Source organism: Arvicanthis niloticus, chromosome 5 (assembly GCF_011762505.2).
Source record: "Arvicanthis niloticus isolate mArvNil1 chromosome 5, mArvNil1.pat.X, whole genome shotgun sequence".
In the NCBI taxonomy this organism is placed as follows: Eukaryota; Metazoa; Chordata; class Mammalia; order Rodentia; family Muridae; genus Arvicanthis; species Arvicanthis niloticus.
The window spans coordinates 657501-773393 of NC_047662.1; the positions used below are offsets into that span (position 1 = coordinate 657501).

Below are 115893 nucleotides of genomic sequence, written 5' to 3' on the forward strand. Positions count from 1 at the left end.
CATATATGTACAGGTTAAAGGACAACCTGTGGGAGACAGTTTTCTCCTTCCACCATTACATCCTGGGGATTAAACTCAGGTTGTCATCCTTGGCAGCAGACTCCTTCACCCACTTCTGGCTCCTCCAGATTATTTCTTATTGGGAAGGAAAACCAAACCAAACCAAAACCCAAACAAACAAAAAAACAAACAAATACCAAACCAAGTCAGGTATGGTGTACACCATTAATACCAGCACTAGGGAGGCAGAAGCATGCAGTTCTCTGAGTTCAAGGCCAGCCTGGTCTACAAAGCTAGTTGCAGGACAGCCAGGGATATACAGAGAAACCCTGTCTTGAAAAACAAAATACCACACTACACAATAGATTAAAATACTCATTCAGGTGCTAAAGAGATGGCTCAGCTGCTTTGACTACCTGCTGCTCTTTCTGAGGACTCTAGTTTGGTTACTTGAGGCTTATCACTGCCTGTGATTCAGTAACAGGGGATCTGACACTTTGTTCTGACCTCTGCAAGGACTCATACACATGTTCTCTCTCTCTCTCTCTCTCTCTCTCTCTCTCTCTCTCTCTCTCTCTCTCTCTCCTCTCCTCTCCTCTCTCTCTCTCCCCCTCTCTCTCTCACATACATATACACACATACATGCACATTCACACACATGTACTCACACACATACACATGCACACTCACACATTCACACACACACAAATAAATAATTAAAAACGTATTCAATGCAATGCAATCACCTTTCCCACCTACATTACTCCTAGAATTGAGGTCAGGTACTATTCAGCACCTTTTCAACTTTATACACAGGACTTTAAGAGCACTGACTTCTCTTCTTCAGCAACAACATCATCTGAAATGTTTGTTGCTGTTGTTTTGAGATAGCGTCTCACTGTGTGGCTTTGCATGTCCTAGAACTATGGAGCACAGGCTGGCCTTGAAACAGAGATCCACCTGCCTCTGCTTCTCAAGCTGGGATTAAAGACACTATACCTGGATTGAAATAATACTTTTGTATGGATAACTTGTTAAGGTTCGTTTGTTCCGTGTTGCTTGTGGCTTTTAGGAATTGATCTTGATCTTCTGATTATGGTTTATTGATTATGAGCTGTATCTCCAGCTCTGACTCTGGTTTACAATAACCAAAAAAATTGTGCAGTTCTGAAAGCATCCATGACAAGGATCCTGTGGGCAACTGGCCCTTCTCCCTCCTGCTGCTTTAGGCAGCCAGTTACCTTCATTTCAAGGTGTTGTCTTTATGTGCATGTGTAAGCCCAGAACTCAGCACACCAGGCATACTCTACCATTGATGTGTGCTCCAACTCTGATCTTGTCTTTTATTTAACATAAGCAAATGCAAATATGAACCCAGACATTTCTTACTTATAAAATGTTTATTTGATCTAATATTATGCACCTTTTAAAACTTTTTTAGCCGGGCGGTGGTGGCGCACACCTTTAATCCCAGCACTTGGGAGGCAGAGGCAGGTGGATTTCTGAGTTCGAGGCCAGCCTGGTCTACAGAGTGAGTTCCAGGACAGCCAGGGCTATACAGAGAAACCCTGTCTCGAAAAACCAAAAAAAAAACAAAAAAACAAAAAAAAAAAACTTTTTTAAAGATTTATTTATTTTATGTATGTGAGTAACTGTCGCTCTCTTCAGACACACCAGAGGAGGAGAGCATCAGACCCTATTACAGGTGGTTGTGAGCCACCATGTGGTTGCTGAGAATTGAACTCAGGACCTCTGGAAGAAGAGCCAGTGCTCTTAACCACAGAGCCATCTCTCCAGCCCTATACTGTACCTTTTATTTTAGTTCTGCCCCACCCCCATCATTTTGTGTGTTCTGCAGACATGTATGGCTGTACACCACCTGCATGCAGTGCCCCTGAAGGCCAGAAGGGGCATCACGCAGCATCCCAAGAAACTGGAGTTAGAGATTGTTGTGGGTGCTAGGAATTGAGCCAGGGTATTCTGGAAGATCAGCCAGGGCTCTTAATCACTGAACCAACTGCCCCATCTAGCTTGAATATAACAATTTTGAACATGCTGATTTTTATTTTTAAAGATTTGTTTTGACTGATGTCTATGTGTACGTGTCTGTGTACATGTGTGTCACTTGTGTGCAGGTGATCGCAATAGCCACAAGAGAGTTGGATTCCTGGAGCTGGAGTAACAGTAAGTTGCAAGCCTCAAATATGGATCCTGAGAACTAAATTCAGGTTCTCTACCTGAGCAGCAAATGCTTTTAACTACTGAGCCATCTTTCTAGCCAGGAATATACTGACTTTTAAAGGGTTCATGAGGTAGGGGCACTGAAGAGGTAGCCTAGCAGATCAGGGCACTGGCTGCTCTTGCAAAGGGCAAGGTTCCCCACACCCACATGGTGGCTCATAACCATTTGTAAGTCCAACTTCAGAAAATCCTTGGGCACCAGGCACCATAGTACACACACATACACGGAAGCAAAAACATCCATACACATACAATTTTAAATTTTTAAAAAAGTTCATAGGGTGTGTATCTGACATGCTAAGGAAATAATCAGAAACAGATTCTATATTATTAAAGAAAATCTGACCCCCTGAGCCTTGGGAAAGATGGAAAAACAGTTGTCTTAAGAGTCACAAAGCTCCAGGCAGTGATGATCCATGCCTTTGACCCCATCACTCAGGAGGCAGGGGCAATCTTATCTCTATAATAAGTTCAAGGCCAGACTGGTCTACAGAGCTAGTTTCAGGACAGCCAGGGATATACAGAGAACGCTTGTCTCCAAAAAAAAAAAAAAAAAAAAAAAAAAACCAAAATCGTCACAAAGTACACTGGGGAGGCCACCTGACTGTCCATTAAAGAGGGAGTCCCTATCACCAAATATGGGCATTGCCTTATCAGCTTTGAATCAAAGATCAGCCCTTGGAGGTATGGCCAGATGGTCATTTTTCAATTCCTACTCACCTCCCCACCCAGCTGGAAGCCATGAAGTACAACCCTCCTCTGACCCCTGCATTATCCCATAACATCAGCCCCAGCACACAGTAGGCTTGATAAACAACTTGCTCAAAGGACTGCAGAAGACCACATGTGACTGCCAAGGCACACTTTTCAAGCAGTGAGAGCAAGTGACAGTAGTACTGTCAGTCCTAGGCCTGTCACTGCTCTATGCTCTGAGAAGCTCAGGAAAACTGAATAAGACCTGACACATGACAGGCAGTCAGAAACACTACAGATGGAAAAAAGGATGAGGAGGCCAAGCCCAGACAGAAGGACCTGGAGAGGCCTTACCTGTGTATTCCCCCAGAATCATCCGAGACATGATTACAGTGAAAATGGGAGCCGAGCTCTTCACTGTCTCAGCAAAGGACACTGCCACGTTCTTGAGGCTGACCAGCCCCAAAACCACCGTTGCAAACCTCAAAACAAGAAAAGAACATGGTGAGAAGGACTTTTCTACTTATACAACAGAGACTCTAAGTGCACAGTCATGAACAGTGGGCACACCTGGTCCCTCATCTCAACCAGGAGGTTGAGTCCCAGGTAAGGGTGTCACCATTACACTCAAGGATGGTAAACACCTTCCAACCACTACTGAGTTACTTTATTTTTTTAAGGACAGGGTCTCACTATATAGCTCTAGCTGTCCTGGAACTCACTATTAGACTAGACTGGCTTTGAATTCACACACAGAGTCATCTGCCACTGTCTCCCAGGTGCTGCAATTAAAGGCGTACACACCACACCCAGATGATTTACTTTTTATGGTCACTCTAGAAAAGACTCTGATAAAGAGCCAGACATGGCAGTGCATACCTTTAATCCCAGCACTCAGGAGGCAGAGGCAGGCCATCTCTTTTGAGTTTAAGGCCAATCTGGTCTACAAAATGAGTCCAGGATAGCCAGAACTATTATACAGAATGATTCTAAAAAACCAGCCAAACAAACAAACAAAAAAGAATCTGAGAAGGAATGTACATGGTGGCATTAAAGGCCACAAAACTAAAATCTAACTGATGGATGTCCCACAACAGTATAGTCCTATAATCCTGTGCCATGAATACACACTCAACAGCAATAATCACCAAGGCTTCCAATAGGGTTTCAACGCTTAGTAACTAGAAAGATATTTTATATCTTAAAAAGGAAAATAATGAAGACAATCAACACATTTTACCTCATGAGGCCCACAAAGAGCATAGTCATGATGAAATTGGGTGGATAAGAGAGCCGGGTTTTGTGTTGATATAAACAGCAAGGAACAAATATTTTAACACAGCCAATTAATGTCGTTGACAGCATCTGCACAGCACCTGTGGAGGGAGGGAGGCATGAGAACAAGTTTCCCACACATGAGCACTGAATATCACCCTTCATTCCAGAAGCACATTTGGGTAAGTCCCTTTAGCCCTTTCCCTCCCTCCAGGTGGCCTCTGGTCACTCAGCATTTGGGCCACCAGGAGTGCATATTGAGCAAGGAGGCATTACCTAACATGCTGGGCTCTCCCTCTAACAGGGACAGGATGTACTTGTTGAGGAACAGCGTACAGAAGCTGAAAAAGAACCACAGCGTGAGGTAGATGAGAGCCCTTGAACTCCAGACACCCAGGTCCGACTCAATGACAGTGGTCTCTGTGATGGTGACAGTGAGCAGGCTCTCCTCTGGGCTGCCATCACCTTTGGTGAAGACAATCTTCTCACTCCGGTGACCAAAAAGAGATCCCCAAGTGAGAAGTGTTTTCCCTTTTGGCTCTTCCTCGCAGCCAGGCGCTGTCTCCTCCAGCAGTTGGGATTTTGCTGCTGATGACATGCTGAGGTCACTTGTGAGGACTGAATCTCAAAGATGGGCCACATGGATCAAAGTAACTGCTCAGGCAGAGATACACAGCTCGAGAAAGAGGCAGCAGTCCCGGTCTGCATGAATGTTGACTCCAACATGCTGGTCTCCAGCAAAGTAAGGAAACAGAGGCTAAAATGTTAAGAAAAGAAACAATATTACTAATTTTGAACATCTTATATTCTTTTGTAGCCTTCTGTGTAAGATGAAGTGCAGACATGTGGAGGCCAGAGAACAATCTTGGTTCCTGCCTTCCACCTTGTTTGCCACTTGGTTCACAAGCTTCCAAGGGTCCTCCTGTCTCTATTTTCTATCTTGTCTTCCAAAGATTCTCCTGGTTTTTTGTTTTCAATCTTTCTAAAGAAGCACTGAGATTATAGTTACCAGTACCTGGAGCCTATACTGAGATCAGGAAGAACCAAGCTGAGGCAACCCTCTTCCTTTTCCCAGCTTGGTCCTTCTATGACTGGCTCAGCTCAGTTCAGCCCACACCAGGCTCTAATTGCTAATGACATGGTTTGCATCTTCTCAGCTTTTTCAGGAACCAGGAAACATCGGTCGATAGAAGGAACCGAGTGTTCCTCTTGAACTGCTATCCCTAATTTTTCATGCCTTCCACAGAAACCCTCTGAACTTTATCCAGAGCTTCCACCTATTCCTAACTGGAGGGCTGATTCACCACAATGAATATTTAATTTGTGAAAGTCCTTCTTGATTCCATTTCAAATTGGCCTGTTCTCATTTCGTTCTTCCATTCCTCTTTCACATTCTTTATGGTTTCTGCTGGTTTATTATTCATAGATCATGGCAACTAGGTCCATATTTTTCTTGGTGTACTACACAGGTCAATGTACTAGACAGCATGTCAGACAACACCCCTTCACCTCTTCTCCTGGCTTGAGGTTTGCCAAGGCTTCAGGACCAGTTTTATGCCACTTTCTAAGCAAACACTATCCTAATGGCATCAGTTTAAAGTTTGGCCCAAGGATGCTCGACCTGTGCTACAATGTCTGTAGGCGAGATGTCTACCACTCTTAAGGCCACAGGCAGAGCCAAACCATCCTGTTCTCCTGTAGACATTGGCATTTTCCTAGTTCTGGCTTTGAGCAGTGTTTCACCTTTGACCTGCTCTATCTCATGAGGACCAAGGTCACCTTCTTTCCAAAGAAGACATCAAAACTTCACCCCAGGCTGGAGATGTACATGATAGAGTGCTTGCCTACCATGCACGAAGCCTGGGGTTTGAGCCTCAGTACTGAAACAAATACATTAACAATAAAATACAAAACAAAGAAAAACAACAATGAAGTATAAAACAATACCACCATCAAAGAGCCTTAAAGGGGGCTGGAGAGATGGCTCAGCAGTTAAGAACACCAACCGCTCTTCCAGAGGTTCTGAGTTCAATTCCCAGCAACCACATGGTAGCTCACAACCATCTGTAATGGAGTCTGGTGCCCTCTTCTGGTGTGTCTGAAGAGAGTAATGGTGGTGTACTCATATGCATAAAATAAACAAAAATTAAATTAAATTAAATTAAAAATAAAAAAACCCTTAAAAAAAAAAGAAGCCTTAAAGGGCTGTCATTTGGCCTTCTTAGTTTCTGCTTCTATGGTTTGGAATACTGGCTGTTCTTCCACAGAACCTAGTCCAATTCCTAGTACCCACATGGCCCCTTACAACCATCTGTAACTCCAGTTCCAGGGGAGCTAGTACCTGCTTCTGGCTTCCACAGGGACCAAGCATATATGTGGTTCATACATACACATGAAGACAAAATACCCACACACATAAAAAATAAAACAAATTTTAAAAGGACACTGTAGTGACAACTCTGGAATTTTGGTTTCTTTAAAAACACAGAAATATTATATGGATGTGATTTTGTTTTAATCCCAGGTGTGGGGTTAAGGGGCTGCTTTGGACTCTCTGCAGCAGCTGACTATGCACTGCCTCACTCTCTAGCAGAGACATGGTTGTGCCAGCTGCAGATAGTTCCTGTGATTGTGTGACATTTGGAATTCTGGGAACTTATCATAGGGTATATAAACGCAAGGGCTACCCTAGGCAGGGTTGGTGGTTGTTCAAGGGGGTTGCCTGCAGTTTGTTAGTAGTTCTGCCCAAAGAAGAAAAAAAAATATAGATTCTGGGATCTCTCTCTCTCTCTCTCTCTCTGTCTGTCTCCTCTCTCTTCTATCTAGTGATAGGGGTGAAAGTGAAGGGATAGAGGGTGGGAAAAAGAACCCACAAAAGGGCACCTGCATGTTTGTTTGTACACCATGTACATGCCTGGTACCTAACTTCTGCAGAAGTCAGAGGGTATGATCACCTAGAACTGGAGTTACAGAGGGTGTGAGCCAGCATGTGGGTGATGGGAACCAAACTCAGAACTTAGGCAAGAGCAACAAGTGTTCCTAATCACTAAGCCAGCTCTCCACCACCATTTCTCTTTTTGAGGAACATTATAGATTAGCTCTGGACTGTACATCTAGCTTCATGCCCTTCTGGATATCAGGATCTCTACCTCACCAGCACCCCTTAGTTCATACTTCCATGTTTGCATGTGCCTGACTTACATAAAATATTCTCTATGTACACTGAAGAATGCACACACTACCTACCAGTGAAGACCTCACCCTAGGTACTTTGCTCATCTACCTGTACTCAGCTGGGAGACTTTACAGTCTGACTTGCTCTCAATGTGGGCAACATCAGAGTCTGTTCCCTTCTCCACCCAGAGCTCTGCCATCATTATCTTGGTGTCCCTGATCCCATTGTGACGCCTCAGTACACAGGAGCCTTGTATTGTGTCCCAGAGCATTATGGGAATAGCACTGCTCTTCTAGGCCTCTAACTGCTGCTATGCCAGACCTTGCTGTTTTCTTCTTCCTCATAACTAGCAATGCTACACTTTGACTCTAGTGACAACCTGCTGGGTAACTGAACCTCCTAGGCTCTAGGACTGGCCAGATCCTGTGCTAGGATGAAAAGAAAGTTCATGCTCCACTAAACTCTTTCCTGCCCAGGAGAGCAGACCAACTGAAGGTAAAATGGCCGATTTACTGCCTGGAAGGCAGCAGACAAAAAGAAGGGACCCAATATCCTGAGCTGTAAAGTCAGAGAAGGTCAAAGAAAAAAGTTTCAGATCATGTTTCAGGACCTTTGATGGGTCAAGGGCAGGCAAGCAAGGAGAAGCTGAGAGAAACCATCCCTGAAAACACATGGTGTGTTCTCTTCACTCTGCTAGTCAGAACTATCTAACAGTGCAAATGCAAACAGACTCCATAAGTTAATTGTTTAAACATGACCTTTCAAGAGCCAGTATAAGCACCTACATTGGACAGCTCATAACCACCTGTAACTCCAGTTCCAAGGTACCTCAAGTCTTTGGCCTCAGAGGGCACTTGTACTCATAAGCACATCCCTACATGTAGACACACTGATGCAGTCAACAAGACGAAGAACAGGGGAGCCAAAAAGCCACCTACTCCTCAACATCAGATGTGGACCAACAGAATTTGAAGGTTCCCAGGCTAGTTTGTTTTGTTTCAATGTTTCCTCACCATGTCCCCCTCCCTCCCTTTAGAATGTAATGTATATTCTATGTTACTGTATGTTGGAAGTATATAATTTTTACCTTACAGAGGGTCATAGTTAAGAAATTGCTTTAAGCCGGGCGGTGGTGGCGCACACCTTTAATCCCAGCACTTGGGAGGCAGAAGCAGGTGGATTTCTGAGTTTGAGGCCAGCCTGGTCTACAGAGTGAGTTCCAGCACAGCCAAGGCTATATAGAGAAACCCTGTCTTGAAAAACAAACAAACAAACAAACAAACAAAAAAAAAAAAAAAAAAAAAAGAAAAAGAAATTGCTTTAAGTTGCAAAAGAGATTTTGGACTTTTAAAAAGTCTTGACTGAAAGACTATGGGGACTTTTGAAGTTGACCTGAATGCATTTTGCATTATGATATGGTTATAAAGCCCTCGTGGCAAGGAAGAAGAATGCGGTGTTTTGAATAAGAACAGCCCCACAAGCTCTAATATTTGAATTCTTGGTCCCCAGGTGGTGAAACTATTTGGTAAGATTAGGAGGTGTGGCCTTGTTGGAGGAAGTGTGTCACTGGGGATAAGTTTGAGGTTTCAAAAGGCATCAGTCTTTTTGAATCTACAGAGTGAGTTCCTGGTTTACAGAGCGAGTTCCAGGACAGGCAGGATTACACAGTTAACCCTGTTTTGAAAACAACACTAACAAAAAAAAAAGAATAAAAGTTTTAGAAGGGCCAAACTTGGTCCAGGGCCTATAATCCCAGCTATCCAGGAAGATCACACATTCAAGGTCTGCCTAGGTTACAACACAAGTTCAGGACTAGTATAAGCAACTGAGTGAGACTTTGTCTCAAAAAGTAAAAGAGCTTAAGGATATAGTTTAGTGGTAGAGTACTTACTTATCTAACATACATGAGGCCCTAGGTTCAAATCTCAATACCATTGAAAAGGAAAAATATCAGGCAAGGTATGGTGGCACATGCTTTAATTCCAGTACTAGGGAGGCAGAGGCAGATGGATCTCCATGAGTTCAAGGCCAGCCTGGTCTATAGATCAAGTTCCAGGACAGCCAGGGTTATACAGAGAAACCCTGTCTGGAAAGAAAGAAAGAAGGAAAGAAGGAAGGAAAGAAAGAAAGGAGGAAAGAAAGAAGCAAGCAAGCAAGCAGGCAAGCAAGCAGGCAAGCAAGCAGGCAAGAAAGAAAGAAGGAAGGAAAGAAAGAAAAGGAAGGAAGGAGAGAGAAAAGAAAGAAAAAAATTATCAGGCCAAAGAGATAGTTCAACAGGTAAGGCTGTTCTTCCAGAAGACTCAGGTTCAATTCCAAAAACCACACAGCAGCTCACAGACATCTGTAACCCCAGTTCCAGGGAATTCAATACCCTCTTCTGGCCTCTAGAGTTACCAGGCACTCAAGTAGTGCACAGACATAATTGCAGGCAAAATACTATATACATTAAAAATGATAATAATCATGTGATCGTATTAATAGAAGAAACTTCCCAGCAGTTACCTATGTCAGGTTGAAGACTGAAAGGGCTCTGAACAATACTAAGTACAAAGTACAGACAGCCCTATTTATCTTGCAGAATCAAGGGTCAGGAATTCCAGATCAGAGCAGTAAGTAAATATTGTGGAAAATGGAAGCCAGATTCAGTCCTGAAGACAGTCACCACATGCAGGCAGCTCTTTAGTTATGCCTAGCTCACCATTCCCATGCAGTGCTTTCAATAAACGACTCTTCCCTCACCCTGCAAAAGCACAAGACAGTTACTGATCCAGAGGGCATCAGGATAGAACAAGTATCTCTAGGATAGAGGTATAAAGTTAGTTATGGGCTCCCTATTCCTTCTAAGAATGGTAGAATTAGAGGATCATTCGGAGCTGGTGCTCTAAGTGGTTAAGGGCACCTGCTGAACTTCCAGAGGACCCAGGTTTGATTCCCAGCACTCACTGTGGTATAAGACCATCTGTAAGTCCAGTGCTAGGGGATCCAAGGGCCTCCTGTCTCAGAAGGCACCAGGCATGCACATAGTACAGAGACATACACAAGGCCAACATTCATATACATAAAATAATAAAATTACAGATTATTTGTTGGCTATCCTAATACCACATGGACAAGCTCTTGAAGAGAGAAGTAGCAAAGACCTTTGAGAGCAGGGTTTGGCTCTATAGATGAACCAAGGGCTACACAGCTCTAACGTTGGCAGAGTTTGACTCGCCCAGTCCTGGTCTAGTTCCCAGCCCACAATTCAAGTCAATTACAAAGATAAGAAAGTCTTAGCTCTTAGCCTACAAGAAGCTGAAGACCAACAGCAGCACCAAGCTGCTTGCAATTAAGAACTTGTAGGTGGGGCTGGAGAGATGGCTCAGTGGTGAAGAACACTGATTACTCTTTCAGAGGTCCTGAGTTCAATTCCCAGCAACCACATGGTGATTCACAACCATCTGTAATGTGATCTGACACCCTCTTCTGGTGTGTCTGTTCACTGCAGCTGTGTACTCACATTATAAATCTTAAAAAAAAAAAAAAAAAAAAAAAAGAACTTGTAGTTAATTTGACCTACACTGGCCTGGAAGCCAGTTACAGCTGCTGAACCTGAACTTGAACTTGTGGTGTGTAGAACAGCCACTCTACTGAAAAGGTCTTAGTCACCGTGTCCCTCTCAAATTATAAACTACACCCAGAAGAACAGATGAAAAACTAAGTCATAACTTCCTTTCCACTGGTTTATTAAGACTCACTTGCTGGCTGGGCACTGGTGGCACACACCTTTAATCCCAGCACTTGGGAGGCAGAGGCAGGCGGATTTCTTGAGTTCGAGGCCAGCCTGGTCTACAGAGTGAGTTCCAGGACAGCCAGGGCTACTCAGAGAAACCCTGTCTCAAAAAAAAAAAAAAAAAAGTATATAGACCTGAAAGAAAAACAAGCCACACTCTGCCCTAGACCCACTGCAGACATGATGTCAAAGCTACAAAAACCAACAGCCGCTTGTCTCACACAACCCCCTTTTTTGAGACAGGATCTTAAAGGCTAGCCTAGGCTGGCCTTGAATGTGTCCGTTTTCCATATCAATCTCCAGAATGCTGAAATCACAGGCACACACCACAATGCCTGGCTCAAGATGTCATTTTTATCCCATTTGGCATTATATTTTTCCATATTCTAGTTCCACGGAGCCCAGGTTAAGAATGTCTGGGTTGGGGCTTGTGAGATGGCTCAGTGGTTAAGAGCACTGACTGCTCTTCCAGAGGTCCTGAGTTTGAATCCCGGCAACCACATGGTGGCTCACAACCATCTGTAATAGAATCTAATGCCCTCTTCTGGTGTGTCTTAAGACAGCTATAGATTTCTCACACAAATAAAATAAATCTTAAAGAAATAAAAAAATGTCTGGGCTGCTTGCTCCAGGGAAAGGGGTGTGGGGGTGGGGGAACCAGCCCTTGCTGGGTGGGGAGAATGTCTAAGCTGGTGCAATGGCTCAGGAAGTAAAGAGACTTTCTGACAATCCACATATGTGTTGGGTCACACGTAAGTTTATAGTGAAGGATGTAGCCCATCGGTAGAGGGTTAACCCAGCACCAAAGCCCTAGATTTAATTCCCAATAGAAAATGGAGGGACAGGAAAGAGGAGAATAGAGGCAGGCATAAGGAATATCAGTTTTGAAACAGAGGACTGAGGTACTCAAATACCTAGCCAAGACATCTGGATTGGTCAGTGGTTATTTATTGAAAAACGATGTATCAAATCTCCAAATACTATGCATGTCTGAGAGTTTATCTACGGGAAATAATAACCCAGAAAAGGGCTTGCATGGACTCACAATCTGTCCAACCCATCCTGCTTCTAACACTGACACTGGAAGCCTCAGAACACTCAGTAGTGAAGAATTTGTACAGAAGGAAGTCACTCCTGACTAGAGTAACTCACTGCAGCTCTGTGGCTCTATGATAGTGTTTATCACTTTTGAAAAATGGATACTTTCAGGACCACTGGTGTGGTATCCTCAGATTTAAGATATAAATAGTTGGGGGCATCCACATTACCAGCCACAGTATCTCCACATTGTGACAGGTCCTTCATGTTGTTCTCTGCACTGGAAAAGAATCACTTTAATGTAAAAGCCTTCCTATCTCTTCACTTAATGGACCTTCTTTTGCTATTTAAAATTCTTTTATTGTGCTTTCAAATGTGTTCTACAACCAGGGATACTTGTAGTACAGTCCCATAATTGCAACACTGAGAGGCAGGAGGGTCACAAGTTTAAGGCCAGACTGGGGTACCCCATAAAGATCCTTAAGGCCAGACTGGGGTACCCCATCTAGCTCCTGTCTTAAAAGAAAAAAAAAAGCACAAAAAATTATTTTCCAATTTATTTTTAATAAGAGTACATTTATCCCATGAGTGGGCTACTAAACAAACACCGAGCAAGGAACCCACTTCTAAACTGCAGTTTTGCTTTTTGTTTTCTTCTTTTGCATTTCAAGGATGTATCTGTTTTATGCCCGAAAAGTACCAGTTGAAGAAAAACCGCCGGCTGGCTAAAATAATGTTGAAGCTTGTGACCTGGCTAAGAGTCGCCCATTCCACGGCATAAAATAACACGTTTCGGGAGGCAAAATCAGTACACGCCGACAGATGACAGGGTGCCTGCACTTGTCACTGGACATCGCTTCCTTCCCGGCGCCTGGTGCAGTCACATCCCGCCCGCGATCCCGCCGGTGCCCATCACCGTCTCCACCCTACCTGTGCGTCCAGCCCAGCGAAGCCCGCCACCTGGGCGCCCGGTGCCAACGGCCCGTAAGTTGACCTGGGCTGACTCCAGGACGAGGTGCTCCCTGTCCCCGATGGGGTTCAAGTCTGAGGCTGCAACTGGAGTTTATGCAGAGCCTCCGCCCACGCCCACGGAAGATACAGCCAGCTTTCCCACGCCGCCGACTTGAGTCTGAGCAGCTTCACCGAGAAGTGTTCAGAGCCAAGGGCGAGAGCGGCGCACCCTCTCCCAGCCCGTTAGTAGAGGTCCTAGGGGTCTTAGATTTGGGACACACACTGGTGGGCGGGGAGGGAGCCGGACGTGACGCACAGGAAGCCGAGGCAGACTACGCGCCGCTACGGGAGAGGATGCGGAAATGCCCCCTGCAGGCACACAATGGCGCCTTCCAGAATGTTCCACCGCGACCCACCGTGGGGAATCAGAACGCCCTAACGGCGCATTCGCACCTTCCGGAACGGTCCGCCACAAACCCGAGGCGGGCGACCATGCGGGGGGTTACACCACTGCCTTGTGGCCTCCTGTTGGCACCTTCCGGAACGTCCCAGTACTCCAGGGTCTGTGATGCTGGACGAATGCACAAGTATCGCTCCTCTCGCCTGTGGTACATTCCGGAACGTTCCACCGAGACCAAGGTGGAGGAGCCAATCCTCTGAGGCCGCGAAGGTACCGGCCTCTAATTCAAACCAGGGTTTTGATTTCAAGGGAGCCTAAAACTTGACTAGAAGGTAAGAGGAAGCGAACCGTTCACTGGCGAACACACGAATAGCCCCCGTACGCTCCGAGTCTTGGATGATGCCTGGCCAGGGGCGGGACCAATACTGTAGAGGCGGGGCCAGCACCATAGCGACGGGCGCTCATTGGTGGAGCCTCAGAGGTTCCGCCCTCAGGCAGGACGCTTGCTCTGAGCTCCCCAGGTAGCCTTTAGCTGCGGGAGCCGTTCAGGCATTTTTAATCCCTGGAGGTCATTTTTGGGGAGGTTTGAAGCTGTGCTTTGCCTTAACTGGTGATGCTCCCGCAAAGCTCTGGTTTTTGGTCTTTGTTTCTTCTTGGTTGTTTGAAAACCAGTAAGGTTTCTCCTTCAGATCTTGCTTGGAGTGAGTTAAAGTGGAGCCTGGAGCCTCTAAAACTTTTTCCTCTATGGGGCTGGAAAGATGGCTCAGAAGTTAAGAACACTGACTTGAGTTCAATTCCCAGCAACCACGTGGTGGCTCACAGCCATCTGATGTCCTCCTCTGGTGTGTTGAGGACAGCTACAGTGTACTCATACCTAAATAAATAATTCTTAAAAAAACAAACAAAGAACAACAACTTGCAGGGCAGAGGTGGCGCACGCCTTTAATCTCAGCACTTGGGAGGCAGAGGCAGACGGATTTCTGAGTTTGAGGCCAGCCTGGTCTACAGAGTGAGTTCCAGGACAGAGAAACCCTGTCTTGAAAACCCCCCAAAAATTTTAAAAATTAAAACTTTTCCACATCTTCACACAGTGCATATAAACATTATCCCTGCATTATTCCAATCTTTTTGTTTGTTTGTTTGTTTGTTTTTTGTTTTTTGTTTTTTGTTTTTTCGAGACAGGGTTTCTCTGTGTAGTCCTGGCTGTCCTGGAACTCACTCTGTAGACCAGGCTGGCCTCGAACTTAGAAATCCACCTACCTCTGCCTCCCAAGTGCTGGGACTAAAGGCGTGCGCCACCACTGCCCGGCCATTATTCCAATCACTAACATTAACTCACAGATCACACATTACTTTTTGTAGAATGATATGTCAGTTACAGAAGAGCTAATAAAGAGCTAAAGAGGGGACCTTTATTAAAGCCAGAGGCAGAGAAATCATACAAATGCACTTACTGAAGAGGGTTATCTTTTATTGAAGCCAGTCACCTTACAGAGCTATTTTGACACACACCTGGGTCCAAGCTTACTAGGTCTTGATGAGTGGAAATTCTAGTGGGCAGTTTTAAAGAAAGTAGACTGCTGAACTAAAGCCCTAGGAGCAAATAGGAATTTCCTGCATTGGAAGTCTGATAATGGGTCAGGGACACCAGCATATTTCAGCATTAGGGCCCCTTCTCATCATGTGATCCATTTGAGGAGTTTTTAGCATTCATTTGTGGTCTGAGCCCCTGTGGTTCGTGCTAGACAGGTGGTATTGTCTATGCACAAAAATAAAATGCAAAGTCATTCTGCTTCAACCTTTCTACTCAGAACATAGTCACTCAGAGCAGAGCAGAGCTTGAAAGCCACTATTTTATACAAAGTAACAGAGCAGAACATGACCTGACCTCCACACGGATCCCAGGTCGATCCAAGGTTGTTCCTTACTGGGGATCTCAAAGCACAATGTAGTAGTGTAGGCAGGGGCAGCCAGGTCACAGGATCCAACTGGCCTGTTTTCTTCAGTTTGCATGTTTGTCCATTCCTGAGCTTTTGGGTGTAGAGTCAATGGAGACCTGACCCAGCATAAGCCAATGCAGGGTCTTCCTAAATGCCCCTGCTTAGGCTTGGAGACACCTGAGTGGCAGCTGTAACTTACATGGCCTGAAGTGGCTTCTCACTTTTCTTGGGTCCTGTGAATGATGAGCTTTCCATTATGAATGACTATGCTCTCTCCAGAAGGGACAGCCTTTTGCCTTGATTGAAGCCACCACCCTGTGATGCAGTTCCTGTCCAAATCTGAATCTCTAGTCCCACCAGACATATCAGAGCAGCTTTGACCAATGCCTATGATTTGACTTCATAAACAGATGGGCTAAAAAGCCGGGGTTGCTAAGTAAATGATATGGTTGTCCCAGTAAAGGTTATATACTTCATCACTTCACTAGATGTGCCCTCTTAGGCCCTTGGCTGGCTTGGAAAGTCTGCAGCTTTCCCAGATATGTGTGTGTGTGTGCGTGTGTGTGTGTGTCTGGTGTCTGTGTGTGTGTCTGTGTGTGTCTGTTGTGTCTTGTGTTCCACGGTCTAGCAAAGGCATAAAGAAAATCCGTTTGTTTTGGCTCATGCTTCTGGCTCAAGGTCAAGGAGCCAAATTTGTGGTGAACAGCGCCACCACTGCCCGGCTATGAACAAAATTCTGAAGTACCTTGTGGTGAGAGATAGGGGGTGGTGTGTGTGTGTGTTCTCACATGTGTGATGTATTTGGATATGAGGGGCTATGTGTGTAGCTTTATGTGGGGCATGTGTATGATCCTCCCTCTTCTCATAAAGTCACCAGAATCCAACCACAGGAACCAACCCTGACAGTTTCACATAATCCTCAGCCACTCCCAAAGGTTCTACTGGGGTTGTTTGCCTTAGCTTTTCTGAGCCGGGGTCTCTGTATGTAGTCCTGGCTTTCCTGGAGCTCCATATAAAGATCAAAGTTGGGATTTAAGACATGTGCCACCACCATGCCTAGCCAAGTTTCTTCTGTTGGAATTAAGATGTTTTTACTCTCATAATTCACAATGGAATTAAATGTCAACCTATTCAACACCATCCATACACACACAGTCTCCATCTCTCTCCACACGTTCTTTTTCTATTAATTTATATATGTGACTACACTGGCTCAGTCAAATTCCATTACAGATGGTTGTGAGCCACCATGTCAATGCTGGGAATTGAACTCAGGACCTCTGGAAAAGCAGTCAGTGCTCTTAACCACTGAGCCATCTCTCCAGCCCACTTCCTCTCCACTTTATAATCTCTTAGTCTGTCTTCTCTCTCTCTCTCTCTCTCTCTCTCTCTCTCTCTCTCTCTCACCAAGCTGAAGCCATTATGAATAAAACTTCCATTTTGAAGAGGGGTCAAGTAAAGTTTAAGTTCCCAAGAGCTCCCTGGGTAACTGACATCCTGCTTTGCAGAAAGAGACATATATGTATGTGGATAACGGGCATCCTGGTTGACAAGTTGAGACATGAAAGCTAGGCAAATTGCCCTACCACAATTGAATAGCTGAACCAATGGGAACAGGATGAATGTACTACATGGGGCTGGAGAATGTACTACATGTACAATGGGGCTGGAGAAATGGCTTGGTGGTTAAAATCTCTTATGCTCTTCCAGAGGTCCTGAGTTCAAGTCCCAGCAATCATATGGTGGCTTACAACCATCTGTAATGGAAGCTGATGCCCTCTTCTGGTGTGTCCAAACAAATAAATCTTAAAAAACAAATTCTGGCTCAGAATCGCAGTTCAGGTCTGGAGTCTGTTCTGCAGTCCCAATCGATCAATAGCAGCCTGAATACAATGAATTTTTGTTATCTGTTTAAGTACTTAAAGATGAATGTTCAAAAGATGAATTGTTTAATGACACATCAGCTCCCAAGGCTATTCTGTTGTCCCTGACTGGACAGTTTTGGCTGCCTAATTCAAATAAAGATCTTGCTTTGCTAGACTCTTGTGACTGCTTAGGTTGTTTTAAATTTTTGGACTTCAACACTCTCTCTCTCTCTCTCTCTCTCTCTCTCTCTCTCTCTCTCTGTGTGTGTTCATGTCTCTTCTTTTGTAATCTTACTGTGTATCTCTCTCTGAGTCTGTCTTTTTTGTTTGTTTGTTTGTTTGTTTGTTTTGTTTTTCGAGACAGGGTTTCTCTATGTAGTCCTGGCTGTCCTGGTACTCACTTTGTAGACCAGGCTGGCCTTGAACTCAGAAATCCGCCTGCCTCTACCTCCCAAGTGCTGGGATTAAAGGCGTGCGCCACCACCGCCCGGCTGAGTCTGTCTTCATGTCTCTTGGTCTCCATATAATTGTCTGTCTGATTCTTCCCATGTCTCTTTGTGTCTCCATTGTCTCTGTATATCAGTATTTCTCCGAGTTTTCCATATATCCTTATGTGTCTTTGTCTCACTCTATCTTCATAAGTTTTTTGTTGTTCTTGTTTTTTTTTTTTTTTTTTGAGACTGGATTTCTCTGGGTAACTGATAAGAGCCATGTAGGAAAGGCAAGCAACTTGTGTTTTCTGGCGATGGCAATGGCCCACTGCTTTGTGTGGCTGCAATAGGTGTGCTCTGAGAGGCATGGACCCCAGAGACTTCATCCCAAGATTGCTTCTTGCTGCTGATATGTCTCTCTCTCTCTCCTCTCTCTCTCTCTCTCTCTCCCTCTCTTTCTTTTTGAGTCATTTATTCATTTAATGTATATGAGTACACTGTAGCTGTCCATGGCATCGGATCCCATGACAGATGGTTGTGAGGCACCATGTGTTTGCTGGGAATTGAACTCAGGACCTCTGGAAGAGGAGTCAGTGCTCTTAACCACTGAGCCATCTCTCCAGCCCTGATATGTCTTTTCTACCACTATTACATAGCCTAATGATTCCTGGGCATCAGTCAACCCCACCGGGCAAATTTCCTGCAGATCAATATGAAAATGTACTTTCATGTAATAATGCTGGTTAGATAAACTAATGATTTCGTAATTCCTGATAATGATTTTAAAGAATTCCTGAGTTGATTCGAGTAATTTAAAGCCCCATGTAGAATAAAAGGCTGCAAATCGAGTTCTGTGTCACAAGCACCTAAGTTGCACAGGAAGAAAGACTGTGCTTGAAACAATGATCAAGAAAAAAACATTCGCCGGTGGTGGTGGTACACACCTTTAATCCCAGCACTTGGGAGGCAGAGGCAGGTGTCTTTCTGAGTTCAAGGCCAGCCTGGTCTACAGAGTGAGTTCCAGGACAGCCAGGGCTACACAGAGAAACCCTGTCTCGAAAAACCATAAAAAAAAAAAAAAAAAGAAAAAAAGAAAAAAACATTCATTCTAGGTCAGGTCCAAGGATGAGGCCACAGCTGTCCACTAGGATAAAGCAAGGCCATATGAAACTATTGTTTTGAGTTTATAATGAGCTTATAGAATGATACATTACTTTGAACTTATAATCTACATTTTGCTGTAACTCCCTTTTGTGTAACATTTTATCTGCGGGGTAATTTTGTAAAGAACTTTTGTCTAAGAAGTCTATAGAAAGGCTAAGAGAAAAACTAAAATATGGCTGTTGGGGCTCTGCTCCATCCACCAAATGTGTATGTATGTATGTATGTCAGTATATGTATATATGTTTTAAGAGAGTCGATTGCCAGAAGCCATCAGCTTCTGTGCCCCACCTCAGTATCTGAATGTCAAGGCAGTTCTGGCTGTCTTGGAATTCACTTTGTAGACTAGGATGGCTTCCAACTCACATAGTTTGGCCTACCTCTGGTGCTCTCCCCCACCCCCACCACCCACTCTCACCCTCCTCTGTGCTTGGAACTAAAGGCATATGCCACCACGCCTGGCCATTTTCATAGTGTGTCTTTGTGCCTGTGTAGATGTCTGCTTTCCGCCTCTCAAGTGATATTAAATGCCTGTGCCACACCTGGCTTTTGTTGTTTTAGACAGAGTCTCTCTTATTTTCTGTGTTTATAGACTCTCTTCACTTTGGGTCTTTCTGGAACAGAATGTAATGGAAGGGGCTGCTGCTGGTGATAAAGGGGCTTAAGAACCTGGGAGGGACAAATACAAAATAGGGTCTGGCCAGGCAGTGGTGTACAGTCTTCCCCGGAACTTCACTGAGTGCTGCTTGGATACCATGCCTAGACCTCCAGCAATGTCTAAAAGGGCTAGTGTGATCCCTCTCTCAATTCTCCCTCTCCTTGCCCCTTTGAAGCCAAGAAGTTCAAGGATCTCATGTCAATAACCTTTGCCAGGAATATAGATGGCCTTGGGAGCAGGTCTCTAACACTCCTAATGAGCCATCCTCTCTGGCTTAGAGCCTTTGGGCAATGCTGGGTCTGACTCCTAGGTTCTGAACAAGGAGGCAGTTTTAAGTTTTGGGAAGTGGTGGGGCTTCACCCACCAAGAGCAGCTTTTGGCCCAGGAATGCTGGCACCTGGGTAGGAGAGTTGCTTCCCTTTACAAGGTGAAGCCCCATGTACCGGGTATGATCTAGCAAACAACAGCCAGTCTTGCTATGTCAGTGGCTTCCTGAATTCTTCCAACTAAATCTGTGATTAGCAGTCTCAGGGAGAGTGCTCATGTCAGTGAGGCAGGGAGGTAAAAGGTACAAACAGAATGGGTAATGACCGCCTGGGGCCTGGGCTGGCCTACATGGTGGGTTTATAAGGGCCATTGGCTGGCTTTGTCCAGCCCAGAGCTGTTGTTTGTCTTGAGAACTGTGCTGGGACCTAGGCAGGGTCAGAGCTGCATAGAAGTAAGTACCACAGTGGTCATATTGTTTCCTCTAGTTTGTGTACATTTGTAGCAACAGGCTCTTGACACACAGACAGGAGGCTGGTGTGCTAGTGCCTACAGCATCCAGGTTTCTAGGGGCTGGAAAAGACTTGCCTGGCTTACAGCTACCTCTTGACCTAGATCAGGTAATTGGATGGATGATGGGTGAGGGACAGGTGGCCTTCCTCACCCCCTTGCAGCAATGGGACTCTGGGACTTCCACTTTGGTCTCAGGGTCTTCCTGATGACAGTACGGACTGACTTGAAGACATTCCTCTGAGAGGCAGCCAGGCCATAGTCTTTGGCCTTGGTAGGCACTGGTCTATCCCAGCTTTGGGCACTAAATGTGAACTCTTTGCAGAGGTGATTGTAACTACAACTCTTAAGATACCATGTTGTACTGCTTTAGAGTGGGCCAGGTGCCCACCCCAGGGCCATGGTGCTATCAATTAAGGTAAGGGTATCTCTTGTGGATAGGGTGACCTCTGGAGATGCCCTTGAGTTGAGCCAGAAGAAAACTGCTACTTAACTCAATTTTTTTTAAAACAAGTTTATTTATTGAAAGAATCTGAAAATAGTAATAAGGCCTTCATTAACAATTAACAAAATTTTAAGATATTAACAATATGAAACATTAAGAATTTATGTGAAAACTCCATGTGTTCTAGATCAGTCTGGTGGCAGCTGCTTCTAGATTTGTCAACACTTGCTTTTTTGATGCATGACCTACACTTCAGACCCTGCTCTCCTCTGGATCATAGCAGAGGCCTGCTGTGCTCAGTCACAGATGAATAGCACAGACTGTGGGGACAAGCCACCATGGCTTAACAGCACTGAAGCAAGACCACTTAGGGCTCCATGGGTGCCCAGTAGGTCCTGACTTTAACACGTAGAAGAAAGCTCAGTGTGGTCGGTTGTTCTGCAGCAGTTGACAAACCTTTCCTAGAAGCATGAGACAAAAGCCTGACTTCACCTCGAAAGCCGGTCAAAGAATGGGCAGTCCTTTCTTCCTACTCCTGCCGTTAAGAGGTGAGAACAAAACTGAAAGCAGATACCTAGCTGAGGTGCCGTGGCTGACCGCTGACTCCACAAAGGGTCCAGGGCCTGTGTGGCACTCATGTGCTAACATTACTTGCATTACATACATGCATCACACACAGGCTCCAATATGGCTGCTGCTCAGATGGAAGGAGAGCAGGCCCACAAGCCTGGTGTCAATAGTGAGCTGGTCTCAAAACCCTTGTGGCCACTGTGTAAGGGAGGAGTGGAAGCACAGAGCCCTGTCCTGGACACAATGTAAACACTGGACATCAGGCCGTCCCCTCTAAATCTTCACAAAGTGTGTACAAGAAAATATGTACATCATCACTTCAGAAAGTTTAAAATAACCTTTAAAAAGTGTATTCAGGATTTAAAATGTCCCCAGGAGCTGCTGCCCTGTTGTGTGAGGAATGTGAGGTTGCTGGATGGCTGTGACAAGTGTTACCTCTGTCTGCTCTGGAAGGAATCAGAGGTCTTGGGGCCAGACTCAGAGGTACCTAGCCATCTCCAGAAACACGAAGAGCAAGCTTGCCTTGCCAACCCATAGCAAAGCTGCCAGGGGGAAAGGTACAGGCCCTGGGGAAAAGCACTGCAGTTAAAAGAAGATTTCTGGCTGAGACATTTATTTCAATATCAAAAGGAAGATCAATTCATTCTGACCCCCTCAGAATTTCAACAGACTGATTTATGGGAATTCCTGACCTGGGAATCTCAGGGGGATGTGGGGGCCCATGGGAGAGATGTAGGACACCCAGCCCACTTATCATTTTGCTTTTTTAGAAATGAAAAAAAGAGGTTTAAAAACATTAAAAAGCTGATCTGTTCTGCAAAAGGCAGACCCAAGCTCTCCCAGCAAGGCAGGCAGGACACAGACGCCTGGACAGCCATGTGGTTTGTCAAGGCCAGGTCAGCCAGAAGGCCAGCAGGAGAGCAAGAGAAGGAAGGGCCCCAAGAGCTTGAGGGCCTGATCAGGTTGGAAGCTGGGAAATGTAGTCTAGCTGTCCCCCTCATCCTGGTCCTCCTCATCTTCTGGAAAGTGAGCTTGCTTCTTTCGAACATTCCAGTGCAGACACTGGGCAAGGCTCTCGAACCAGTCACTCACAGGGTCACACACACAGATAGAGGGCAGTGGGTAGCAGGAGGTGGTGATGCTGATGCTTTGAAGGGAAAGAGAAATATGTTTGGGTAAGCCAAGTGCCTTTCCAAGTAACAGAATGCTCTCCCTATGCCAAAGCCCTCTCCCAGGCCCTCACTTTGTCTAAATGCAAGCAGCTACCTTGGATTCTTAAAAGCGGTACACAGACACAGGCTCTGTCCCTGTTATCACTGTGCTGACGGCCTGACTCCAGGCCTCTGACGCCAAGGGATCTAGGCAATTTCTCCCGGAGTTGAGACAGGGTGGAGATTGGTGGAAAAACAGGCAAAGACATAAGCAGCTCTGCTGGCCCATCCTAGGTCTTCTGGTAGACCACACTTAGCTGTTGAACAGCACATCCACACATCCAGGAAGATGCAGGAGCTAGCTTGAATAGGTGCAGCTGGCTGTTTCTGAGGCTGTGCAGTGGTGGGCTCATGGCCAGCCATGGACCTTTCCCCTTTAGGTACTGCAGGTTGTAGGCAGCACCACAGCCTTGCTGGACATGACTTACCCTACATCTAGGCTGAGACCAGTTCTGTCTTTGTGTGTTAACAAGAACCAAGAAACAGGGCCTTGCTGCAAGCCTATTGCATCTGTACATGACCATGTTTTTGAGCAGACCACCCACTAGTGACTAATCCCACCTGATGGAAGACATGGACTTAACTCATGCCCCAGCCTTGCAGTTTCAAACCTGTCTCCATGGCGAATTTCCTGTCTCTTCCGTCCATCAAAAGACACCCATGCTGTGTTCCTGGCTTCCGGTGACAGCATAATCTAAAGGGGTGGAGAAGAAACAGAAGTGGGCCCCAGGCAGGAGGGGTATGTTCCCAGGCCACTCTGGGCCCTCCAGAGTTCCTGCTTGATACAGCTTTAGCCTCATTTTGGTGTTCTCAGAATAGTTGAAACCTCTCATACATATGGTCACTAGAACTTACACTAGTAACTAGTTAACTAGCCTAAGTGGCCTGGGATGGAGGGAGATTAGAGAAAAATGAGGCTGATGGTGGGCACTTGGAAGTCTTCCAGAGACCAGGTTAGAGGCTTTGAGGAGCAGACCAATCAGGAGTCTTTCCTTACACGGAGACACTTATGCCATGCCCTCCCAATGGGGACCATCCCCATCTCTTGCAACTCAGGAGTCCTGCACAGAGGGCTGGTCAGCCCTCTGTGCCATCAGAGACCATGGACAGATGCAAAGCCCTTCTGCCTTAGGTTCCAGGTAGGGTTCACATGTGAGGGTGCTCGGAGGTAGACTTTGGAGGTGGCAGGTGCTAAGGTAGTAACAACTGTGTTCTGCTGGCCTAGGGTCAAAAGACTCACAGATCAGAGGAGACAGAGAGGGACTGCTCTGACCTTCAGCTCGACCCCTGCAGGGACCACGATAGGCCGGAATGACAGCGAGTGGGGGCAGATGGGTGTAACCATGATGGCCGGCACGTTGGGGTGGACCATGGAGGCCCCGGCTGCAGCTGCATATGCTGTGCTGCCCGTCGGGGTGGACACGATCACTCCTGGCAGGGACAGGGTGTAGGCATCATTCTTGGGCCCATGTGGGGTTCTTGGGTCCCTAGTTGCAACATGGGCCTTACCATCGCCCTGCACAGTGGTGATAAGGTGTCCATCCAGGTAGACATCCACGTTGGACAGATATGAGGAGGGGCCTCTGTCGATCACTACTTCATTCAAGACCTGGAAGAGATGGAAGGCCATGGCACTGCACTCAGGGAGCAAGGTCATGGCTAGTGTTGCTATCAGAAGCACTGAAGGCTCACCACAAGTTTTTCAATCTGGTGTCAGGGATTCCAGCCCCAAGTTCACCCCACCCTGGTCCCCTCCTTGGGAGTTGAAGTTAGGCAGCTGGGGAATTTTCCACAGACCTGGTATTGCATAGCCTGTTTTCCACCCTCTGTGTCCAGACCATTTTCACTGAGGCCGTTGTGGATGGCTGTCTTCTTGTCTCTGGGCTCTTTTACCACTCTGACCTTCAGCCGGCTCCTCAGGATAACAGCGGCATTTCCTGGGGTCAGCAGGGTCCAGCTCAGGGAGGCTGGGCCACCTCCAAGGAAGCTGGGACCCTTCCCTTTCTAAGTCACTGACCATCAGTGCCTTTTATCAAAGCCACCCTGAGCAGCCCATGTGCTGCTGGACTTCCCACTTTAGTAAGGAGTGTTTGAAACATCTGAAATTTAGAAATTCCCAAATCTTGAAACTGAATCATTAAATAAAAAATATTTAAAACAAAAACAAACAAACACAAAACAACAATAACAACAAAAACAACCCAAGGAGGGCAGAGACATGACTCAGTGGTTAAGAACATTGCCTGCTTTTAAAGAAGACCCAGTCTCAACTCCTAGTTCCCATATGTTAGGTAACAGCTATCTGTAACTCCAGTCCCAGTGGACCCCACACCTCCAGGGCACCAGGTACACACACAGTGCAGAGACATACTTGCAGGCAAATACCCACACACATAAAACTGAAAAACAAAATGAGATGAGCCCCACAGCAACACCAACAATCGAATCAAGTAGGAGAGAAACCTGAACTGTCTTTTGAGAGCCTGGATGCCCCAACTTACCCTCTATCACCTGATTCACTTGGGACTGGAAGTTCTCAAAGTTGAATGGGGTCAGAAAGCCCAGGGATCCAAGATGGAAGGCCATAACAGGAGGCACACTGCCCTGTGGGTGAGGAGACCAGGTGGCATCGTCGGACTACCCAGGAACCACCAAACTGTCAATAGCTGCACATCTTGGGGATGGGTGGGCATGAGCCAAGCAAGAGGCAGAAGAGCCAGAGCAGGGCAGGCCAGGCCATCTCCGAAAGCAATGAGAAACGGGTGGGGGAGGCCAAAAGGAAACAAAAGCAACAGGACCCGACCAGTTCACTGGTCACACAGCAAAGATCTGGCCAGTACCAGATACAAGGCTATGATTGTGGCGACCATGCCCGTAAGGCTAGAAGGTAGGCAGACTTGGCAGAGACCTGGGGGATGGAAGAGGAAAGTTGGAGATGGTTTAGGCCCCATCTAAAGGTTCAAAGTACAGTAAGCCTGTAGTCTTAGACAGAAACTTCTGCAGCAAAGTAGGGGTGACATCTTGCCAGAACCCTAACCCCCACTCCCATCCGAAGCTCCAAACAACTAGATGGGCTCTGCCCTGGCATCTCACCAGAGGGCACTGTTCACCTCCATCCCACTCCCTGCAGCACCACGCCCACACTTCTAGCATACCACACAAGGTCCTACCTTGCTGAGGGTGAGGCCAGAGGTCCCCTTGCTGCCCTTACCTGCCTAGGGCTTTGGTTTCTAGCCTACTTCTGCAGTGGCAGGTCTGTAGCCATGTGGTCACTCTTCAGGAAGAGTCTCCCCACACTCTCCTTCCTCACCCATTCCTGACACTGACAAGGGCGTGCCCACTCATCTCTACTCACCCAGAAGACCAGTTACTTGAGTTCTCTGTAAACCTGTTCTACTGAAAAAAAATCTCCATCTCCAAAGAGCAGTGGCTCTCAGCCTTCCTAATGCTGCAATCCTTTAATTCAGTTCCTCATGTTGTGCTGACCCCCAACCATAACATTATTTTCAGTGCTACTTCCTAACTGTAATTTTGCTATTGTTATGAATCATAATGTAAGTATCTGTGTTTTCCTATGGTCTTAGGTGATCTCTGTGAAGATGCTGCCTTTGAGTAAGAACACTAAGGAGCTTGTGGCTTTCTGGAATGAAGCTGTGTGACGAAGAGTAGGGATACTTACACTGAAAGCTCCTCCCCACACTGTACCCAAAATACCTCAACACCCCAAAACATAGCCTTACCTGGAAAAGTGAGGAGGCATAGAGCAAGGTGCCATCTCCTCCAAGGCATATGATGAAGTCTATCTGGTTGGAAATGTCATCATAATCTAGAAGACAAACACAGAGCATGGGAAATGTTGTCACACAAACCTTAGTGCCCAAGTGTGCAGATACCAACAGGGCAGAGTGCTAATGGCTTCTGCCAGCTGAGAGGGCTTAAGTCAGCACACCTTCACGGAAAGTGCAGAACTTCTTCTTCACTGGTCCAAAGTTTTCATCACTCACTATAGCAGGGTCTTCCAGAACTTTCTTTTCCACATACACGATCATGTTGTTTTCCTGGAAGCAAAAAATGCATGGGAACCCCTGCGTAGCCACTCAGGCCCTCACCAGTCCAGTCCAGGTCATGCTGGCTTTTCCACTTTGGGATGGGGTGAAAAAAGATGTTTTCCTGACTAGCAAGTCATTTCCATACTGCTTAGTTCATCACAATGTAGCCAAGAACTCTGTGGCTCAGGGTATCATAGAGGCCACTTCCCAAACAAGTGCTTTCTAACCCAGTGGCTCTGGGTTTTAAGGGGCTTCCCGAAGTCATATACTGAAGGGCAACATGATTATATACTGAAGGGCAACATGATTTTGAGATGCAGCTTTAGCCTTCGATGTCCAGAGGTGGCAGGCACCTCTGGGGGGTGATTAGTAGTAAAGCCCTCAGGGTAGAGCCACACCACTGCATTCTTATGGTTTTATGGGAAGAAGGAAAGGCCAGAAAATATTTGCACACATATTTGAGAACACACTATCTCTTGCCAAATGCTGTCCTATGCCTTGGGGCTCTGCAGGGAAGATGGCCATTATCAGCTGTGGCACCTAGACTTTGCATTTTCAGAATCGCAGGCTAAAACAAACCTCTCTTTCTTAAAACTTACCCAAACAGGGGAGATGTGTTATTGGCAACACTAAAGAGGATGTTAAGTGCTGCAAGAGGACTCAGGAGGTGGTGTGTTGGAGGGTCTGAGGTCAGGAGGTCAACTTGCTCATGAACAAGTGAGACAGTATACAGGGCTCTTACCAGATGCAGCTCCTCCACCAGGGATTTCCTAGCCTCTGGGACTATAGGTAGTAAGTATTTTTCAGAATGCTTCAGATATCTAAGTAAATGGTCTTTTGAGTCCTTGGTTCTGCCACCCTGGCCAAGTCTCTTCCCAATGCCAGAGGAGGATACATCAACCCAAGCCTAGACCCTGTCCTGCTTGTCTTACCTCCATGAGGTATATGCAGAGCTCCTTGAAGGGCTGCAGTAAGCTGGCATCTCGGATCTTTTTGATGACAAGCACACTCTTGGGAGACTTGTTCCATGTCAACCGTTGACTAGCAGGGTCCTGGATGTGCCTTTGGGGAGAGAAGAGAGCTCATATCAACAGTTGTCTTTTCCTTGAGGAATTTGGAAAAATAAAAATAGCTACAAACCACAAGCAAGTAAAAATGCATTGCCAACTGTATGCACGGAGTCAGCAATGGTTCCCATCAGGGATGGCTGTCAGCCAGCCTGCAGCCACGTACTGGGAACACAACAGTTCCAGAGCAACTGTCCTTAGCTGCTAGTAGACCTTGAAGACCCACCCTGCTCAGCCACTGTCCATGCGACATTGGCCATATCCCCTGGGCACCCTGCTTGCCAACTGTACCTATAATCACCTTCATAGGCCAGGTCACATGTATTATGTTTATTTCCTTACTCACACTCCTTGGAGGAGACAGAGATGGCATAAAGCAACAGAGAGGAAAGCCTAGGCTATCTGTCAGCCCATAGAGGACATCTGTTCCTCACAGAACCTAGAACAGCTGGTTTGAGGATTCTGTCCTGAGGTCTACTATGGACTATTTCCAGTCCCAGAATCCTTCAGAACATGTGTTTCCTTTCATGTACCTGGAGGTTGTATGGCTACTGTATAAACTTAGCTGAGTCTTATTTATTAATTAAAATCAATATAATAAGTATTAATTAAATTATTATTAATTAATTAAATAATAAATTTTTTGAAAGAAGTTTTCATTATATGACCTTGATTGGCTTGGAACTCATATAGACCAGGCTAGCCTCAAATTCATAGAGATCTATCTGCCTTTGCCTCCTGAGTCCTGGGATTAAAGGCATGACCTGGTACCATGCCTAACCCAGTAAATCTTCATTTCTGAAGTACCCTTTTTCCTTTCCAACACAATTTCCCAAATTATGAAATGTGTTCTAACAGTATGTGAGAACCCACAACCAACCTTCAAAATGATAACACAAACTACTGAAAGCAGAGGCCACCAGTGGTCAAAGCACTCACCTGCTCCTGGCATTTCTGGGAGGAAAGAGACTGCTCATAGTTGCCTCTCTGAGCCTTACCACCTGCCTGTGGTGCTCACGACTCCTGAGGCGGTCTCCACCTTCTAGGAGATAGCAGGCATATCCCCAGCATTGTGGTGTTCCCTCACTAGAGACACACAGCCCTGCCTGGCCACCACGCTCCTAGTTGTGTATTACACTGAGTTTAATTTTTGAATCCTCAAAACTGAAAGCAAAATGTAAAAGACTTGTCAAGGTCCCAGAGCAGTGTTCTCTCAACTATGAAAATCAAATAAACAAAAACGGAGACTCCCTTCTGACTACATGGCCCTTTTGCCTCATCATCTGGTTTAAAAATGAAAAAACACCACAAGGTTAACTCTTAAGAGCAAAGAGGGCCAGTCTCAACAACCTGCTCTTAATGAAGGGCCAGGACCACCTGCCTAGCAGGCCCTGGCAGGGCAGTGTCCAGGCCGCTGCTGAGAACTGGGAGCATGGAAAAGGCAGGTCCGCCTACAGGGAGGCGGTCTCAGGCAGGTGAAAGGGCTGCAGGTAAAAGGAGATCACTCCCTGAACTTGCCAGACTCCAGGTTCCAGAGAATGTGGGTGGATCACAGACCTCTGCCTCACCAACAAGAGCTCTAAGTCCACACCCTGTACCCAGCAGCCTATCCTGCCCATGTGTGGCTTATGGCTGCCTCAGGCAGGCCCAGCCCATAACTCTTTTAGCCCCGAAGCTCAGCAGAGTTCAGCATGTGTCACCAGCATTATTATACGCAGGACAAGCCTTCCCTGTGACCAAAAACCAGTTCAACTTCCTGTTGTGTCATCTAAAGAGAATGGTGACCATTCCAGGCAGTCTGGGATTCAGGTGCCATGTGGAGCTGACAGGCTCATGGCCTGTCAGAACCAGCTCCGAGTGATCTGCTATGCCAGCCAGGGATGTATGACCACTGTGCCATACAACACAGACTGACATCTTCATGACTCCCATAAGGAAAATACAGCCTTAAAGTCTCAAATAAGTAAACAAAAATTCCTCATAAGTCGTCCGTGCTATCTTGGGAATACTTGGCAATAAAGCCCTCATTTTTATAACATAGGTGTTAGGTGTCCCTATACTAACATGTAGAGGTATACAGAGATGCAGGTGACAGAACTCTACATAAGAGCCTAGAGCAAATGGTCCCAGGCAAAGCAGAGAAAGATACCTGTACTAGACACTAACCCGCAGTCCTAAAGCCCCCCTCACTTGGACTTTCTGACCTTAAAGAATGGCTTACGGACCACTTTGTGTCCTGGCCTAAATAACTGATATCTAAGTAAAACTGGCTGTGGGGGGCTGGAGAGATAGCTTAGCAGTTAGGAGTGCGTACTACATCCCCCCAGCACTTGGGAGGCAGAGATAGCTGAATCTCTGAGTTTGAGGCCAGACTGACCTAACAAACAAATCGTGTTCTAGGGAAAAAAAAAAAAAGGGGGGGGGGGGGGGCTGTGCATTGCTCTTGAAGAGGACCCATGTTTAGTTCCCAACACCCCATCTGGTATTATAACTGCCTGTAACTCCAGTTCCAGGGGGTCCAAAACCTTCTTCTGGACTCTACAGGAAGCTGCAGACATGTGGTATAAGTAAACACATACAGGCACATTATAATCAAGCAAAAACTGGCACTAAGCTGTGCAGGAAGGGGCTGCAAGCAGCTGGTCATTGGCAAACACAGGAGACTACTAGGATACTGGGAGGCAGTGGGCAGGCACTCGGGCACTAGACCAGGAACAGGAAGCAAGGGAGTGCCTAAAGCTCTGAGTGGTAAGGAGCTAGGATGAGCCACACGTGGGACAGACAATGACACTGTGGATAGTAGCAGACTGCTTGGTGTTGGTGCAATTATGCTTGCTGGATGTATGGATAAGAGTGTACAACTTGTCAATAACCCTTGTTTCCAATGATATACATCTAGAAGCAGCAATAACTCATAACTCTGCTCTGTAAACTCATAGGCATTGAAAAAATTTCCCTCAAAAACACTAATACTAATGTCCCTGTAGCCCTAAGGGCATAAGAACAGCATCAGTACTGGGATTTACACCAACCCTGCGGCCAAGTTTGAAATTTAAGTGCAGTTCCTTGCATGGCCTGCAGGTGGAAGCAAAGCAACGATTCTGTCCTCTCCAAGAGGGAGCTTAGAGCAGGGGTTTCAACCAGGGGGCTGTGACCACTTTGGAGCTTGCATATCAGATATTCTGCCTATCAGATATTTACACTGTGGCTCATAATACTAGAAAAATTACAGTTGTGCAGTAGCAGCGAAATAATTTTATGGTTGGGGGTCCCCACAACATGAGGAAGTGTATAAAGGGTAGCAGCATAAGGAAGGGTGACAACCACTGCTTAGAGGGTCATTAGAGTCTTGGGTCAGTCTCTAATCCAGACCAGAAAAAGGTGGTGTACAGCACAGGCAAATGTGTCCTGGCCCAGCCCCATCATACATCACTGCCCTACCTACACCTGCCTAAGAGAAGAGCAAACCAACCCACACTCAGGCTAACAGGCCGGAGCATACCTCCCAGGCAGCATCGCCCTTTTACACTACCTACTTTGAAGAAAAAGAAAAGCTCAGAAGAGACTCTGGATGCACAGATAATGATGGTCTCTAGATGGGGGCAGAGAGCGCCAAACAAAACCACAACACAAAGGCGGGAGAAACAAAATGCTCCCGTGCCCCTCTGAGCGTGTCCTTACTTAGCTATGTATTTATTAGTGTGTGCCTGCACGTGTCACAGTGAGACTGTGAAGGTATGACTGCTCTTTCCTTCCACCACGTGAGTCTTGGACAACTCAGGCTGTCAGGTTTGGCAGTGAGTGCCCTTACTCACTGAGCCATGGCTGGCCCTGACATTATAATTTTGTTGTCTGTCTGTCTCTTTCTTTTCTTCTTTCTTTTTCTTTGAGACAGGGTTTCTCTGTGTGCGTACCCGACTGTTCTGAAACTTGCTCTGTAGTCTGTAGACCAGACTGACCTGGAACTCAAGGGATCTGTCTGCTTCTGTCTCTCAAACCCTTGAGGGTTGGGATTAAAGGTGTGAGCCACCAGCTCCCAGCTACCTTTCTAGAGTACTAGTATCAACCGACCTGAGGGATTTTTCTTTTTTAATTTGTTTTGTACCCATGACGAAACACAGCTAGATACTGTGGAGAACACAAGGCAAAACATTTATTCTTTTGGAAATATCCAATGCTAACCAGAATTTGGGTTGACAGAGATATTGATCAGGTGTAACCCAATAAGATATACTGATAAGGTCTCAGGAAGCTCATATTCCAAGGCATTGTCCTGCCAGTGACAGGGTTGTGAGGAGCACACTGGATGGGATGTAGCCAGGGGTAGAGTGCATGCCTGTCATGGGCAAGTCCTGGTCCCATCTCTAGCATGGCAAACCCACAGTTCAAACATACACATGAACAAAGAGAAACATCTTTAAGGCAACTAAAATCATGTTTAAAAACATAAAAAAATTCTACACCTAGTACAATTAAAGGAGAAACTTGTTATAATTCTCATCATTAGAAATATAAAACTGGGGGCTGGAGAGATGGCTCAGTGGTTAAGAGCACTGGCTGCTCATCCAGAGGTCTTGAGTTCAACTCCCAGCAACCACATGATGGCTTACAACTATCTACAGTGGGATCTGATGCCCTCTTCTGTCATACAAGTATACATGCACATAGAGTGTTCATACACATACATACATACATACATACATGTTTAAAAGAAGGAAGGAAACAGAACACTAAGAAACCCCCATGGAGCCTATTTAACCTGTGCAGATGGGCACAGTCAGGGGACCCGGTCCCGTGTGGTTACAGTCCTCAGCTCACCATTGCTTTTCTTTTTCTCCCTGGCTTATGTGTTTTTGTTTTTCAGACAGAGTCTGACTTTAGACTGACATCTTACTAACAGCTCAAGCTGGTTTAGACTGTAGATATTCCTGCCTCAAACTGAGTGCCAGAGTATAGGTGTGTACCAAAACAGAAATTTGCCCTCTGCCTCTGGAAGCCATGGGAGAAACCACCAGCTAAGAGTCTCTACTTAGGAGTTATGAGCACAGTTTCTGAAAGATACCTGCTTGGCTTTTGTTTTAAATAACTCAGAACCCTGCACAGGGCAACCCTATAATACTCCCAAAGAACAGTTCCCCCAACCCCCCACCAATTCTGATAAACTCACATGATGGTCTGTGGGTTCTGTAGCACGCAGGCCTTTGGTCCAAATGTAGTCACTGGGCACGGCCCATGGAGAGAGCGGGTCCTCCTGTGGAGCACAGTGGGGATTGTTGTCAAAGCAGGAGGGGATAGGAAGCAAACAGACATGGCCTGTCAGACTCCAAGAAACCCCAGTGACAGGAGCTCCATCATCCACAGCGTTTACATGGCAGGCCCAGCAGACCCTGCCCTGGTCTGAGATGCTGTCCTGGAGCTCACTACTACCCAAGTCCCCTGTGGCAGCAATGAGGCATAAAAGCTGACCTGGACAGGTTCCCGTGGACACTGATCCCAAATCAGAGGAGGCACTGGCCTGGCATGAGCTCAGGACCCAAGGCAGTACCTCTCAGCAGGTCTGTGGGCTATAATCGGGAGTCAAAACCCGGCACCACCCTGAATAATCTAGATGAACATTCTAGCAGAAGTATTTGCTCTGGAGCACATGTGTCTATAACACAGATACCAATTGAGCAACCCAGCCTTCCCTCCTGAAAAGTGACCCAGCCAGTTGACATCCAAACAAAGGTTCACTGCAGCCTGCCCTGACCAGGGACAGCAACAGCCAAGCTCCCTATGCTTCTGCGGGATCAAGGCAAAGACCAAGACAGCATTGTGGTTGTTCATCTTGGGACACTCACTCAGGGCTCTGGGGCTTCACTAACTCCTCTTAGCCCAGAGAAAACACTGAGTCAGCAGAGTAGCCTTCAAACTTACTTTCCCCTTCAGCTGCCTGTCTCCAAATCCACAAGATCTTCCAATGCTGATGACGCAGATGAAAGACTGCCCTGCCTCTGGGGGAGCAGGCAGTGTCCAGGGTCATGGAGCCTGGCCAGCCTGGCCAGCTGACAACTGGAGACAAGTCTGGCTGCTGCAGGCCTTTCTGAACTAAAGAGGTGCTAGAGTTTACATAAAGCTTCCCCTTCGTTTCTTTTGTATAACAGGCCTCCCAATATGGCCCAGACTGGCCTTCAACTTGTGATCCTCGGTTTTTTTTTTTTTTTTTTGAGACAGGGTTTCTCTGTGTAGCCCTGGCTGTCCTGGAACTCACTCTGTAGACCAGGCTGGCCTCGAACTCAGAAATCCGCCTGCCTCTGCCTCCCAAGTGCTGGGATTAAAGGCGTGCGCCGCCACCACCTGGCTTTGCCTCAGTCTTTTAAGTGCTAAGATTACAAGTGTGAATCACTCAACTAAGCCTGGGTTATTTACATAAGCCTTTAAAAGGTTATACAGAACATCACAAATATCAACTTGTGTAGGCACTTAAAGGAACTAGGAAGGGAACTTGGGGCTTGCAGAAAACAAGCATCAGCACTGGCTCCTCCATCCTCCTTGAAGGACAGTGGCACAGGCAAACTTGCTTGTATGCTCGTTGCTCCAGGACATCAGCCACCAGCTGCAGAAGCTGCTCTGACCTATGGCCACCCTCACAGGTCCCACGTCCCCACAGAAACTAGAAACTCAGGCAATTATGTCCTAAGTTGGCAGGGCACAAACCCAGTGGCGAAGGCATAGGCAACAGAGGCGACACTGATCAGCTGTGCACCGGGCAAAGGTGCTGGCCACCTGGCTCTGCTGCAGCCATCTCTCACAGCGAGAGCTTTCTACACACAACTGCAGCAGCCCCTTGTCCCTCTACTGCTCAGTGGGAGCTCTGTGAGGTCACTCTATCTCAATGAAAAGACTGCCTGATTTTAAAGTGGCTCCTCATCAGAAAGCCCACTGTCACATTCCACAGGTGTGAGCTTTCTTCTGGAGTCAGTGTCAGTCTCTGGCAAGCTTCCATCTAAGACTTAGCATGGTTATTGTCCAGGAATGAGAGCACCTCCTGATGTCAGTGGAACCCCATGCTTATCAGGTGACCTTCCCTTGAGGCTTTATACAGCAGCAGAGGAAGGCAGTGGCCCACAACGTGCACATGAGACTCTGCCCGGCGTATAAGGAGTGGGGGCCTCTAGGTCACAACATTGCCTCTTCACCAGCACTTCTTTCACTGAACACAACCATTGTTTTCCTATCAGCTTACCCCCAGTTCTGCATGGCTCTGGCTGGGTGGTTTTGTGCTGAGGCAAAAAGGAAAACATGGCGTGGCCTGTATTTTGTACGTGCCAGTTGGTAACAAGTGTGCAGCACAAGTCTCGTGGACAGTGCTTCCCTCTGCTAAGGTCAGCAGCACCTGGGCAGTGCCATGCCCCACCCACCCAATGGGCAAAACTTACACCAAGGAATGATGGTCATACTGATACAGGTGGTGTCTTCTGTAAGGATCCTAACATGTCCCTCACAGCGTGAGAGGAAAAGGGAGCACTCATGGTCCTACCTGAACTCCTTGGTGCTGCCCAGGGCAGGTGAGGCTGACAGGCTCCGAGACTTGGCCCGGCCCCGGATGGGGTGATTGTAGCTCCAGGTCTCATCCCCATGACATGCTGAGCAGTTGTAGGAGGCTGAGTCAGGACTCAGCTCCTTACTCAGGTTCATCTTTTCTTGTTCCATTTCCATAGTTGATACGAGAAAAACACTGGTGCCTTAATTTGATAAAAATAAAGCAAGTTACGTATATATGAGCAGCAATAACAAACATTCAGCACTATCCGGGAAATGTTAGGCGTGATATCCGGCTCTCACAAGAAGACCTTCATGACATGCCCTGTGGAAGGAGGGGAAAATTCCTGAGCCCCTCCCCTCCCTGAAGGTATATAAACTCTGCTAGTTAGACTATGGTAGTACAGCTGTGGGAGGCACCCAGGCTCCTGTCAATAGCATCAATAAATTCACTCCTGGACTTGGTTGGGACCATTTGTCACTGCTGTCTGTATCTGGGGAAAAAGAAAACAGACCCCTGAAGAAAAGTCACATGCAAAAGAAAAAAATAAAATGCCAGGTTTCCATTTTCCAGAGTTTTTGAAAATAGGCTACTTTCACCCTCAGAATCCTTCCTGCTGTCATTTTTCTCCAGCTTTAGAGACTGAATCCAGGGTCCCGCATATTCTAGCTATGTCCAAGATAAAACCGCACCCCTCACTGGTGTTTCTGAACCTTCTAAAGACATTGGAGAATAAGGGCATAACAACCAAGGCAGAATGTTAGTGTTTTCATCATGAGCCAAATCTGTCAGCTCCAGGCTAGCCCGGCTACAGTTAGACTCCAGGCTAGCCCGGCTACAGTTAGACTCCAGGCTAGCCCGGCTACAGTCAGACTCCTGTCCTTAAAACAAAACAACAAAGAATGCTAGGCACGGTGAGAAAACCCAGTGCATGAACCCAGGAGGCCGAGGCAGAGGCAGGCAAATCTCTTGAGTTCGAGGTCAGCCTGGTCTACAGAGAGAATTCCAGGACAGCCAGGACTACAAAATTGAAATCCTGTCTCCATAAACAAACAAACAAACAAACAAACAAGACCAACAGAGACAAGGAGAGAGAGCCCTTAGAGTCCCAGTTCAGACAAGGCTACATTTTAACTGTCTCAAAAACAAAACAAATCGAAAAAGAAGGTAAAAAGAAGAAACACAAAAGAAGCAGAGTCTGGAGAGAGACTATAATAAACTAGTTTCAGTTAAAAGATTGAAAGAACTGTGCCCTCTTTTCTTCCCTGTAGTTGTGATGCAACACTGACCAAAGGCAACGTGAGAGGCAGACTGACTTGTTACACACGCCCAGGTCACAGTCCAATCACTGAGGGAAGGCATGGCAGGAACCTGTAGGAAGCATGGAGGAAGGCTGCTCACTGGCTTGCTCTAGTGCTCAGCTAGCTTCTTAGATAACCACCTAAGAACACCTGCCTAGCTATGGTGCTACCCACTGTGGGCTGATCCCCCCACATCAATAATCAGGACAACCCTTCCTATTTCCATAGACTAACCTCATGAGTCCTTTGAGACCAGGCTGTGTCAAGTTAATGCTAACTAGGACACACTGATAATTTTTTATGGAGGGGGGTTGTTTTTGCGATAGGTCTCATGTAGTCCCAGCTAACCTTACATATTGCTATGTTGATAAGGATGGCCCTGCGGATTTTCCTGGGTACTGAGATTACAGGTGTTCACCCCATGCTGTGCTGCACTGAGAACCTTAGCAAGGTGACTTTTTAAAATGTCTTTTTAAAGATTTATTTTATTTTAGGTGTATATGTCTTACCTGTATGTATGTGCACCATGTGTGTACCTAGTACTAGCAGAAGTCAGAAACAGGGGACTGGATCCCCTGGAACTGAAGCTACAGATGATTAAACCACCTATCTGTGGCTGTTCCCTATCCTAAACTTGCCAGCCCAGGGGCTGGGCTTCTCTTCCCTTCTCTCAGCTTCTGATTCCTGCATATGAGCCATTTTGGTTACATGCCCTCTTGGTCCTCTTAGAGTCAGTCAGTGTGTCTGTCTGTCTGTCTGTCTGTCTCTCTCTCTCTCTCCTCTTTTTTTCCCTTTATCTCTCAGTCACCTCCTAGCCTTCTTATAGCCTGGTCTGTTCTGCTGGCCATGTTCAGTCTGTACCCTCCAGATGCCTCTGGCTGTTCTCTCCCTTACATTTACAATAAAATACGCCTTAGCGAGGTGTCCTCATTTTCATTCAATTTTGCAGCTCAGACTGTCCTCTCACCTTCAGTGACCCTGCTGCTTCTGGGTCCAAGTGCAGAGATCAAAAATGTAAGGTGATTCCTTTCCCCGCCCCATCCCGCCCAGATAGGTTTTTTTCTGTGTAATAGCCATGGAAGTCCTGGAACTCTCTCTCTGTAGACCAGGCTGGCCTTGAACTCGGCAGCCTCTGCCCCCCCACCCCCACCCCCGTCTCCCCCGTGCTGGGATTAAAGGTGTGTGCTACTGCTGCATGGGTCTGAACTTTTTTTTCTTAGTTTAAAAGTGGGCCTGTGAAGTAAATGTGCATGCATGTGCAGGTGCCAGTAGAAGCCAGAAGGCCTTGAATTCCCTAGAGCTGTGGTTAGTTACAGGTGACTGTAAGCTGCCTGGTGTGGGTGCTAGGAACCAAATTCTGGTCCTCTACAAGAGCAGCATTTGCTCATACCTGCTGAGGCATTTCTCTAGCCCAAGGAGGATTGTAAAGAACCTTCAGAGAGCATGGCATAGTGTTGCATAGCGTTGCATAGCTGAAATCCTAGCTTAGGGAGCTAAGGTAGAATAGGGGGATCATAAATTCAAGGTCAGCCTGCTTCCCATGGGAAACTATAAAAATGAAACCTCCAAAAAGAATTGTGGTGGAAGGAAACAGGGTCATGATCTCAGATCCAGTGCCTTGCTGTGGTCAGTGACAACCCCAGACTTCAGGAAGCCTGCAATGGGGCAAAACAAAACAACAATAGTAGCAAAAACACAAAGAGGGCTGGAGTGATGGCTCAGCAGCACTCAGCACTGTCTGCTCTTCCAGGGGACCAGAGTTCAATTCCCAGCACTCATAAGGCAGTTCACAGTTGTCTGTAACTCTAGTTCCAGGGGAGCTGACACCCTCACACAGACACACATACAGGCAAAACATCAATGCCCATAAAATAAAAATAGGTAAATAAAAAAAAAGGGGGGGGGGGAATGTAGGCTAGTGAGACTAGCTCAGCAGGTGATGGTGCACATCACCAAGGCCAACAATCTTGGGTTCAGTCTTTGGAATTTAAGGCAAGGAAGAAGAGAACCGACTACCAAAAGCCCCCTGCACCCATAACACACACCACAACCACCACCACTGCCAGTACCATGCTTTCCTGCTGGAGATCACTGATATAAAAATGTCCCTAATAGCTAGTGGTCTGGATGGAGACTGTGCTACAAGCAGGCACTCAACATAACCCATTCTTTTTTTTTTTTTTGGTTTTTCGAGACAGGGTTTCTCTGTGTAGCCCTGGCTGTCCTGGAACTCACTCTGTAGACCAGGCTGGCCTTGAACTCAGAAACCCTCCTGCCTCTGCCTCCCAAGTGCTGGGATTAAAGGCGTGTGCCACCACCACCCAGCTAACATAACCCATTCTTAATAAGGAAATCACTGTACAGTAAATAGAGAACACACAGTGTCAAAAAACAAACATTTTTCCATCTAAGAAGAGAAGCAGCTGGGTCTGGTGGCAGGCACCTTTAATCCAGCACAAGGGAGGCAGAGGTAGGAGGATCTCTAAGTTAGAGAACAGCCTACACAGAGAAACCATCTTAAAACAAAACAAAAGGAAGTTAGTGTAAATTCCAGATGATTAGTGCTGTGGTCTAAATGCCCTCCCCCCCCCAATACTGGGACTGAACCCCATTGGAACAGGTGCTTTAATGCTGGGAGCACAGCACAAAGGTCCTTGCACCCACAGGTCTCCAGAGAAACCAGGACCATTAAGCACACAGGATTCTTTTTCCAATGGGAAAGATGAAAAACCTGTTCTTAGTCAGAAAGCTGAGAGTCGGATGTGATTAACAGCTGGATGTGACCTGCGTCATCCACTGGGCCACCACATAAACAGGACCAGAGGTGGCTAATAGCCCAAATGACCTCTCCACTCTTAATATGCTTGAGACCAGGCTAGGCCCTTAGGTCCTTAGGCTAGTACTGTAGTGCATCTCTGGAACTTTGTTCTTTGAAGAAACGACACTACCTTGAGTTGAGTTTTGATGTAATCATGCTTCCTTTTGCACCTGGTATTCTATTATGCCAGGAAACCTTTTCCATATTATACTGGCCTTAAATAACATCAGGGAATAACCTGCCAGTTCTTACACTCCCTGGAGTCTAATCCAGGTCGGCAAGTCAATCTGCCCCAGGTTTTCATCTTACCTCTTCATGAGGGATGCGTGTGCACCAGCAGGGACCCTCTACTGAGCTACACCCACACCACAGCTGCTTTAGTTACTCACGCAGCACCTTGAACTTGTGATCTTCCTGCCTCAGCCTCTAAAGCAGCTTGGATAACAGGCCTACACCACCAGGCCCAGTGACATGCTTGAAGCTATCATGAACCCTTAATTACCACAGTGACTGTATTTGGAGAAGCGCTTCTGAGGAAATGAGTCATAGGGTGGGGCCCTGATGTTCATTAGTGCCTCTCTCCAACACACAGGATTTCTCTGTGTAGCCCTGGCTGTCCTGGAACTTGCTCTGTAGATGAGACTGGCCTCTGCCCCTCCCTGGTTCGTTAGTGCCCTTTAAAGAGGTATCAAAGATTCCCTCCACTTTCAGACCTGCTCACCATGAGCAGCACAGGAGTGCTGGGGAAGAGCTCTCCACAGTGAGCTGGACTCCAGCCTCTAGGACTGTGAGAACATGAACCTACTTTGAACCACCCAGTTTATGATTCTTTGTTACAGTAGCCCAGACAACTAAGACCTGTGACCTTGGACAAGCCTACGGAGCCCATGCTAAGGTCAAAGGTGAGAGAATAGATGTGGTTCTTGCCCTGGCTACAGTTTACAATCACCAGAAGAACTTTATCTATTTTTTTAAAGACACTTTCTGTGTCCCACCTACTGAAATCCAATAAATCAGAATAAGGATTGAGAGGCAGAGGCAGAAGGAGGAGATGGCCACTGAAAATCTGAGGCCAGCTTGGTCTATGTAGCAAAAAAACACAAAGGAACAAAACATCTGAGGCTGGTATAAGCCTGCAATCCTAGCTATTTGAGAGGCAGGGGTAGGGCAATGACAGGTTCAAGGCCTGCCTCGGCAACTTAAAAAAACCCTGTCCCAAAGTATAAAAAGGCTGAGGATATAGCCCAGCAGTCACGTGCTTGTCTAACACAAGGCACACTGCTCAGTTTCGGTATTGAGCAACAGAACAGATGGTCCAGAAATAGACATCAACCACTGTTTGTGTGCATTGTGAGCGCACAGCTATCCCTGTGAGACACAATCTAGCCTAGCCTAAGGGTCTTGACAAAGGTGCTGAAGTGAGTCAATAAAGAACCTTCAAGTAATGTTAAGCAGATGGATAGCTAGTCAAAAAGACTGAAAACTGAACTATTTCCTCTTACTACATACAAATAGTAACCCAAAATAGACTATAGGAGTGCATGCTCAAACTGTCTTTTAGAAGTATTAGAAAAAAATGATCCTGGTGGCCTTTAAAACCTCTTCCTGTGTGTGTTGTTAGGGTATAAACCTAAGGGTTTATACTTGCTACATAAGTACTTTACTACTGAGTTATACCTCCAACCCATTATGTGTGTTTATTTTTTCCTTTTTTGGTTTTCACAACAGGCTTTCTGTGCAGCCCTGGCTGCCCTTGAACTCTGAGATCTGACTGGCCTGCCTCTAAAGTACTGGCAGTAAGGCATGTGCCACCAAGGCCTTGCTTTTTTTTCTTGTTTTAAATACAGGGTCGTACCCTGTAATTCAGTTTTGACCTTGTGATCCTCCTGCCCTCTTGTCCCTGCCTCCCTAGTAACTAGGACTATAGGTCTAAGCTGCCATGTTCATTTTACTTCTTGTGTGACACTGTTAAGGAAATGAAAGTACATGTATATATTAACAGATTTTTTTTTTGAGGCAGGGCCTCACTATATAGTTCTTCATTCTCCTTCCATTTGCAGATACCCAAGTCTTAGCCTCCAAGGGTTCAGTCCACTCCTGGAATTTGACATTCAAGTGTGCGGATCTGAGTTCAATCCTTGGACCCACACTATGGAAGAAGAGAACCACCTCCTTTTGACCTCCACAGACAAGCTGTGTACATCTGACCCCATCCTTATACACAAAACCTAAATAAACAAGTGTAACTTTAAAAAATTTCAAAGTAGCTGCCTGGTAGAGCCCAAGAGTCACACTAGCCAAGGCCTGTGGGGTTGCTTATCTTCCTTACAGTCCTTGTTAGGTCATTACGGGGCAGAGTGGTTGGTTTGTCAAAATACCAATTATCACATAAAGACTCTGTACTAGGAGCACTGACATTTGACATGGTATGACAAATGTCATGTAGGAAATGACAGCACATCACACATATGATGGGTGCTAGGCATCTCTCAAGTTAGGACAGAAACGATCCTACAGTGACTAGCAGAATGTGGCCAAGCTCATGTACAGTCTTGTCCTGGTCATTAGGTTAGACAGACCCTGGTACATGCTACACCTGGCCTTTGTCTAAGCAACTGGAAGACATGGACTGTTGGGTCTCCCAGGCTCTAGCTTTGTGTTTGCTGGAGACCGAGATGGAAAGAGTATGTAGAAGGCAGGATTCAAAACCATCCTATCACGAAAACACATTGTGTGGGTGAAATATGGTGCCATTTCACAGGGGAGGAGATTAAGACCCCAGGCCATGGCCAGAATGATAGTGCAGAGGGTCATCGAGAGAACGTGGCATCACCCTATTTTGTGTCCACTAGGGGTGGACTGCTAGTTTCTCAAGGCAAGAGAGAGTAGCCACCACCTAGGCTCTCAGGTACCAATCCACCCTTGGAGCCTTTAAAAGTACAAAATTAAAATTAAGATTTATTTTTATGTGTATGCAGTTCCCACAGAGACCAGAAGAGGGTGCTGGATCCTTTGGAACTGGAGTTTACAACTGTTAGCAGCCACATAGGTGCAGAGGGAAACAAACCCATTTCCTCTATAAAAGCAACAAGTGCTATTAACCATGACTCATCTGTTCCCAAGCTTTTTTTTTTTTTTTTTTTTTTTTTTTTTTTTTTTTTTTTTAATTATACTTGTCTGGTTTGGAGGAATGCCTTTAATCCTGGTACAGAGAGGAAGAAGCAGGTGGTTCAAGGATAGCCTAGTCTACAAAGTGAGTTGCAGGCCATTCAAGGCTACATAGTGAAACTTTCAAAATATAAGAAAAGAGCCAGGTAGTGGTCTTTAATCCCAGCACTTGGAAGGCAGAGACAGATGGATCTCTGAGTTTGAGGCCAGCCTGCACTATGGACTGCCAGGGTCACAAAGAAAAACTCTGTCTCAAAACAAAACCAAGAAACAACAACAACAAAAAAGTAAATAAATTAATAAAAAAAAAGAATGCAAGCTCAGTTTGCACAGTGAGCTCCTGGACAGCCAGAGTTACACAGAAATACTGTGTCTCAAAAAAAAAAAAAAAAGAAAGAAAGAAAGAAAGAAAAAAGAAAAATAAGTCAGGAGATTCTGTTATAAGCCTTTAATCCCAGCATTTGGGAGGCAGAAAGCAGGTGGTTCTCTAAATTGAGGCCAGCCTGGTCTACAGATTGAGTTCTAGGACAACCAGAACTACACATAGAGACCCTGATTTGAACACCCCCCCAAAAATAAATTAAAAAAACATTAGTAAATAAGTAAACAGATGTATTTATTTACTTATGGGTTTGTGTACACATGTTTGCTTGCATGCCACAATTTGCATGTGGCAGTCAGAGGATAGTTTGTAGATCCCTTCCCTCCTGAGGGTCCCTGGGATTGAATTCGAGTTGTTGTGGCCTAATCATCATTGGCTTTTTTTTTTGTTCCCAACCTTTCTCTAGGTGACTCTTGCTTGCAAGGTCTAGAAAGTGAAGTGGAAGCTAAGGCTAGGCAAGGTTAGTGGATGCTGAGGCAGCTGATGAGGGTGGGTGTACTTAGCTAAACCTGCTGGAATTTTTGTTGTTGAGTGGCCCTGGCTGGCCTGGAAAAAGCACTGAATCACCATTATGGAGTATGCCTAAAGAACTTATGAAAGTAGCAAGAAAGACAATAAAGATGTCAATAAAGTCATGTACAACAGGAACCAAAGACAGGCACGAACACAGAGTCAGCACAAGAAACTTAATACAAACACGTTCAATTCCATGTGAACTTCAAATATATGTAGAAGCAGTCAATGAAAAGTAAAGCCAGGTGTGTTGGTGCGTACCTGTGACCCAAGCACTCAGCGTACAGAGGTAGGACTGCAATCTGTGCTACAAAAGTCTGAGTCTTTAAAAATGGAAGGTATGAGGGAGAAATGTGCAAGAGAGAAAAAAAGAAAAAGAAGGAAAATTAGTGAGAGCAAGAGGGAAATGTTTAACTTCATTAGTTAATACCAAGTTGAAAAGGCTTCAAGTTCTTGTTCATTTGTTTTATGAGACAGAGTTGCTATATTGATCATGCTGGTATCACTACTGTGAGCCACAATGTCTAGGTTTAGTGATTACTTAATACCTACCTCATTTCTACAAATAAATGATACCCAAACTAGCAGACAGGTCCGGAAAGTGTGCTGTTTCTGGAAAGGTCTACGGAATGGGATTGCAGAACCCATCGGGTGGTGGAGTAGCTTCACAGACCCAAGGAAGGCATTCTGGTCTAGGAGGCTAAGAGGTCAGGTGCTGGCGCCCTTCCCATTGTACGGTGGATGGCGCTGGCATACATTGCTGGTATGTCTTAACCCAAACATTTGTTCTCATGAACCTGTTCTCATGCAGTAGCCCTAGGAAGACAGCCACCATGGATCAGAACATAGGACAATGACAAGCTAAGCAACTAGCACAAAGATAAGAACGGGGTTGAAAGTGACACTCCTTCAGGAGGCCGAAAGCCATGTGGTAACTAAACAGATCTCCTAAGTCCCAGAAGGCGGAGCCTGAGATCAGAGCCCACAGCCCACCCTCTTGTCCTACCAAGGCTCCACCTCCAAGCGCTGAGCATTTTGCACAGATCTCGATCTTGCTGCTACACCAGAAAACAGACCGGAGGTAAAGGAGATGGAGATGAATCCATTCCCACCGCCTGAGGGGCTGGAGAGTTGCTGCTCTCAGAGAACTTGCGTTTCCTTCCCAGCACCCACATCAGGCAGCTTTCAACCACCTGTAACTCCAGCTCTAAGGGATCTGACATCCTCTTCCTGACTCCAAGGCACATGTACTCATAATAACCACACAAAGCACACATGCACACACATAAATATAAAATAAATCTTTAAAAAGTAAGAGTGGGACTTGGGGTGGTGGTGGCGCATGTCTTTAATCCCAGCACTCAGGAGGCAGAAGCAGGGGATCTCTGAGTTGGAGGGCAGCCTGGTCTACAGAGTGAGTTCCAGGACAGAGAAACCCTGTCTCAAAGTCCATCCTCCACCCTGCAAAAAAAATGAGTATAACCACCAGAGGCCTGAATAGAGCTCAGTTGGTACAGTGCTTGCACACACAAAGCCTTGGGCTTCATCCCAACATCACATTAAAACAAGAAAAAGCCCAACTGGATATGGATGGTTCGTGCCTGTAATTCCAGCATGCAGAGGTACAAACAGAACAAGAAGTTCAGAGTCACCCTTGGCTACCACAGGGAATTAGGAATCAGCTTGGCATATATGAGGTTATGTCTAAAAACAAAGGAAGGATCAGAGAGATGGCTCAGCAGGTAAAAGCACTTACTGCCAAGCCTGGTATCTTGGGTTTGATCCATGGAAGCCACATGGTAGAAAGAGAAAACCAACTCTTGGAAGTTCTTCCACACATGAGCAGTAGCAAGTGTGCATCCACTCCCATTAAAAAGAAAAAAAGGAAAAGAAAGCCACTTGCTTCTCTCCATTCTCCAAGTGACACCTAGAGAGCTAAACTATTCACTTAAGTACTCCTGTTTTATCTGTTAGCCACTTCTACCCAAAAGGAGGGGTGTGAGATGGATTGTGGCTCAGTGGGACAGCAGCTGTGTGAGGATCTGGGCTGGATCTGTAGCACTTCAAACAAGATGAAAAAAAAAAAAAAAAGATGAACAAAACAGCAGTCCCACTGACTGTTTTTAATAAATAAATCTACAAAGGAGAAAAAGCAGAAGCATTCTGAGATGCCACCTCTAAATGGAGCTACCTGGTCAGACCGTATATTGGCACCTGTTGCTGTCCCAGAGCCCAAGAAGGGCTGTGTAAGTCACAGTGAAGTCACTGCTGAGGACAAATACACTTCAATGGACAGGTCACTAAAGGCTCAGAAGAGCTATGTTGAGAGGTAAGGTGACGTGCTTTTAATTACTTAAGCAAGGATGCCAGCGTCCGGCCCGTGGAAACCAACAACAATACATGAAATAAATGAATATAAGTTTGAAAAACATTCTTCTCAAGAGCCAAGCCAAACGACTAAGTTTTGAACTGAAACAGAGAGTGTTCCCAATCAAGAAAGGAAAAACAATTTGCTATTCAGAATCAAAGCCAGGAGAAAGCCCACTGCTTGGGAGAGCTGGAAAAAGATGCCAGATCTTGGCCAAGAAAAGTCAGACCCTGGGACTGTGCTGGGCACGCCCTATTCCCACAACTAAGAAACCTACCAGAGGCCAAGACAAGTGGCCTGTGAGTGTGACATCATGGGAGGCAGCTGCCTCTAGGAACATCTCCACGGACTCTTCAGGACTTTGGAAGTTTCGGGCAAGTGCTGGATACCAAGTTTACGATGGGATTTTGGAGAATTTCACGCCCCGACTGCTTTACAAAACGCTTAATTGACTACTTTGCACTAGCTTTGGGCTTCTAAGTCTCACATGCCAAGGCCTCTCCTGCCTGCTAAGGCCCCATTGGAAGACCAATGGGAGCTGAGTCGGCTGCAGTGCTGCGCGCTGAACTGGCCAGGAACAGAACGGCGGCCTACCTGCCTTCTCCCGGGACCCGAACCTCTAACTCTTCCCCCAGACCCATTCCCGGACCAGGTCCTCAGACTTGTCCCCTGGGCTCGTTCCCGAGACCACACGTCATCCTGGCCACAGCCCACATTCGGACGCAGGGAGGCGCGTCAGTGCCACCAGCACCCGGCCTCGGGCAGGTGGGCAGGGCCGGCGCGGTGACCCGGTCTCCACGGGTCCCGGCAAGTGACGCCGGGCAGAGGGCGACCCCAGGCCCCACACTCACCGTCGGCTGCCGCGCGCCCGCGTGGACGTCTACATGCTGGGCCGAGCCAGCGGTCCCTGCTGCCCTACTGCTACCTGGCTCTCAGCGACCCAGCCGCCCGCCACCCCATGGCCGCTCGGTCCAAAGGCCGGCACCACCAAGCAGCGCTGCGCCGCGGCTGTCAGTGCGCAAGCGCAGCCCGCACGCATGCGCTGCAGAGCACGTGGGGAGAGCGGCGCAGCCGCACCTACACAGACAGGCACTCAAACTTCGGTTTCTTAAAACCCTTTGTAGGCCAAGGATCAGAGGTTGTGGGAGGCAGATGTAAAGAGGGAGGGGCGAGGCAAAGGAAGGAGGCGGGGCCTAGAGAAAGTGGGCGGGTCAGAGAGGGAGGAGGAGGGGCAAAGCCAGAGCAGAAGAGTCGCGGCAAAGGAGCAGAAACAGCGCGTAGGGGAATGGGATGGGGACAAGGGGGCGGAAGACAGCACAGGAGGGGTGGGACCAACGGGGTTGGTAGAAGGGGCGGGGCAGGCGAGGAGGAACAGTTCGCAAAAGGGCGGAACCCAGGGCTAGAAAGGGACGGAACTAAGGAGGCTAAGTAGGAGGGGAGAGGAAGATCGGTAGAATGGGAGGGGACAAAGGGTGGAGTCCGGGCGGGAGGGGCAGGCGGGGCAGCGAGGGGGAGGAGGGAGAGGGGGGAAAGGAGCAGAAAAAAAAAAAAAAAAGGAAGCATAGCCGAGGAGAGGCAAAAGGCTCCGGGTCAGTCCCTTTGACTATTTGGACAACAGCAGAGAAAATCACCAGATTCTTTCCCTCTTTTTGCCTCCTTTTCTCTCGTGGTCAGATCTTTATGCCTGTCCTACATCACACTCTGCTTGCTTTTTGCTAGCGAGGTCTCCAGGACCATGTCTTCGCGACAGATTCCTGTTCCCACTTTGTTCTTAATGGACCTGGTAGCCTTCAGAAGTAGAACTGAGGTGCCATTTGTGCCTGGGGCACCTGCGCTCATATCAGGCCCACCAACAGTGACCTTTTGGCAATTGGCAAGGCCTTTAGGACTTGGGCCTGAAAGTAACAAACCTGATAGCTGGCTGATACAGTGGTTCACTACTTTAATCCCAGCACTGAGAGCCCAGGATTTCTAAGAATCCGAGGCCAGCCAGAGGTACCATAGTGAGAGACCCTGTCTCAAAAAGAAAAAAAAAGTATGATAGTTGAGAAGTGACTGCGTAAACAGCATGTCTCACCCACAGCTGTAAGAGCAGGGAAGGAGGGAGGCCATTAACTGACTTTGTAATTGATCTAGGGGTATGCGGAACTGGTGGACACCCAGTTCATGCATTGGGTCTTAGATGTTCAGCAATATGCATAGTGCACCAGCAGGTGTTTTGCAGTCTCCTGGCTCCCAACACCATGGTTTTAAGATGTTCACACTATGCTACATTTGTCAGGATTTGGCACCCTGCCATTACCCTTCTGATATAGCCCAATCTCCAGACTTCCCCACAGCCCCCATACCTGCTGCAGCCAGGATGTTCTCTGGTGGGAACTCCTGAGACATGTGTGCTGTCGTTCCAAAAAGAACAGATCAATGCAGTGGGGAAGCAAAATTGTGGGGAGAATGGTAAGAAATTTGTGGGGATTTCTTAAATTTTGTAACTTCCTCGTGAGTTTTGTAAGCCTAACTTCTTCCCTAGAGTGATTGCCAGCCACACCCACCGAGGGCTGTAACTGTGCTTTTGGCTGCTATTGTATAACAACAACAACAACAACAACAACACTTGATTGGTATCTAGTGGTAAATGGCAGGCACATGGCCAGGCCTGGAGAGACATCCAAAGAGGGAGTAGTCATATCCTTCTGCGAAGACACCCAGACTATGGTCTGCAGTCCAAGGTCACACACCAAGGAACTTATGTAGTCTTAAATTGAAATAGCAGATGTCCAGTGATTGCTGGGGAAACCCTTTTTATACAGTGGGGCCAAGGCTTGGACTGTGCAGGTGGCGTCTCCATTTCAGAGGAACAAAGCTGACATTGTGCAATGTCTTACTAAGGGCCCCACCAGACTCTGAAGACTCAGATACCAAGTGCTCATTCCCACCACTGTACTAATGACAGTAATGGGGTAATGGCTTGGAAGGCAAGAGGGTACTCAAAGACTCCTAGAGTGTTTAATTTGGGCTGGTTTCAAAGGGCAGCAGATCAAAGGTCACATGGGGGTGAGTGAAGTACCAGGAAGAAATTAAGGCAATTATACACATTTTTGCTTCAGGCCATCAATACCTGGGCTTACTCCTCTTCAAAGGCTAAATGATAAGGAAAAGAAAGAATGAAGGTGTAAACAGGATGGGCCTGTGACGAAAAGTCAGGTTGTCATACCCTGTGTGTGCATTCCCCGCCCCCCCTCCCCCATCCATCTGGTCAGGTAAGCTCTCAGGCACAGACATGAAGGGGGCCTGCCTTAGTACTAAGTGGGAAGTTGGTTTCATGTGACTAGGATGGGACAAACAGCTGAGTGCAGGCTGTTCTGTACCTAAATAAGGTGACAGTTAACCAGAAGAGTATATTATAGACAAGAGTTGATTGTTATGGGACACTATGAAATTATCTTGTCCATCCTCCAACAGTGCACTTGGCATAGGCAAAGACCAATACTGATGCCACCATCAGGGGCTAGAGTCTCCTTATTGGGGTTGGAGAGGGGCAACATCATCACTTCTTCAGTCAAATTAGTGGGACTGCTGACAGGCAGTCACTTTTTGGGTGCAGCAGGCAAAGTAGAGCCCTGCTTAGGTAGGGTACTCAGGAATAGATGTCTCAGGCAAGGGAACAATGGGTTCAGGAGTCTGGGTTACATAGTCACCTGCTTTATCTCACACTGGGCACTTGTTCTCATAGAATCCCTGCCAGACTATTCATGGGTTCCCACATGGGGAACCCGAGGGCAAACACCTTGTCCAAGATCACCCTGTGTGAAGAGGCAGAGGTGAAAAACTGCTGGCTGCTCTTGGATCCTGAGGGGTTAGAGTGGTCTAACAGAACACTGGTGGTGCCAAGCTGTACTGAGAACGAAGGGGCACAGTGACAGCAGTATGAGAGTAGGACCCACAGGAAACAGCAGTGGGAGCAAGCTGGACCCAGGCCAGCCCAGCCCTCTTCTGGGATCCCAGCCTATAGTATTTGGCAAATAATGAGGTGGCTCCCTTTATAGGCCAACAGAATTGGAATCCTGGGGTTATGGAAAGGTATCAGCCCCTATGCAGGAGGCAAGATGAAGGGACACAGGAATAAGTGGGTCTAAGGCCGGGCAGTGGTGGCATACTTTAATCCCAGCACTTGGGAGGCAGAGGCAGGTGGATTTCTGAGTTTGAGGCCAGCCTGGTCTACAGAGTGAGTTCCAGGACAGCCAGGGCTATACAGAGAAACCCTGTCTCGAAAAACCGAAACCAAAACCAAAAAAAAAGAAAAAAAAAAAAAGAAAAAAAGAAAAGAAAAGTGGGTCTAAGATACAGCAGCCTCTCAGCTGTCTGTGTGCATTTGAACAGGTGTACTCCCACTATGGGAAGCAGACTGGGTGACTACACACAGGCCATCCTGGCACCTCAGCTTTCAGAGCACGAGTGGTATTTAATGGTGGATGTAAATGTGTAAACATTTGTAAGGCCTTGTTGCTCAGGACTTACGTTGTATGCTCTTTGGTCATTAAAGCTGCCCACATATTCAAGGTGGACATGTTTTCAATGACAAGTGGCCTTGACGTTAGTTGAGAATCAGGACAGGTCTTCTGAGATAGAGACAGACCTACTTCAGTCCATTCAGGCCTGCTTGTAGTCAGGCAGTTAAGACATGGATTCCCAAAGACAGGAGGTGTTGTTGGGGGCATTAGTTAGCCTCACCCTCCAGATCAAAAAGACCTTAAGTGCTCTGTATTCTCAGTGGGAGTTGAGGGAGTTTAAGTTGCAAAGGATTTGTGTGTGTGTGCAAGTGTTTTTATGTGTGAAGAACACATTTATTTCAGGTAAACTGGGGGAGGATTATACTAGGTAAAACCATCTGGTTGACCTGCCAATCACAGCAGTGTGTGACACCAGGGGAGTCACTTCTGAAGGGGCACCACTGACCCTGGATGGATTCATTTGCTTACCATCATCCAAACAAGGTGGCTTGGCCCATTCAGCATTTAGGTGATGTGAGCCTGAAGATTTAGTTATCTTTTATAATCTTAAAACTTAAGATTAAAAATTATATCATTAAGCTTAGAACAAGGGGCTGGAGAGATGGCTCAGTGGTTAAGAGCACTGACTGCTCTTCCAGAGGTCCTGAGTTCAATTCCCAGCAATGGTGGCTCACAACCATCTGTAATGGGGTCTAATGCCCTCTTTTGGTATGTCTGAAGAGAGCAATGGTGAATACATTAAACAAATAAATCTAAGAAAGAAAGAAAGAAAGAAAGAAAGAAAGAAAGAAAGAAAGAAAGAGAGAGAGAGAGAGAGAGAGAGAGAGAGAGAGAGAGAGAGAGAGAAAGAGAGAGGAAGGAAGGAAGGAAGGGGGAAGGAGAGGGAAGGAGGGAGGGAGGAGAGAGAGAGAGAGAGATGCAGGAGCCTTTACTGACTAGGAAGGAAATGCTGCTTAGTCGAAGGAAATGTCTTTGGAGGGAGGGGCAGGTCCTCAGATATTTTAGTGGAGAAAGAGGAAGAAGCCAAAGTAGCTGGTTGGTAGACGCTGAAGCAGGAGATGGCAGACTGGGCCCAGATGCTGAGGGTGAAAGGCCACTTGTCGTGAAAACATGTGACTCTGCAGGCCCGAGAAACCTCCCAGGAGCTGAATCTCCCACTCCCCTTGAGACAGTGTCTATATTGCTTGGCAGTCCTAAAATTTAAAGTAGATCAGGCTGGTCATAATCTCATGACGTTATATAACCGTTGAGTCAGCAGTTGAGGCATGTGGCTACCTCCACACACTAAAGCTGACCCTCAAATAACCATCACACCAGAGTCCCTCATGTCAAACTGCTTTATTACATCTTAAATAACAGTACAGTTTAATATAGTATCTATCTTGCATCCAGCCTCCTTGCAGTACACTGACTTTAAAATTAAATACAAAAGGTGAAAAGGTACAGGGTGCAGAGAGCTCTACAGAGTTGTTTGGTAGGAAGAGAAGGGGCTTCGCTGTATTCTCTCTGCCATGTCCAGGCCTACCGCACACTCACAGCACAGTTTTGTACAGGACGCTGCAGAAAACAGAATGGCGAAGCCACTACTGCTATGAGGAGTGCAGGGTATGGGGGAGGGGAGGGCCCACAGAACACTGCTGTCCAAATGCTGCTGCTGAACATGGCTTTGAGATGATAACCACGAAGATCTGCATGGTATGAAAAATGGCCGCCTCGGATGCAAAAGGCTGTTCCATGGAGGCAGGATCAGGAAGTGGCAGAGGCAGCAGAGCAGCTTTCCCCCTCCCTTCCTGAATCCAACAGCAATCATTCCCAACAGGACTGTTTTGTTTTGTAAAGAAAACAGTGACTTATCCCACTACTCCAGTGTGTCAAGCGCTTGCTGCTTTGATATGTGTGCAGAATAGCAACAGTAATGGACAAAGCCGCCACGGTTACAACTGGAAGAGGTTATTTCCTAAAATAAAAAGAACATCTAAGGACTGAGTCCTATATGCACTTTAGAGCATTTCTACAGCATGCGATTCTAAGAGTAAACCCACCCAATATGGCAAACAATCAAATTGTTTAAAATTTAACTTAGAAAGTCTGAGATCATTATTTTCAAAACATTGATTTGTACATTGTTTCATACACAAATAACCAACTGACTATCCAAGCACAGAACAGGTACCTCTCTGGAGAAAAAAATCTCTGACAGCAGGGGCAGGACGGCTAGTGTCACATGACTACAAACTTCCCTCCAACTTCACAGGAAACCCAAGGAAAAAACAGAAACTGGACAGTGAGGAGGACAAGGCAGGAGGGAAGGGTGCTGGGAATAAGTTCACTGCTGAGCAAAGGGGAAGGATTCTGACCAAGCATTCGTGGCCATCGTTAACATGTGCTTGGCTACTTTGCTTCTGAATTTTTTCTTCCACTATGCTGTGTTTGTGCAAAACAGTCATCTGTGACATGAGACAAAAAAAAAAAAAAAAATAAAAGCAAGCCAGGGACAAAATGCATTCAGTGACAAGTCAGAGACCGCCAAAGCTACTGAACATAAAGGAATATGTTTAAGAAAAAAACGTGAATGCTTCCAAAGTCTTGCTACAAATGACTTATATTTAGAAACAATTCCAGATTAAAGTCTTCAACTTGTTTTTCTTGAATGCCACAGAACAGGATCACTGATTTAAATGCAAATGAACTAGTAAAAAGGCGTGTCTGTCTCACAATCACACTCAGGGTTACCTTCTGGTTAACATTTTTATTGTAGTATTTCCTTTTGAAATTTGATCAAGACAAAACAAAACAAAACCAAACCAAAACAACATCAACAACAACAACAACAAAAAAACCATACCAAACCAAAACAAAGACAATGGCCCCGGAAAAAATGCACAATTTGTTTTAGTTTACAGCACAGAGATCCTTCTCTTAATGGGAGTTGTGCTCTTGGTTTCAGCAATAAGTGAAGGAAAAAAGATCTTGCCCTTTTGAAGTTCTGAGGGGAGGTGTGGGTGTCCACGTTAGTATGGTTGGATAGGATATGCTATCGCTGTAACGCTTCAAGGTTGGAATGGTCTTCCAGTCGCCATGGCATCCATCCACCTGCTGCTGTGAACAGAGCCTGGAGTCAGTGCACAAGAAAAGAACTTGAGCTCTTCCCACTGCTCTCTGCATTACAGCTAAGGGCCATCACTTCAGATCAACAAGGTATCTTTATAAATCTACAACCCATGTAAGAAAATGTCATGTCCTGAGAATGGGGCTACTCCATTACCTACTGGCCTTAATTCCAGATCTTGAGGAAGCTGTCCCAGGACCCTGTTGCCACAGCCATGCCATCATCAGTCACTCCCAAGCAGCTGACTCGGTTGTCATGTCCAGCTAAGACACCTGTGAACAAGAAGAGCATAACCGCAAACACACGTGATGCTGTGAGAAAAGCAGATGGCTCATCTTGATGGACAACACTCCCAGACTTTCATAAAGCAAGTACCTAAGAGGGCAAGGGAAGGTCACTATGAAGGGAGAGGTTTCTGTCCAAGTGAAAGTTATCCTTAGGTGCACAGTTAATTCTGTTAAGAGATCAACCAATCATCACATGTTCTTCTCTGATGAGAACATGGACATAAGGTCAAGAGGACAAGGTGACATGCACAAGTATGCACATGACACAAATCCAGACAGACCCTCTTGTGATAATTTTTGTACACTAACAAAAGCAGCTTAAAAATCAAAGAAAACCAGGTAGTGGTGGCACATGCCTTTAATCCCAGCACTCGGGAAGCAGAAGGCAGACAGATCTGTGTGATCCAGGCCAACTAAGGTTACAGAGAAACCTTGTCTCGAAAACCCAAATGAACAAACGAATAACGAATAGAATAACGAATAAACATCCATCTATGTCTCAGGATCTGAGCTTAATTCCCAGCACCTATATGGTATCTTACAACCATCTGTAACTTCAGTTCCTGGGGATTCCAACACTCTCCTCCAGCCTCTGCAGGTACACAGACATACATACAGGTAAAATACTCATACTCATAAAATGAATAAATCCACGCCATCTGCGAAACAGGGTTTCTCTGTGTAGCCCTGGCTGTCCTGGAACTCACTCTGTAGACCAGGCTGGCCTTAAACTCAGTAGATCTGCCTGCTTCTGTCTCCCCAAGTGCTGGGATTTAAAGTATACCCCACCACTGTCCAGCTAGAATAAATAAATCTTTAAAAGACAAAAAACCAAACCAAACCAAAAAAAAAAAAAACAAAGAACACAAAAACACAACAACAACAACAACAACAAAACTGACCAGCTAACCTCCAAGCAACTGACCACAGGGATACACAGAGCATACAGCTGAGATCATGGAGCCACTGTCACATGGCACACCACCTGCCAAGCCACCCACCCATTCTCTCACAGAACGGTTTGAAACTTAAGAAACAGCTTCTAGTTCCTGTACTGATGTACCAACTAAGCACAATGGCTGGAAGGTTCTCTGCAGTTCAGTGTTAACCTTCTGGGCTATAATGTCAAAGGAGAAATGTTTATTTTTATTTTTGAGGCAGGGTGTATATAGCCCTGATTATCCTAGAACTCACAGAGACCTGCATGCTTCTGCTTCTGAGATCTGGGATTCTATGTTTGAGTCACCAAAAATGTCTACAATTCAGTAGTCTGGCAGGGTATCAGAAGCCAGAGTGGGACCCACAAGATTCATGGTCATAATCCCCTCTTCCATCCTCCAAAGCAGATTTGTTGAATGTAATAACTCTCTTCAACTTGCAGCTTAAGGCCAGCTTGAGTTCAAAGGGAGACTCTTGAGACAAAAATGTTCTAATCTTTTGTCCAGCTTGTATTTAATCCAGTTGATTCTGATATATTAAATTCAGGCATTAAAGTGAATCATCACCAGCACACTGTTCAACAACTTTGTACAGAGGAAGGGGCGTGGTACTGTATCAGATGTCAAAGCTGTATAGATAGGCCTGGTCATGATGGAATATGTCAGGAGGCAAATGACTACAGAGTGGGAAATGAGTAGGAAGATTGAAAATTGATGGTACTCACCAATAATTCTAGTATATAGAAGGCTGAATCAGAAGACTGTTTTAAATTCAAGGACATCTGGTCTAATAGAGTGTTCCAGGCTAACCATGGATACCCACAGTAAGAAAGGGGAAACTTGAACCCTGAGCTCAGTGGCGTCTGGCACACTATCATCTCCCACATTCCCCTCACAGGAGAGTCTTGGTACTTCCTGGAGAACCAGAGCTCATATTATATGGCCTTTAACTGTCACCTCTGCTGAGCTAAGACATTACTAAGCTGATGACACAAAATATACACATTTCAGCTCATCTGAGCCTCATTTTACCACATAGAAGGAAGCTCATGTCCAAGAACACAGAAAGGTCTTATGGCCACTGACCTGCTCTGTCAGCTTTGAGTGCATCCCAGACATTACAGTTGAAGTCATCATACCCAGCGAGGAGGAGGCGGCCACTCTTGGAGAAGGAAACAGATGTGATACCACAGATAATGTTGTCATGGGAATAGGTCATGAGCTCCTGGTCTGCACGGAGGTCAAACAGCCTGCATGTAGCATCATCTGAGCCAGTGGCAAAGGCATTGCCATTAGGAAAGAACTAGAAAGAGAAGACAAATCAAGACATATGTAAGTCCCGAGGCCCCTGGACACAGACCAGCTGATTCTTCACTTGTCTGGCATGTGTAAGGCCCATGGTTCAGGCGTAAGCACAGGAGGGGGTAAAAAAAGTATAGTAATCTGTCTGTAATCAAACATGGAATGGGACATACAGTCATCAGGAACACAGTGAATTCAAAGTCAAGCTGAACTATATATCAAGTTCTAGGCCATATACTGACAAAACAGTAATGTTCAATAAGACACGATGTTAATGCAGTGGCATGGCTGCCATGGAAAGGAAAACAGGATGAGGTTCCAGCAAGAAGAAGGGCTGGCATCCTAGAGTGAACGGGTCCTGTACTAGGGGGATACTGACAATAGTACTCATGGACTGCCATTGTCAGCCAGGTAGACTCCAGTACAGAAAAGCAATGAGACTGAGGCACTGCTGAAGGGCCTCTGTTCCCTGGACACTAGCTGTCAGGAGGAACTTGTGGAGGATGGAACAAATCCCTGCTCTAGCCACCAGACTCATCCCTTCAGGAGATGCTATAGCATGAAAGCAGGTTCTAAATTTGTTATTCCCTTGGCTGGCAGGATATTCAGCCTGTAAAGTACTGGTCACTTTAAGGAGAGGAACAGTTGCGCTGGCATGTAGTAGCCTCATCAATGTCTGAAGTATATGCACAGTACAGGGTTCAGCTGCTTCCAAAAGACTTGGTGACTCTGGCTGTGTCTGCAATGAAAAGGACCAACTAGGTTTGGTAGCAAAGGCCTGACTGTAATTTTAGTGCTGGGAAAGACGTCCAGTTCCAGGTAAGCCTGGGCTACACTACTTCCAGTTCCAGGTAAGCCTGGGCTACACTACTTCCAGTTCCAGGTAAGCCTGGGCTACACTACTGGACCTTTTCTCAGAATTAACACAAAGAAAAAAAGAACACAAAACAATTTAAAAACAAACAAAAACAATCTTTGAAATGTTATTTTTTTAAAGGTACTGGAGTTAAACACCAGAAGTTAAGAGCATTTACTCAATCTATATCAGATGTCTCCTAACGGCCTACTTAACTCTAAGCTCCAGGGCATCAAACACCCTGTCTGAACTCTGTGAGCACCTGAACTGACACACGCACATACCCACATATAGACATACAGACAGGCAAACGTAAATGAGAATGGTCTCCATAGGCTCTTATGTTTGAACACTTGACTGCTAGTTCACAGAACTGTTTGGAAGGTATTAAAAGGTATGGCATTGTTGGATGTGTGAAGTTTCAAAAGGCCATGCCATTCCAAGTTTGCACTCTCTGCCCTGTGATTATTTATATCTCAGGATGAAGCTCTCAGCTACTTCTCTAGCACCATGCTTGCCTACTTACAGCCAGGCTCCTCACAATGATGCCTATGGACTCACCCTCTGAAACTGTAAGCCTCAATTAAATGTTTTTCTTTAACTTTAAGTTGCCCTGATCATGGTGTTTTAGTCACAGCAACAGAAAAGCAACTAATACGCTATTTCTCCAGCCCCTGAAAAAACAAATCTTTAACAACAACAACAACAGGTTAAGATTTAAAGCAGACACAATTTAAACTCACACATATGGCATTGATGTCAGACTCGTGTCCTGTAAAGGTCTGCCGGCACATCCCTTCTCGGACATCCCAGAGCTTGGCTGAAGCATCACAAGCACCAGAGACAAACAGTCTGGTGTCAGGAGCAAGAGACAGGCTCATGACATCTCCAGTGTGTCCAGTAAACGTGGTTGTCTGCTGGCCGGTCTCGATGTCCCACAGGGCACTGGAGCAGGAATAAGTGACAAGTAGGTATAAGTCACACACATGGGATCAGCCACCTAAAACAACATCCTCTATACCCAGGATCACAGATAACCTCTGTGCCACTGTGAAGACACATTTACTTTTGTAATGAGATTTTGTTTAGGAAAAGCAAATTGAGAAAATAAACAACTATATGGATGAACATATGGGCCTGCTGTTTCCAAGTTAATTCACACTACAGCGAAGGAGCCACTGTCCTTTCAAAGCAGAGTATATGAGATCATATCGCACATGATAATCATAGGTAGTTTGTGGGACAGCAGAGAATGCTAAGGCCTGAAAGAAAGGAGCCTGCTTCACCTGTGTTATTCCCTCCATGCCTTTGTTTCCCACCTTCCTAGACACCAGGGAGGGAATATTAGGTAAATAACTGGCTCAGAGCAATTCTGATGCTCCAACTCCTCCTCCACAAGGACCATAAACCAAAGATGATCTTCATGAATGTATTGGGTTTTCCAAGGGCCTCTGCTTGACAGTGGCTAAAAGCCACAGTACCAACAGCACTACATAAAGCAGGAGCTGGCTATGGAAATGACAGCCATAGGCTACTTCCTGTTGCAACCTGCAGAAGCAACAGCATGGTAAACTGCCCATTCTTGTCAAGCCTGTCACCAGCCAGCCTGTCTTACTCAGCTAACACCAATCCAATCAACCAAGTTCACCACAGTGAATGCTGGCTATCTTTGCTAGGTATGAGGAAGGAAGAAAGCAGGGAGCACAAAGTTTCACACATTTCATCCAAGAAAATAACCAACACATGAAATTCATGACTAATCTCCACTGTCTACCTGACTACATTTGAAATCAACTAAAGCCCAAGCAGCCAGGCACATCTGTGAAGTGTTGTCTTGACTGGATCATTTCAAGTGGGAAGACCTACCCTCAATCTGGTCCACACCTTCTGATGGAAGCTCGTGTAAAAGGAAGCTTTTGCTTTTTGCTTACTTGCCTTCACTCTCATTGGCAAGTTCACCCATCTTACTGTGAAGACCTTCCTTTACTGCTTTAAAACCCACTCCATGTTTCCACTGTAGACACAAGACCAGCTAAGACACCCAGCTTTATGAACTAAACAATTACTAAATTTTTTACCATTTTCATTAGAAGTCTATTGTTGGATAAATTAACTGTATAAATCTGGTTTAAAATACGCTGGTCTGTACAATCAACTTTAAAATACTGCTACTGACCTCCCAGAAATGCCTCCAATGACCAGAAAAACCCACAAGGGCAGCTTAAGTCTAAAATTATTCTCTTACAATAACTACCTGGTCATTTCATTATTAAACAAAGGAAAAATTTTACTTGAATTTGTCTCCATCTACTAGTAAACAAACATTCTAAAATAAACAAATCTGATACAGCTGCTGTTTGAAAGCTATATTCATTCTCACAATATGCTGAGCTGACTTCACAGTGAAACAGAACCCCACAGGGCTGAATCTACCACATACATAAGTAAAAAATAAAGAAAAACAGGTACTTGGGATACAACTATAGCCTAAATATTTATATTTTAGTTCTTTGTTCATAATCAAAGTTTGCATAATCACAGATGGTGCAATGAGTTACTCATTGATACTTTCTGTTTTGTAATCACCAGGCTATGATCAAATTCGAAACTGTCTTAACTACTGACAACAAGTATTTATCTTGCAACGGAAAGTAAACCTACTAACCAGTGTTAACAACAACAGTAGACAGACCTCAAGCCTCACTTTCTGCCTTGTCAGGTACTTACCATGTGGTGTCTCCAGAACTGGTAACTATCTGATTGTCATCCAGGAACCGGCAACAGGACAGATAACCTGGAAAAGATCAGACCCAAATGATGAACCAAATCTACCAAGTCTCCATCCTCGGATCTTCTCACTAAGAAAACTATGGTAATAAGAAATTCTGTCACAGGATGGGTCAAACTATATAGCCAGACAGACTCAATGGGATAATGCTTCAGACAGACCCACACCGACACAGCACACAGCAGTGAACTATGCCTAGACAACACCTTACTTTAACTTCCACCTGCCTCTCTGTCTTGAGGTAGGCATCCCTTCCTTTTAGCCTCATTTACTTACTGAGCGGGGCAGCTGGACACAAAGGAGCTCAGAACCAATGAGAAGAGAGACAGTAATGGAACCAAGGGAGAAAAAGTTACAAGCCAACTAGAAGAACAGGAAAAGATGACAGAACAAGCAAGCACACTGAAAATGTCCAGTGGGAAGGCTCCAAAAATACAGGTGAACGGGATTGCTTTCTCAGGGGCTGCGATATGGAGTATGCACAGAAAAGCTATGTTCCAGCTGACACCCACTGGAAAGATTTCTTAGAAGCTGTGGATGAAACAGGGGACAGTGAGAATGTCTCAAAATATAGTAAAAATTGTGAGAGAGAAGAAAACAAGTGACTGGAAAGAGAAACAGGCTGATATCTGAAAGTTACCTAGTTTTGCTAGACAGGAGGAGTAAAATCTGCTAAGCAAAGGGACAAATTATAAATGGGTCCATAGAATAACACAACACACGGCAGGACACTGAGAATTTCCCAAATATGTATGAATTCTGTGAACAGGTACTTGCTGCAAGTGCCTGAGTGGTTAGCCTGAAAATAGCACTTTAGTCTGCGATTGTGATAAGCCAGTGGGAGTGGGACACCAAGATGATAGTAACAGAAATAAGTAATTAATTGACCAGTTCTGCATTTCAGACAGAATCTTTCCTTCCATATCCAAGGTCACCAGTACTCTTCAGAGGAAAGGGAAAAGAAAAAAAAAAAACAAAAAAAACAAAAAAAAAACAAAAAAAAAACAAAAAAAAAACCCAACCCACTGTGTTCATAAATATGTAAAATATCCAATTCATTAAATGAAAAAAATTATACACAGGAAATGTTCCAGCTACTCACTCTACCAGGTTGCAATACTGAATGGCAATGTCACGCTACATCAGAAGGGCAAATCGTGGCCCTCTGGACCAGAACCATCCAGCAAAGTTTCAGAATGGCAGTTCTGAGTCCAGCCTCCCACTCTTTTTTCATCAGTCCCTAGGGATTAGCACTGAGACCAATCTGTGTCTAAGTTCCAGTCTGCTTGAAAATAGTATCTAGGTAGTAGAAACATTTTCATATATATTTATTTATCTGCATGTATGTATGTGCATGCCTTATTTATTTGTTTGTTTATGACAGTGTTTCTCTTTGTAACCCTGGCTGTTCTGGAACTCAGTGTGTACAAGAAGCTGGCCCATGCTTCTGCCTCTTGAATGCTAAACTAAATAAAGGAGTATGCCACCACACCAGGGTAATTATTTTCAAATATACTTATGTATATATACATATATACTATAAATATTAATAAGAATAGTAATAATGAACACCCTTTCAGTTATTGTGAACCCACTGGATCCAATTCTAGGGTTTCCTTATCCTGTAAGACAGCCTATACATTCTATTAAGTTTTGCGCCTGGAGGGCATACTCTTACATAGGAAGCTCTTACCTAGGAGCAGTAGGACACAGAATCGACTGTCTTTACACAGTTGAATGACCGACTCAGCCAGTCTGCTGGAACATCCCTGAGAAGTGCTAAAGCAGCCTCCCAGAAGTCCTAACTTACATATCCAGTTAACAGCAAAAACACACAGGCAGTGAGCATAACCACAGACAGCTCAAGTGACAGGTAAGAGTTTTGCTTCTGTGAGTATGTTTCCTAATGATTAAACTGAAATCATTCAACTGTGTAAAGACAGGACCATTGAAGTCAGTTGAGGAACAGGCTTTTGGTAGTCGATTCTGTGTCCTACTGCTCCTAGGTAAGAGCTTCTTATGTAAGAGCATGCCCTCCAGGCTCAAAACTTCATATAAAAGAAACAGAAAGAAACCAAAGTTGCTGTGACAATTATATTGCCAAGGCTGCAATTCAAACTCAGTGCACTAAGAAATGGCAAACTGTGATCCACACTCAAGAGGAAAGGACCACAAAGACAAACCTCAAGATCAGATGCTACAGTTAGCAGACATTTTACATTTAGCTCTTGCAATTACATCCAGAAACATGAGGAAGACAGAAAACCTCAGTGCTTGTAGAGGGGGGTCTTTTAAAATAAAAGCACAGAAATTCTGAATCTGAAGAGATCATTTGATACAAAAGCTTATCTGACCACTCTTCCATGCCTCATCAGCACAATCTGCATCTATTCTCAGGCGAGCTTTTCTCAAATGCTGGTCATTGCTAGACTAATAGGAAGGAAAGCTGTTGTTTATTGACCACAAAGTCAACTGAATTTACTTGAATAGAAACAAAAAATGTGAGGAAGTGGAAATTGAAGCAGCTCACCCCCAAAGCCACAAAAACTAGGACATTGGAAGACATAGCTCAAATCTTACCGATTTAGCAAAAGACAAATTTTAATGGGTTCCAAATGCTAAACACAAGAATATAAAGAAAGTCACACGTCTAGGAATATCACCATCAAACTGCTAAAATCAAAGACACACCTTTAATATGTTTTGGTTTTAAATGTTGAAGGCTGAGAAGATGGCTCAATGGTTAAGAACAGTGGCTACTTTTCTAGAGGACTCAGGTTCAATTCATTGCACCAACATGATGGGTCATAGCTATCTTAACTCCAATTCTAGGAGAAACCCAGCTCCCTTGCTCTGGTTTCGTTGGCATCAGCCATGCATGTGTTGGTGCACCAACATTTATGCAGGGAAAGCACTCATATACATTAAGGTGACATCAACTCAAAATTCTGTTTGTCCAGCAAAAATATCCTTCAGGAATAAAGGTCAAAGGCCAGCAATATGGGAATCATGTGTGTAGGTGCTTGCTGCCATCTTGATTAACTGAGTTCAACTTGCAGGACCTACATGGTGGAAGAGAAAAGCCAACTTCCCACAAGTTATCCTCTTAATTACACACATGCACACACACAGACACACCCACAGGAAGGTCAAAGACTGGCAAGACAGATCAGTGGGTAAAGGAACTTGCTGCCGATTTTGATCTTCAGAACCCATGCAGAGATGGGAAGAGAGAACTAACTCCATAGAATCATTCTTGATTTCCACATTGAATGACCCCACCACCACCATGCAAATAAATACAATAAAAATAATTTAACTCAAAGGTGGTGACAAAGACAGATGGATCTCTGTGAGTTTGAGGTCGGCTTGATCCACAGAGCCAGTTCCAGGACAGCCAGGGCTACACAAAGAAACCCTGTCAACAAAAACTATAGAACAAATGCCAAACAAACCTTCTCAAAAAAAATTAAGACGTCTCACCAGCAGCCTACTCTAACCACTTGTAACCTCATCTGGTTTCAGTTAACCCATGGAAACCTAGCAAATTCCAGAAACAAAAAATTCCTTAAAAAAAAAAAACAAAAACAAAAACAAAAACATCCCCCCCAGTGCCATAAGTCAAAAAAAAAAAAAAAAAAAAAATCTTCTCATATAGCATTCATTATAATGTATTGCTATATTGTGCTACCTTCTTACTGCTAATCTCTTGTGTCTAATTTGTAAATTAAATTTCACTGAACAAACATACAGATATACAAGAAAAACAGTACATAAAGGGAATGCCATAATGCACAAGTGCAGGTGTTATGAAGGAATAGCTTTCTGGCATACAGGAAACCAGAAAAAGACATCCTCAGGAAGGAGTATGTGACACTGGAAAGGATGATGTTGTCTGAGTGCATGTGAGACTATACAACTCTTCAAACAATGGCGAATCCAGGCATGGTGGTGCACACTTGTGATTACAGCACTAAGGAGGCAGAGGGAAAAGAATGCTAAGGCTGGCTGGGCGGTGGTGGCACACAACTTTAATCCCAGCACTTGGGAGGCAGAGGCAGGCAGATCTCTGAGTTCGGGGCCAGCCTGGTCTACAAAGTGAGTTCCAGGACAGCCAGCACTACACAGAGAAACCCTGTCTCGAAAAAACCAAAAAGAATGCTAAGGCTGGAGCTATAAACACAACACAAAAAGAAAAGAACACAAAAGAAGGCAGAAAAATAGAAGCAGGGGGAAAAACAAGCAGAGGGGAGAGAGAACCACCTTAAGTACAGAACCAACTCCAGCCACATCCAGAACAACACTTAGGATTTTTCTATTGTACATCAATAAAAAGCAGCATTTAGTGCAAATGAGCTTCAAATTTTAAATGTGATTTTTTTCAACTAATCAGTTAAGTGGTATGATCTTCCCATGGTGCTGGCTAGCAGCAATGAACTGAAGCTCTCAGTCAGGACTGTAAGAATTTAACACAGCAGCCTCAAGTATCCTAGGCAACAATAGGTGTATGCGCCCATCACAGTGGCAGATACTTTTAGTCTGAGCACCCAGGAGGCAGAGAGAGGCAGGCAGATTCCTGTTAAGTTCCAGGCTGGCCACATGAGGAAGAGGGGGATGGCAGGTTACACAAAGTTGACACAATTCCATGGCTGGCATCTTAAACTTTAAAGAGATTTCTGTATATAACCTCATTATAAGTCAAAGAGAAACTATGTGTAAAAAAATACTACCTATATTTACAAAGTAGAGGGCTTGTCCCAACGTGGGTTTTTTTGTTTTTTCGGTTTTATTTTTTTGTTTTTCGAGACAGGGTTTCTCTATGTAGTTCTGGCTATCCTGGAATTCACTCTGTAGACCAGGCTGGCCTCGAACTCAGAAATCTGCCTGCCTCTGCCTCCCAAGTGCTGGGATGGGCATGCGCCACCACTGCCCGGCCATTTTTTTTATTTTTAAAAACAGCTTTTCCTGTAGTTTAGGCGTTTCAAACTCACTACATAGTAAACAATGACCTTCAACTTCCAGCTTTCATCTAAATGCTTGAATTATAGGACTATACCACCAGACCTGGTTTTATGCTGGGCTGAAGATTGAACCTAGTGCGTCATTCATGGTAGGTATGTACTCTATATTTCCAGCTCCTCATGGAGCTATATTGCCAGCTCCTAAAGGCAGAGACTTTAGGAAAATTAAAGCAAGACTTAACTCTATGCTGTGTATAAGACATAATTTATTGGGAAAACAATAAGAAAAAAAATGTCACTCAGACAGGAGCATGAGGCTGAGCTGGCTGAAAACCCCAGATGAAATAGATTCACAGCAGAGTATTGTATGAGAGGGTGTACTAAGTCAGAATAAAACAACCATTATTCAGGAGGATACAGCAACAATAAATGCACATGCAGCACCTCAAATATACAAATATAGATTCTGGTATGCCAAAATCTTTTTTTCAGATGGAAATGTAGACAAACACGATGCCCAACAGCTAGAGAACAGTTTATTTCCATATTCTCATAGCACGACGTCTTGGTAGACCACCAGCTCAAATTTAGAATTAGCTAAAAACTAGTAAGTTAAATATTTCTCTAAAGTTTTTTTTTTTTTTAATGTATATGAATGTTCTGCCTGTGTGGTAGGTTGAGTGAAAATGGCCCCCATAGGTCCATAGGGAGTGGTATTATTAGGAACACCTCTTTGTTGAAGCAGGTATGGCTTTGTTGGAGGATGTGGATGTCAATGTGGATGGATTTTAATGTTTCAGATGTTCAAGCCAGGTCCAGTGTCACTCTCTCCTGCTGTCTGTGAATCCAAATATAGAACTTAGCTACCTCTCCAGCATGTCTGTCTGGATACTGCATGCTTCCTCCCATGACAACAATGAACTAAACCTCTGAGCTATAACTAGCAACAATTAAACGTTTTCCTTTCTAAGAGTTGCTGTGGTCATGGTGTCACATCACATCAATAAAACTTTGACCAGGATAGCCTGTATGTCTGTATACCACATTCATGTCTGGTGCTCACAGAGGCCAGAAGAAGGTCTGAGATTCCCTGGGACTAGAATTACATATAGATGATTGTAAGTAAGGCACATGCAGGTGCTGGGAATTGAATCCAGGCCCTCTAGAAGTGTTTTTAACCATGTCTCCAACCTTACTTTTAATTCTCTGTGTATGTGGTGTTATGCCTGTCCAGAGGCTAACAGGCACTGGACACTCAATGTCCTACTCTATCACCGTCTTCTGTATTCCTCTGAGACTGGGCCTCTCACTAAACTAGACTGGGAGTCAGTCTACAATGATGAAGTTATAAACAGACTTATGGCCCATGCCTGGACTTTAATATGTGAGTACTGGGATTTGAACTTAGGTCCTTATGATTATGCAGTAAGTATCCTTAGTTACGGAATATTCTCCCCAAACTGTTTTCTATTATATATTTGAAAATGATACACCATGCTTCTTTTTTGAGACAGGGTTTCATATAGCCCAGACTGCCCTTAAATTCACTGTGAACTCTTGATCCTCCTACCTCCACTTCATGAGTGATGGGATTACAAAAATATATCATTATGTCCAGTTTTACGGTGCTGCAATAGACCTAGGACTTTGTGTGTGCTAGACAAATACTCTACCAACAAATCTACATTCCCAGCCATGCCTGTATGGATTTTGCCACTTTTAAGTTCTTATATTTGAGAAAGAAAAGATCTAAATTGGTGGCTTATGCTTCCAGCTAAAACCAGAATATTAAGAAGCAAGCATTCCTGAAGTAAGTAGTAATAAACAGTCAATGTAGCATAAGAAGCACAAAGGATGCAGTCCTACCTGACTCTAAAGGTTAAAACACAAAACTGCCATGTTCTTCATGACAATTATGAACAACCCTTTGCTTGCACATGATCCTGAATGTTTTATCAGTAACTCACAGAAGGACAGGATTTTTGAGAACAAAAGATAATAGCCATAGATAGAAAATACTATGATGGAACTTTCCTCTTTGGAAATACAATGTGTCCTAAATGATGTATGAATTCCCAACAAAACAATATGCACCCAGCATTTGAATGCTGGCTACATTCAAAAGATGTGAATGGACCATAGACTCTCTTCTGCCTCCTCTAAAAGAGTGCACTGGTCAGTGAGCACAAACAGATATGGTTGTGTATATGAACACATGCTTAGATTAGGACAATTCTTGTGTTAAGGTCTGAGGATAGAAGGCAGTTTAAAAACAGGACTGAAATACCAATGTGTTGATAAACAAGAATGGAGGCTGCTAACTGCTAAAGAGAGTAAAGTAGCTGAAAATTAAAAAACTGCCCCCCAAAAAAACCCAGTTTACAGGTCTCTTAAAGGTGAAGGCATTAGACCTGGTTTGACTTCATTTTCAGAAAATTTCTGGCCATTACCTTAACTTTTACTTGAACCAATAATCAACAAATCAAAAGAGCAGTATACACCCCAGTAAGCAGCTTCCACTGTTGGAGTATGAGATGAGATGTGTACCTGTGTGTCCTGCCAGCTCACGGCTCACGCGCACATTCCCTTCACGAGTTTTCAGATTGTAAATGGAGCAGATGTTATCCAGGCCACCACAGGCCACATAATTCCCAGAAGGAGCATATGCACAGGTCATGACCCAAGAGGAGCGCAGAGGGATGGCATGAACCTAAATAACAAGAACACAGACAGGCAACACTATTATGTTCAAGAAAATATGACTATAACCAGATGTGTGGTACATGTTGTAGTCCCAGCACTCAGGAGGCAAAGGTAGATAGATCTCTGAATTTGAGGCCAGCCAGGGCTACATAGTAAGACTGCCTCAAAAGAACAAAACATAAATTAACTAGTACGTAGGTATGATAGCACACGCCAGTGAGTCTAGCAGTTGGAAAGCTAAGCACGAAAGAATGAGAGGATTTTTTGTTTTGTTTATCTTTTTTGGTTCTGAGAATTGAACTCAGAGTCTTGTCCACTAGGCTGCATATTGCCAGCCCTGATTACAAGTATGAGGACATTTTGAGCTATACATAATGAGAAACTAGCTCAAAGAAAACACAAATTATATTTGTATTTTAATGATTTAAAGAGTGATGTTTAATATGACTTACAAGATTTATTTTCTTCCTTTAATTTATTATGGCTATGAGCTTAAAACAAACAAACAAAACAAAGGAAAAAAACAAACACACACAAAAAAATGCCAGGCATTGTGATTCATGCTAATCTCAGCAATAAAGAAACTGAGGCAGGAAGGTAACTGTAAGTCAGCCTAGAAGACAGCAACTGAATCACATTCATTTTCTCTGACACACACATGTACTGACCTAACTGTACATTGGTAAGATAATCTTGCTGTTTAGATGGAGCAGTTAAAACTTCTGCAATCTTTTGCATGAGGGAAAATACAACTGTCTTAATTTTGTTTTTACCTTACCTGATGACAGCATTAAAATTTGTTGAGGTTTTATTTAACTTTATATTATCTGTAGAAACATTTGATTAAATATTACCACATGAGTACAGTGCCTGAGAAGGCTAGAGGAGGGCACTGGATTCCCTTTGAACTGGACATACAGATGGTTGCGAACCACCATGTAGGTGCTGGGAATAAAACTGAGACCTTCTGCAAAAATCAGGCAGTGACTGAACAATCTCTCCAGTCCTACACCTTTTTGTTTGTTTCTGAAGACAGGGTTTCTTAGTGTCACAGCTCTGGCTGTCCTGGAACTCACTTTATAGAACAGGCTGGCCCCTAACTCACAGAAATCAACCTGCCTCTGCCTCCCAACTTGAGATTAAAGGCATGAGTCACTGTCTCCACAGCTGGCTCCCCGTACTTTTTAAAGTGTTATGTGTGTTTCTACACACGCACATGCCAGAGAAGGTGCCCAAAGAGCCCTGAGGTTGACACTGGGAACCTTCCTTAACCACTCTCCACCTTACTGTTTGAGATAGTCTCTCAATTCTATTAAGAGCTCATCTATATGACTAGTCTAGCCAGCCAGATTGCTTTGGGGATTCCTTGTCTCTGTTTTCCAAATGCTAGAATTATAGACTGCCCAACACAGCCACTCAGAGTTTAAATGAATTCTATTTTTCTGTTGATACTATTTTTTTTGAGGCAAGCTCACATGGAGTTCAACTTTATTATGTGTACAAGCATAGTCTTTAATGCTTGAGGCTCCTGCTTTCATTTCTCAAATGATAGATATGAACATGTAATTTATTTCAATGTAAGAGAAGTAAAAATTTCATTCAGAGATGTATACCTATCAGGCAAACATTCTACCTAGTATCTCTGTCTTCTCTTTTTCCTCCCCATATCTTGTTATGGTAGGTTTGACCTTCTGGGCTTATTCAATCCTCCTGCCTTTGTCTCCTGAGTGACTAGAATCATACTTTTACCAATCTGCTGGGTTACATTGTTTTTTTTTTTTATCTTTTGTGGTTTTGGGAATCAAGTCCAGGGAATTATACCAAGCATAAAAGTACTCTCTCTATCACTGAGCTACATTCCCAGTCCTCGACTAAACTTTAAAGTATAATGTATTTTTGATTATCTCTTGTTAAAACAAACTATAACTAAATGGAATATATTATTTCAGTATTCTAGAAATAAATTAGGAAAGTTCCCAGCCAAAACTAAGACTGGAGTGTAGCTCTTGTACAAGGACAAGCAGGCACTCAGCTCCTATCTACCTGCCATGACCAGAGCACAACTGTATGCCAAGCTCAAGGGGCCAGCAACATGAGCTCTTTCATCACCCTTAGAAGTCATCATGACTCCGTAAACAGACTGTTACTGTTCCAAGAAGAATCTTGATTGCGCACCTTGTTTGTGGTATAGCTGTCCCAGATGATGAGTTTCCCATCCTGAGAGGCGCTGACAAGGAGCCTGGAGAAAAAAAAAAAAAAAACACACACACACACAAAATAATTTTGGTGATGGCCAACTAGAGCTTTAAAGCTCCATTTGCTTAAAATGAAACACAATAAGAAAAAGAGGATCCCAGTGCTAGACCAATGGAATGCCATGATTAGTGTCAGATAACAGCTCAGCCCTGGGGACACCTGGATGACCAGACTACCCAGCTCTTCCTTAACACCTGAAAGATGGTACTGACCTGACCTGCTTCTGACAGGCTTCTTTTTTATCCTAAGTTAAATTAGATACGTAGAGCCATGAGAAGCATCAAATATTTAGGACACAGTTTTGTTCAATCTGACACCAAGAAAGCTTGAAAATTATGGGAAAAGCTTGAAACACTCCCCACTCAGGAACCATTTTAATCCATTTTAAACATCTTGCCCTGTTTTTATTTATATAGGGCTGGGGTGGGGCACAGAAGCTAGAATCATCTAAGGAAGACGGAACCTCAGCTGAGAAAATACCTCCATCCTATTGGCATAATGGTAAGCCTATGGGGCATTTCCCTGAATAATAACTGATGTGAGCAGGGCCAGCTTACTGTGTGGGCAGTGTCATCTTTGGGCAGGTAGTCCTGCACAGCATCAGAAAGTAGGCTAAGTAAGCCCTAAAGAGAAAGCTAGTAAGCAGTATTCCTCTGTGGTCTTTGCTGATTTCCTTTCATGACAGACTATAATTATAAGCGAAAATAAAATATTCAAGTTGTTCTTGCTCAGGGTTTAATCACACCAGTAAAAATCAAACTGGAACATATCCATAAGCTCAAATGGTATCATATGCTATAGCTCATGAATGGGGGAAGTGGAGAAACCATAGTTCAGAGAGAGAGAGAGAGAGAGAGATAGTTAGTTCAAGGCCAGACTTGACTATGTAACAAGTTTAAGGTCCAGACTCTATCCATCAAAATCAGTAGAAAACAAATGAACACTATCAAACTTCCCAGATGAAGATAAATTAGAATACCTGTCTTGATAAAACTAAGGAGTCTCCACCTATGTAGTAGTGAGATGACAAATGACATCAGAATTGCACATGGTCGGGCAAAAGAGCTCACCAACTATAGTGAATATGAATTGCTCATGACTCTGTCCTAGTTCAGGCAGCTGTGCTAAGTCTAGAATCTGTAGTTCTCTGTATTTGTAGAACCAAGGCAGGACATACTGTAAAAGGCAAGCATGACTAACAGGCAAAGGAATCTAAGTTACCTGGGACGTAACTGAGTGAGAGTGATTCTGAGACACAGCTACCTCAGACACAGGGTCCTACACATGTGCTCTTGTTTAAGGAAGGAGGGTGAGAGGTTCTTCCAGGTCCACCATGTGATAGTGACATACAGGTTTTAACTTCAAATTGTAATCAAAATATATACAGTCTAGACATTTCAGCCACAAGTATATTTGGGCATATTTGGATTTCTAGAGATGATCAAAGACTTGAGGTAATACTCAACTATGTCATTCTGAGCCATGTCACTTTTAATCAAGCCATGCTTGTTGCCTTTTGAGACAGGATCCCTCTATTATGTAGCTCTGACTGTCCTGGAACTTACTATGTAGACCAGGATGACCTCAGACTCACAGAGGTCCACTTGTCTCTGCCTCCTGAGTGCTTACACTAAAACTGTGCTACATCATACCCTGCCACGCCATGTTCTGATGTATAAAATTCCCTTTATAAAGAACAACACATATGTGGTAAGAAATAAAATCCCTTTCCATCCTTTGTCACAAAATTTATCACAGAACTGGGCACAGGCACCCAGTTCCTTTTCAGCTACAATTTTTATTTTTATTTTTTTTAGTTCTAGAGATTGAATTAAGAGTCTCCTGCACAGTAAATTGTACTTTACCAATGAATTGCACCTAAGTCCTCTGGTACAATTTTTTTCTTTAAGAGGTTCTAGGAACTGAACTCTGGAGTCTTGAGAATACAAGAGAACTCAACTATTTATTAAGCCGAACTCCTCAGATGATTCTTTTACTTCTTTTGGAGACAGGGTACTGTGTAGCCAAGGCTGACAGTTTCTCAAAATCTTTCCAGCTCCCCATCTATGGTGGTTAAAGTCCACTCTTCAATGTTCAGTCATCATACCTAAGGTACTTTCAACCATCTCCATAGGATAGTGTAAGGCCTCTCTGTTGCTCTATTTCTGTCTGGTCTTTTTGAGACTCTGAGAAAGGGTATTAAGACATATCTTTAGTAACTCATCCTCTGATTTAAGGAGTCACCTTCAGAGAGCTTAATAATTGCTAACTCAGTGAGGAATTAAGACAATGCTAAGCTGTGAGCTGATCCTCCAGAAGGTGAAAGAAGACACGCCTTCTAATCTCAGGTCATGTAACTTAGAGGAACCAACACAGTTCATTGTGCTGTCTGAAGCCTTTCCTGATCTGCTCTCCAACAGAGACAGAAACTGAGAACTAGCCAAATAGCTGCCTAGAACAAAAAGAAGCAATAACAGCCCAAACCCACATACTCTTCATTTTATTCAGAGGAGGACCCAGCCAAAGAGACTACTTCATCAGGCTTTGGAGAAAGGAGTTTAAAAACCCCACAGAACTGGAAAAGCATTACTGGAATATTATTACAAGTTAAATTTTAGGGCTAGAGAGAAGGCTCAGGTGCCTTTCAAGCAAGCTGTTCCATTAAATCTGATCCCCTGAGCCAGGTGTGGTGGCTCATGCAACACTTTAATCCCAGCACTCAGGAGGCAGAGGCAGGAGGATCTGAGTTTGAGGCCAGCCCTATCTAATATCTACACAGTTCCTGAACAGCCATTGCTACACAGAGAAACCCTGTCCTGAAAGAAACACCCCCCCAAAACAAACAAACAAACAAATAAAATAATTGGTCCCAGGAATCCACATAGAAGTAGAAAAGAACTGATTCCTTGGTCGTATTCTCTGACCTCCACATGCCTAACCCCCTGCCCTTTACCCTATTCCCCAACCTCCCCACACACAAAAATCAAAATTTGAATTTTAGTATAAATGAATATTCTAATAATCATAATACAAACATATACATATGGATATGTGTATGTGTGTCCCTATTTATACGTCAAAGGAGGCAGATTGGCTGCCCTGTTCTAGCACTTTCAGCCTTATTCCTTTGAAGTAGTCTCACACTGAACCTGGAGTTCATCACTTTTCAGCTAGGGCGAGTGATCTCAATAATTCTTCTATCTCTACCCTACTGAAGCCCTAGAGTTACAAGTATCTGGCCATGATCAGTTGTTACTTGTGTCCCATAGATCTAAACTTAAGTCTTCAAGCTTGTGCTACATAATTGGTCTAAAACTCACTGTGTAGACCAGGTTGCCCTTGATCTCACAGAGATCTACCTGCCTCGGTCTTCCAAGTACTGAGATTAAAGACATTTGCGACCATACCAAGCTCAATAACAACCCTTTACTACTAAGGCAAAAAAATATGAAAATGATGTAAGAGGGGGGATATGCATACCCGAACAACCCCTTAAATAGCTATTTTGAATTTTAAGATGCAACCACTGACTAGCCAAAAAGTATGTTCATCTAAAACATGCAGTCCAACCTGTCCCAGAACTTTGTATATTGCTTTAATCCCAAGTGCTGTGGTTAAAAAAATGTTCCACTACTGCTTGTCCATTTTCTAACTTACTTAGTTTTTTGAATGATCCTTATTTTTAATTGATAGTAACTATGGACTATGAGTTGCTTAATGTTTACATTACAGAAAGATTAAAGTAAGTGAATTAACATAGTCATTACCTCACATTTTTAGTATCTTTTTGTGGTGGGAACATACAGTATCTATTCTTGGACTAGAGGTGTACCTTAGTGCAGTCATGAGACCTTAGGTTCAATGCCTGGCACTTAAAAAACAACCAATCAATGAATCTACAAATCTACCCTTAACAATTCTGACAGCAACAACAGAATACTTTCATGAGCTATCTAGCTGAAGCTGCAGCAAGAACACAATGCCCCACCCCCTTTTTCTTTTTTGATGGGTCTGTTTCCATTATTAAACATCCTCAGAAAGTGCTCATTTGCACTAGCAATTGAATGGGATCCTGCAGAGAACTAAAGATAGAATCTTTTGTTCTCTAGCTATTTACACCCTACAGCAGATAATTTTACAAAGAGAAAGCCAAGCAGAAATTCCACTCTGATAACAGAAAATGAAAAAACTAACTCAAAAGAAAAGAATGCTGAGACTCCATTGGGTCTGGAAGGGTAACACAAACCATGCTGCACTTTGTTTCATTATGAGTGGAAAAGTCAGAGAGACTTAGAAGTCCAATAAAGGATAGTTATGGAAGTATAAAAGAAAGGAACCCCAATGATACGCAAGTAGATGGCAGGGCCATGTGGAAGGATGATAAAGATAGCTATTTGTTTATTTTCCATAAGGCTTCTCAGTGCAGATGAAGAGACCACTGAAGCCCACATTTAGTTTTTGGGACTACAGTCTGCTGTTGTAAACTTAGCACCTTTACCCTCCATTTGCTCAACTCTTACATTACAACACAGCCCACAGAATAGCCAAGACAACAGAGACCTAACAGCTAAAAGGTAAAAGGTGAGAAAAGCAGGTGCTGCTATGAAAGGGACAGTAGTTCAGTCAGCCAGTTAAGTGGAAATCTGAGTAAGATCTGTGAACACTAGACCTGGATACCAGGCAACTGGTACCACAAACTTTCTAGCCCACTCCATCCTACCTGGTTCTGAGACAGGTCTCACTGTATAGCCTTGGCTAGCCTGGAACTCATTATCTAAACCAGGCTGGCCTTTTAAACTCAGAAAAATTTGTCTGCTTCTGTCTCCTAGTGCAGAGATTAAAAATGCGCTATCACACCCACACCAATTCAGCTTTCTAACCATTGCCTTTTAGAAACCCTAGCAGCCAGCCAACATTTCAAGTACTGCTTTTGGAAGGTCCCATTTGTACCTTGAGTCTGTGCCCCAGTGCATGGCATAAATCTTTGCCAGATGTCCCCTCAGTGTTCTCCTGGTTCGCATTTGGATTCTTCCCACTGGATCAATGTTGTTTGTGATCTTAAAAAATAAAATTAGTACAAATTAATTTTAGTAAGTAGACTCTTGATTTGCATTCTGTAGGTTCTGTAATGTCAACTAAGAATGAAAAATATATTAAATGAAAAACCCTGTATTTATATGGGAGAATATTTTTAGCATTTAGAAGGCCTAGGAGGTCAGTTATAGACAGTTGTGAACCACTACAGAGTGCTGGAAACAGAATCCAGGTCCTCTAGAAGAACAACAAGTGCTCTGAACTGCTGAGCCATCTCTTCAGCAGCCAATTCATAAGCTTTAAATTGCACATTGCTCTCTTAAGTAGCACAATTAAACTATCCATTCTGTAGTGCCTGGGGCCTGACTCCCTTGTCCAGTGAGTCCATGCTTTAAGTATACAGCACGTTTATCATCAATATACCACAGCCACCATGCTTTTTGCATGCCTCAGTACCTCACCTCTTCTTATCAAGAATATAGGCTCTGTCATCCCGTCATACCAGTACAAGCAGTAAGATATTTTAAGATCATCTGATATCACATGTAACTACCATTTTATTAAGTGCTTTATTAAATAATTAGTTATTTCCACCTTTACCTACCATACACACTTTAATACTGCCATGGATACACAGGGAAAATAAATCTATGAAGTCTGAGGACCAGGCCATTGATTAACCAAGAAGGTAGGTAGGCAGGATTGTGTCTGTGTGTGTTGCTAATTTTTATTGTCAACTTGACACACAGTTACCCAAGAAGAGGCAACTTCAATTAAGAACTGCCTAGATCAGACTCCTCCGAGGGCATATTGTATGCCATGGGCATATGTATGGAGCACTGTCTGTACTGCTGACAGATGCAGGATGGTCCAGCCCATTGTGAACAAGACGACTTCTAAGCAGATTTGATTATCTTTGGCAGTCTGAGAAAGCTTGCTAGTGAGCAGTTTTCCTGTGGTTCCTGCCCTGACCTCCCTCAACAATATATTATTACCTAGAAGTGTAAACCAAAATAAATGCTTTCCTCTCCAAAGTGTTTAAAGTGTTTTATCATAGCAATAGACTACACAATGAGAGGAGCTGGATGTCCACACAGTTTTAACTGCACTTTGTTTACTTGAGTAGGAGAGTGGCACATGTGCAGAGATCAGAGAACAACCTGTGAATCTCCTTCTACCATGTGAGCTCTGGGGATTGAACTCAGGTTGTCCCGCTTGATAGCAGGCACCCATGCCTGCTCAGTCACCTCGTCAACCCTGTACATGTTTAAAATCAGTTTGAATAAACTGTTAGGTCAAACGGTAGAAAGATCTCATTTCCATTTTAAGAACCAGTAGGGCCTGTCCTCTCTGCCTATCATCAGAATAACCTCCAAATGAAAAGGCCATAACAGTGGTTTTACAACCTCACCCCACAAGACAAAAGTGCTCTTTCCACATGTTGAAAGCCCACACCAGACTGTGCATTATGGACAACTGACAGGTGGAATTGTTTCTTACCTGAGAAAGAGTCGCATCTGCACATGCTTTACGAGCATCCTATGAAATAACAGATGGGAATTAGTTGTATTCCATACTTTCAACTTTAGGACCTTTCCTACCAAGTTTCAGGACGCCTCAACAAACTGCCTCCTTCCTTACCTCTTCTCTAATACTCCCAAGTCCACTGCCACTTTTGAGTGGCACAAAACAAACACAACTCACAATCCCTAAACCTAACTGAGACACACAGACACCACAAAACTCTGGGCAGGCCCAAGAGAAACCACACTGGAAGCTCGTACAGCAGTGAGCAGCCTGGGAGCCAAGGCTACCTTCCCACATCCAACACATACCTGCTCTGTCTTTCCCACAGCAGTTTACATCAGAGCACAGGGGGTTGCAAGAAAGAAACAGGCTGAAAACCAACTGGCTAGTCAGGCCAAAAGCTTCTCTTTGAGAATTTATTATGCAGAGACTTTATTTTTAAGTCAAATAATGATTAAATCTAAGTTCTATGAATAAAACAAGGGATCTAAAATTGCTAATAAAATTTCAATGAGACTGATAACAACAATCTTTTCTATCTATAAAACATACCAATGTAGCTAAGGCCCACAAAAGGATATATCATGGTAATTTTTCTTTAATCTTTACCATATTAATTAAAGTTTTCAATTATAAGTAAAATAAATATGACATCTCAAAATTGCACATATTGTTAAATACAAAGACATCCATTAGGAAGGAAAATGAGACAACTCCACTTTTAGAAGTTCAAATTTTCAATACATGCAGAGTTCAGAGAACTCTTGACAATCTTGACTAAGAAACTGATCACCTGCTTCCAAAGCAGCAGATGGCAATAGGCCAGATTCTTCCAATGAGGCAGAGCATTCCCAGATCAATGCTCCATGCAAACTGCCTCACAGAGCAGGATTTTTACTTTATTACGACTGTGTGAATGTCACAAGCTGATGGCAGTGAAAAATATACTGAGATGAACACTACTATAGGAACAGAACAAACTTCCAGGTTCCAAATTTATCATTTATGAATCTGCTTGTAATCAAAACACAAGAAATTATATAACTATTTCTACATAAAATTGTTAAGTAAAGCTCACAGCAAGGATTTAGAATAGCAAACCACTATCAAGGCCCTTGTTCATGGCAGTAAGTCTGAATTATTTTCAAACAATATGCTTGTTGATATAATGTATAGCTTTGGGTTTGAAAGAACAAAACTTTTAATAATAAAAAATGGTATTTAAGCAGCTTCATCTTGGTTGGTACCCAAGGACCAAAATGGTTGAATGTTTCTGACACTGCAACTATTCCTAACAGAAAAAAACTAAAGTTATATTCCAGCCATCTTTGTTTTTTGGTCACCAAGTGGTTGAAAAGACCCTTGCAGCTCCAAAATTGCTTAAGTGAACACAGATTACATGCGTAATTTACAGAGGACAACTTGTGGGAGCCAATTCTCTCCTTCTACCATGTGGATCTTATGACTGGAACTCAAGCCACTGGGAATGGTAGCAAGTACTTTTTAGTTGATGACCCACCTTGCTGACCTGAGAATGAATGATTGATTGATGATTGAGAGGGTCCCTTATCCTCGGCTGGCCTAGAACTTACTATGTTGACTAGGCTGACCTCAAACTTAAACATATTCACCTGCCTCTGCCTCCCCAGTAACAGGATTAAAGAAGTATGCCACCATGGCCAGCCACAATAATTTTTTTTTCCTTTTTTGTTTTTTCAAGATAGGGTTTCTCCATGTAGCCCAGGCTGCCCCCAAACTCAGAGATCTGTTTGTCTCTACCTCCAGAGTGCTGGGATTAAAAGCCCCTACCTGGCTTTACAATGATTTCTTAATGGATTCATGTAGATTGATCCACTCAATCAAGTCACTTTTCTTCCCTGTTTGGGCTTGAGTACAAAAGCATCACCACAGAAGAGGCTGACCCATCTTATGTAAGCACTGATATCTCACACTGGAATTGAAAAGTCTAGATCCAGCGCAGCTCTGGCTCACTACATTTTGGACCATGTGTACAATATAAGTTAAGTTCCTCTGTATTTAAGGCATGTGTACTTTAAACACCTGTTTGAGAGCCTATTTCCTTAGGATCAACAAAAGAATGACAGCTTCTTTTTTGGTTTTCCTTTTTTTTTTTTCCCCTGAGGCAGCTCATATAAAAAAAAAAAAAACAAATCAAAGACCACACAACACTTCTTACGATTAACTGCCATTTCTTGTGTAATTCACTATATAGACAAACTGGTCTTAAATTTACTATGTAGCTAAGGATGATCTTGACCCCTGAGCCTCCTGCTTCCACTCCCAAGTTTGAGAACCTATATGTGTATAAACACACCTAGCACCAGGCAGTGGTGGCGCATGCCTTTAATCCCAGCACTTGGGAGGCAGAGGCAGGCGGATCTCTGAGTTCAAGGCCAGCCTGGTCTACAGAGTGAGTTCCAGGACAGCCAGGGCTACACAGAGACACCCTGTCTCAAAAAAACAAAAAAAACAACCCACACACACCTTTTGATCTTTAATAATTAAAAAAATATTGAGTATGTGGGGTGGTGGCAGCACTTTTTATCCAGTACTCAAGAGGCAGAGGCAAGTGGATCTCTGAGTTCAAAGTCAGTCTGGTCTACAAAGCAAGTTCAAAGACAGCCAAGGATACACAGAGAAACCCTGTGGTAGTGGTAGTGGTAGTAGAAGGACAGGGGGAAAACCAAACAAACAAACAAACAAACTGATGTGAGTGTGACTGATGTGTATTAGTATAGATGCTACAGAGTATGGAGGTCATGGGACAACTCTGTAGAGACAGTACTCTCCTTCCACCTTAACATGGACTCCGGGAATGGAACTCGGGTTTTCAGGCTTACACTTGTTGGGTGGCAAGAACCTTTACTTGATGAATTACTTTATCTGCTCTGTTTCTGATTCCTCGGTTTGTTTTGAGATAAGGTGTCTATCTAATCCTGGCTGTCTTGGAACTTGTTATGTAGACCAGGCTGGCCTAGAACTCAGAGATCCCCTGACTGCTAAGATTGAAAGTATGTGCTGCCACGCCCAACCTCCTGCTTTTGATTTTAAGATAAGTTCATGTTTTGTAGTCTAGGCTGACCCTCAAACTGAAGACAATCCCCGTACTTTCCGAGGACCTTCATAGATGCCAAGCGCCACCACACTAGCATGCTGGGGACCACATTGCTAGGAAAGCACTAGACACTGAGTTATGCTGTACTTCCAGCCCTTTATTAAATTCTTTAGCAAATACATATTCCGTATGCAAATGGTAAAGAACATTTTACTTCTTTCCTTCCTTATATCATACCCTTAAAAGGTTTTTTTGTTTTGTTTTGTTTTTTTGTTAAATTTATGTGTATGCAGGCATCCATGGAAACGAAAAGACAGTACTGGATTCTCTGGAGCTAGAGTTATAGGCAGTGCTGGGATTAAACTTAACCACTTAAGTATCTCTCTAACTCCAGTATTTTAAAGAGTATTCCTTGCCAGGTAAGGTAGCACACAGCTTTACTCTCCAAAGTAAACATGGGAGGCAGAGGCAGGAAGTTTGAGGTCAGTAGTCTACATATCAAGTTGCAGGACAGCCAAGGCCTCATAGTGAGACCATGTTTCAAAAACAAACAAAAGGCTTCCCTTCCCATTTAGAGACTCAATGGCCTTCACGTCTCCTCACCAACCCACTCTAAAATTAGTGCAGTGCTAAGAGGCAAGGCCCAAATCCAATGCAGCCATCTGTGAAGATGGTACTCATCATGAAGGCTGAAACAGAGTGGCTCTACAAGAATGGACAAAATGGAGCTGTCCACAATGGAGGTCTTGGGCCATGAACTATTCTGTGTATGTCAGTCACAGTGAGAGGGAACTGAAGAATGCCCTTATAGGGAGGCATGAGCTGAACTTTAAAACAAAAACAAAGCTGAAATGTAAGTACTGCAAACTATCTCAGTAAGAATCTATTGACTAAAATAATATTTTAGATGGGACTAGATGAAACTTCTTAATTACCAATGTATATTAACGTAACACCTCATGTTGCCCACTTGGCCTCAAACTTGTCACTGAGGCTGGCCTTGAACTCTGATCCTCCTGTTTCTACCTCTTGAATGCTATAATTACAGGGGCACTATGTAGATGCAGAAAGGCGGGTGGGTACTAGGCACTATACATATGACAGGAGAGAAAAAAAAGCAGGGAGTATGTAAACCTGATTATAAAAACCTTGCGTGGTATTTATCTGTGACACACAATCTCTCTCCATCTAAGTTGAGTCTCAGCAGCTACACAGCCATAACCATGTGGCGTTCTAAGTCCATCGCTGTTCTGAGTATTTCTTTTTCTCCTTTCTATCTGTTCTAAGCATGCTTCCTCTGACACTTGGGCTTTCTTATCCTTTCCCTAAATCTTCCTTCCCTGCTGTGTAGTTGACTTCCATGTTGGCTTAACTTAAAACAGCATAGCCATCTCCATCCCGCTCCCCTTTTAAAAACCAAAGTCACACTAGGCCGTGGTGGTGCACATCTTTAATTCCATCATTGGGGAGACAGAGGAAGGCTATCTCTGTTGGTTTGAAGCCAGCCTGGTCTACAAAGTGAGTTCCAGGACAGTCAGGGTCACACAGAGAAACTTTGTCTTGAAAATACAAAAAGTTCAAATCACAAGCCAGGAATAGTGACACTCACCTTTAGTCTCTAGTACTTGGAAGGCAGAGGCAGGTGAATCTGTGACTTTGAGGCCAGCCTGGTCTATATAGTGACAGCTACATAGCGAAACAAACAAACAAGCAAACAAAAATTTAAATCACACTATAGTTTAGGACTATTTTAAAAATACACTTGAAATTTTTCAGGTAGTTACTCAATACAACTCCTCAGTCCCTCAGAATTTGAATTTCTATACTCTTCATTTTCAGAACTTGGGACAAAGAAGAGATAAAATCTCAAAAGCATATGGCCCATGCGAAGGCCATGGGCCTCAAGCCTTCAATACTCCTTCAATCCCCAGACTTGATAGCATTACAGATGTGCCCTGTTGCGCCTGACTTTAAACTTTTATTTTGTGTGTGTATATGTGTGGGTATATATAAGTATCTGCAGAAGCCAGAAAAAGGTGTCAAATTCCCTGGAGTTAAGAGTTACATAAAATTGTGAGCCACTTGATCTGGGCACTGGGAATCCACTGGGGTCCTTTGAAAGTATAGCAAGGGCTGTTAACTGTTGAGCCATCTCTCCAGTCTGTTGTTACCTTTTGAGAGATGGTCTCATGGTACCGAGGAGAGCCTTGAGCTCACTATGTAGCTGAGGACGACTTTGAACTCTTATCACTCTGCTTCTTCCTCCCAAGTGCTGTGATTAAAAGGGCGTGCCATCATGCTCAGCTCCTGGCTTTACATTTTTAAATCATACAAAAGTTTAGGGAAAGCCAGGCGTGCTATGCAATCCCAGTTACAAGGGAGACTAACACAGAGGGATCACTTGAACCCACAATTTTGACATCAGCCTCCTAAGAACCATAGTAAAAGCCCAACCCCATGCCATACTCCCACAATCCTAACCCAAAAAGATTTTAGGCAAGGACTAAGTGTAGTTGAGTGCTCCATACTTGCCTGCCACATGAAATAAATAAATTTAAGAAAGCATCTTCTGATATTACTTAAATGTGTTTTTCAAGAAATAACTTTTATACCACATCAAGTATTTTAGAAGGTGTTTTATTAACTCTATGGAAGCAGACAAACTGAAGAACAGTGTAGACACCGATGTCCAGTGAGGTATTACAGTATTACAGCAGAGGACATTTTCTGTTTTATCTCTGTTCTATACCTTTCTAAATCTTAGGCAATTCTGGTATGTTTTCTTAAATTCAAGTAAAAGTTGGCTAAAACGATGCTGGCGGTTCTCCACCTAGCCTACTGGCAGCCTGAACACAGCTGACACGTGAACCATTCTAACAGCTTAGTGAGACTCTGAAGGACGGACAGTTATATCCTTACAGACAAGAACATGAAAATCAGAGGAAGCTATTTTAAGTATAGAAAGCCTTAAACAAACTGACAACTGGGATTTTCTTGGTAAATCTTAAGTCTTTTTTCCATGCTCTTAGATCAAATCTAAGAAAAAAAACCCTTGAATTAATTGTCTCTGTATAATGTTGCATTTAAGGTCAGCCTGGTCTATACCGTGAGTTCCAGGACAAAGTTACATAGTGAGAGCCTGTCCTGTCCCAAATAACAAAAATAAAATACAAGCCCCAAAACCAAAAATCCCACATTTGCCTGGGATGTGTAAGGATTCTCAGCTCCATTTCTAGGACCAGCCCCCAGCACAAAAGAAAAGAATCAGAATACAGTGGAATTTATCTTCCATTTAGTTTTGTATTCAGATAGACATATCTGCTCTCACTCTGGTGGCCCAAGAGCTGTTATGTACATTCCAATGGTCATCCTGGAGCACAAACCATTGCAAAATTACAAAAAATAAGACAGAAACATCTAAAACATCTAAACTTAATAGCCTTGATAGTGCTGCACAGTGGTAGCACAGGCCTTTAATCCTAGCACTTGGGAGGCAGAGGCAGGCGGATTTCTGAGTTCGAGGCCAGCCTGGTCTACAGAGTAAGTTCCAGGACAGCCAGGGCTACACAGAGAAACCCTGTCTCCAAAAAAAAGCAAGCCTTGATAGTGACCTACAGTAGCCAAAGAGGGTCCAAAACCTAGTTCCCTGGGGGAAGAAACTCAAAAGCTTTGATAAATTTTACAGAAATATGTCATATGCATTCAAGCAACAAATTATAGTTAGTAAAAAAACAAAATTTCTGAAACGACATAATAGACGAGTTATCTGGACACATAACTAGCACATACTAAACCAATTTCATCTCATTCTATTACCCAGACAACAGGTATGTTTCTAATGTGAAACACATCAAACACACATGGCTACGTACTCTAATTTGGTTCTTCAGTTGCTCGGCCTCCTGCCGCAGCTGGTCAAGCTCACTCATCTTCACGTCTCAGTGCTTTCCACACTTCAGAATCCAAGCTCTGCAACAGAAACATGGCACGAAGTGCATAAGCTACGGTATGATTGTTTAACTGAAAACTTCACATCTATCATAAAGCAGAGAACTTTCCTGCAGCACTCATCACAACTTTTGAAACCCTATCTAGAACTGGATTAAAAACACAATCTTCATTTTTATTGACTATACTGCTGAAAATATTGTGGTGGTGCATTCCACTACTTAGGTGGCCGAAGAAGAAAAATTTTAATTTCAATGCCAATCTGAACCACAGAGACCCAATCTCAGACAAACAGCACAGGTTTTTCTCATGAAAAGATTCTGAGTCTCTCAGAAATCAACAACAACACAATTGTAGATATCCAGACTAGCTACCACACAGAGAAACCAGGAGTAATTTCTTTGGGAAACAGGACTGAGGCAATCTGGAAAACTAGTACTTTGAAGCTATGGCAGTTATGAGCTGTAAAGGACAAATGGACATCCAAAAGTCTATTTCCCCTCAAACCCTAGGCTGAAGAGTCCCAGGAAGCTAAGAAATACCTTCTAGATATGGGCTGAATAAGGCTGGTCAAAGTGCTGTATACCCAGTCATATAAAACAACATCCCCATAGTCAGACACAACTGAGATCACCCTGTTATAAAAATGACTTTTCAATGGTGTATGCGTAAGTACAGTTGGTAGAGTGCTTGCCTTACATCACAAAGCTCTGGATTTGAGTCCAGCCCCAAGACAAATGGGTGTGGTGGTGTGTATCTACAATCCCAGCACTTGGGAAATAACTAAAAGGATCAGAGTCATCTTTTAAGGTCATCCTTGGCTACATAACTTGAGGCCAGCCTGGGACACGACTGTTTCAAAACTAGATAGTTAAACAAACAAACCTGACTTCCTAGGTTGGACATATAGTTCAGTTAGTAGACTGTTTACCTACAATGTATGAATTCCCTCATGTGGTGATGCTAACCTATAATTCCACTCAGGAAGTGGAATCAAGAAGTTCAATGTCATCTTCAGCTACACAGTCTGTGCTCCGTGAGACACTGCCTCAAAAAATAAAATACCTCAGAGTATGGAGCATGCCTTTAATCTGACCCAGCAGTTGGGAGGCAGAAAGGGGAGAATATGAATTCAAGGCCAGTCTGATATACATACTCAGTTCCAGTACAGCCAAGACTACATAGAGACTCTGTCTCAAAAATCCAATCCAAAATAAAACAACAAAAAAAGACTGTATTCCCCAGAGGAAGTTATACATAGAGATGCCTGTGTGCCTATCTGGAACTTATTTCTGTAGCCTTTGCTGGCCTTGAACTAATAAGCAAATCTCCTGCCTCAGACTCTCAAGTGGTAGAACAGCAGGCCTCATCTACCACTGTACCTGGGACATACAGTCTACACTTCTGACAAAGATGCTGGTTATTAAATCAATCATAAATGGGATTAAAACACCATAAAACTGAAGATGAAATTACTTAATACCAATGTAATTTATGCAAGAACCTTAATTCCCCATGCAAATTACACAGAATATGAGTGTTTTGACTACATGGTATATATGTATACACTGTGAATGCCTAGTGCCCTAGGGTCAGAAGAATGTATTGGATTCCCTGGAACCTGAGTCATATGGTTTGTTAGCTGCCATGTAGGCACTGGGAATGAAAACTAGGGTCCTCTGGAAGAGCACCAAGTGCATTTAACTACCGAGTTATCTCTCCAGCACCCGCCCCCCAATCAACATTTTTGTGTAATAATTAAAGAGATGCACAATGGTGGGGAATGGGGCAGACACACGTGGATTCTTGGGTTTAATGGCCAGTTGATTTAGTTGAAATGAAAACCTTTAGGTAAGTGGCTCTTACCCTTCCTGATGCTGCTATCCTTTAATATAGTTCCTCACATTGTAGTGACTCCCAACTATAAAATTATTTGTGTTGCTAGTTGCTAGTTCATGACTAATTTTGCCTCTGTATGAACCATAATATAAATATCTGTTTTCCAATGGTCTTAGGCCACCCCTGTGAAACAGTCTTTTGATCCCCCAAAAGGGTCATGACCCACAGGTTGAGAACCACTTCTCTAGGTTCAATATGACCCTGAGTTGATAAGTGAGGTCAACTAATAAAATAACCTGATCAGCCTTCATACATACATAGATGAATATACCTGCATAACATGTACACACACACACACACAGACATACACACATAATGAGTATACCTCCATAAACACACACATAACACAAATTTTTTTCTTGACTTAGTTATGATAGCATCACAATTTGGGAGATGCAGAGGCAGAAAGACTCCTTTTGAGTCTAAGGCCTCTCTGGCAATATAGTGGGCTCCAGGCCTCCTAGAATTGGGTATCAAGATCCTGTCAACTCTTTGTCAAAAGTCAAAGTTAAAAATATTAAAAGCAGCCGGGTGGTGGTGGCACACGCCTTTAATCCCAGCACTTGGGAGGCAGAGGCAGGTGGATTTCTGAGTTCAAGGCCAGCCTGGTCTACAGAGTGAGTTCCAGGACAGCCAGAGCTACACAGAGAAACCCTGTCTCAAAAAAAAAAAAAAAAAAAAAAAAAAAAAAAAAAAAAAAAAAAATATATATATATATATATATATATATATATATATATATATATATTAAACGCTTAACTAACCAATATTATTTTCTTTTCTTTGTTTTTCTTCCCAAGAGAGGGTTATTCTGTGTAGTCCTAGCTGTTCTGGAACTCGCTTTGTAGACTAGGCTGGCTTCAAACTGAGATCTGTCTTCCTCTGCCTCCTGAGTCCTGAGATCATTGTTATTTTCATTAAGAGTAAAACACATCTATAGTAAATCATCTAAATGACCCCTGCCCAACTGTTAAAGTTCCTTATACCTTTCTATTCAGCAGTTCCACACTAAAGGCTCCTGTTAACAAAAATCCCTTCCAACTAAGTGCCTTTGTTGCTGGCAGGACAGAAAGAAGTGTGAATTCACTAAATACTTAACATGAAAAGAAAAAAAGAACATGGGCAATCAAGAAAGGCCTACAAGGTAAAGCTGTGCACTGAAGGAGAGGCTACCGCATTCCTAGACTAGGACCTGCTGTTGATGCTTGCTCGAAAAGCAGGGTATACGGCAACATGGCTTCTAAAAGACTGCTGACCACAACGGTCTTCTCATTTTCTGTTGGTGCTCCTTCCTTACCCTGCTTGTCTTTTTTTTTTTTTTTTAAATAAATCTACATTTATGTTATGTATGCTGAGTATCCATATGTATGTTCACCTCATGCCAGAAGAGGGCATCAGATCCCACCCAGCACAGATGGTTGTGAGCCACTATGTGATTGCTGGGAACTGAACTCAGGGCCTCTAGAAGAGTGCCGAGCCATCTCTCCAGTCCTGTAGCTACGTTTCTTAAGACAGTATCTTCTTGCTAAGCAGTCAAGTATGTACTAAAACTTGCCCTGGCACTCACTTTGATCTTACTCCATTTCCCCAGTGTTAGTATCACAGGTATGTCCCACCGTATCTGGTTTCTTGAGTGGATGCTTGATTCATTAGGCAAGCTTCACGAAGAGAGAGAGATACCTCGGGCCTCCCTGACATCTCTGGCATTAAAGAACATAATTTACTTTTGCATGAGACGATGAGTCCTTCTGTCTTTAGCATATAAAACCTAAGGACTAAAGTTTAGGAATATTCATTCCTATATGGCAGAATAAAAACCCAAATGAATAAAAACACAGATGGAGAGATGTGCTGCCATTTTTGTCTTGTATGGGTTTGGCTTGCTTTGTCTTACAAAGAGTCCAAGTGGAAATCCTCTTACTAGTTTTACAGAGTCAGGGTCACCATCCTTCAGCACTCCTTACCTTACTGAAAGTAATTCTGACTATAAAGACCTTCCACCCAAACCAGCATTAACGTAAGATAAGGAGCAACCGAAGTCATGAGGTGCCCTGAATTAGTCTAGTCAACAAGTAGCAGTTGACCAGGATATAAACACTAAAGCTTTTACATCATGAGACTAAAAACAACACAGTGTTGAACCAGTGTTATAAACAGGGGATCTTTCTGAGCTTCTTCAAAAACTGCTCAGGCATGGCAGCCACCAACCTTACTCAAGTCATCTCGATAACCCATCAGCTATTCCTCACTAGATTTCTGGTAAATCCATTTCTCTTACTTTTAAGCAATATAGCTGGATAACTGTCACATATTTTTCTGGTAGTATATGAAGAAAGCATCCAATAAAAACAAAGACTTTTGGGCTCAGTGGGTTACGTCCCTTGCTGTGCAAGCCTGAAGACCGAGTTCAAACCCTAGAAACCGACCCACAAAAAGGTGGGAGGATAAAACTGATCCTACCTAAGTCATCTTCTGCCTCCCACACAGCAGGGCTTTTTAAACAATTTTTTGTTTTTGTTTTTTCCAGACAGGATTTCTCTGTGTAGCCCTGGTTATCCTGAAACTTGCTCTATAGACCAGGCTGGCCTCATGTGCTACCACTGCCCAGCAGAAAATGATCTTTATAGTAATTTTTTTTCCTAACATTTTATCTTTTTAATTGTGTATGGGTATGTGCCACAACACATATACCAAGGACAGGATAACCTAAAATATTACCTTCTCACAGTCTGAGTGAAATGCAGCACACAACTGAAAAAGAGTCTACCATAATGCTGTTTACAAGACTTTAGTAATTAAAAACAAATGTTGTTTAACAAGTCTTACTTACGTTTAGTCAACTTTGCCTTTCTCTTTAGTGTCCTTTAGTTCTTTGGCCTTTCTGGAAACCCCACCATCAGGTCTGCCTACCTGGGAAGCTCTTCTCCTCCAGAGCATGTCCCAGGTAAGCTCTGGCTGTGCTGAGGCAGCACTTTCCAGCCTAATCTACTAAGACAGTACCTGCTGAGGCTTCATGACTGCCCGTGACCCACATCTGCCTTCAGCTCTAAATTAGACTGCTATTTAGGAAATTTAAATAATTTAAGAGCAGAGGGCTAAAGCTGTGACAAACAAGTTGATATGATCTCCTGTAAGTAATATGCTATATCTTTAAATAAAATGTTAGCATGATTAGAATAGTTCATATGAATGGTATAAAGTCCCCAACTTTGTGACAAAGAAAGCAGCAGCAGAGTGCTCCTCTGATCAAGACCCTGTGAAGGAGTCATGACAGGCCACAACAGTGACCTCAGGACCCCATTATCACACAGTTACTAACAATGATACTCGGGCTGCAAGCCTGCCACTGATGAAAAGGAGAAATATGAGCCATCAAGATGGCTCGGCCAGAAAAGATATCTGCTGTCAAACCTGAGAGCCTGCTTTTGATTGCCCAGGAGAATCAATTCCTTCAAGTTGTCCTCTGACTTCTATATGTGCATGCATGCACAAAAAAAAAAAAAACCCTCTGTAGCCGGGCGGTGGTGGCTCACGCCTTTAATCCCAGCACTTGGGAGGCAGAGGCAGGCAGATTTCTGAGTTTGAGGCCAGCCTGGTCTACAGAGTGAGTTCCAGGACAGCCAGGGCTACACAGAGAAACCCTGTCTCGAAAAAAAAGAAGTACAAGAAAAAAAAAAAAAAAAAAAAAAACCTCTGTAATTTAAAATTTAATGATGCATATTTTGAAAAATAATTTTAATTTCTCCAACATACAAATAGGCCCTCACTAAATCACTTTTCACTCTGGTCTGAGAAAAACATCATCTATGAAGCTGAGCAGTGGTGGTACATGCTTTTAACCTGAAACCCTGTCTTAAAAAACAAACAAACAAACAAACATCATCTATGTCACAAAGCTAAAACAAATTAAATGAGATGATCGGTCTGATATGCACCCATCCTATAAGCCTCTCGATGGTTACACTACTGAAATGTCTGTCCCCTTCAACAGAACAACTCCAAGGTTAATGCCTGACATTTGAGAAGTCACACTGACAAAGAACACTACTGTCTTTGAGATGCTATTTTCTTTTCTTTCTTTTCTCTTTTGGTTTTTTGAGACATGGTCTCACTGTGTAGCTGTAGATATCCCGAACTCTCCTCTGCAGACCATGCTAGCCTAGAGAATTCAGATATCTGCTCGTCTCTGCTTCCCAAGTTCTAGGACTAAAGGTGTGTGCACACCAGCCACTACCACCCAGGTTTCAGATGCTATTTCTAATGACAAGAATTTCTAAAAGATTTAAGATTATGATCATGGCTGGGAATAGTAGGTCAACAGCACTTGGGAGGTAAAAATAGGTGGATCTCTGTGAGTCTAAGGCCAGCCTGGTCTATATAGTGAGTTTCAAGCTAAACAGAACTGCACAATGAGAAACTGTCTCAATGTGAAAGGGAGGGAGGGGGAAGGAAGGTGGGAGATTAGACTATAAAGCCAAACCCAAGCAAATAGCATAGCTGAAGGGCTGTTTATGAAGCAATTGCCAACATTTTGTAAGTGTGATAATAGTATCCTATGTTGGGCTGGAGAGATGGCTCAGTGGTTAAGAGCACTGACTGCTCTTCCAGAGGTCCTGAGTTCAATCCCCAGCAACCACATGGTGGCTCACAACCATCTGTAATGAGATCCAGTGCCCTCTTCTGGTGTGTCTGAAGACAGCTACAGTGTACTCACATACATAAAATAAATATATGAATATTTAAAAAAAAATAGTATCCTATGTTAAAAGGAACAAAGTATTTAAGAAAGAGTCTCCTCAAAACAAGCAGAAGGTAGAGAAATGGATAGACACGTATATAAGAAGGTCAGCTATGAGCTAGTGGTGATTCTATTTGCCAACAGTTCTCCAAATAATTAACTTTTTAAAATTTGGTAAGGTGGGACACACTTCTAATCTCAGCACTCAAAAGGCTAAATAAAGTAGGACTTTGAGAACTGGGTCAGCCTGGGCTATATATTATTAATGTCCTGTCTCAAATTTCTTTCCTGCCACCCCATGCCCAAATTATTTGTAGACTTTGAGTCTTGATTCTTGACTAAAAATCCAAATGTAAGAAAGAAAGAAAAAATCAGCTGTATATTCTTTTTTAGAAGAGAAAAATCAGACGAAAGAAGAAGAAAACTATTGTTTTCCTGCTAGATATCCTAACAGATTTGAACTCCTAACTTGTTACTTACAGAAGGGGTGGAGGAAGAGAAGCAGGCTTCAGGGATTTGCTTTAAAACCACTTCAATAGAGTAAAGAATTAGAAAATAGAAGGAAAAAGATTGGATCTAGCTCAGAATTCTGTAAATGTAAACTGGGAGATCATGTAATATACTTTGTATGTTTAAATCTTCTTTTTAAATTATTTTTGATATTTTAAAGACAAGGTCTTTGTAGCCCAATTGGTTTCAAACTCACTAGGCAGCTAAGGATTACCTCAAACTACCTCACCAACATTCCTAACTTAGTAAGTTTTTTTTAAAAAGTCAGTATTTTAGCATTGTTTACCATTATAGACATGCATTAACTCTAGAATGCAAACAGACCAATGTATCTTAAAAAAAAAAAAAAACAAAAACAAAAACAAAAACAAAAACCCTCCAACTTTACAATAAAATTCTAAAGGACATGAATCTTTCTGTGCCAGCACCTTTTTCTTCCAATGGAACCAGAGCACACAGGCACTTGTGGTTTAGTTTTAGTATGATGCAATCTCAGTACTTACCCAAATTTGTTTAAACATCTAAATGGCAGATCTTGGGGCTTATATATCCATGTTTCAAAAGTGACAAAAAAACTAATATTCAGGAATGTTCTTTTAATTCTCTTGCCTAACAAACTGATGAGTATCAATTATTTATATATGTGAAGTTACCTTGACTCAGAAGTGTTTCTGGTCTGGTTTTCCACACATGTAAGTCTATCTGTAACAACAAGAAAAGGTTGTTTTATCACACTGGGGGCTGTGCTAACAGCTATATTAACTACATTTTAGGAAAGAGCACACAAATCATCCTCTTTACTACTTTCTCTACCAACAAACTGCTTTACTCATTACAGCACTGAATTTTTTTAACATTGAAAAATAAATGGCTAGGCAGCAGTGGTATATGCTTTTAATCCCAGCACTTGAGAAGCAGAAATAGGAGGATCTCTGTGAGTTTCAGGCCAGAGTACACAGAGACACCCTGTCTCAAAAAAACAAACCCAACAAACCAAAGAAACCCTAAAGCCATGAATGATAAAAAATGGAGAGCAGACATGATGGTGCATGCCTTTAGAAACATTGTGCTCAGATTTGAGTTCAAGGTCAGCGTATTCTACATAGTGCTGTCTCTGAATGAAGGGAGGGAGGGAGAGAGGGGAAGAAAGAAAGAAAATCAAATCACAAAAACACTAAACAATTAAACAGAGAGACAGGCACTGGCAAGATGGCTCAGTGGGTAAAGAAACTTGCTGCCAAGTCTAATGAGTTCACTCCCTAGAAGCCATTATCAGGTGGGAGAGAACCAACTGCCAAAAGTTGTCCTGACCTACCTACCTACACACACATGTACACAGCAGATAATCCCATTCACGAGACATCCACACTAGGCAATTCCATAGAGACAAAAGCTCAGGAGTTGCCAGGGGCCATGTATGGAAAGTAAAATTTTACTGTGTACCCCTAGGGCTTCCTTTTGGGGTGATAAAAATATAAACTTATGTAGGGAGGTAGTTGTGCAATATTGTGGCTATACTAAGTGCTACCAAATCATTCTCTTTAAAATGCTTAAATTTTCTATTATGTGAATTCTACCCCAAAAAAGAAAAGGTGGGAGTTGAAGTGGAAGTGGGGGAATACAAGTTAATCAGTGAAAGCAAGCTACATCCACCTCCACAAATCTCTGAAAAGGTCCCATAAGTACATGCCTGAAGAACCATCAAATCCTTAGTCTAAAAAAGGGTCTTAACCTGGCACTCTGATGTTTGTTTATTTTTTATTCTTTTGAGACAGGGTTTCTCTGTGTAGCCGTGTAGCCCTAGCTGTCCTGGAACTCTTATAGACCAGGCTAGCCTCAGAACTCAAGAAATTCACCTGCTGCTGCCTCCCAAGCATTTTTTTTTTTTAAAGCATTTTGTTTTTGAGGATTTTGTTTTGTTTTGGAAACAGGGTTTTACTATGTAGTTCGGTCTAGCCTGGGAACTTGTTGTATAGATCTGCCTTTGCCTGCTGAATACAGAGATTAAAGGTGTGTGTCACCATATCTACCTTACCCTGGTTTATTTAAGGTGAAGTTATTCTTGGGCGAGGGTGAGTTGTTCAGCAGCTAGCAGGTGTACAGCAGATCCCAACTTCTAATGTCTGTTACAGCAGCACTACTAGCCTAGCTGCAGCCCAAGGTAAGAATTCCTCTATAGCCAGGTGGTGGTGTCACGCATCTTTGATTGACAAAGGCAAATGGATCTCTGGGTTCAAAGCCAGCCGGGTCTACAGAGTGAGTTCCAAAACAGCCAGGGCTATACAGAGAAACCCTGTCTCTAATCTTCCTCCAAAAAGAATCCCTCTATAAAGTAAGGACCATAATTATTCCAATCTCTACAGAAAGATCTTCCTAGGCACTTTATAAAGGGACAAATCACAATTTGTTTTATCTGAAACAGAATCGTGGGGGGGGAGGGGGTTCCAAGCACTCTAGTCTTTCAGAAGACACTAACCACCATCACACAAGGTGACTGTGTGCATTTGCCAATCTTGTGGCCTCACTGGACAAAGACACTGCTTAATATCCCAATAGCTCTCTGCCTCAAGCCATCACAGTTGACTTATTTGTGGTTAAAATAAGATCCAACTGCAGTTTCTTCCATGGATTACCCAGCCTGTAGGAATCAGAACTTAGGGTAAGACTTCTAGTCCCAGAGAAAAGTAAGGGCAAACTAGAAATACCACCCATAAAGAAAACTGAGAAAACCCAAGTTTAATAAAATCAAAGCCAATACCCAGGATGCTCCTACACTATCTTGTCTGCAGTACAATGGGAAAGTGGGTACACTACAGACACCTATGTGCTGACAATACTGAGAGCCTCAATCTGCTGCTCAGTCCATAGGAACCTCCATAGAACTAGGATCCATAAATCCAGGCAGGCAGACAGGCAAAAACACCACTCTGAGCAAGGGAAGACAGCCAACTGCGGGACAGTGTTGTGGAGATGATATAATGTAAAAGTATACTAATTGCTGAAGACAGCCAAGTACAATCTTTGCTGTCTTAGTGGAGAAAGCATGGAAAACTAACCCTGTAAATTGACAGGGGAGAGGGATTCTACAAGGCAAATTAGATTAACAACATCCAAGTGAACCAAGCCAGGCTGTGTTCACTACTTTTTTTAAAAAGGCATCAGTGCTACACACACCACTTTGAAAATTTTTTTAGACTTTTAGATTTTTAATTTCATGTTATGACTATGTGTCTACATGTGGATATGTACAGTAAATGCAGCTGTCTAAAGAGGGAATAGGAACTTATGGAACTGGACTTACAGTACTAGTTGTGAGCTGCCTGACATGGGTGCAGTGTACTCTTAATCACTAAAAACTCTCTCTGTCTCTGTCTCTGTCTCTGTCTCTCTCTCTCTGTGTGTGTGTGTGTGTGTGTGTGTGTGTGTGTGTGTGTGTGTGTGTCTGTCTGTCTGTCTATCTATCTATCTATCTAGTTTTTAATTGTGGCTGTCCTAGAACTCACTTTGTAGACCAGACTGGCTTCAAACTCAGATCTCTCTGCCTCTGCCTCTGCCTCTGCCTCCCAAGTGCTGGGATTAAAGACATGCACTACCACTGCCAGGTCCTCTAGAAGTTTTAATTACATTTATTGGGAGTGGGGTGGGTAGGAGGAGAGTAGAGTGTGCAGGAACAAACATACCCATTGCACATGTGTGGGAGTCAGAGGACCACTTGTAGAGGTACATTCTCCATCTAACAAGTTGAATCCTGGGAATCCAAAAAAAAAAAAAAAAAAAAAAAAAAAAAAAAAAAGCCCTCAGGCTTGGTGACAAGCACCTTTACCAGATGAGCCATCTGCAGAATAAGAATTTTACAAAGGAGAAAGCCAAGTCCAACATGTAACAGAAGGCACTATAGTGGAACTAAGCCATCCACTGGTCATGAATGTACCATGCTTACTTAGTAGAGCAGCCTAGTTACAATGCAGTCCCCATGGTTATATTAAGTTAAAATCCAAAGTCTAAACTACTATACTAAAGATCAGCCACCATGTCAAGATTCTGAATAAAATTAGCAGGTCCTGTTTTGACTCTGTAGAGTTAATTTAATCATATGAAATATGAATGTGATAAACTTCTTTGTACATGTACACTGTAACACATCTTGAGGCTTTAAGTTCTAAACATTGTTTTTGTATGGTACTGTCACTTAATTTTCACAATCTCAAAATAGAATGCTTTATAGGCTGCATTAAAATGCTCTTTATAGGCTGCATTAAAATGTGAAACCAAGATTTCTCTCATCAGACAAACTGAAGGCAAGACAGGGCACCAGCAGCTCACTGTTTCCAGCACTGGGTTACAGACACACACCACCATGCTAGGTTTTTACGTGGGTGCCAAGGATCCATACTTATGCTTCAAAAAGAAACTGAAAGAAAGCAGAATTGAAAAAAGTCATGCCTCAGGCTACTTGGGATCAATAGGTTCTTTGTGTGAGAGAAATTCATTTTGGTCCTGATTCTGTGCCAGGCACCAGTATAGGCTGAAAAAAAAAAAGTACAAATATAGCTTTAAGAGTTTAAGCACATACATAGGCACACTGAGTAACAAAAGGAGGATGGAAGCATTAAACTACTGATAAAACATTAATAGTAATATGGCCTCCATAGCCAAAGTTCACAGGTATGGTCTTTTATTCACTCATTCAACAACTATTACCAAATGCCAGGCTCGAGCCATGTCCTTTGCCTGCAAAGTCCTCTGTTTCCAGGCCTAGCACTTGGTAAATATCCTGATGAGGGGATTACAAAGTAAATGATATCAGGTGCTTTTCACTGTGAAGGGAAAATAGAACTGGGTGAGATGGAAATGCAGACAGAGTGATGGTCACTCACAAAGGACAGTCAGAGAAGGCCCTCATATATGCTCCCACTGAAGCATCGAAGGCTTGTGACCTTAGTTCCATCTTCTGACCCACATGATGAGAGAGAACCAACTCCAAGGAAGTTGGGCATGGCACTACTTCCTTTAACTAAATGTCAATGTGCACTGCCATTTCTATCTACAGATTTCAGAAGGAAACTAATTTTTTTCTTTATTCGTAGAATATTTTCCTTTTCTTGAATTCAACTTGTTTGTACAAAAAAGATCAGTCATAAAAGGAGGGAAGGGAAGACTAAGGCCATGGTTAAGTGGTAGGGTACAAGCCCTGGGTTCATTTTCCTGTCTCAACACACAGGAGGAATCCAAAATGAAGTTTTATTCAACACACAAATTTTAACTTTAGATACATAGTTCCTTTCAGCACTAGACTTTCCTTGCCAATTAAGTTTTAAACAAGTAGAACATTCAACATCTTTTTGTTTGCTTGTTTTTGTTTTTCTTGTTTGTTTTGTTTTGTTTTGTTTTTCAGACAGGGTTTCTCTGTGTAGTCCTGGCTGTCCTGGAACTCACTCTGTAGACCAGGCTGGCCTTGAACTCAGAAATCCGCCTGCCTCTGCCTCCCAAGTGCTGGGATTAAAGGCATGCGCCACCACCGCCCGGCCTTTTTTTTTTTTTTTTTTTTTTTAAGACAGGGTTTCTCTGTATATCCCTAGAACTCTGTAGACCAGGCTAGCCTTGAATTCAGAGATTCAACTGTCTCTGCCTCCCCAAATGCTGAGATGAAAAGTTCTGTGCCATTACTGCCCAACTACACCACTAATCCCAGCATTTGGAAGGCAAAGGAAGACAGATCTCTGAGTTTGATGCCAACCCGGACTACCCAGCAAGTACCTAGACAGCCAGGGATACAAAAGAAATCCAGTCTCAAAACAAAACAAAAAACTAAACAAATAAAAAAAAAGAATACCCAACAAATTCTCAACCTAAGAACCATTAGTCATAAGACTTTGCCCAGAAAAGGGCTGGATAAGGAAATCAAGCTATAATAAACATTCCAAGTTACTTATCAATGAGAAATGAGGTAAAACACACATCCTATTAACAAGAATAAGACCAAATCCTCACAGCATGTTGGGTACAACGTGTCAGCCCATTTATTATTTGTCTAGCAGGGGCTTTTTATTTTCATGACCTTTGTTGCTTCCTCCCAATCCTACCTAATGCAGCATGGTGACATACTGGGATCAGACTAAAAACCTAAAACAGTATTTTTTCTTTTAAAATCTAAAGCAGCATGTACTGGACTTTCCTAAGGTAGAAGAACATGGGATGATAAGTATATGAGTAGGATGAGATGACTTGTAATTTCCTATGTTTTACTAGTTTGTTAACCATATTGTACCATTTTTGTCTTAAAACTGCTTAAAAGAAAAAAGTTGAACATTAAATATATCTTTAAGGAAATGGTAAAATCTAGAAGCAAAAAATTAAACTACTTCTTATGCCTTCTTCAATTTCTCCCCACCCTCAGTATTTACCTGGTCTAACTAAAGCCCTAAAGCTCTTACAAGAAGAAAGACAAGGATTCTGATAGGCCCCAGGACAAAAAATATATATAGCGAACAAATAAGAACCTGGAGGCTAGAAAGATGGCTCAGCAGTTAAGAGCACTTACTGCTCTTGAAATGGACCTCGGTTCAGGTTCAGTTTTTAGCACCCTATAATCAACCTCCTGTTCCCCAGGGGCTCCAACACCCTATTCTGGTGTCAGTAGGCACCAGGAATATGCACAGTGCACATATATACACACAAACACTCATACATATACATAAAAATAATTTTTTAGAAAGCTTAAAAGAAAGGAAATAGGGAAGAAGAGCAGACAGACTTTTGTACCAACCTCTATTATTTCTGAAAACCTTTTTTCAAGTTCCTTCCATTGTCCTATGTACTAACTGAATATCGGTATCTGGTCCACTGTCCAACAAAGCCTATCCTCCATACAATCACCTCCAGCTATCAGTCTGTCTTTAGGAAAGGTCTGTGCTATCCCTAGGGCAGGCACTAGAATAGAAAGGATATCTAACTGGGAAGGAGGCACAAGAAAGCCAAGCAACTGTGGGATCCTGCAACACAGGCTGTAGTTACATAAGCACCATCTTTTCATTTCACACCATCCAACTAGAAAAATGAGTCATAAAGCACCATAGATTCAAACACATCATCAGGTAAGAATGCAATTCTCCAAACAAGTAAGAGTGGCTGTTAAGCCATTAGTGGCACATACCTGCAGCTGAGCTCATAGATGAGAAGATCACAGCACAGCAAGTTCAAGACCAGCTTAGACTACATGGTCAGACTCTTTGTCTCAAAAACAAATAAAGCCTTTAAAAAATAAGTTCTACATAATTACCTTAATATTTCTCTAACAGCATTCACACATATCCCCATTGTCTTATTAGCTTATTTTATCAAGAGCAGGAGGAGGGGGCCTCAGGTAGGAAGACTAAATATCTGAGCCTAGTTTAGGGGACACATTTTCAAAAAGAGGAAGGGAAGAAAAGACCAGTCAGGGACGTCTAAGAGGTAGTCCCTGATTACTCAAACTTTTTAATTATTTAGGTAAATGAGTATTTTACCTACATGTGTGTCTGTGCACCACATATGTGCCTGTTGCCCACAAAACCCAGAAGAAAGTTATGAACCTACAAGGACTTGAGTTATGAGATGATTATGAGTCACCAATGAGTCCTGGGAATCAAAATGGGTCCTCTAGAAGAGCAGTTCATGCTCTTAAATGCTGAGCCATCTTTCCAGCCTCCACAATTTTTCTTTTCAATTCATATGTCAATAAAACTCAAGGCAAATGGAATTGTGTTACTGCCCTTGCAGTGTACTTAATAAACTGACTTTTGGACTGGGAAAACAGCTTGATGAACAAGAGACTTGCTATCAAGCCTGGCAGCCTGTGTTTGATTCCTGGAATCAACATAGTACAAGTAAAGAACCAACTCCTGTAAACTGTCCTCTGACCCCCACACAGTGCTGTACTATGCATGCAGGCACACAAATAAATGTTCAAAACCAAACAAAAGCCAGCGTGGTTAACACAGGCCTTTAATCCCAGCACTCAGGAGGCAGAAGCTAGTAGATCTCTTGAGTACAAGGCAAGTTTGGACCCCAGAATGAGTTCCAAGTCACTGAAGAATGATGCATAGTAAGACTCTGCCTAGCAGCACACAAGCTCACACACACACACACACACACACACTCAATACTCTCAGCTCCCCCAACTAAATCATGTTCAGAATGTTGAACAAACTCACAGCACTAAGAAAAGGAATGTGGGGGCTGGAGAGACGGCTCAGAGGTTAAGAGCAGAGTTCAATTCTGAGTTCAATTCCCAGCAACCACATGGTGGCTCACAACCATCTGTAATATGGGATCTAATGCCCTCTTCTGGTGTGTCTGAAGACAGCTACAGTGTACTCATATAAATGAAATAAATAAATCTTTAAAAAAAAAAGGGGGGGGCGGGGCTGGTGAGATGGCTCAGTGGTTAAGAGCACTGACTGCTCTTCTGGAGGTCCTGAGTTCAAATCCCAGCAACCACATGGTGGCTCACAACCATCTGTAATGAAATCTAATGCCCTCTTCTGGGGTGCCTGAAGACAGCTACAGTGTACTTACATTAAATAAATAAATAAATAAATAAATAAATAAATAAATCTTTAAAAAAGAAAAGGAATGTGGGAAGCTTGGAGTTGACTGACAAGAAGAGAAGAGTACCAAGCTCCACACTAGCTAGCTATACCCTCCTGATGATATCACATTCTAACAGCTGGGCCTCACATGGTTGCTTTAATAAAAAGACGCAAACACTGCATAAACTTCAGCATGGCACAGGAAATGAGGTGGAAAAAGTTTGATCTGATTCTCAAATTTGAGAAACTATACAGTCCACTAATGAATAGCTAATAAAGAATTAGTAAAATTAGTTTTTGGTAGCTCATGAATATTACTTTCCAAATGGCCACTGAACTCATTAGACATCATTGTTCAAGTTGGATCTTACAACCAAGTATAAGAGACTTAAAAGTTATGTTAGGGCCAGAGCAGAGACTCTTTTTTTTTTTGTTTGTTTTTTGTTTTTTGGAGACAGGGTTTCTCTGTGTAGCCCTGGCTGTCCTGGAACTCACTCTGTAGACCAGGCTGGCCTCGAACTCAGAAATCCGCCTGCCTCTGCCTCCCAAGTGCTGGGATTAAAGGCGTGAGCCACCACCACTAGGCTTCAGAGCAGAGACTCTTGAGACAGTACCTCCATGAATCTGGGAAACTTTCCATCAAAACCCAAACCCTGGCCTCAAGAGATCAAACAACCAAGGCTAAGAACAAGGTAGGGAAGGAGACAATGAAAAGAAAAATCAGAGAACGAGGGAAAAGATAAGAAAGCCAAAAAGGAGGAAACAGGGCCCCTACAAACCTGGCCTAGCCCATCTCCTTTCCTTCTTTTCAGTTGAGGACAGTGAAGTTGAATAATGTGTCTGCCAACATTCATGAGAACAGGCACCGACTCCATAATCAAAGAAACCCAGCAGTAACTCTACACCTGCTGGTTGAAAGGAACTTCCTAGGATAAGCAGAACTAGGGATGTGGGATGAAAGGCAAGAAAAGGTGAGGAGATGGGGATGAAGGAAATGGCGGGAGGGGGGGTGGGAGCAGCAGCCAAGTGGAGGAGACCTTCCAAACATTTAGAACATCATTAGAGGGCTGGAGATGGTTCAGCTGTTAAGAGCATTGGGTGCTCTTAACCAGAAGTCCCAGCAACCACATGGTGGCCCTCAAACACCTGTAATTGGACCAGATGCCCTTTTCTGGTGTGTCTAAAGAGAGCAAAAGTGTACTCACATACATAAAATAAATATATCTTAAAAAACAAAACATTAGAGTTGGGCATGGCAATGTATACCTTTAATTGTAGCGCTCAGGAGGCAGAGGCAGGAGGATCTCTGTGAGTTCAAGGCCAGTTGGTGCTATTATATATAGAAATGCTGCCTTGAAAAAACAAACAAAAAAGAACATTAGCGATACCCACTAAAGAAGCCCAGAGATACATTTATTATTTTGCTTAAAATATAAACCCTGGATCATGGCTGGGTCCTTTTACATGACTACTAGCCTATTTTCTTTAAAATGTTCTTAAAAATGTAAGGGAGAACAAACTGACTTCTTAACAAAACATGTTCCTGCCGGGCAGTGGTGGCGCACGCCTTTAATCCCAGCACTTGGGAGGTAGAGGCAGGCGGATTTCTGAGTTCCAGGCCAGCCTGGTCTACAGAGTGAGTTCCAGGACAGCCAGGACTACACAGAGAAAAAGAAAAAAAGAAAAAAAAAGAAAAAAAAACATGTTCCTAGCCTGAAATTTACTGATTTTAGCTGAACTGCAGTTTTATAAACACAGGTTTGTGCCAAAACCCACACAGGCAGAAAGATTCTAAGTTCAAGGCTAGTATGAAATATATATCTTCATTTTAAAAGACCAGTGTCAACACACATATACTTACACTCAACACACATATAGTTACATGCATGTATACCCCTTGGTAGCAAAGAGGAAAATTAATGTAAACTTCTATTGGTTCATGATATAATCACATTTCAGGGAGGATCTGGTTTATCTTAGTCTGTTTTCTAGGTAGTCCAGGATGGCCTTGAACTCATAATCTTCCTGCCTCAGCCTTGGAGCTAGAAGACAAAGAATACCTAGTGCCTGCTGAGGCCTCTGCTTGCCTATCCCAGAGAACATAGCCCACTGCTGCTTCTTGGAACAGAGAAAGAGTGGTTGGTTTGGTTGAGGGAAGTACATCCTTCAGGGGCCAATCAGGGGACTTTACCATAGCTTTAATGGGAATTCTTAGGTTCTCCCATTTATTGCCTATTTATTGGAAATAGATCTATCAAGTCTAGATAAAGAAACTAAGAAAGCCCAATGGAGTACCCCTTCAGAGATTTCCACAAATACCACAAGTCAATGTGGCAGAATTTCAACATACTGAGCTGAACACACACAAAGCTGTCAAACACACAAGAGAAGGAAAGTCAAATTTCACTCGCTCAAAACAGCCTTCGTCTCACATCTAGTTATAGGAAGCAAGGGCCAGCAGGAGGCAGGGTCTTACCTGGCTCAGCCTACCTGTGCACTGCACACTTTGAACAGCATTTTGAACAGCATTCCCACAGTCTCTCCCTTAATTAACAATATAGCTTGGGAAAAAAGGGGTGGGTCAGCAGTTAAGAGCAACAGCTACTCTTCAGAAGACCTAGGATTGAATCCCAGCACCCACATGTGGGAAGAGACTAAGAAAAAGATCTGTAGGCAGACCTTATATGGCCTTTACTCTCTCTTACAGGGCTGATATGCCTCAGTATAGTGGTTGCCCAGTATACACAAATTCCTCAACTCAGTTCACAGCACCACATAAACAAGGTGTGGTGGTCCACATCTGTAACATAAGCACCTTCAAGTAAAGGCAGAACCAGTTCAAAGACATCCTTGGATATATAGCAAAACGAGATTAGAATACCTAAGACTCCATTTAAAAAATAAATAACTACACATAATTATATAATGTTCTCATAGAACTACTTTGTTTTTGGAGACAAAGTCTCACTATCTAACCCCAGATACCCTTAAACTCTAGAACCTCCTGGGCACCTCTGCTTCTCCAATGCTGACTAAAGGGTACACTCCCACACCCAGATTACTACACACAGTCTTTGAGAGTTTTGATCACCTTAAAATCACAAATAATTCACTGTTGTGCTTCTCCCAAACTGACTATTTTCTTTTTTTTCCTCCTAGTAATCACGAGCTTGGCAAAATTAAGAGAGAAAAAAAGAGAGAGGGGGGAGAAAATGATATCTTAGTACAGAAATGTTCTTGCTACATCTCCGGACCTGCACAAATTAACAAGGCTGGACAGCAGGGACTTCACACAGGGATCTAACTTCTATGAATATACAGCTAGGCATGACAGAAGCACGACAAACATACAGCTGCTCAGGATGCTGAGAAGAACACCAGTTAAGCCCAGGGACTCAGGACAAGCCTAGGCAACATAGGAAGATCTTTTCACAAAACAAAGCCAACACAGAAGCTGCAGAGAGGCCTACCATGACAATGGCATTAAACTAATTCCCTCTCTTAAGAACTTTCCCCCACCCCAAGATCTGTAATCTATTAAAAAAAAAAAAAAGGCTAGCTACAAATCAGCAGATGATAAAACTCAAGGCTGAGCCACTCTATTACTCTATTACTCCACATTTCATCTAGCCACTCATTAAACTATTGACTTCTACAATAAAAACCAAAGCAGAATTTTGCCATAAAGTATTGTAAAGTACATTTCAACTAAACATTCAGGCCAAAGGCTTAATTACAGCAGAACTCTCAGACCCCAAAAGGAAAGGGAGGTGCAGGAGCTCAGGTGCATGGCTTGGCAGGGTTTTTCACAGAGTCTCTGCCCCCCCCCCCATCCTCAGCCACATAAATACCAACTAGGAAAGGAGTAGAGAATCCTACTTGTCTAATCACAGTTATTCATCATGTAGCCAGTTCCTCTTTTTTGTTATTTCTTAGAAATGACCCAATTAGCCTCCAACTGCCCACTGCAAAAACATCTGATTCCCCCCCCACCCCTGTTTGGGGGGCAGGGGGCAATAGGTCTGGCTGTCCTGGAACTGTGAGATTCACCTGTCTCTTCCTGCCCACTGCCCAAACATCTGATTTTTATGATTGGTTGATATAACCCACTTTATTTTGTCTTTTTTTTTTTTTTTTTTTTTTTTTTTTTTTTTTTTTTTTTTTTTTTTTTTTTTTTTTTTTTGAGACAGGGTCTCATTGTACAGTCTTAGCTGGCCTGAAACTCACCATGTAGACCAGGCCTACCCCTGCTTCTGGGGTTCTGATATTAAAGGCATGTGCTACCACATACAGCTAAAAGCTCTATTCTTGAGCAAGATATACAACAGAAATAGGGAAAGAGGACTGAAGGTACAGCTTGGTGGCTGAGCACTGGCCAACACCGTTCCATCCCCACTACCACTGACTCTGAAAGAAAAAAAGTACATGGGAGATCCTAAGTTAGAAACACAAGGAAATGTGACACACAAGATAATGCACTACGTACCTAGAGTTGATCGGCATCTGCCAAAATTCAGGTCTCCTCAGAACTGTGACCTTATTTGGAAAGAGGTCTTTTTCAGGTGTAATCAGGCAAACTAAAATAAGGTCACACTGAAATAGGGTGGGGCTTAAACAAATGACTATGTCCTTCTAAGGAAAGCAGCTGCACAGAGAGAAAGCTCTATGAAAAAGAGGCAGAAAACTGAAGTGATGCAGTTACAAGAGTAAAGAGGAGAGCTTCTCAATAGCAAAGCATTATATGCCTAACAGAACTCTTCCCTGGTATCTGCAGTTGAAGCATACCCTGCCTGCACCCTGATTTCAGACTTCTTTCCTCTACAATATGAGGGTAAGTCTATGGTTGTTTTTTTACAATTCCCCAACAGGGCCCTGGGGAAGTATCTCATGAAAGGAGAGAGAGGAAGTAAGGCACTCCCAATGTCCACTAAAGCTGACACTTCACTGTTTGTTTGTTTATATATTTATATTTGGAGACAGTCTATGTAGTACTGGCCATCTTGGAACTCCCAATACTGATCAGGCTGGCCTTGAATTCACAGAAATCCTCCTGCCTCTGCCTCCCTAGTGCTGAAATTAAAGGTGGGTGCCACCAGACCTAGTGTTCTACCTCATTTAATGCTCACCATGCCTGTGAGGTGAAAAAAGTGATGTAGAATGTGGAGAACGCACAAGATGTCCAGCAATGGACATGTTAATTATGAGGAAAAGAAAACACAACTAGTTGTAAGTGGTAGCCTTTAATCCCAGCATTGAGAATCAGGCAGGCAGGAGTGAGTCCAAGCCCACCTAGGGTTACATAGTGGGGAATCTGTCTGGGAGGGAGGGAGGGAAGGAGGGAGGGAGGGAGGGAGGGGCAGGCAAGGCAAGGCAGAACAGGACAAATGTTTCCACTAACACCAGGCCAATTACCTAACCTCTTCACTGGGCTCATCTCTGAAGGGGGCTATTGACAATACACACCTGTCATATGGATCAGTATCAGTTCTCACTCAACAACACAGCAGCACCCAACAAGCACATCTACAAACCTGGCAGTAACATGGTAAAAACCAAGTTCATCTACTCCGGGAAGGAATGTCAGACAAAGGATCAAAGAGCTGAAGTTTAAAGGAATTTATTTCTACATGGAAATTCAGCTAGTCCCTTTTGCAAGGACCTGAAGGTACACATCACTAAAGATCTTCCATCTCTCCCTCTGTAGCTACCTTAAGTATTCCCATTCAAGCACAGCAAACACCTGAGCTTTTCATATCACTTGTGGGCCCTCAGGAGTCTCCTCTACTGACACAAGCTCCATCTGTTTCCCTCTTTACCAGGAGAGTCACTTCTGGCCATCCCTTGTGTTCTCAGAAGGATTCCACTTTGCACCTATTGTCTGTGAGCTGCTGTTCCTCTACTCAGCACTTGCTGCTGTCCTGTCCATCTGCCTTTCCCCATGCCTATTCTCAGGACAAACCTTGCAGAAACTCATGGTTTTCCTCCCCTGGAAAATGCAGTGCTGTACATGAGGCTAAGAACAAGACATTAAGCCAGAGTGCCTGACTAAAAGCAAAAGACCTCCAGCATCTGTATTTTGCAGCTTAGGATCCCTTTCCACACTCAGTCATCCAGGATCCCACCAGCTTTGGTAGATTAACTCGTATTTACTATATTAAATCAAGAGTAAAAAGATTTAAAAAAATTTTTTTTTACTAACTTAAATTTTGAGGGAGTGAGGAATTCCTGAAGGTCGGAGAATAACTTGCACGAGTCAGCTCTCTTCTACTCTGTAAGTCCCAGGGATAAGGCTCAGGTTATCAGTGCAAAGCTTTATCCACCATGACATCTTTGTAGTCCAAGACTTAGACATTTTTAAATATTGAATCAGAAGCTAAGGAGATGGTGAGTAAAACGAATGCTAAGTAAGCATGAGGAATTTTAGTTTAACTCTCCAGAACCCACATAAAAAGCAAGATGTGGCAGCATGTGCCTATAATCCCAGTACTGAGAGTGAAGTGGGGCTTGGGGATGAGAGCAAGGCAGATCCCAAAGGCCTGCTGGGCTCAACAAAGACTCATCACAAAACCTGAGGAAGGTCTGAAGACATGGCTTCATGGTTAGGAGCAAATACCACTCTTCCAGAGAACCCACACTGGGCATCTCCCAACTGCCTGTAACTCCAGCTCCAGGGTATCTGACACCCTCTTCTGACCTCGGAGGGTACCTACATTTATCCATGCACGAACACACATAACATAAATAAAAATAAGTATTAAGGTCCACTAAAATACAGACAACTAAGAAAAACATTAGATAACCCAAGTCAACCTCTGCCCTGTACACATCCATGTAGGAGCATCCCAAAATGTTCTCCGTATACACTACAAAGCCTCTATATTAAATCACTTGGAAAACTTTTTTGTTTTGTTTTGTTTTGTTTTTCAAGACAGGGTTTCTCTGTGTAGCTCTGGCTGTCCTGGAACTCACTCTGTAGACCAGGCTGGCCTCGAACACAGAAATCCACCTGCCTCTGCCTCCCAAATGCTGGGACTAAAGGCGTGCACCACCACTGCCCAGCTGGAAAACATGTTATCAAAAATAACGTTTTTATGGGGGGAAACTTAACTCTAGCTCCAAGGGACCCAAAGCCTTCCTCTGGCTTTCAATGGAACCCATACATGTGGTATTCTAAGACACACACAAATCTTTTTTTTTTTTTTTTTTTCTTTTCGAGACAGGGTTTCTCTGTATAGCCTTGGCTGTCCTGGAACTCACTCAGTAGACCAGGCTGTCCTTGAACTCAGAAATCCACCTGCCTCTGCCTCCCAAGTGCTGGGATTACAGGCATGTGCCACCACTGCCCGGCGACAAACACAAATCTTAAAGACAGACATAGTGGTCCATGCCTTTAATCTCAGCATTCAGGAAGCAGAGGCAAGCAGATCTATAGAGCAAATTTCAGAACATCCATGGCTACACAGAGAAACCTGTCCAGCACTTGGGAGGCAGAGGCAGGCGGATTTCTGAGTTTGAGGACAGCCTGGTCTACAGAGTGAGTAGTCAGGGCTACACAGAGAAACCCTGCCTCGAAAAAACCAAAAGACTAAATTCAGGGGCCCGGAGAGATGGCTCAGCCGTTAAGAGTACTGGCTGTTCTTCCAAAGGTCCTGAGTTAAATTCTCAGCAACCACATGGTGGCTCACAACCATCTGTAATAAAATTTGATGCCCTCTTCTGTTGTGTCTGAAGACAGCTACAATGTACTCATATAAATAAAATAAATAAATCTTAAAAAAAAAAAAGTCCAGGGCTCCCACGGGGGGGGGGGGGGGGGGGGAGGGGAGACACTCTGCCACAGAGTTGTATTGCTAGGTCAAATGGTCAGTTTCTTCTTTTCTAATTATTAGTGTGTAAGTACATGGGTAACATGCATCAGAAGATGGGTTAATAGTCCTGTCCTCTCCTTCCACTTTGTGGTTGTTTTTTGTTTCTTAACAATTTTTATTTATTGGTGTGGTGGGGGGTATTATGCCTGCTAAAACATTTCATGAGCCCCAACCATGTTTTTGAGGCAGGGCATCTTTTATTTGAGACACACTATGAACTCAAAAGGTCAGTTTCTTAAAGAATAGTTCTAACTCAGAATCTGAAACTGATAATTTTTCAAATAGTTACATCAAATCATTTTACTGTAGTTTATGTTCTGAATGACTCTTGTATCCACCTGTGAGGTCATAGCATCATACAAAGGTCATTTGGGAAGTGAAAGTTCACTGATATAAGGAAATATCTGAAATGTAGACAATGCTTCATTTTATAATTAACAAAATCATTTCACTTGTACTATCCTCTAATCTCATAAGCAAAGTACATTATCCTCTGGACTAAGGATGCATGCCTTAGTGGTACAACATTTATGTGCCTTAGCATACATGGGGCCTGGGGTCTCATACTGTGTCACTTGTAGCAGACACAAAACTCCCAATTTCTGTTTGAAAATGTCTATTTTAAAATATATATATATATATATGTATATATATATACATATATATGTATATAAATATATATATATTTTATGATCGAGTGGTAGTGGCACATGCCCTTCATCCCAGCACTTAGGAGGCAGAGGCAGATCTCTGAGTTCAAAGCCAACCTGGTCTACAGAGTGAGTTCCAGGACAGTCAGGGCTATACTGTGTTGAAAAACAAAAATAAAATTTCATTATTTTTTATGTATGTGGGTGTTTTGTCTACATGTATGTCTGTGTACCATATGCATGCCCTCAGAGACCAGAAGATGTCCAGAATCAGGAGTTACAGATGGTTGTGAACAACCATGTAGATGCTAAGAATCAAACCTGGGTCTTCGGGTAGAGAGAGAACCAGTGCCCTTAACCACTGAGCAATCTCTGAGATTTTTCTATTTTATTATTTCTATTATAGTATATTAAATATTCCTATTATATCATAAAATAAAACCTTGAGAGGTTCTATAGTATGCTATCCAATACTCAAGTTATTCTAAGTACCAGGTTCACTCTGCTCATGTTGGAACCTGGGACATATAACAAGACTTTGTTTCAAAACAGTAAAAATAATAAATGGAAAGGATTAAAGATTTTTTAAAGCCCTGGTTGATCTGAATCTCACTATGCAGACCAGGCTTACCGAAATCTCAGAGATAACTCTGCCTCTACCTCCTAAATCTGGGATTAAAGATCTGCCCAGTCATTAACCTGAGTGCTGTGAAAATAACTAGTTTGTACCACACCCTTGATCTGTGTTAAGTTGGCTGTTTCACTCCTAGTCAGTGCAAATCCAACACAGCAGTAAGTCAGATAAAATGTTTTATGATTACAAGTAGTTTTAACCTAAGGAACCCTTAAAAAGGTTGCAGGAACTGCTAAAAGGTTATACAGATTACACTTTAGCATTCACATTCACAGGTCAGAGTAAGCAGTGATCCCAAGGCTCCAATCACCAGCAAATGCTAATAAGCCCCAAAGGCCTCCATCTCTTCTACAGCCTTAGTCATATAACAGAAGTCAGATTCAACAAATACTTGCTGTATGCCTTTTCAGGAGCTACATACAGGGTGATGCACCAATAAAGGTAAGTGTCTTTCTTCCTGAAGCGTAGGTGGGAAGCCAGGTTATGAAGCCTGAGGTCTAGAAATGCCATGCAAAGAAAGGCTCCTAAATGGGAAGAATGAACTTGAAACACAATTCACAGAGCAAGAAAATGTTCAAGGTCTGTGAAGCAGAATGTGAGGATGGAGTAGCCACCATCCCAGCATGCACAAATCAAAATAATTATCTACCCCAACAAGCATGCAGGACAGAACCTAAACTTAGTGCCCCTCCCTATGCAACCTAGAGCTCATTCTTCATCACCAGCTGAAACCCTAACCAGCCTCCTCCCTCCCTGATGTAAGCATGCCCCAGCCTTAAGCATGGCCCCCATCTAGTCAATCTACTCAAATCTTCAATAGCTTGTCAGAGCTCTCTAGATGAAAGTTCACAATTTTTTCCAAGGCTCTAATCTTTCTGTATCTACTTCTCTCTAGGCAAATTCCTGACCTCAGATAAATAATTATCGAGTGTTTATTATGTGCCAGACACTGCTCTGGTGCTGAAGACAAGGGGGATAACAGAGTCTGGTTGCTGTTTGTTGTATGAGAACCACCCCACCTCCTCTCCTCTGTCCCAGACCTCAAATTTCTTTCAGAGACTTCACTGAGCTCTAGAACTGGTTAAGTATCCCTGAGAACTACTGACTCCACTATTCCTGCTGGTCAGGCTCCCACAACTTTATCCTCAGGAACCCCCCAAAAGGTGCTGAGTAAGCTTTTAAAATATTAAGTTAATATAAAGGAATATAAACTAACAGACGAGAATTCATACTCCTTATAAAGAGTATATTTTATGATCACCACAGGGCTGTTGAGTCACAAGACAATCACACAACTACTACAAGTTAATAAGCATGTTTCATCCATCCTTACTGTTCTCAATCTAACAATCTTACAAACTAATTTATATAATCTCTTCCCTCTTGATAAAATACATTATAAAACTTGGGGGGGCTGGTAAGATGGCTCAGTGGTTAAGAGCACTGACTGCTCTTCCAGAGGTCATGAGTTCAAATCCCAGCAACCACATGGTGGCTCACAACCATCCATAATGAGATCTGATGCCCTCATATGGGTGTCTGAAGACAGCTACAGTGTACTTACACAAAATAAATAAATAAATAAATAAATAAATAAATAAATAAAAACTTGGGGCTACTAATTACTATCTTAACATGGCCTTTTTAATCAACAGCAGAATGGACTGGACTCAACTAAGTAATTTTTAGAACCATTTTTATGTCATCTTAGCCTCTTTTTTTTAAGATTTACTTATTTTATGTATGTGAGTACATTGTCGCTCTCTTCAGACACACCATTAAGCAGCAGATTCCATTAAGGATGGCTGTGAGCCGTGTGGTTGCTGGGAATTGAACTCAGGACCTCTGCAAGAGCAGGCAGTGCTCTTAACCACTAAGCCATCTCTCCAACCCCTATCTTAGTCTTTTAAATTGGAGAGATTTTACAAATGCTCTCTCAAAATTCTGATTTAATAAGACAAATCACTGAAGGCATGGTAGCATATCTCTTTAATCCTAGCACTTGGGAGGCAGAAGCAGGTGGATCTGTTTTAGTTCGAAGTCAGCCTGATTTACAGAGCTAGTTCCAGGATAGCCAAGGCTTCACCAAAAAAAAAAAAAAAAAAAAAAAAAAATCCTGTCTCGAAAAACAAAACAAAAACCAAAATAAAAAGAACAGCAATATAATTAAACACTTCAAGTTCAAGACCAGCCTGGTATACAGAGCAAGTCCCAAGACAGACAAGGCTACACAGACAAATCCTGTCTTGAAAACACCACCCCCAAGACAAAGAAAAGGTAAACTGGGGACAGGGGAGTGTAGCACACAGGCAGTGGCCCATGTCTTTAATCCCAACACTTGGAAAGCAGAAGCAGTGGACCTCTAAATTCAAGGCCAGCTTCACCCATCTACAGAGACAGTTCCAGGACAGCCATAGATACAGAGAAACCCTGTGGGAGGTAAGAAGGCAACTGTGTTCTATAAAAGAAAAAGGGTTTCTGTCATGGAAGCCAATAGCAGCATCAGGGGATCAACATGGCTCCCTAAAGCCAGTACAGTACAGGAGGTAAAAGAGCAGTCAGCAGTCCTCTTACCCAGTGACAAACTCCAATTTCTAAGAAGTCTACATTTCTTAAATGAGTTATGTAGCAAGATCCAAACTTTTAAAAGGCATGGTCCCCATTCCCATTTCAGAACAGTTAACATGGTATGTCCTCTCTTCACATATACATCCACACAATATCATAGGACCATTTTCCCATCACTTTGTTTTGTATGTTTTAATTTAAATGTTTTCTCCTCTTGTTCAATGATCACTAAATCTACCATTTATTTAATTGAGCTACTACTTCATAATTTCTACAAATATTCTTAATAACAAACAGCTCTGGGAAGAATGTGATGAAAAAAACTGAAGGATGAGAGGAGCCTTGAGTAGTTCAAGACTAGCCTGAGCAAGCCTGAGCAACATAGTGAGCTCTGTCTTTAAAACGAAACAAACACCCAAATGCAAACCTGGAATTACTCAAACAAGATCTCATGCAGCTCAGGCTGGCCTCAGTGAAGCCTCCTAATCCTGCCCCCACTTCCCAAGTGCTGAGATTACAAGTACACACCACCAGCTCCTAAAATCAAAATTTAAAAAAAGGTTAAGAATTAAGAGCCGGGCAGTGGTGGCCCACGCCTTTAGTCCCAGCACTTGGGAGACAGAGGCAGGCAGATTTCTGAGTTCAAGGCTAGCCTGGTCTACAGAGTGAGTTCCAGGACAGCCAGGACTACACAGAGAAACCCTGTCTCGAAAAACCAAAAAAAAAAAAAAAAAAAAGAAAGAAAGAAAAAAGAATAAGAATTAAGATGATGCCAGCTGTGGTCTCAGCACTCAGGACTTCCCCCCTCCCCCCAAAAAAAGAATTAAGGAAAAAAATAAAAATTAAAGATTTAAAAATTAAAAATTAAGAAAATGAGCTTGAGAGCCAACTCAGATGTCAAGAGCATTTGTTCCTCTTGCAGGACTTGGGTTTTATTCCCAGTTCTAAGCCTCCCGGCGCCTACAGGAGCCAAGCACACAGGTACACCATATCACATATACATGCAGGCAAAATACCCATATACATAAAATACTAAAAAAAATTTTAATTAAAAAAATTCTAAAAAGTTTTGTTCTGTGTCTTATGAGACTTATGCTAAAAGGAGTTTTTAAATAATATGGTATAAAACTGGGCATGATAGCTCATGCCTGAATCCTAGCACCTAGGAAGCTGAGGAAGGAGGATCACCAGAGGTTAGAGGCCAGCCTGGACTACATAGTGAATACCAGGACAGCCTAGATAAGACAGTCTTTTAAAAACTAAAGGGAAGTGGGGAAAGCACACCATATGGTCAAGTCCAGATAATAAAACCGAGAATATCTATTACCAATCCACTAATGCTAAAACCAAAGCCCACATAAAGAATTTAATCCAATTTGGTGACTGACATGAGCCAAATCTGTTGGGCAGAGAAAAACAATCCAATGAACAAACTAATAACTGCAGATACTATACTTCTAAGCAAAACTGTTGTGGATCACACAGTAAGCACCGGCCACACAGCCAGAAGATGGTAGGTGATTACAGACTGCTCTCAAGGCTCCATTTAGAGCTGTTAACTTTCCAATAATACCAATGGATAATAGATTTTCTTAAATTGTACTTACATAGTGCAAGTTTGTGCATGCGTGGTGGAGACCTTACAGAAGTGCATTTTTTCCTTTCCCCAGAAGAGCTCCAGGGATCTGACCTGGGTGCTCAGGCTTGGTTGGCATTGAGTACCTAAACCTACAGCCCAGTACATTTTTTAAAAATAGATTCATTTATTTTTTATTTATGTGACACACACTAAAAGAGTGCATCGGATCCCATTACAGATGGTTGTGAGCCACCATGTAGTTGCTGGGAATTGAACTCAGGACCTCTGGCAGAGCAGTCAATGCTCTTAACCACTGAGCCAGCTCTCCAGCCTACAGCCCAGTATTTTTAACTAAATGAAACTAAGCTTCAATATGTCTGTGCAGCACTTCTTTTGAGAGAGCATCTTCTCTAAGTCAGCCTGCTTTTCCAGTGGTCAACATAAATGTGCCTGGACAATGGCAGAAGTCATCCATTACATCCATACACTAGTGGATGTGAGGTTCTGACTCTTTAAAAAACAGACAAAACCACCATCATGCAGACATTGGGGAAAGGGAGGGTTTGTCAAAGTTTTATCTATAGGTAGACCAGGTTGTCCATAGTGTTGGGATTAGAGAATATCCTACCAATTCTAGTTTATTCTGCAACCTTCTAAATCTAAGGAAATTTACCTGGTCTCCCCTTCTCCCAAATCAGATATAACTAAAGGCTATAAAAAAGAAAAAAAAGAAAAACCTTTTTAAAAAGCATGCTTAAGGGGCACTCTGCAATACTCCAATTAAACAAATATAGCTTGGATGTCAGCTCAGATGCTATATAAGAACTGTTAGTATCCAGTGGATGAGCTCATTCATGGAAAGACACTGTCAAAGTTGCATGTTCAATCTCCTGCATTAAAAGATTCTTGCAAGGAACCACCAGATAAATACAATTCTGACACTGAGCATCTCACACTAAACCCAGGAGCCAGGCAGCAGGTATGAGCACACAACCTCAAAAAAAAAACCTACTTTCCAGACTCTCACCTTTTAAGAAAGACAGCACACTGTAGCAGTGAAAGACATGCAGGCAGAACCCTACACCATGCAGTCTAGCCTCTCCCATGGAGATCGGGGCTTCCCAGTTGCACTGAAGGTCAGTCTCCCTAAGTCATATCAAACCAGAACCTAGTTCTGCTGTCTAGAGGCTCAAAGCCTGTCTTCACATTTTCATTCCTAGCCGAACACCTAATGTAAGATATTTTCTTTTTGCAGTATGAAATACCTTCCAGAAGAATCCAGAAGACATCTTAGCATGAAAACCAAAAGCCTTATCTTCAAATAAAAGCTGTCTCTCCCATCACCAAAACCACCACAGCTTCAGATGTAAAAACAAACAAACAAAAAAACTTTAGAAACTGATTAATGGTTTCTCTGGGATCCACATTTAGTCTCCACAGTGAAATGGAACTTTTCACAATATTAATACTGTCATTTATTTGCTCATTATAATAGAATGACTACATATTTTCTTAGTTAACATTAATCTCACAGGCTACTTAACCTTAACACAAAAAAAGCCTTGATTGCTGCTATCAGGTCGAAACATAACAATACAAAGTATTACTACTACCAAACCAACACTACAAATTACCTGAAATTTCAATATTCATGCATAAGTGTCATTAATATAATTAGTTATAAACTACACTAATTCGGGGCTGGAGAGATGGTTCAGAGGTTGGCTGATCTTCCAAAGGATCTGGGTTCAGTTCCCAGCACCCACACGTCAGCCAATGACTGAAACTCCAGTTCCAGGGAATCTGACACCTTCACATACACACACAGACAGACATTCCGGCAAAAGAGCAATGCACTAAACAATTAATTAATTAATTGAAGTCCCACTAATTCTCCTCCCAAAATAAAAATTCTGGCATAACGTCTTTAAAGATGAGCTGAGCACGTATAGGGATGCTATTTCGGGATGCTAACCATGCGGTTTAAAAAAACCCGGAAAAAAAAATGTTCAAATGTATCAAAAGGTCAAAAGCCAAGCTGCAGTTCCCCAGGGGAACCCGAGGCTGTGGAGACACGGAAAGGCTAGGCCACCCTCTGAGTGCTCTGGGCAGGACGTCCCCTCCCAGCACAGTGGCATCAGGCGAACCAGGAGCCCGGCGCGTTTTCCTCTGCACTGGCCGCTAGAGCCAGCCTTTGTTTTCAGCCCCGGCAGCGGACGGCGCGGTCCTGGCTGACAAAGGCGGGCATCGCCATCTTGTCGCGGCGGCCGGACGCGGCGCCCATTCATTTGCGGGCGCCTGGGGCCAGGAACGCTGACAGCCAAGGGAGCTGGGAGGCTCGGTAGCAGTAGGCCCGCACCCGGCAGGGGTGATGGCCGAATCCTGGAGACCCGCCCCGTGTCCGCTCACCGCGCGCCCAGCTGGGTCCCACGCCCCGCAGGAAGGCGCGGTCCGGAGGGCAGACTTGGCTTTTGTTCCCGCGGGGACCCGACCGCGAGAAGCGCCTGCGGCGCGCCCGGCATCCCCGCCTTGGCAACCCACATAGGCTCCAACCTATGACCCGGGCTCCAGCTCTGCATCCCGTTCCCTTTCTTAAACTCAGGACCACCTCCGGGGTCCGGCATCAGGGCCTAGACCACCCGCAACAGCCTCGATCCCAGGATCATGGGTCTGGGAACCGAATCCCGACAATGGGGTTTGAACCCAAGACCACGGGCCAGGTCCCGCATCCGGGATCCAGCCTTGAACCCAGAACCCCAGCCCCTCCACCCGGGTTGCCGCATCTCGGATCCAGAGGCGGTCCCGCACCCCGGATGCGGCCTTGAGCCTAAGACCCCGTCCCGCACCCCGGCCTAGGCGGCTCCGCCCCATCCCTCACCTCGGGACCCCGGCCCCGACCCCCACCCAGCACACCCCGGGATCGCCCGTCCCACCCCGAAGATCAGGACAAAGCCGACGGCCGATGACCCCAGGGCGGGAAGAAGAGCCGTAAGGCCCGGCCCAGCCCCAGGCAGGCGCCGCTCACAGACCCCAGCCGCGCTCACCTCGCCCTCGCCCGGTCTGGCGCCCACGCCGCCGCCTGGTCGTCGCGCTCGCGGCCTGCGGGCAGGAGCCGGCGAGGCTGGTCGGGTCCGCGCGGCGGCTGTTCCAGTCCCAGCCCCGCTGCCCTCGCCGCCCGCGCCCGCCACCGCCGCCGCCGCCGTCGCCGTCGCCGTCCGCCCCTCAGACGCCTCCAGCCATCAGGATGGGCGCGGCGGCCCCTGCCCGCAGCCTCGGGAAACCCCACGTCGCGTCACCGCGCACGGGCGGCGTGCGCGTGCCGCGCTTTCCGCCCCGCCCCCTCCCCCTGCGCGTGCGCGAGCGACTTAAAGGAACCGTGATTTTTCCCCACCCCACCCCACACACAACCCGCAAGGGTCTTTCTTCCAGGGGCGCTGCCAGCGTATCGGCCTCGGTGGCCTCTGGCTCTGGCCTGCTCCTGTGCCATGTGCCCCAAGAGTCAGAGGACGATGTGTCCTGCCTGAGTGTCCAGCCCGGGAGGGCCGAAAGGCGCGTGAGCGGCCTAGCTGGGCCTAGACAGCGAGGGGTGGGAGTGGGGATTGGGGCAGGAATAGCCAGGTGGGACAGGAAGGTTGTGAAGATTAACCACTTTCTTTAAGAATCTCTAAGCCATGCCATTTGGTCTGGTCCGTCTTGCCCATCTGTCCAGCCACCTTCAAGTAACACGACTCCTGCTACACTGACTTTTTGACTCCTATTCTGCCCTTTCCAAAACCAGCTTAGTACCTCTCTTATT

At 43.8% G+C, this 115893-nt stretch overlaps 3 protein-coding genes across 17 annotated transcripts in view; all 3 read right to left on the reverse strand.

Annotated features, from left to right (window-relative positions):
* Slc35e2b (solute carrier family 35 member E2B) overlaps positions 1-13942 on the reverse strand; it is a 26652-nt gene extending 12710 nt beyond the window's left edge. For 3 of the 4 annotated variants that reach the window (XM_034501821.2, XM_034501820.2, XM_076933577.1), the window contains exons 1-4: positions 13125-13592; positions 4486-4966; positions 4175-4310; positions 3289-3416 (exon numbers count right to left, since the gene is read on the reverse strand). In XM_034501821.2, the coding sequence (XP_034357712.1) occupies positions 3289-3416; positions 4175-4310; positions 4486-4807 (586 nt within the window). In that variant the 5' untranslated portion in view covers positions 4808-4966; positions 13125-13592. The other variant, XM_076933576.1, reaches the window with a different exon arrangement.
* Positions 13943-20868: 6926 nt separating this feature from the next.
* Nadk (NAD kinase) lies at positions 20869-48160 on the reverse strand. Of its 6 annotated transcripts, XM_076933578.1 has the most exons (13): positions 46640-46821; positions 36528-36609; positions 35236-35440; positions 32884-32967; positions 27582-27711; positions 26550-26658; positions 26341-26426; positions 25102-25204; positions 24398-24537; positions 24110-24209; positions 23874-24031; positions 23212-23294; positions 20869-22536 (listed from the first exon to the last, which is right to left on the reverse strand). In XM_076933578.1, the coding sequence occupies exons 2-13, from the start codon at positions 36598-36600 to the stop codon at positions 22374-22376; spliced, it is 1434 nt and encodes a 477-aa protein (XP_076789693.1). In that variant the 5' UTR covers positions 36601-36609; positions 46640-46821; the 3' UTR covers positions 20869-22373. The 6 variants fall into 6 exon arrangements, with proteins under 6 accessions (XP_076789693.1, XP_034358762.2, XP_034358763.1 ...); XM_034502871.2 differs by lacking the exons at positions 36528-36609; positions 46640-46821 and adding an exon at positions 48137-48160; XM_034502872.2 differs by lacking the exon at positions 36528-36609 and having other exon boundaries at positions 46640-46818.
* A 3459-nt stretch (positions 48161-51619) lies between these two features.
* On the reverse strand, positions 51620-115331 carry Gnb1 (G protein subunit beta 1). 7 transcript variants are annotated; one of them, XM_076933583.1, is made up of 12 exons: positions 115142-115331; positions 90882-90930; positions 83006-83102; positions 76031-76069; positions 74447-74553; positions 69416-69479; positions 67085-67247; positions 59516-59582; positions 57532-57733; positions 55717-55933; positions 53566-53677; positions 51620-53392 (listed from the first exon to the last, which is right to left on the reverse strand). In XM_076933583.1, the coding sequence occupies exons 3-11, from the start codon at positions 83060-83062 to the stop codon at positions 53571-53573; spliced, it is 1023 nt and encodes a 340-aa protein (XP_076789698.1). In that variant the 5' UTR covers positions 83063-83102; positions 90882-90930; positions 115142-115331; the 3' UTR covers positions 51620-53392; positions 53566-53570. The 7 variants fall into 7 exon arrangements, with proteins under 7 accessions (XP_076789698.1, XP_076789697.1, XP_034357542.1 ...); XM_076933582.1 differs by having other exon boundaries at positions 51620-53395; XM_034501651.2 differs by having other exon boundaries at positions 53562-53677.
* Positions 115332-115893: the final 562 nt, after the last annotated feature.

Excerpts from the sequence above, each read along its gene's own strand:
- Gnb1 (XM_034501652.2), bottom strand. The coding sequence starts at position 83,062 with ATGAGTGAGCTTGACCAGCTGCGGCAGGAGGCCGAGCAACTGAAGAAC. Across the intron at positions 74,554-76,030 it reads CAGATGCGACTCTTTCTCAG|ATCACAAACAACATTGATCC; the intron begins GTAAGAAACAAT and ends TTATTTTTTAAG. Across the intron at positions 67,248-69,415 it reads ACAGCTATACCACAAACAAG|GTTCATGCCATCCCTCTGCG; the intron begins GTGCGCAATCAA and ends CTTGTTATTTAG.
- Nadk (XM_076933578.1), bottom strand. The coding sequence starts at position 36,600 with ATGCCTTCCCTCAGTGATTGGACTGTGACCTGGGCGTGTGTAACAAGT. Across the intron at positions 26,659-27,581 it reads TCTGCATATACCTCATGGAG|GAAAACAACATGATCGTGTA; the intron begins GTAAGACAAGCA and ends TTTTGCTTCCAG. Across the intron at positions 24,210-24,397 it reads AACAGGCTATGCAATACCAG|GTCTTGAATGAAGTAGTGAT; the intron begins GTCTGTGGAAAA and ends CATCTCTTCCAG.